At 41.0% G+C, this 144,179-nt stretch overlaps 6 protein-coding genes across 7 annotated transcripts in view; 4 read left to right on the forward strand and 2 right to left on the reverse strand.

Moving 5' to 3' along the window:
• znf704 (zinc finger protein 704) overlaps nucleotides 1–28,566 on the reverse strand; it is a 53,514-nt gene extending 24,948 nt beyond the window's left edge. The window contains exons 1-2 of the mRNA XM_079654653.1: nucleotides 27,624–28,566; nucleotides 21,200–21,387 (exon numbers count right to left, since the gene is read on the reverse strand). Coding sequence (XP_079510779.1) covers nucleotides 21,200–21,387; nucleotides 27,624–27,884 — 449 coding nt within the window. The 5' untranslated portion in view covers nucleotides 27,885–28,566. The remainder of the gene's footprint in view (nucleotides 1–21,199; nucleotides 21,388–27,623) is intronic.
• Nucleotides 28,567–31,406: 2,840 nt separating this feature from the next.
• pag1 (phosphoprotein membrane anchor with glycosphingolipid microdomains 1) lies at nucleotides 31,407–79,848 on the reverse strand. Of its 2 annotated transcripts, XM_079653797.1 has the most exons (10): nucleotides 79,568–79,848; nucleotides 68,714–68,842; nucleotides 47,154–47,189; nucleotides 45,473–45,704; nucleotides 44,435–44,492; nucleotides 41,542–41,638; nucleotides 41,036–41,205; nucleotides 39,965–40,396; nucleotides 33,913–33,972; nucleotides 31,407–33,622 (listed from the first exon to the last, which is right to left on the reverse strand). In XM_079653797.1, the coding sequence occupies exons 4-10, from the start codon at nucleotides 45,658–45,660 to the stop codon at nucleotides 33,272–33,274; spliced, it is 1,356 nt and encodes a 451-aa protein (XP_079509923.1). In that variant the 5' UTR covers nucleotides 45,661–45,704; nucleotides 47,154–47,189; nucleotides 68,714–68,842; nucleotides 79,568–79,848; the 3' UTR covers nucleotides 31,407–33,271. The 2 variants fall into 2 exon arrangements, with proteins under 2 accessions (XP_079509923.1, XP_079509922.1); XM_079653796.1 differs by lacking the exon at nucleotides 68,714–68,842.
• Nucleotides 79,849–86,292: 6,444 nt separating this feature from the next.
• On the forward strand, nucleotides 86,293–90,308 carry mrpl53 (mitochondrial ribosomal protein L53). The gene is made up of 3 exons (XM_079654468.1): nucleotides 86,293–86,451; nucleotides 88,794–88,906; nucleotides 90,109–90,308. Exons 1-3 carry the CDS (start codon nucleotides 86,357–86,359, stop codon nucleotides 90,228–90,230), a joined length of 330 nt encoding a protein of 109 aa, XP_079510594.1. The 5' UTR covers nucleotides 86,293–86,356; the 3' UTR covers nucleotides 90,231–90,308.
• A 1,318-nt stretch (nucleotides 90,309–91,626) lies between these two features.
• Nucleotides 91,627–93,233, forward strand: fabp4a (fatty acid binding protein 4a). The gene is made up of 4 exons (XM_079654467.1): nucleotides 91,627–91,783; nucleotides 91,972–92,147; nucleotides 92,229–92,330; nucleotides 92,954–93,233. Exons 1-4 carry the CDS (start codon nucleotides 91,711–91,713, stop codon nucleotides 93,005–93,007), a joined length of 405 nt encoding a protein of 134 aa, XP_079510593.1. The 5' UTR covers nucleotides 91,627–91,710; the 3' UTR covers nucleotides 93,008–93,233.
• A 14,026-nt stretch (nucleotides 93,234–107,259) lies between these two features.
• Nucleotides 107,260–111,195, forward strand: fam8a1a (family with sequence similarity 8 member A1a). The gene is made up of 5 exons (XM_079655308.1): nucleotides 107,260–107,989; nucleotides 108,262–108,382; nucleotides 108,603–108,726; nucleotides 109,700–109,839; nucleotides 109,947–111,195. Exons 1-5 carry the CDS (start codon nucleotides 107,584–107,586, stop codon nucleotides 110,086–110,088), a joined length of 933 nt encoding a protein of 310 aa, XP_079511434.1. The 5' UTR covers nucleotides 107,260–107,583; the 3' UTR covers nucleotides 110,089–111,195.
• Nucleotides 111,196–127,049: 15,854 nt separating this feature from the next.
• Nucleotides 127,050–144,179, forward strand: part of atxn1a (ataxin 1a) — an 86,812-nt gene continuing 69,682 nt past the window's right edge. The window contains exon 1 of the mRNA XM_079655519.1: nucleotides 127,050–127,185. The gene's annotated coding sequence lies outside the window, so the exon portion shown is untranslated. The remainder of the gene's footprint in view (nucleotides 127,186–144,179) is intronic.

The raw sequence follows: 144,179 nt of genomic DNA on the forward strand, positions 1-144,179 counted from the left end.
TAATGATGGAGACTCATTTAAAATGCAAAGCGTGATGATGAGGGAGATGGAAGAAAGAAGAGGAGTAGAATATTGGTACACACACACACACACACACACACACACACACACACACACACACACACACACACACACACACACACACACACACACACACACACACACACACACACACACACACACACACACACACACACACACACACACACACACACACACACCTCCCTTGCAGCTATAGTAAGTCACCCAAAACGTTTGAATGAAGGCAGCAGAAAGGTGTGGTGCAGGAATTTCCCTGAGACAGAGTCCAGCGCTGCACCCCCCTCTCTCCCACACTCTATCTGTACTCAGTGCTCACGCTCCTCTTCCTCCCTTCAGGCCTGCTGGACTGACTTTAAACTCTCTCTGCCTCTCTCCCCCTTGCTCACTTTGCCTCCCACACTTTGAGCTTCTTCCACTTGTGTTGCTGCAGAATCACACTGTGAGCAAAGTGAGCATGAAAGACAGAAAAAGGGAGTGGTGTGTGTGTGTGTGTGTGTGTGTGTGTGTGTGTGTGTGTGTGTGTGTGTGTGTGTGTGTGTGTGTGTGTGTGTGTGTGTGTGTGTGTGTGTTGGCCTGTCTCTTTGATGCTGAGTGGAGCAGGGAGGACTACTCATTTATTACAGCCACTGGACTATGATGCCTACTTCCTCCTCAATAAGCCACTATAAATCAGAAATTTCCTCCTGTATCATGTGCTTATCTGATCTATTCCTCACACACACACACACACACACACACACACACACACACACACACACACACACACACACACACACACACACACACACACACACACACACACACACACACACACACACACACACACACACACACACACACACACACACACACACACACACACACACACACACACACACACACACACACACACACACACACACACACACACACACACACACACACACACACACACACACACACACACACACACACACAGCGAACATGCATGAAGGGCACAGCTTTCGATTGGCAGATGTGCGATAGGGGACACAGGAATATTCTTTGACATGCTTGTCTGCATCACTCGGGCTCTAGAGATGTTACAGATAATAGCCCCTTTGTTGGAAAACACACATGGTAAAAAAACAGCCTTTCTATAAAACTGCAGAAATACACAAAAGGCATATTATAGTGTTGTCTTTTTAATTTCCTGTGGATTGTGAATGTGTGAAGTCGAGGCCTACAGTACACCTATGACTGATTGAGAGTGTATGTGAGGTTTGCAGGTGCTGATGACAGCCTCAGGCATTGTGTTTGAATCATTGTAAAGTCAGGCACATGGGTTATAAGAAAGATACCTTTTATGGTAATATTAGGAGATTATTAATATATACATTTAAAATGAATAATCTTGCTTTGGTGCGCTGGTGCCAATAGCCAAATCCTTATTTCCAAACTAAGGAAAAATGGCTGCTGTTAGTATAAACTGGCACTGTATACAGTAGCATGATACACTGCTGGGAATTGCAGTGCCTTTATCCACAATGAGTATCTCAACTCTTTATAAAATGTTAAAAAGTGTTGTACATATACATGTACTTTTCTTCTAGCGACACCAAGAGGATGCTATAAGCTTAACTAAGATGGTGAACATGGTAAACCTTATACCTGTCAAACAGCAGCTAGCATGAGGGTCAAAGCACCACTTTGAACAGGGCTGAACAATTTGGAAAATCTAACTGATGACATTTTACAGTACATGTCATTGCAATTTTCTTTAGTGAAGTGAAGGCAATGAAGACATCATCATTAGTGGTTGCTAAATCTTAAACCTGCAAGATCAAAGGCCTAAACAGGACTGCGTTCAAGAAATTGCTTTGTACAGTTATATTAAATATGAATCAAACATAGAGAACAGAGACTATTGTGCCGACATTATAAGAAACAAGGCATTGGAAAAATGTTCTTATTGAAGTAACAAGAGGCCAAGGTTTTTTGTTTTCATTTTAGGGTCCAACGAATATCCAATAGTTACAATTATTTCCCATCTTGTTACTGTTCTGTAAAAAACAAGTCAACATGTGAACCACCCACCCTCCAATTTTAAAAGCCAAGAACATCCTGTGCATGATCCACTTTTGTCAGCAGTACAGAGGTCATGTATAAGGTAGGTCATATAGTATAGAATAGAGAAGATGATGAAGACAACAATAATTGCTGAGCACACAACTGTGTCTAATCATCGGCATTTGCTCCAAGCTAATTAGCCGATTATGCATTAGCATGTTTAGCTGTCTGTCTACAAACACGCACAGTCACAAACACAGCTATTTACAGACACATATTTAAGCTTGAGTAATTGACAGTACATGCCGATGAAAACAGATACTCAGTGTCCTAGCTAGTACCCTTTTTTAGGGCGACAAACAGACTCAGACAGGCGCACCATTCTTAGTGAACGCCCTCTGGAAAGAGAAAAACAGGGCGTGGCGTACATTTGCCGGGCATGGAGCCAGAGACCCTATGTGTGGCGCATGTGTGTTTTACTTCTTCATGTGTCTGCAGACAGACAGACACAGCTGTACAGTCGACACACTGAATAGTTTGCACATCAACAGCGTGGTAGTATCTGCACATATACCCACGTTTCACCCAGCCTTTGTCCTGACCTGAATCTAATGAGTGGAGGAGATACGCTTTAAATGGATGAATGAGTTAACTCTGACCTTCTGACACACACACTCTCTCTCACTTACCATTTGCTCAGCTCTCATTCATCTACCATGTGTGTTTTTCAGACTCTCTTTCTTTCTTTCTTACAGTAACGTAGATCTCTCACACACACACACACACACACACACACACACACACACACACACACACACACACACACACACACACACACACACACACACACACACACACACACACACACACACACACACACACACACACACACACACACACACACACACACACACACACACACACACACACACACACACACACACACACACACACACACACACACACACACACACACACACACACACACACACACACACCCCCTCCCTTGCAGCTATAGTAAGTCACCCAAAACGTTCTAATGAAGGCAGCAGAAAGGTGTGGTGCAGGAATTTCACCACATTGGAAATTGGCTCATACATGTAAACAGAGACACATCCACAGGGGAGAAACAAATACTTCCACTTAGATGAACAATTAGCTAAACAAATGCCCATTTAAATGTGTTTGAAAAAGCCTGTAGGTTAAGTTCCCTCCCCCATTTTTGATTGAAATGTAATGTGTTTACCCCCATATGAACCATAACATCTGTGAACTGCTCTAAAATACTCACAGGCAAAGTCACCAAGTCCTTGGGGATACGATGCTATTTGTTCAAACTAAACGTCCTTAGGGTGCTCTGCGTATACATGTATGTTGTGGATCGCAAAACCTTTTATAAGGGAAGATACACAAGAATCTTTATGACTTTCTCTTCAGAAAAGAAATACTAAAAATCACTGAGGGGCTGTTTGAAAGATTTGACTCCTAGCTTGCCAACCTCTACAAAATGTCAATATTGCATCAGTTTCTACCTTTTCTCTCGCTGTTCTAATAACAAAACCATAACAAGAGGGAATCAACACTGATTTGTTTATGACACTGAGTCCAGCTTCAGGATGAATGTATAACCTTTGAAGTTGATCATTAACAGGTCCTGACAAATGTGAGCCAGACTGCGTAGTGACATGTCTATTGTTTGGATGCAAGGCGGGTTAATTGTATGAGAGATCATGTATGTGTTTATATAGAGAGATAGCTGCAGGCTGAGGAAGCAGGTCTTCACTGAGTGTATGGGGGTGTGTGTCAGGTTGATGTACATAAGCCCTGATTCCTTCTCATTTTACACTCATGCAGACAGTTAACCCCTAGAGCGACAGAGATGAAGGGAAATGATCATCCGCTCTCTCCACTGCACTTTACCTTTTAATGTGGCTCTTGATTGACACACACATGCATGCTTCAGCGGTGTGGCCTAGTTTTGCACTATAGGTCGGGGGTCCTACAGTATATACGGTCTACCCTTTGGGCTTGGGGATGAACACACACACACACACACACACACACACACACACACACTTGGTGGTTATGCCCTAGATTGGTGCTATAGGTTGGAGGTGCCGTTTATGTACCAGCCTCAGGGCCCCACACACACACACACACACACACACACACACACACACACACACACACACACACACACACACACACACACACACACACACACACACACACACACACACACACACACACACACACACACACACACACACACACACACACACACACACACACACACACACACACACACACACACACACACACACACACACACACACACACACACACACACACACACACACACACACACACACACACACACAGTGAGTGAACAAATGAAATTGCACATTCATCAACTCCAGTCTCAAACTGCCACATGTAATGGTTTGGGTGTATTTCTGCCAATACTATGTCCCAAGAAAACGTCCTTTAATGCATCTTATACTGACTTTGTGAGTATGTATTATTGCTGCATTATATTCTAACGCCTCACAACTCCTTCGTCAATATACATGCCTGGCTGTTATAGCACTGTTACGTTTTGATGTTCATTTTTTTGTATTTATCTTTTGTGTCTTGATGTACTGAACTAGTCCCCTGAGGCTGTGCTATCGCTGCATCTCTGAATCACATAAGTTCTTAACAAACATGTTTTAAGATGAATACAAAATACAAAGTTGTTGTCTCTTTAAAGGCAAAGCTGCACCCCATACTGTAAGCGTACATCAGCAGCTTTAAAAAGCAGCCATTTTGATCTGTTTGCTCCTTGAACTTTTGCACTCTGCCTCTGTGCAGCACCATACAAAACAACTGTATCGGATGTCCTGATAGCCCCTGGGATTTAAGATGTTCATTTTCAGGCTTTTTTCTGCAGAACTCGTTCTCATAAAGCCAAAAAGTCCACACAAAAAACAGCACATATTTGGAAATGAACAATGTGACAAAAATGAAACAATACTGTCACAACCCTGAGATAGTGCTCAAAAGATAAATGCTCATAGCTCTAAAGATAGGAGTAATAGGTGTAATGATGGAGACTCATTTAAAATGCAAAGCGTGATGATGAGGGAGATGGAAGAAAGAAGAGGAGTAGAATATTGGTACACACACACACACACACACACACACACACACACACACACACACACACACACACACACACACACACACACACACACACACACACACACACACACACACACACACACACACACACACACACACACACACACACACACACACACACACACACACACACACACACACACACACACACACACGGGCTTTCCCTGAATTGATGTCGCTGTATGCCGTAATGAGCAGAGGGAATACACAGGAGCTCACTGCTCCAAGCTACTCATTTGGCTTCATGTGTGTGCATTTTACTTGGTGTGTGTGTGTCTGGAGTGTGTGTGTGTGTGTGTGTGTGTGTGTGTGTGTGTGTGTGTGTGTGTGTGTGTGTGTGTGTGTGTGTGTGTGTGTGTGTGTGTGTGTGTGTGTTGGGGTAAATGTGTCACTTTCTGTGAGATGTTTAAGTTTCTGCATGCAGGTACCTGCGTGTACTTGTCAGGGGGTCGCCCTATGATGCGTACAAAGCTATGGTACAAAAGCACCAACTATGAGAGTCATGCCGACCTTTAGAGGGTCTGACTGTTAAAGCCTCCCACCCCCTATCCCCTTTGCATCCCGTTTCTTTTGCTCCAATGTCCCTCTCCCCTTTTCTCTGTTCAACCTGTTTCTTCTCCACCCCTACCTCCATTTCCATCAACAATGTTCATTAATATGATATAGTGCAGAAGAAAACAAAAGGAAGTGCAGGTTCATGAAAATCCTCCATCCATCTCCACTTTCCCCGCCACCCTTTAAGGATTGGGGGAAGCTGCTCCTCCAGCTACCTTTCACCCCATCAGCGTGTGTGTGTTTGTGTGTTCATTAGTGTTCAGTAGCAAGTGCAGTGCGGTGGTGATGATGGGGGTCGTAAGAGCAGCACGAGTTAGCCCCCAGTGCTCTTTTCTCTCCACCTGCCCTTTATATATATATATATATATATATATATATATATATATATATATATATATATATATATATATATATATATACACACACACACACACACACACACACACACACACACACACACACACACACACACACACACACACACACACACACACACACACACACACACACACACACACACACACACACACACACACACACACACACACACACACACACACACACACACACACACACACACACACACACACACACACACACACACACACACACACACACACACACACACACACAGCCATAAACCACACAGACATAAACACACACACAAGCACCCTTTTATCACTGCAGAGCTTGATTATAAACACCTTGGCTGTAACCACAGACGGACACACTCCCACATTCCCACATACACAGTGGAGGAAGGGGCCTCTTTCCCAATTACACCTTGTAGGGGGTGGGGGTGGGGGGGCTGGGGTAAATGTGTGTGTGTGCGTTTGCTGAAGGTGCTCATAAAAGCCCCGGAGATTGAGCTGATGGAGGGCATTATAAAAAGGCCTATCAGCCGGTCCAATCGCCCCACACAGCCTCGAGCAGGACAAAGGATCTGTTCGCCACTTCAACATTTACCTAAAGGCCTTTAACTCACACACCCCTCCCCCTTCACTCGTACCCCCTTCTTCCTCCATCCTCTTCCTCCCATTTGTGCGCTTGTTAACCTCGACTTGACCAGGAAAAGTTAACTGAGATGTCGTTTGATAGCGATGCCCTCCTTCACAGGTGAGAGTTAGGAATATTCACTCCTACTGTACATCTGCAGTGATCAAAGGTTGCAGCCACACTGCAGATGCACCCTTTGAACCCACTGGGACCTTAATAGTTGTTGCTAAAAGGACAGAAAATTACCCATTAGTGGTCAGAAAATCAATACAAGCCACACATGTGTTTTGGTTGACCTTTATGTTGAGGTTTTTCTTCTGTGATGGAAATTGTTTTGGAGAAAAATAAATAACAGAGAGACACAAGGAAGAGTGACAGAGAGAGAGAGAGGGAGGAAGGCAGGAAAAGGGTGTTTGGGGGAAGGTCTCCATCAGGCGGGTTTAATCTCTGATTAATGTACTGCTGTGTGCTATGAGGATGTGACTCCAAGCATGAAGACACAACCATGATAAAAAAAAATAAGAACACCAAGAGAGGAGAGAGCTCACCCCATCCTTCCTCCCCCTCCACCATGTCAACAAGTCACACAAAGAGTCCTCCGCTCCATTATCCCACATTAAGAACCCATACTGAGGCATCCATATAAGACAAATGCTTTTAGCAATCATTTTTGAAAACCCTTTCTTGTATAAAGAGCACTGTCTTCAACCGCCTCAGCTTTTGTTTATGCAAATCTGGAATCATTTTTAGGACTCTTACAACATATTGCCTCCTAAGAAGCGAGCTGCAGGAAATAGATAGTAGAGGCTGCAGCCTGACAATAGGTACTACATTTAATGTGGAAAGGAACAATGCTTTAGCTGCTGTGAGTGCTAGGTAACAGCCAAAGGTAAGCTACAGTGCGTTACCATGCACTTATAGTAGGTAGCCAGGTTACTCAGAGAAACAAGGTTACGCTGGTAATCGGAGACCGTGTTAACTTGCACTATAGTAACCTGCTTATAAGGTTAGAAACCAGTCCTTCACAGCCCTCAACCTGAGCTTATTTTGTAAGCGTGGCTTGCTCATTTTAACTTTATTAGAGATAGGTGTGTGTGAGTATGAGTGTGCGTATACAAAAGGTAGGATTTACAAATGTGCATCGGTCAACAAGGACCTATTTAGACCTCCAGAGGCTACTTTGTGTTAGTTTCATTCTTATAAATTATCTTAAATATGAGTCTGCAGAGCTTTGTGTAATATCGCCCATCAGCCAAATTCAACAAACAAAAGTATTTTTGCCTCAAATTAAAAGCAGAACAGAAATAACCACACATAAACATGTGCAAACCAAAAGCTGTGTATGTGTCCTTTGCTGCGCGCTAACACACGTGAGACAACGGATTGATGTCCAGTTTCTGCCAGCTTGTGATTTAGGCAATGCTGCATTGAAAAGCAAAACAAACTGGGACTGTCATAAATATGAAAAACAAGTGAGTCGAGGATGCGTCTTTGCTGTCTATCTGTGTGAGATATCATAATCATTTGTAAATGTGTGATTGCGCATCCATCATTAACCCTTCCTGTGGGGTTAACTGCAAATGATTGGCATATTTGCATACATAATTGGAAATGCCGATGTGTTTGTGTCTTTAGTGGGTATAGATTGCGTATGCATGTTCAGTAAACTGCATGTTAATTTCAGTTTATATTATTAATTACAGCTATTTTCTACACAGCTGGATTTCCCATGTGAAAACAGCCAACGAAGCAATTAGAGAGTAGTGAAATCTGTGGAGTGTGGACACATTGGACACAGTTGTTTGTCAGAGAAGGTTCAGATAAACAACTTGTACTCGCCTCACTGTGGTTGCAGCTACGGATTTCATAGGCTAGTGTGAGTTAGCCACACTAGGCTATTCTACAGTGCCAGCAGCAGGCAAACATCTCTCTCTCTTGTCAGTCAGAGGAAAAACACAGCCACACACACACACACAAAGCAGGCAGCAGAGAGAGGAGACAAAGGAAGAGAGGGAAAGCTCGAGTGTGGGAGGGTGGAAGAGACAGATCATGGGGGAAAGAAGGGGGAAATGAGCGGGAAAGCAGAGATGGAGAGAGCAAGAGACAATACAGCCAGCCAGGGGAGGTGAAAGAAAGAGGGATAGAAAGAGAGAAAAAAGGTGAGGAATGGAAAAGGAAAATCGGAAAGCAACATTGGACAAGCTCAATCTGACATCTGGGGAAATGGGGCGATGGAAAGAATAAAAGAGAAAGGGAAGAAGGTGGACAGTGAGAGAGAAGAATGTACTGTACAGTATGTGAGGGAGACAAAGAAAAAAGGTGGAGGAAAAAATGGAGAGAAGGAGAAAAAGGAGGAGGATTTTAGGTGAAGATCAGTGAGACATGATCTCCTACCAAAGAGACACTCTAAATGTTAACTTTAACCAACATGCCATAAGTCAGCAGAGGATTTAAAAACAATGTCTTCCTTGAATAGGCCATTACTGAATGAAAGTGTTGAGTAAAAGAAGTATTTTTATTTTACTCCACCAACCCTTCTGACAAAGACCTACTACAGAGAAGCTGAGGGAAGCACCCATGTTTACATAGATGTCAGTGGGAGGTCATGAATTATGCATGCTATATGGAGTGGTATGGCTGTGTAACGTGGTTAGTGTGTATGTGAGTGTCTGGGCATTTAATGTTTGCAGACCTAAACTCCAGAACATTATTTTGTGTGTGTGTGTGTGTGTGTGTGTGTGTGTGTAATGGGAGTTTTACATTTCCCCTCCATCAAAGCTGTGAAACTGCAAGAGAGAAAATAAGGGACAGAGAGAAGCCCCTGGTAAAAACATCCATTTGCTGCTAATAGTGAGGTTATGCTGCCAATGCTACCACAATAAACACACATGTAAAAGAAAATAAACACAAAGTTCTGCAGGCCTTGCGTTTGGCAGAACATCCCAGCCGATCCAAACCTGACACACACACACACACACACACACACACACACACACACACACACACACACACACACACACACACACACACACACACACACACACACACACACACACACACACACACACACACACACACACACACACACACACACACACACACACACACACACACACACACACACACACACACACACACACACACACACACACACACACACACACACACGTCAATTTCAGTGTGTGGAACCAAAATTAAAAACAATAACAACCCTCAACGTCTGCAGATGTTGTGAGCTCACATGACCGAAGCCACCGGCTCCCATTGTTTACAGGGACGGACGGGAGAGAAGGGGGGGGGGGGGGGGGGGGGGGGGGGGCTGTAGGTGACAAATCTGTAGTTCAGGCAAACTGCTGCCTTGTTGATATTAAGGGCTCTATGATGTTGGGGGTTGTGTGTGTGTGTTTGTGTGTGTTGAGGAAAAACAGGAGATGGTCTGAACAACCTCTTCAAAATGGGGGTTGAGGGGGCCAACTGTAAATACACACACACACACACACACACACACACACACACACACACACACACACACACACACACACACACACACACACACACACACACACACACACACACACACACACACACACACACACACACACACACACACACACACACACACACACACACACACACACACACACACACACACACACAGTTCCACTGCTGACTGTTTTTACCCCCATACAAGCTGTCTACAACAACAAGGGACAGCCTGAAGATAAGAAAAACACTGAAAAACTAACCTTTACCATTAGGCCTGTGTGTGTGTGTGTGTGTGTGTGTGTGTGTGTGTGTGTGTGTGTGTGTGTGTGTGTGTGTGTGTGTGTGTGTGTGTGTGTGTGTGTGTGTGTGTGTGTGTGTGTGTGTGTGTGTGTTGACCGTGCCACTGCTAGCCAGTTTGCAGGTGCTAGCTGATGACAAATGTCTTTGAAGAACAAAGGACAACAGAGAGAGAGAGACAAAAACAAAATTGAAAAAGAGTATAACACAAAACCCCTACTGAGTAGAGAGGCAACAATCTAAGCTTTATCTCATATAAAAGGTCAGGCAGTGCGTAGCAAGAGAGACAGTTATGATTTGGTATGTTTATGAAACAGCTCGGGTCGACCATTTTAAGTTCGGCAATTTTAGCAGAACAAAGGGAGGTTTATGCGGCCCAAGGCTTTTAAATGTCATAATGATGATGAAGGGAAGTCACAAGAGCCAAAGGAACAATAATGATAAACAGAAAGGCAGAGTTGAGAACAGCCAACATCAGGGATCACATGATTGGCTGAGAATGAGAGTGAGTATGTGGTTCACTTTTTCAAATATAAAGCCTTCAATACATCTAAAGCCAACTCATTTGCAGCACACTTTAAAGAATAAATGAAGATGGGAAAGGCTATCTCTGTTTTTTTTAAACTGTATTAACCAAGTGTGTGATCTGGAAACTCAACCGATTTTTTTGTGCCTGTCCTTCTTATTTACATTTCTGGTCTTCTGTCTAGTCTCAGCTTTAGATGTTATGTGAGACACCAAAGACCCCAGAGCCCCTTATTGGATTATGAAGTAAAAGGATACTTTCCTGTTCAGGAAGAATTTATGCAGATCGCTGCCAGCAGATGGCTCTTAGATGTCAGACTTACAAATGGCTAACTTTCAATGACCTTTATCGCTCCCTCCTTTCAACATAAGGCCTTTTTGTTGGGGAAGACATCTGTTTGATAGTTTTCACTAAGTGTCAGGCTTGTGCATTGGACTCAACAGTGTGTGGCAGAATTCAGAGGATGCCAACTGTTGAAATGGCGCGGATCAAATAGCTTTCTTGTAAGCTAGATGTCATTCATGTCATTAAACGTGTTTCTGGCCCACGAGTGAACAGTGAAGTAAGCAGATCTGTGCCGAGAGGTCCTTTGATGGGGCACTATCAGCACTTTAAGTTTCTTTGAGTGCCGCTAGAGGAAAAAATGATCTTCTCTCTTGGAGGTGAAATTACATGTCTCTGCGGTAAATACATTATAGCCTCTCCCGCGGTGTAAATCTCTTTTATACATCTGTTAGTCCAGAAGGTGGATGCATACCACATCTGGGAATTAACAGAAGTGTGGGGCATGCCTTTGATTTATACACGAGTTAAGATTATATGAAGAATCGGTTTAGACTTCCAATTTTAACACTAGTATTTCAGGGGTTATGACTGTTTAATGTACATCGATATGCTTTTATAGAATATCCGTAATAAAGGTCCAGACGGCAATTTCTTTCAAGGTGTTCTTTGAAAACGTTGAAGGGCGGTTTCAGGATCCAAGGTACATTTTCAAGCTGGATGACATTTTCTCCTGTCCTTCCACACTGGAATTGGCAGGTAATTGGTGTCCTTTAAGTATCAATGACTCGACTGTCATTACACTAGTGCAGCAGACACTTCCGACAGTATCCAAGGCGGTCAAAACATTGCTTGAGGGAAGATGTAGGATTTTTCAAAGACACCTGGGATCTAACCTTATATGACTCAAGCAAGCTCTCAGCATGTGAGATGGATATAATGCCACACTGGCAGAGCTGAAAGTATGAAATCACAACATCCATAACAAGTGACTGTCACTGCAAATACATATAGGGGAAAATATGCATACAAGGTCTACTGAGCAAGCAACGCTAAACCATTTGACAGTCACAGAGCTTTATAGCTTATTTCCTCGTTTTGTTCCATGTCTTTCACTCACATCTGGAGCATCCTTTGGGAGGAATCACATCGTTTCCTTTGGAAATGTGTTTCTGCACTTGTATCAGACAAGCTACTGAAGCACACAAAACTTGCTTTTTATAGTGCACCTTCTTGGAAAACGGTCCAGTGTTTTGATTAAACGTACATTTAAGTGGCCCCACATCACATATACAGTATGTGGTGTGCAGCTTAAGGGAGGAACTGATATGTTCTGTTGTTGAATGGCCTGTCTTTGAATTTAATTTCCCATTTATCTTCTAGGATTATGACAAAGAATAATGAATGTTCTCATGCAAATGCTCATGAACAAAGAAAGGAAGTCATTAAAACATCTGGTCTTTAAAGCAGGCGGTACTGACAATCTTAAAATGGCAAGTTGGAGTGGTTTAAAATGATGGCTGGCGCATATGTACTCAAACACACATAGACATGTGCAAGCATATCACATGAGGGCACCTCTCCGTACCATCTCCCCCCCCCCAGTGACGTGGAGCCCACTCTGCTAAACCGCGATAAAATTCATGAGCGACACTCAAATTAAAACGAGGCTACAATTATGACACCCTCATGCCGTGCTCTTAATTAGTATGTCTCCATTTTAATTAATAAAGCCTGTCAGTCTGACAGATATCAATAATTCAAAACAGGCAGGTCAATGGAGCTTTAAAATTGATGGCCGTAATTAGAAATAATGTGGGGAGGAGGTAGTTCTGCAGGGCTGGGTTTGTTTTAGGTTACACTTGAGAAGCATGTCCCCCCCCCCCCCCCCCATTGTGTCGCAACGTCTTTGCCCCAAACCAAAACTTTGCTATGGTGTTCAAGGTAGAATTAACACTAAATGATGGCAGCAGGAGGTACACTATTAATCTTGCTATCATGCTGTACATTTTTTTATTTTCCACTTTGCTGTTAGAACAAGCACAAACGGTAAAAGTTGTTTTTCTTTGGTTATAGCCGGTAAACAACATTACAAAATAGCTTGAACACAAATGGCCGATTAGCAGCTGCTTTATGGAGAAACAAGTGAATTGACAAAAACCACAGTCACTAATCTACATAACGTTCTGTAAACATAGTTACAGGAGTGTAGGTGTTTTTCAGTCACTGTATTGCTTAGAAAAGCGCACCAACTGTGTGATTACTGCTGAAAACTTACATTTAACTCACATTATCCTAATTATTTCAAGAGCTGAATTCAAGCCAGTATCTGCTGCTGATTAAACTGCCCGGTTCAGGTTTAACTCTCACTGAGGAGAATGGATGTCCGGTTAACTAATTCCACTCCTCATTCGTGTTTCTGTTCAGACACGATGTGTGACTCTTGACTCTGCCGTTAATTGGTGCCACCTTGTATATATTGTGGATGATCATAATGCACGTTGGTCGATAGAATCAATTAGAGCTTTTTTGTTTTCCTGCAGCACTCTGAGCCATTAGCCCATTAAAGCCGGGGACTATGGATTAGTCCGCAGCAGCTGAGGGCCACAGAGCCCACTACCACATAAACATTGACTTTGAGGCCTTGTGAGAAGCTTTATAGCTAGCAGGCAGGCAATGAGTGAAAAAACAACAACTCTGCAGATAGTACAATATTGATGTAGAGAAAATTAGCATAATGGTGACATTTCCTGTGAAGCTTTAGATTGATTCTTCAGTTCATGTTTGCCATCGCTGCTGTCAGGCAATAAAGAGTGTTCAAACTCCTGAGAAGCAGCGTTATGTTTATTTACAACATCAATAACTGCAAATAGATTGTGGCTGATGGATTCAAATTAGTGTTACACACGACGCTGACGAGTCAATTTCAATGCTAGTGTAAAAAATATCAGCATACGACTTCTAGGGTGTCAAATACGTTACTTGGATCAAATTTAAACTGAAAGCTTTTTATTTTTCACTTCTTGATGTTGTAATTAGCATGCCACAATGAACGTTAGTAGCTCTGAAGTCTTTTGCTGTTAAATTGAATGTAAATCCTGGATTGAGATCCCAACTTTGTCCCGGTCCAGTGATTTGGCAAAAGATCGCAGTGCATTGAGGCTGACCGTCTACTAATCCATAGTTAAGTGTTCCCCCACACACACACTCACTGATATTCAACACGCTTGATTAAAGAACTCATTTGCATATAAATGTAAACACACAATTCCACTCCTGCAGCATCACAGGTGGTCGCTTTCTCAGGAGCCAGAACCCGTCTGGTGAACAGGGGCAGAACTCGATGTGGCTGTATTGACAAAAAATAGGCCTTTGTCTTTGATTAGTGTATGTGCAATACATCTAAAGCTGAGCTAGCAGCAGGGTGGGTTGGGCCATGAATAATCAACACAGTCACTGAGATTAGAAGTTCAGTACAATCAACAGAGGTGGTTTTCAAGCCTTGAACAAAGCAAACACCAGGGAATTCTGTAACTACAGAGCAAGAAGAGAGAGAGAGAGCCAATAAAAACAGATATTTAAGTAATTCACTCAGGTTTCTGGTTAATAAGATGCTAGGAGTTGCAATGACGGCGAACAAGGTGCTTTCATCTCATCTGCTTTTCTCCTGTGCATCTCAAGATCTCATTTTGTCGCATTATGCTGGGACACTAAAGATGGGAAATGGGAGGTTAGAGACTGGATCTGATATTACAATGGTGCACATGATAACGCTGACGGAAATGAGATAATATTACTCTAATTTTTGCATGTTTGCGCAAGTTACCTGATACTCTCAGAATTGATTTTAAGATTTAGCTGATGCCTTTTAAAACATGAATGCATCTGATGCTAAGATAGGATCACAGACACATAAAGCTCAGATGAGCCTGGCTCACGATGCCTACTGGTTGTGCTTAAGCCGAGATTAAAAACAACATCAGGCTTTTCCCATCAGGCCTCGCAGACAATGAAACAACCTGTTGTGATGAGCGTGTGCTGGCTAAATCTGTACATTACTTTAAATCCCCTCCAATTTCATCTTAATCCAGGTTGAAGGTTTCTCTGTTGACCTTATCGATCACTTTGCAAAGTGCTTTGAAGAGATTGTTTTCGAAAAAGAAAGAAGGTATTTCTCGTTACTATTCAGGTTTTGCACACAGAACAAAGAAAACACACACACAAACATACACACACCATGTATACATCACTTCAGGGGACATTACATTGACTTACATGCATTTCCTGGAGACTTATCCTAACCTTAACCATCACCAACACATGCCTAACCCGAACCCTAATCAAATCTTCACCCTAAAATTAATGATTCCCTTCATGGGGACCTCCATGTTGTCCCCATAAGGGAGGCGAGTCCCCACAAGTATAGTAATGCTAGGACACACACACACACACACACACACACACACACACACACACACACACACACACACACACACACACACACACACACACACACACACACACACACACACACACACACACACACACACACACACACACACACACACACACACACACACACACACACACACACACACACACACACACACACACACACACACACACACACACACACACACACACACACACACAAATCAGGTTTTATTTATATAGCACATTTTAAAAACGATTTTTGGTCGAGCCAAAGAGCTATACATGCAAATAATAAACAACACATTACTACAGTCGCAAACAGAAGACCATAAATTACAACAGCAAATATAAAACTCAAACAAAGGGAAATGTCATGAGTCGTGCTCCGCTCTGACTAGAAGGCCAGGGAGAAGAAGTGAGTTTTAGTGTCGATTTAAAAACCCTAGGGTCTGGGCCGACCTCACATGGAGGGGCAGAGTGTTCCAGAGCCTAGGAACACTATTAATCAATTTCCTTAACAAAACTCTGCCTGCTAGAGTTTTGATTGAGACAAATCCCACTAAGTTTAGATGTTTTGGGAACCCGTAGTGGTTAGAAAACAAGAACCCTCTATTACACGTGTTGAGCAATATCCTCTGTATATAAATACAAGCACATTTCTGGTTGATATTTTTAGCTGTGTGGAGTTAGGCCAATCTGAGTTAAACTGAATATTGGACAGAACACATTTGGTTTGGTCGCGTAAATTGTAGCAGGAAAACCTCAATGTTCTATCAGATAATCGTACACCGAGTCTGGGAGAGCGAGACAGTGAATGAGAGGGAGAAAGAGAGATCACGAGAGCCGTCTTTTCCGATGGAAATCACATGGTTTCAGAACTCCCCTGGCATCCAAACAAGTAAAACTGCTTTCTTTGGCAAACGCTCAGCATCTCTCTCACTCTTTCCCTCCCTCTTTCTCTCTTTCGGTCACTCTCTGCAGAACCCACACTCCTCTCATGCACACGCCCCATCCTCCCCTCCCTACTCTAATTTCGAAACTCAAACTACCTCCTTTAACCACAAACACAAACAAACTTTGAAAAAGCAGTAATATCAGTTAAAGTCTTCCCTTAATGTAAGAAATGACCACAGCAAAACAAAGAGTAGAAGAGAACCCAAAAGATTCTGAAGCCATGTTGCTTTACCTAAAGAAAAACAATCATTTGAGCTTCGCTTCGGGACTCTTTTTGCTCAGGATGGGAAGTCTTTGGGTCTGTTCCATGTCTGAGTTGGCTGAAGCACGCGGCTCTGAGTGTGGAGCACATGGTTGGCTCAGTACTGTGAACTGCATGCTCTAAAACGCACTGATAAACAATACATTGAACAACAATAACAACCAGTTATGTTTTGGCATCAAATTAGATTATGAAGTCCGTCGCACAAGCTTTAATATTCCCTTTTTCAAAATGGCATCCATAAATCTGGATGAATGTGGTTTCATGCTAAAAAGGGATGGCTGACTGCTAGCGGTTCGAAGAGGAGATTTGAATCCTCAGATCTGTAGTTTTGAGGTTTTGTGATAATAAGCAGAGCACTCTCTTGATTTCCTCTTCGGTTGTACTTCACTTCCCCTGCTAGCAATTAGTCTCCAGAATGCTATTTGTCAAAAGCCAAGCCATTTGTTTCCACTGGTCTGCCCCCTCCAGCTCTAGTTACAATTGACTGTTTCCTGTATAGAGAAAACTCTTAGAGGAAGGAGCAGTTGGCTAAACCAGAACATGAGTATAGAAGTCTGGATAGAGAGAATAAGACAATAAACAATAGTGTAACAAATCATACATCTGTCACAGGGATCAATTCCTGCCTCATTATTTCACGACACGGCACATTTTTGAAACATTTCACAAAGGAAACCATTTCTTTTGGACGATTGGGAGTTGGGGCAATGCAGAAAATCGGTCAATCATGGAACGACAGCTATTGATTTTCCGAGCAAGATCTGAGGAAATGCGGGTGAAGTAAAAGTGCTGTAAACAAATACGATGGAGGAGGTTACTCGATAAAGTAATGAGAGCTGGACTGGCTGTCAGAGCCGTAAAAATGTAGTTTCACAAAACCCCCGAGGTGTAACATCTATATGGAACATTGTCATTTTCCCTCTGTTTTCCCAATGATTGCAGACGAGACAGCGGGTACTTCAGTGACTCCCAGTGAGGTAGGAACCTATTGTATCTGGGTTGTAAGGGACCTGGAGAGCCATCAAACAGCCAGACGTTTTCATGGTAAATCACCAGCAGAGAGGGAACTTCTGAGAGTGCAATTAACAACCTCAAGGTCAGACTCCTCAGGAGAGTTCGAAAAAAAGAAATCCTCAGGCTTTCTCTCTCTTTCTTCTCCCTTGCTGTTACACTCTGAGCTATAGACTCATATACATGCTCGCTCCATCTTTACCCTCTTGACCTCGTCTCCACACACATAAGTTTCCTTCACCCGTGTTACTCCCTCCACCAGCGCTCCAAGCCTCCTCCCTCTCCCGTTCACCCTCCTTGTCTCCATTACGGATAAACGTTACTTTGTGGTCGGGCGCAACACCGGTTTTCCCCCCGTGCCAGAGACGGGATGAAAATCGGTCGCAGGTGTACAGGATGAGAGCTATGGATCTTAATCTGAAGGCAATAATGCCGCTGTGCACTGAGAAGGTCACTATAGGGATATTTGAGAAAGGAGCTCTGGGTTTACTTGCTCTTAAAACATGGCGAGAATTCACTTTTCCATGTTCCTGATTATGTGAGCACACTTGGGCAAATTGGGCTAAACGTTTTTTTTTTCAAGTCTTGCTTTACAAGGGGTTTGATTTAGTACTTGACAAAGCACAATAGATCATTGGAGTTTGAGCACCAGGCTTTGAAGTACTACACAAAATAATGAGATGTCAAGCAAAGGCTGTTGGCCAGAAATAGGACTCCTTATTAACACAAAAAAAAGGCTTTGATTTTAAGAAGAGATGAAGTGGCTGAACTTTAACTATGAATATATTTGAAAGAATGTCAAATGTAATTGAGTTACGTTGAGCTCTTAATGTTTACAGAAACCTGAGGACATTTTTTATTACTGAAACTAAAGGGGGCACACTTACAAACTCTGTACTTTGATCGGGATTAAAATGAGTGCCGTCCAAGATGTTTTTAATTGTTGCAAGGGCATTTACGTTACACATAACCTCAACATACCTTTTCTTCCTTACCTGGTAAGAGATGACTCAATGCCTCAGGTAGACCAACAAAGGAGAAAAGCGTGTGTAGGCAGAGCGCACCATTGAAACAACAATACAAACGCTGACAGTTTCTCAGCTGGAATTCCACATCATTGAATGTTTCCAAAAGCTTTGGCTGTTTTTTTATAATGCTGTTAGTTTAGGGTACAGGATAACAATCCAAAATGAAATCAGTTTTTTCCCTGGTTGTTTGTATCTGTGTCGGGGGTTTTGGCTGGCAACACAATCACACTAATGACATTTAATAAAAAAATGAAATCAAAAAAAGAACCTGGCACTTTGCTGTTGGGATTTTGTCGAGAGAGACCACTTAGGTGTTTCTGAAATATTGTGTGTGTGCCTGTTAATAAGTGGGAATATGTAAAGCGTTTTAAAGGTTGTTTGTCCTATGCTGCATTTAATTGGATTCGGGCAGACGGTAGACACCGGACAATGTGCTAGTGAGAGGGCATATAAATTGAGGCCGGCAGAGAATACCGTTAATGGTAAATGTATTGTTGTTCCAAAATAAACATGTTTAACTTTGGAGCAGCAACATCCAAATGATATGACCAGCGCTTGAAATCCAACCAAGCTATTACAAGTAGCTACATGCACTAAACATGAAATCATTTTATTGAATAGATTTTATTCCAGTCTTTAAAACATATATTTCATCACCATAGCAACATGTCGTAAGGCATGTTTCTTCATCTGACCTGATCTATAAGGCTTTCTTGGTGTCAGGTGGTCTCATTAGGAGGATAAATAGGAACTTGCTTTATAAAGTGATCGTCCCTGAGCCGAGGCAACAAGTTGAACTTGTGCAAGGGCAGTGAGATGATCAATAAGCCATTCCACAATAACCGTATAAATATCAATATTATGGCGATCCCCATGCAAGGATCTAATTAGAGTGGGACTGGTGTAAAAACGTCTGTCTAATCCAGGTGATGGATTCAATTTAAAAAGAGATTCTTTACTGTTAATGGGAAACAAGAGAGGGCCAAATCAATGATTCATAAGCAAATAACTATTAAATGTGAAGCAGGGCTCAGGATGTGGTGATAAAGCTGCTCAAATGGGTTTTACTGTACTTTACAGCAAGTAGACATCGATTAGACTCCTCCAGCAGCATCAGGATAAGTAATAGGGTGTGATGTTCGATACCAGCACGGAGCTTTACGGTATCAGTGTTTCTCATTTAATAGTGAAAGAGTGTTGTTTCTTTATTATATGGCTCGCTGCTGCCTTGGACTGCTTCCTATTAATGTTTAATTGCCCCATGTGGATGAGCTTCAGTGTGGAATATGCTGACCAGTTTACAATAACATTTGTGTGTGTGTGTGTCTGTGGGAGTGTGTGTGTATGGTCTAAACGAGACTCGCTTAACGCGTGAGAATATAGCTCATGCATTATAACATAATAACTGTTTGTATTGGGTTTGGTTTACATGAAACGATAGCTGTTCTCCCACTCACATATCAATTATTATTCTTAGTGTGTCTTTTTTGGCTATAGGGCTGCGGTTTGTCTCACTGTTTTTGTTACAGAGCAGGAAAGACATGCTAGAGGCTAGCGAGGCAAGTTCCTATATTGGTTGAATCTCATGGCCTTGAGTTTAGAATTTAGGAAACCACCAGAGGCATCCCATTTAAATAACCATAACCATAATTGCCTCAGCCAGCAAAGGAAACATCATATGATTCCTCTGAACATTTACATTCTGCAGAAAACCCCTCAATATTTAGGACAGGGACACGATTTTAGACCTACTTCCTTTTCGGAATAACAATATATCCATTCCAACATACGGACATCACTGATGTGCTGAGACAAATGTACAGTGGCATATGATTAAATATATATGGAATGGAATAAAAGTGGCTTCCTGTCAAATTACATTGCATTCTCTGATAAAAATGGCTTCAAGGATGACACAAAAAGATGGGATGTCAGACCATATAAACTCTGTTCTATTTACGAGATGACATATCTATGTCATAAACCTTCAGCGAACTTTGCATGTGTGATCCCAAGCCAAACTCCCTCAAAGTCAGGAATCAGACTCTCACTATCAAAGAACAGGCATGCTTGTTAACGTGCACGCGCTCACACACAGGCACACTGGCCTACCTGGCATGAGGGACATCGATGCTGGAGGACACCACTTTGCGTTTCTGCTCCAGCAGGGACACTGATCGGGTGTCAGGGTCCCGGCCAACGCGCTTTCCGTCCCCCATCCGCTGCTCGTCCACTGCCTCGGGGCTGAGGGAGCCGCCCTCACCCCGGTGACTCTCTGGAGCTCCGTTACTGAAGCAGTGCTGGAGAAGGAAAGGCAAAGAGTAGAAAGTCAGTACTTGGGCAGAGACCTGTCTTCAGTTCTTATGATGAAGCTGATCTAGGACTGCACCATGAGAAACACATTTTCTGAATTGAAAAATGCCTTATTTTGTAACGCCCAACGTGATAACCATGCCGTGCCTTTCTGCTGCAGTTATGAGAGACTGAGAAATGTACTGCCCAAATATTACTAAACTGCATGAAAACAATAGATGTATCATTTTCAACACAGTAGCCGTTTGGGGTTTGTGTTCTAAGCGTATGAGCCACATTTTAAGATTTTATTCTTTACATTTCAAACAAAGGAGTACACTGTCCAACATGGTTTAAACATCATTTTCTAGCATCTTGGGCCTAAAAAGCTTTTCCAAAACAGATTGGATTCACTCGAAAATGCAGATGTCAGCTAAAACAAGGTTCTTTTCTTAATTCCTAGACGTCTTGGACATGGCAAGATACTGTTGACAATTCTCCTAAAACTCCCTTCTCATAAAAAAACAAAAATTAAATGGCATCCTTAACTCAATATAAGCTACAGGACATACAGCCAATCTGGTTTGTAAATTACAAATAAAATGTAATGAAGTTCAAGGTAATGATGTTAAAAGGGGGGGGGGGGAGCAAGAACTTTTAACTTATAATAATATACACAAACATACTTATACACAAAACTAAATATTTCTGCGCCACACACACTGAGCAACATAAACTACTCCATGACACACACACACACTCAATCACGATATATCATCATTTCTCCCATCTGAAAACGCCCACCTGTAGCAATGTAAAAAAACAGCCCAAATCATCTCTTCTTCTTACACAACAGCAGCAAATGGCATGCTTTGGCACATGAATACCTGCATGCACCTACGCACACACCAACACACACATTACTGTAGGTAACTAAAGCCATCAGGCTTCTCGAAACACACTGAGAAAACAGCCAGTGACACACACGGCTGCCCATGCCACTAGAGCGTTGAGGAGTAAGACATGCAGACCAGTGTGTGTGTGTGTGTGTGTGTGTGTGTGTGTGTGTGTGTGTGTGTGTGTGTGTGTGTGTGTGTGTGTGTGTGTGTGTGTGTGTGTGTGTGTGTGTGTGTGTGTGTGTGTGTGTGTGTGTGTGTGTGTGTGTGTGTGCATCAAGATCATTATCTCGTAGCACTGTAACACGATTAGGGTTGACGGTGGAAAAGGCAGCGGCACCCTAGCATCACTCGCACACATATGCACAGGAGAACTATTTACTTAGATTAATGACGTAAAAAAGCAGGGGATGGAGTATCACTCATAGAGACCGGTCACACCAACACGCAGTGGCGCAATATACGCTCCGTGAAAACACAGTCTTGAGTAAAACAACAAGATGGATTACAGCAGCTCGGGAAGATTAGGCGTTGTGTGTATGCCGAGTGTACTTCTCGGATAGAACCAACAGCAATTCCTTCCTTTCACCGGGCTTATGAATGATGGCATTTCACGGAGCCAGGAAATTGTAAGGCATGCCAAATTGGTTGTGAAATGTGAGGCGCATGTGTCAGGCTGCTGGTGTAAATGTGCATGTGTGTGTGTGTGTGCACGTACTGAAAAATATCCCAAGTGTCCTTCATATCTGCCCTCTTAATCTCAAATTCATTTTCTTTCTTCAAATCACACCAAAACACACACAGACATGCACACACACACAGAATCTCATAACCTACTTGCTTTAGGCCGTTTTGGACAGTTTAAAGCTGCCACCCTTTATGGGTCAAAGGTCATAATGAAGCAGGCGGACACGGATCATAAATTGAATCCCATGTGGGGACATTGTCTTTGAGCTCATATGGTTCTTTGTTGGTATGAAGAATTTGTATCCGCTATTCTTTTGCAAATACCAGGATTAGGAATGATTAATCAATAAAGTTTTAAAAGACATTAATGACGATTATATGTTCAAACATTACACATGACTTAGTCTGTGTCAGATTTGTTGTTCGGAATTGCGAGTTGAAGAGTTGCAATTTTTATTTAAACTTACATAACAACTTTTGGTGCCAATTGTACCCAGCTCAGCTGTAGCTAATATGCTAATGAACATTGATTTCATGAGTTCCCCAAAGAAAAGTACCATAGAATGATTATGTCATTTTATGAAGCAATATTAAGTATTCTACTTATGTATTATCTTTAGGGCTGACAACATTTTGTATTATTGATTAATAGGCCTGTTATTTCAAGACGTTATCAATGTATTATGTGGCGTATAATAAGTAAACAAATTGGGAAAAATCTGTTTCCTATTGTTTAACGTTAAGTTTTTAGATGTTTGTTTTGTCAGTCCGGCCGTGCATGACATTAAGGATTTTGGGAGATGGCCCTGTGGGCCATCTAAGCTAATTTACAGATGTCCCTTAGCCCAATAGAGATTGCCCTGAAAAATGCGCGCGGACGAAATGGCACGAAGTGTTTGGGGGGCCTCCCCCTAGAACATTTAGATTTTGCAGGTCTTACTGTAGATGCCGTCTGGTGCATTCTCTAGACTGAATTATAAGATGAACCACCACAATATTATATTGTTCAATTTCATTCTTCATTTCACTTGTTTGTTTGTTCTTGTTTGTGTTTGCTCGCTTGCATGCCCTACATAGCTATAAGAAATACTTAAGTTGTTTGTCAAGACACTTTCCATCTGATGAAGGCAAATGCCTTCCCAGATGTAAAAAAGTAGAAAACATTACATTCAGTTGTAACTGCCAAAACAAACATTATGTACATTATTATGGCCCCTGTTAAAAATATTTGTAATGTTATCTACTGTAAGTTGGTCGAACGAATGCCTCCTCATCCGGAAGCTGACCGAGCAGACCCGAGCAGCAGTCGAGAGGAGCCGAGCGCATCCGCGAAGCACACAAAATGGCGACGTCAGAGTTCCCGTTAGCCGGCAAATCTAAATCTCTTCGGTCAAAATAATTTCCCTTTAGCGCAATACCGCTTCAGTTGCACCACTTATGTGACAGACAAGAAGAGTATGTGACAGACAAGAGTAGTCCATTCTAATGTGTAACACTTAATGTGGAGAAAGAGATGTCCTGTATGGGTTGATTGTGCGTTGATCTGTTGGTAATGCCTGGGGGTTCCGGTGGGCATGTAAACAAATGCATACACCTATGCTTTGTGGCCTCACCCGGTTGCATAGCGGCACTTATTGTTTAGGTGTCCTTTAATAAGCAGGTAGTCATATCATTAGCTAGAACTAGCTGGATCTGATCGGTATGGACATAAACGCGAGTGAAGTCTAATCTGACGGGAGAGAGAGATCAGCTGCTGCTGACGAGTCGACACGCAGCTCTGCATGATCACATGCAGCGGTGAGCGGACAAAACACACACTTCAGGTTAGAATATCACACGTAGCTCTTTGAATTACCTCTCAAACTACCTAAACTAGTTATAGATATGTTTAGTTTTACTGTCGGGTCACTCATTACTGGATCTGCGAGCTGCATAATACTGGTATAATAGATTGCCCGATCGGGCAACCAGCAGGTGAGTCTTCATGGCCCGAGCTAAATACTAGATGGCCCCGGGCCATCGGGCAGCCCTTAATGTCGAGCCCTGTCCGGAATACAAAACCAATTTAGTTTAATACTGTGTAAAACAGAGGATACTATGAAATATGGTATAGTGAAAACTGCATTTTCTTCATTAAAGATTACTAAGGATTAATTGTTAATGAAAATAGTTAGCACATCTTAATAATATGGCAGGACTTTGACAACAAGCAACTTCATTATTCCATCTGATGTTTTAAAGTTAAATAAAAAACCATTTCAGAATCAGAATACCTTTATTAGTCCCACGGAGGGGAAATGTGCGTAGTTACAGCAGGGAAAAGAGCCACTGACAGCTTAATGTTGCATATGTTAAATATGTGACATGTATTTTAAAAAAAAGTACTAAGTTATGATATAATTAAAAAAAATATATATATATATAATAACAAATAAAAAGTTACATAATTAAAAAAATACACATCCTGTGATAAATTGAAAGTGCAATGTCTGTCAGAAAAAGAAAAAAACCCATTTGATTCAGCCATTACTCTTGGTGTTAGAAAGCAAGTTATTCTGTGTGCAGTACTAAAATATGACTATATCTTTGTATTCAATGTGGAACATAGATTAAATAAGATAAAAGGCATTGAGAAAGCGGGAATACAGATGTGTGTTCATAGCACTCTCACACATACGTAAACACAAACACCTCCTCTACCCTACCCTTAGATTACTCATACATCAGCACAGGAGACCCTGTGGCCGCTGCGCTTCATGCTGATGCTGTTCAGCCAACCAATAAGCTCAGCCGACGCCGGCTTGCCCGTCTAGGATCACCGCTCTAGAACAAAGAGTCACTCAGCTCCTGTCAACAAGCCTTCTTCATTGACTCCCACGTTGCCGTACGATTAACGTAAACAACAGCAAGGACAACAAAAGCGTCCAGCAAAACAAAATCAAGTTTTGCCTCTTTGTTATCAGTGAGGCATCTGTGTAACATTTCTCAGACACTTGCACAAACCAACAAGTCAACAAGTGGCATCCTGTCCCTCGTAGAACAGGGGGGGCATTCGTTTGCCATACCGGGCAATGTGCCAAGCATCCAGATTCTTTGGAGCATGCCACCCGTTGCCAACCTGGGGGTGCCTGCTTTATTGTCCGTACAGCTGCTGCTCAAACAGGGCGGCATGCCCACAAAAACAACCCCCACTCCAAAATCTAAAGTAGTCCGCTCTACCTGATTAAACATTCAAATACATAGGGGGGAAGCACATCAATGCACATTAAAAGCCACACAGATGCACATGTGAATACACACCCGCCCCTCCTCCTCATTTTATGGCTTGTTTTCGACCTCAGTGGGAATTAAGTGCTGAAAGAGACTTGACCATTGTGCTGGCTTCACTCTCCGCATCAGCTGCACTCCTCCTGCCTGCGCCAGGGACTTTATTGACGGTATTGTGCAACAGCTTTTGGGAGTGCAGCACAGAATACACAAAAATGTGCAAATGACAAAATAATTGAACCCAAGTTTAGACTGCATATCCCATCACTCAAAGCTATGACATGTGTCCATATGGACAGAGCATTTGTCTTTGTTTTACCATGAACCCTTTAAAGATGAACTACTATTTCATTTAGGATTTATGTTGCTGCTGTATCTGTAGATGGCAGCACACCCTCGCTATAGCTCACATAAAGGAAATGTGAGCAGTCCAGCATGTGTGGTCACAAAGAGCAGCCTGTAAGTTCACCAATAACACACATGAATGCAGGCACAAAACCACACCGAAACGAAATAAACCAAAATGCATCCGTAAACAAGCCATAATTTGGTCACATGCATTCCTCAGTAACTGCCTCACTGTAAAAAACAAAACACACACACACACTACACTCACACACGCATACACAAACACTACACACATGCCAGAAACAGTGTTTTTATTCCTGGATTGCCTCACACAATGTTTTTCTGAGAGAGTATGTGACACCAAAGCTGACAAGTTGGAAATGAAGGCAATTAGGTCACTGCTAATTAGGAACCCACATCAGGAAAGAAATGTAGACATCATCAAAACTTCAAATTCTGCCTCTAATTTCAAAGCCAACCCTATCTATTTGTAACAGTTGTTAAACAATAATAACTCTGGTGTGAACAAAGCCATATATATTCAACTTGGTGAAAAGCTGCATCATATTTGAATGAAAATGTCAAAAATATCATAAATAATTGAATGCAAACGTGCAATTAAATGCATGATTTCCCAAATGGTCTGTATTAAATGTTATATATAAATCATAAGCCTCTGTGCAAAAGCCCCGGACATCAGTCCAAAACGCTGCAGTCAGAGCGTGTTTGTTTGCCTCGGCTTACCCACCCACTAGCCCACATAAACATTGCGCAGGCCCTATCAAGGCCTTTGTCCCATATCTCTGGTGTCGCCAAATGTCATGACAGTCCGTTATTTGATGCAATATGCAACTGAATTTGCATAATTTATAATCTGAATCATGCTGTTTTTGTTCAAACTTGTTATATTTGACATCAGTGAAAGCAGCAGCAGCGCCAGTGACACCGTTATCCACTCCGTGCAGGAAGCGGTTAATGCTGCAAAAAAAACGCACAACAAAAACAGTGAAGGCGCTTTTTTGCCAGCCGGGGCGCTACTCACACACCTTCAAGCTGGACTTGAGCGGTCCTTTGGCTGCAGTGTTGTTGAAGCCCGCGGCTATCTCTTCCTCGGAGAACTCCTTGAGGCTCCCGTCCTGCAGGAGCACGGTGTAGACGCTGCACCGGGATCCTGCGGTCGACACGTCTCTGTTTTCCTGCTTGACAGCCTGGACCACTCCTGTCACCGGGGCACCGTCCCCCGTCAGACTCGGCGCATAAACGCGGCTGCCGAGGATCGACCGCTTCACCAAACGCCTCGTATGCATGTTTAAAAGTGTCCCACTGAATTCGGAGCCGGTGAACCGGTGAATTTAAAGCATTAGACGTCGAATTATAACCGGTAAACAACGTCGAGAAAAACACGAAACCGCAACGGGTATACTATCCAACAGCCCTGGTAAAATGTTAGAAAGCTGCCACATACTCAGAGGGCGAAGACTCCCAACAGCGTCTTAAATGAACCTTACTCAAAAGCACCGAAAACTGGAAGAGAACTTAGAATTAGCACCCGACAAAAGCCGACAACACAACACGATTCATTCGCCGTTAAACAACCTCCACAGCCAACCGGCTACCAACCTTCCTGTCTCTTCGACCTGTTTGTTTTCGCCACTGCTCCCTGCGAGCTCGTGGTGTGGCGGGAAAACACGGACTCAGAACTCCACGCAGGACACGACGTTACGTTTGTACACGATCTAACAAATATGTGGTTTAATCGTGAGTTTACGACATGGACACTGAATAGCAGAAGCAAACACATCGAATAAAATCACTTCTCTGTAGCCTTATCCACTGACTTTCCTACGTAGATGCTGTTAATGGTCGAAAACACGGCGGTTGCGTGACTCCGGATCCGGCTACTGTTAGCTCCAGTCCGGGCTTTGCTCCGACCGAGCAGAGCCTTTACCGGCGGAATGCTGCCTGTAAACATGTGCGGTCCGGCGGCCAAGGCGGGCTGCTATAGGTCGGTACAGCACACGCCTCCACAGGCCCCCCCACCGCTCCCCCCGATCCGCCAACAGAAGGTAATGCAAGCCGGCGGGAGGATGCTCAATTCAAAACAATGACGCAAGGATGGAGAGGAAGCGAGAGGGGAGGCGGTAAGGCAGAAGGAAAGAAAGGGAAAAAGGGGAATTTAGGCTTTCGGAAAGGAAAACTTTGACCAGACAGACAGGCTTTATGCAGTAACCTAGTTGTGAAACGCATGTAGCCTACTTTTCATGTCCCATGGGATTTCTAAATTACTATGATCTGGTTTTGAGATATAAGTAATGGCCTGCAGTGGGATTTTTGAGGGGAGTTTAAAACAACAGGTTTCTTTATTTCTCATGAGGTCGTCATTACCTAACAAGTGAGTTTTATTCTACTCAAGGTCCTGGGCTAAACATGTGCCAAAATACACCGCCCTGCACATTTACACAGGCAAGAGCCAACCAAATCTTTGTCAACCAACCCCATCAGATAACTTAGACAAACAATGCTTTAAAGTGCTTGAAGCCAAAATGCAAAAATGTATCAAGTGCAAATTTATAATGTGGAGGTCAGTCTTTCCAGAAGTACTGTTTAGTTCTTATTTTAATGTTTTAACTACCTTTAGCTACCTACCTTGTTTGTATGTTCTCATTAATGTAGACCATTACGTTTAAACTGTAATACAGGTATTTAATGCCATTGGGTAATGCTAAATATAAGCCATCAGTAATATTGCTCTTTTAACTGAGCTTTTCATCTCATCACAACAACACTCACAGGCAGCTCACACGAATGTAAGCTACACCCTGGACACATTAAGAAATAGTCTGATCTCACAATGTGACCTATTTCTTTTTGCTCTCTGAGACAGACATGTACAATAGAGTGATGCAAATTAGTCGCTTTTCGGCGCCTCCCGCTTTTTTAACGCTGCTTTGGGTGACTTGTGTAATTCGTGGAGAACCGAAGAGTTTTCGTTTTGGGGGGGGGGGGGGGGGGTCCGTCCGTTAGTCCGTCCGACTTACGGACAACTTCTCACTTCAAAAAAGAAGAAGAAATCTAGATCGCAAAATAACTAAACAAGCGAGTGCCTGTTTTTCCTGGCCAAGGACAGGTTCCTTGAACACAACACGAGCGTAACGTGTCTTCACTTGGTTATGTCTCGTCTGAAAGGAGTGTAGAGTAGACTAGAGTGCTTACGGAAAGCACCGGAACGCCGCTCCAGCTCTTCAAATATTGCAGTACCCATAAGGAGCCATACACATGCTGTAGTGTTTGCGTGGCTGTGTCTTTAGTTGTAAGCACAGTGGCGATCTGTTGTTATTAGCATCTGGTTAGCTAGCTATGTTTACGAATTTAAAGAGCTGTTCTACAACCAGGTGGAAGAGCTCTCTCTCATGAGAGGCTCAAATAACCTCAGCTCAGTGAGGTTAAGGCACACCTTGATATGATCATTATAGTTATTAATGAGAAGACTAAATGAAAAACAGGTATAAAATACTATATGACAGTAACAAAAAAGTTGTTAAAAATAAGTGATTTGTAAAATATCCAAAAAGAAAAATCTCCTTACAGTTCTGTTTCAAATGGGTGTTGAGAGATGTATCCATAGATCTCCTCATGTTGCTCTGAAAGTGCACCAGATTGATGCTTTTAACTTCAATATTTTAATAAAAAATCTTCCCGGGGGATCATGCCCCCGGACCCCCCTAGAGGAGGTTAGGTCCCCCCCACTTAAATCATGTTCACATGGATACTAAATACATTTGCACACATCTTTTGTCCATATCTTTCTGTTTTGATGGTCATGCCACACCGTGCACATGCATGCAGTTCTCTCTTTTTTCACCATACCTGTGTTTGCATCACAATGTATGCTATGGAAATGTTTCTTCTCATTAGAAAGTTCAGTAAGTGATGAATCAAATGTAACAGGAGACTAATTATTTCGTCCTGATCATTTCCCATTGTGGCAGAGAGAATATACAAACCCATGTTACTTACAAATGGCCTCATTAATGTCAACTGTAATCTTTTAAGAAAATCATATGCAGCTGACAATCTTTCTACATGACAGCGCCTCCATTGAATAAAGGACACAATGACACTTTTTATTATATATATATATTTTAATAGAACAATTCATGTCATAAAATATTTACATGCAGAAAATGGACAGAGGGGAGTGACAGATATGAACATCATTTTTCAAAATCATCAAAGGCAGGTGTAACTATACAGTCATCTGATGGTTGCAGGGGAAAAAATGATCTCATTATGGGAGTAGTAGAGAGGAGGGAGAGGCAGCAGGGGGGCATCTCTGAACCTCCACCACTCCCCAATTCTCTGAAGGGAGTGTCTGTGTTTGTAGGACCAATATAGACAGCAAGAGAAAATGAGTCATTTTAGTTAATTGCCTTTAAGCCTGAGTGCATATGTGTGTGTGTTGCCCTGGTATGATTTGGCTCTAAAGCCCCCCTTTGACAGATAATTTCCTTTAAGGTCATTCATAGCATTTTTTGAATTTCATTATATCTCACCCTCATACACAGCAAAATCACTTGGTATGAAGATCATACTCCATTTTGGGAGTGTTAATGGCATGACAATTATCTCTTTTTTAAGGGCTTCATTCACTCATTTTCATGTGGATTGCATTTTAAATCATCTTTAACTGAAGCATTGCTCGGGGATGTTAAAGCATTTCCAATTTCTGATACAACTTATGAATCCAATATCAGTCTGGGTGGGCTAGCTGTCTGTCCAAACCACAAACAAGCTCTTACATGTATAATAAAACATGAACTAAAGCTGGAGATGCTTTAATGTTTTAATATTTTCATTCGGGTGCAACAGACGACACCAATTATTTTCTGCAAAGACGGAAGATGCTGTAGCAGTAAAATAGATATTTACAGCAAAGAAAAATTGGCCCTGTTAAATTTGAAAACAAAAACCAAACAACAGTTATGACACATTAATTCATTTTTTAAAATAAAGTACCACACTCACTGTTTCTCAAAATGCATGTACCAAAACATTGTACCATATTTATCATATTCGATTGGTTACTACTTCTCAACACTCAGAAGCTATTTGGCAAATTGAGTTACTATAAGATAAAAAGTGCCTTTGTTTTCCTTTAAACAAGGCAGACATCGATCAGTGCTCTTAACAGACTTATTTCAAAAATAATAACACTCTGGACATTGTACAAATAGGTAAAAACTCACATAAAACATCCAGCGAATAACAGTTGGTTAAAATAGTGCTCTAAATATATACAAGCCTTGGTTGGCATGTCGTCAGTACAAGCTACAAACAGAAAGATATGTTTGTTTTTTTATCATAGTGCTACTTAGTTAAAAAGCTTTAGATATTCAAATTGTGCAGAATGTAGCAAGATTGTGATGATGCTTTTGAATATTTAAATGCAGTACCATGATATTAAACCTTGTGCTTAAAATCATCAGGGATGCCAACTGAAGGCTGTATACTGTACCAAGAGCAGGCTCAAGACTAACAAAACAGTACAGTTGATCAATACATCTGCATCAATAATGCACGTTTTTGTGTCATTTCAAAAACTCTTTTGAATTAGTTTTGAGCCTTGTGCAAAATGACAAAAAATGAAATATCTACTCATCATACGTATTGTTTTAAAACAAAAAAGTCAGGGTCAAATGTACCTTTACAACTGTTGTGACTTTACAACCTCCTTTCATCTAATATCATTCAAAATTCTAGAAACTTCCAGAAAACCCTTTTTTACTTTGCGCTCACAGTCTCTGTAACATTTCACAATCACACAACAATACGCATTTTCAAATAAATATGAAATTCACAAACAAAAGGTTGCCATTGGCTGTGATACGTCTAAAATGCTTTCAAAATCTATTGGGACACCTCAAGCTCATTTCAGATCACTTTCCTTTCCTCATCAAAAAGTCTTCATTTCTATTGAGTGCCGTAATCTATGGACTTGTTTTAACTAACCATGTGGTCACAGATACTTCTGGCTTTAGCTTTGAATGCCTAAAACATGAATTTCAAGCAGAGAATGCAAAGTGGAGGAGCTGCTGAACCTGACAAAGAATAGAAACACGTCTGACACCTCAATATAACATGACACTGAGTCACCTAGAAGAAAGCCGCTAGCAGCTGCAGAGGAGAAACCATGATGCCTTCATATGTACAGTAAGTGCATGACTTTTCATGATTATATGGCACTGAATTATTGGATTTCTTTTTGTTATATCACAGGCACTGATAGTGTCCTCTTCCTATCCTTAAAAAAAACGTGTGTGTTTTGATTTGATATTCATTTGATCTTTTCCCACAAATGTGGTTTAATGTGCCCACGATATGCACTGTCAAAAAGACAAAAGATGAATTCAATGATGCACTCATCCACATGATTAACAACCGATGACTGAGGCACTACTGTTCATTTCCTATGAGGCCTACCAGTACCAATGACATTCACCGTGGCTGATCAATTAAAAGTTCACTTGTGATAAACCGTACCAGAGCTGTAAAGAGGACGCTGATGCATTGTTGATGGATGCTGTGTCTGCCATTTCCCCCAGAGCATGCACCAGTAGCATGCTTCGTAGCAGGTTCAAAGCACTGCAGTGACGTCTGTGAGGAAGTTTTCTCCCACGATGAAGAAGGGGAAAACTCAGAGGCGGGACGTTTCCCGGCTTAGCCCCATCTCTCCGACACTCTCGTAGTCAGGCTCTGGCTGTGCAGCGTCTGAACCCTCCGCCCTGCGGTCATCATCCGAGCTACTAGTCTTTGGGATGCGGATGGTTTCGTAGCCAGGGTCTGTGCCGTCCATGCCGGGCTCTTCATCCTGCTCGGGCTCATCGGGCTGGGCGTAGATATCTCGGACAGTGGCGTAGAGGTCGCTGGAGGAAGAGGCGGGGACGAGACCTTTGAGCTCTGCGATGCTGCTGTAGTCGTGCTCTTTGTCTTCCTCACTCACACTTTCGTCACAGTTCGTTTTGTCGACTGTGGAGTACACCGCTGACTGAAAGACAAAGAATAGATACCTGTGAGTCGCCCCTACTTTGTAAAAGACTTGCCACACCTAATCTATTGAGATAACAGGAATGTGAACATAAAAGAAACTGATGCTTTTGTACCAAAAACCTCCCCGCTAGCTTTTCCCCTCGTAGCGTATTGTCTGATGTTGCATGACTCTTTAACCAGTTTTTACTTTGAGTTTTTCTTTCATCTTTTTGCTGCTTGGAGCATTCACAGCTGTCTCGGGAGAGGAGACGGCAGTTTTGGGAATAAGGGAGTTAAACACACACTTACCTCGTTGTCTGACAGGTTGTGGTTGCTGAACCCTGGCTCAGGAGAGAGAGAGGAGGGTAACTGGAGCAGAAAAGAACAAAAAGATAGATTTAGATACGGATCAAAGTGTATGAAAAAGTCTGCGCTTCCTTCTCCTAAAGGTTGCTGTTGGACATTTGAGGGGTTGTCCCACATATTTGTTAGGAGCTTGGGGACATCTTCATGTTGTTAAATGTTGGGTTTTAAAGTTATCTAGATTTTACTTAAAATGACATTGATATGTGGTTGCACTTCTTATTCATCTTCATTACTAAAACATGCTGGCAAACTAGTTTAAGAAAAACGAAAATAAATCTCTTTAAATAATCAAAGAAGGCGCTTGCTAGTGAATTTCTAGACGAACCCAAGCAGGCACAAGCTTTGTATTTGCTTTCTTCTTTAATTCATATGAAGCTAATGTTGTATATAAACACCCATTCATTAAGAAAAGTATTGAGTACAAGTCAATATTCAGTGACTGAGAGTGTGATGCTTTTGTGCACTGCCTTTATCCGCTCTGCCTTAGGATCGATGGGGGAGCCATTAATCAACAAAGCACATCTGACAACAGCAGCAAACACCGCAGAGTCTAACGAGAACCTCAATATCGCTGCTAGTGCTGACTAAATAGCTCATAAAACGTGAATATTCCACACTTCTCAGAGTGGAAAACATTGATCTTGGTGCTCTTCTTCTGACTATATGCAGGGAATAATCTCTGAATTATAAAGTCCTTAGCTGTATGTATCAAGGTTAATAATAATTAATTTATAAAAAGGTAAAGCTGTTAACTTGTTGAGGCACAATGCAATGCTTGTCAAGGGCACATCACCGGCCAATCATTGCTTGAGTACTAAATGAAAAACAGAGCACAGAGATCATCCATCAAAGCGTAGCAGTAACATCATGCAGATACATGTTTCTGCATGACTTTCTTTTAAAACTTAAATCAATAAGATTAACTTACGGATAATGCATGATTGGACACATGATTACTTTTATAGATTAAACAAACGCCGACAGGCGCCTTTTTCATATTTTCAATTAGCCGACCAATTAGGCAGAGTTCCCTGAAGGAGTGTGTGCATGAAACATAGACGCAGGTGACCCGACCGCGACGGGTCTGCTTGCATCAAACAGTATTTGTTCATCTAATTTACAGCCCGCTGGCTTTCAAGTATCAGTGCAAATTGAAGTGAAATGTTCATTTAGTTGGTCACAGTTAGTAGAGTATTTAGTGTATGGTTGTGTGTTACATTGAGACATTGCATATGAGACACCATTGGATTGTGTTTGTGAGACAGGATTATGACAATGTTTTTATGTGTGCGTCATAATGACATCCAAGTATGACAGTAAGCCAATTACAGTGGCCTGGGAAGACGGACGACTCAGGTGTCAATGTGTATATCACGCTGACACACTTACATACAAATCCATACGAACAAATCAACTCAGATTATCCGATTTCCATGTCTTGTTCATTCAGGTTCCTTAACAAGTCCAAACAAACTGTAGATATAACATCTAAACCACAATACCTCATATATGATCTTTACACATACATGACATACTCCTTTATCCAACAATAGTGATTCCCTTTAGCGATCAGCAGCCTGACAGTGCTGACTATTGCAGTTTACCTGGGCCGGGTCCCCAGTGTAAATCCCAGCAGCCCACTGGCTGGGTCAAATTCATTTCCTGCACCACACATGAGAAAAGCCCACCGGCGACACACAGGAAAATGAGTGCAAACAAGTGTTACTGCTGTTCAATATCTGTACAACTGCACAGGGTCAGAGAGGCTGTGAATGAAAGGTCACATTCTAGGAGGGCGCGTGTGTTTTTGTTTAAGTAGAAACCAGGTGTATGTATGGAATGGAATGTGTGTATATGAGGAAGCCTGCTCTGTATTTATCTGCATTTACAGAGCTGCTACCTGAGGGCATTCCACTCAGACATTTACATGCAGGCACCCAAGCATTTATACAGATATGTGTGTATGTGTGTATGTGTGTGTGTGTGTGTGTGTGTGTGTGTGTGTGTGTGTGTGTGTGTGTGTGTGTGTGTGTGTGACAGAGAGTTTCTTTAGCCCATATCATCCATCATGTAGCGAGACGAACTGTCATAGCGATAGTGTCCAGCTGGCACCCACTAGCCTCAGACACACACACACACACACACACACACACACACACACACACACACACACACACACACACACACACACACACACACACACACACACACACACACACACACACACACACACACACACACACACACACACACACACACACACACACACACACACACACACACACACACACACACACACACACACACACACACACACACACACACACGACAAATCACCGATGGCTGCTGGTCATACATGAGCATCAACCACGGGGAGCCGGGAACATTTAGGGTTAACCTTAAATCAGCCCCAGGGAGTCCATGTGTAGCAGAATTATGTAAAAACACACATGTCGTGGTCGTGTGTGTGTGTTGTGTCTGTGTGTGTAATATGGGGGGAAGGAGAGTTGTAACAGAATTAATGCTGACTAGACAAGGTACATATGGGTGCATCTTTAAATGAGTACACTTTTTTTAAATGAGAAGAGAAATAAAGAGGAGGGGAGGAGAGAAAGGATAAAAAAAAAAACCTTAAGAATAGTTCTTGTTAAACAAGTCGTCAATCAGGTCTCTAAAGTAGTATTATTACGGTGTGGTCCGGGGCCCTCTGCCAGTGGGGCTCTTAAAAGAGGTTTTGTTATTGAAACTATTGGGGTTTACTTTGACCCAATGCGAATATTTCAACAAATAATATTACGTTTTTAAATCCTTCATAGTTAATTCTATATAAGAAGACTATACAATAAATAAATAAAAAAATTAGACTTTGTTAAAATATTCCAAGGGACATACATGAGAGGGGCCATAACTCCCAGGTATATTTTCTACATTGTAAAGGGTCCTTGGCTGAATTATTTTTAGACCCCCTGATACAAACCACTTTATTTGAAGGTAAAACAAAGTCATAGTGATACCTGTCTTGCTGGTTAAAATACCTTTTTGCGGCAAGCACAATTGGTCAAAGATGAACCAGGTAGCCAGTCTGCTTACTGGGATGCTTGGTGTTCTATGAGGCTGCACTAAATGCTAACCACAGCATGCTAACAGGCCTACAATGACAGTGGTAACATGTAAGCCATCTTAGTTTAGCTTGTTGTAGTGCCAATATTCACTTATTGGCACCAAACATAAAAGACTTGCTGATGGGGAGATCAAATGGTTTGCAGGACACTTTGAAAATGTTGATAGCATTTTAAAAACCATTACAGTTTTTCCTGAGTGTGACATTGATTAGTGTGTACTTAAAATGCATGGCAATCCACCCAATAGTTGTTGAGACATTCCACTAATACAGTTTCAATGTCATGGTAGTGCTACGGGAAAAGTCATGAAATCAAGTGATTAGGATTTGTCCACTGGGCACTGTAGATATTGGTACCAAACAAATCCATCAACAACAGACAATGCCCTCCCATACACCATGATTATCCTTTAAACTAGCAGTAGAAGTGAAAGTAAAGCAGAGGGAGCAGGAAACAGACCTTAAAGAGGAAGAGGGACTAGAGAGTATCTGCCACATGCAGCTTTCTGGGAGATTGACTTATCAGCTTCTAACAGTCTGATGCAATTCTTCCTGAGCTGAGAGAGTCTGTAAGTGTGTGTGTGTGTGTGTGTGTGTGTGTGTGTGTGTGTGTGTGTGTGTGTGTGTGTGTGTGTGTGTGTGTGTGTGTGTGTGTGTGTGTGTGTGTGTGTGTGTGTGTGTGTGTGTGTGTGTGTGTGTGTGTGTGTGTGTGTGTGTGTGTGTGTGTGTGTGTGTGTGTGTGTGTGTGTGTGTGTGTGTGTGTGTGTGTGTGTGTGTGTGTGTGTGTGTGTGTGTGTGTTTCTCTGATGGATCTCCACATGTGGAAGGCAGCATGCTGAGAGCAGCTCTGCTCTGTGTGGAGCATGACTCTGAACCATTTCTCCTCTTTTCTTTCACCTCCCAACTCCCTTTTCTCCTATTCTTCCCTCTCTTCTTCCTTTACATCTCCACTCTCACCCCCTTTCCTCCCTCACATACTGTTACTTCTTCATTGTATCTCTTCCCTCCTATCTACTACAGATGGCTTCATTTCTATGCCGCGGTGGGAATCCTTTTTATTTCTCACTGCCTCTCACTCTTGACTCTCTTTCTCTCTCACTCTTTATGCCTCCAGGACCTCTCAGCCCTTTCTGAGTCTTATCTCCCATCATCTCTATGTCACTATCTCTATTTCATCTATTAGTCTCTCATGCATTTCCCACTCCAGTTTCCATTTTCCATTCTTCTCTTCTCCCATCACTGCTACACCATTTCCTTTTTATCTCTCACATTTTCTAGCCTCAGTCTGTCACTCGCCTGAAGCAGCACTGAGAAGGCAGTTTAGCAGATGATAATTGCTCTCGTGATACATCTCATAATCTTCTTTATTGCTCATGGTCTTTCTCTCAAGCCAATTACTTTGATCTTTTACACAGGGTTTCAACACACCTCGGGTTTATACGGGGATTCCTTGTGTTATTAGGGTGGGGATAACTTGTGATGTCCGATAATGAGAGAAAGGAAACCTAGGTACATTCAGAGCTCGGACACTGAGTGATGTACAGTGTTTAAATTCAAAACATTTATTATTTCGCAGATAAAACCTCATCATATGCCTATAAGGAGTAATTCAATTCTAAATGTTTTGGTCATTTAAACAATCCATTTTAAATTATAGTTTTTCTTCTTCTTTGCTCTTTTAAATTAGGTTTTCTTTTTTCCATTAAATTAGCATATAAAAGTCCCCTATTATAATATTTTTCATTCCTTTATTTTAGGTCTCAGTTATATACAAAACATGTCTCTGAAGTGTTTGGCTCGAAATACCAAATAGATCATGCATTGCAGCATCCCATAATCCCTTCTATTTCAGCCCTGTTTCAAAAGTGCTGATTCTCTGTCTTTTACTTTAGATGACAATAAGGAGCCACTCCCCACGCCCCTCTGAGAGATATTTGGTTAAAAAGAACACAATAGCCGCTTTCACACCAAGTATTTTGCCGCACTTAGTTCCCAGCACTTAGTTCCCCCATGGAACTAAAGAGCCGATCGCATTCACACCAGAATAAGTTCCCTGAGGGAAGATTACGCAAATGAAGCCGCTGACGTCACTTCTTCTTCTTCTGCTTTGGGTTTACTGGCAGGCCGCAAACCACTTCATGGCGTATACTGCCACCCGAAGACCCCGGCCGGAAGCCCCCGGAGTTGGGGACTGGCTTCAGTAGAAGCTGCTGGGACTCCCAGCAGCTTCTACTGAAGCCTTCCGAGTAAATCGCCAGAACGCCGACACCTCCTCATCACTCCACTGCTCCAATGTTTTTTTGTGTGTTGCCATATGCTATTCTCTCTCCGTTGGTGCGCGGCGCTAATGCTAATGCAATTACAATGGCGGCTTCAAAAAACTTTTCCGAGTTTTACGGGGAGTGGTTTGCAATTCGCCCAGCCAATCCGAAATTGAAACTTTTTTCTCCCATGAAAGTACCGCCTCTCTAGCAGGCACTACAAAGGGGGTAAAAGTTCTCATGAACTAAGTTCTCTTTTTGGTGTGAACGCAAAATCCCTGGAACTACCGGAACTAAACGGGAAAAGTACGGTGTGAAAGTGCCTAATGGTGCTCTAGGAGGAGATTCAGGTGATAAGGTGGGGGGTGTTACCTTGGTTGGTTATTGGCTAATGGTTACACAACCCATAAAATCATTATGCCATCATAAAGTGGCCAACATCTGATTAGCTAACAATTTTTTATATAAATGGATCAGGACAAAAAGAGAGATCATCTTTTTTCCTGAAACTTTCAGAATCTCTTTACACAGAGGGGACACATGTTTATGTATAAAAGACATGAAAAAGTGGATTTTGCATAACAGGTGTCCTTTAAGCTGCACATCTCCTCACCTCTCCATTGTGCAGCCCAGCGCCGGTCATCCCATTCATCACCACTGGCTGGTTGTCATTTTCATCCAGAACCTTCTCTGGTACCGGGGGCGGTAAGTCCTCCTCTGGTTCCTCTACAGGCCTGCGGGGGGGCAGGCTGGCGTTATCAGAGCGCCGTTTGGCCTCCAGGTCTGCGCTGTGGCGGCTCTTCTTATTCAGGTCCACGGAGGCGTACTCCACCCCAGCGCATAGGGGCCCCCGCTCAGGAGTGCAGGGGCTCAGGTGGCCGTTGAGAATTGCGGGGGGGTGAGTGGTAGGTTTGTCTGAGCTCAGCTGGATGGTACCGTTGGGGAGGCCTAGCTGTGGGGGGGGCTCTTTGAGTTCCTTCACCGTCTCGTACAGGGAGTCTTCCACGCTGATGTCACGTGACGACACCGCCATCTCCTTCACCACCTGGAGGTCAGAAACAAATAGAGCAACAGCTGTTAAGATAAGATATATTTTATAGATCACAGTTCAGGAAATTCTTTAAAATTCTTCATCAATTAATAACTTATTAATATGTATTAGTCGCCTGATCGTTTGGTCGATTAGTCTAGAAATAATTGCCATTTTCATTTGTTTATTTTTTAATCGTTTTCATCCAAAATGACAGAAAATGCTGTAGTCGGTCTCTCAAATATGGAGATTTCTTGCTTTTCTGGGAATAATATCGAAATTAAACTAAATATATTCTGGTTTTGGACTGACAAAAAAGACCTTTGCACTTTGAGAAGTTGTGGAATTCTCCATTATTTTCCAACGTTTGAAACACCTAATAATTAATCGATTAATCTAGAGAATAATTAGCAGTTGGATCGATAATTATTTAGTTTCAGCCCTGGATTTATGAATTGAGTTCGATCCAAATAAATGACTCTACCTTGTGTGAAAAATAAAATCTAATTCTCTCTGTGTTTTGACCCTGAGCTCAATCAATCAAACGATCAATCATCAGCCGATCAGCGCTTTAATCTTCTGAAACAGCCACATTCAAGCCGAGTGCAAGTAACAGCATGATTCTGCTGTAGTGAGGTGACTTTAAACATTGACCTCATAGGTGCTGTCCCCTGAGGCCGGGGGTCCCTCCCCAATAAGGCCGTTGTTGGGAGGAATGCTGGGAAGCTCACGGTCCTGAGGACACTTAGAGGACCTGAGCTCTGATTGGCTGGAGAGCATCTCCTCTGATGGCTGGGGACTGTTGTCCTGTGTGTCTGAGAGGACTGGTGGGATATAGAAAAAAAAGAGAATGAGTGAATAAAAAGCTTCTCTTTTGGTGACTAAATGTGTGACTGATATTTAGTTAACATACAGGAGAAAATGACAGAGAAAAATTCCACAGAAATAGCCATCAAAAACAACAGCTGAGGTTAAAAATGAACCAAAGCTGAGAGTCAACAAAGACGTTGCATAACACCAGCTGCTAAGCAAATGTTAATGTTAGGGAGCTAAATCAAAAATTATGATTAAGGATAGCAGTGACAATATCATAGAGTTCAAAAACCTCATGAACAACGGAGAACTGATATGCCATGCTAAAGCTAACTGTCTTGACTTACTTGTACCGCTGGTTAAAGGACCATTGTGAGAGCTACTGACGGCCAAGTCCGTCACAGGACTGTCTGCTGATTGGCTGATCGTGTCTTTCTCTGACACCTGCACAAAATGGAGAAGATGATTGTCATTGCAGGGCAGAATGAGCGGACCAAAGTGAAAACATTTCAAGTTTACTTCGGTTTCACATCACACCAAATGAAAGTGTGCTGAGTAGAAGTCAGTCATAGAAGGTATTTTGTTGGGGAACTGTCAGCTGTGTAGCTCTGATTACAATTTTTGTCTGGCTTCCCTTTTTAATAATGTCAGCTTTTTTATAGCGTCCTCTCACATGCCTTGTTATCACATTATCAGTATAGTACACATGCTTTATTAAATGTGGAGTATTTTTACCCACCTACAGTACAAAGGACATTTAGAGAACTAACCATTTTAGTAACAAAGAAAACTGATGTATGCCTTATGGAGGCACAATATTTATTCCTATCTCAATTGATAATTGTAATTGGGCTTATGAAAAACAACAGTTTATAAACCTTCTACACATCTAGCTTTATGTTTTTACTGTCACTTTTGTTCATTAATAAGAGACACTGAAACATAGTCAGAATGATGGAGGAGGGTAAACTGACAGGCATTAGCAGTGTTGCATGTGTAAAAAAGATAAACCAAAAAGGAAGATTTTTTGAGGAAATTGAGCGATTTGATTCTGTATATTCTCTTCCCTCCCTTTTGCTGGAAAGTCAAAGCTGCAGAACAACAACCCTGCAGTTGGCAGGGATTCTGTTTTGCTCAAGGACACTTCAGCAGAGTCGTTTTTTTTACATTGAGCTTTTAAACCATGTCTTCCAGTTGAAGGCTGTTTCTCTATGTGTTGGATCACAAGGCAGAATCAGCAAAGTGAGCTGCAAATACGCTACACCAATCAACACTGCATGCACTTTAAAAATAAACGTTTTAGTCTGCTACAGGGAAAGTGGAAAGTCGCTTCATCACTCAATAGTTAGAGCTGAGGGAAAAACTGTGAAATTGTGTTATCGCAGCAAGTCACGATTCTCTTTGTTAAGGTTGTTGTTTTCCTCCTGTGTGAGCAGTATGCTGTGAATTAGAAGCTCTATAACACCACCTAGTGGTCGATTACTCTCATAACTACTGGGGTCCATGATGTAATCTTTTAACTATTTTATGACCCTAATGTCTCTATGTTTTTTGTTTTTTCCATGACGAAGGTTGGGAAATAGTTAAAAGATGATGTCATAGTCTCAGCGTCTTTCAGGTCCCATCTTTTGTCAGACAGTTTTTACAAAAAACATGAGTAGTGCCAAAGACATATTCAAATATCACAGGAATTAACTTGTTTTGTGAGGGCACGACCATTCATGAATTCGTTTTTTTGTTTGTTTTTCCTCTAATCTTTTGTATGCATGGGACCTTTCTGTAATTAAATTGAGATGGGGAGAATAGGGCTCCCTCACCGTGCTCAGATGCATTCGCTGGGACAGCCAAACTGATTGTCTGTGTGCAAGAAAAAAGCCCTTCTACTCATTCGCAAAGACCCCCATTTAGTCTATCAGGCTGTGACAAGGTCCGTCATTTAAATGAGCCCCTCCTGAAACAATCTGACCACCCAGCAATTACGGGTTATAGAGAGAAGATATCCATCAAACGCAAAAAAGGCTCACACACACACACACACACACACACACACACACACACACACACACACACACACACACACACACACACACACACACACACACACACACACACACACACACACACACACACACACACACACACACACACACACACACACACACACACACACACACACACACACACACACACACACACACACACACACACACACACCAGAGGAAGTGACAGGATAAGAGAGTAAGTGGATGTCACTTAGTATGTGAATGCCAGGCATTTGTCACACTTAAATGTTGCTTGGTTACTGAAGCATGAGTATTATGGGAGTTGGTAATAACTATCTGTGACATGATGTTCAAGAGGACATAGAAAGGGCAAAGGTCAACTGTACAATTAATGAATATTCAGTTTTATTGAATTGAATAAAAGAAAAATACGTCCATACTTCAATAATATAACAAAAATATTCTACAAAGATAGCTTCAAAAACATTAATGGTTACTGATAACGATGATTGTTATGCATATGTGAGAGAATGTGTGAAGGTGTATGTGTGTGAATATGCGTGTTAATGTTCACACACATGTAATTATTCATTGAATTGAATAAAAGAAAAATACGTCCATACTTCAATAATATAACTAAAATATTCTACAAAGATAGCTTCAAAAACATTAATGGTTACTGATAACGATGACTGTTATGCATATGTGAGAGAATGTGTCAAGGTGTACGTGTGTGAATATGCGTGTTAATGTTCACACATGTAATTATTCATCTGCCTGACACACTGCAGCAGTCAGACTCAAAACACACAGCTGTTCCTCTCTGCTTCTCACGTCACATATAAACACCCACACACAGAAAAAACAAAACTTCATGAAAAATGTGTGTTATTCGTCAAATCTGCGCTCTATGATGCTTCAACCTTGCCTTTCTTTTTTCAATCTGCCTTTAATTTTAATTTTCGTTAAAAGAGTAGTTTGACATTTTGGGATATTTCCTAGTCTTTGGTGGTTTCCTGGGACTAAACAGGTGCATTTTAGAGATGTAAGTTTGCTGATTGTGTTACTACTTTACCGAGCAGGGCTAGCTGATTAGCATCTTTTTGATGTAGCTTCTAATGTAGTTTGTCAAGAGAGCAAATAGGTGAATCCATTAAAAGGCCAAAACGTATTACTTTAACATCTACTGTTCATGCATGCACTACTATTGCAAGCCTTAACCTGAAGTTCAACTCACTCCATTCATGAGGTTCTGGTGGTCTCCTGCTGAATGTCCACTGACCGCCTTCTTCTGCCTAGAAAGAGAAAAAAATGAAAAGATGAGATTGTTTTGAATGAGGGATAGATGTTGAGTAATGGCAGAACACAAAGGACACCAGGCAGCCCTGAAAGTGATATTTGTAATGTTAGACTCATAGTTTGCATGAATCTAAAGGAACATTGAAATTAAGCTGTTCATTTCCTTTGGTCAGTTTCAGGTCTGGGAGTTATTCACTGTTCTGACTCATGGCTCGACTTTTTGAACAAAATGTAAATAGTTCTTGGAAACATTTCTTATTTTCTTTCCCTGGACCCTCAATGAAATACTCTTATCTCCTTCCATAGGCACTACACGTGACATTATCGTCTTCACATCCTTGTTTATATATTAACAAACATATCTGGGACTTTGTCTCTTTTCACATCTCGTAATGCTAACCATGGCACTTTTAAACATCACAGTACTTATTTTAATTCAAAACATAATATACATATTTTTTAAGTATATTCTAGATTTAATTCTTTATTTAACTTATGTTATGCACCAACATAACAAGGTTAATACATTGAATTTGATAACCTCCTTGGCAATAAACCAGATTCTGATTCAAAATTTGAGCACTCACTGACTCATTATTGTTGCATTAAAACCATAACGCCTCTGAGGACTTTCAGTAATGTAACTCAGCAGAAGTGCTCCTAATGGTTGCTGTAGCACCTATAATGACTGTAGCTAAGAATACCCTCTAGGGTATTTGTGCTATTTTCAACACAACAATGCACAGCTGCCATTTTCCACCAAGAGTGGATTCTGCCTAAATAGTTGACTGCATGTGAAACCAGTCGGCCATTCCTAATGGTTTCTACAACCATTATATTGGTGAATGCTGTTCATGTATATGTATGTATATATATATATATATATATATATGTGTGTGTGTGTGTGTGTGTGTGTGTGTGTGTGTGTGTGTGTGTGTGTGTGTGTGTGTGTGTGTAAATGTGTGTGTGCACTCACCCCTGGCAGCTAGCACACAGCAGCAGCATCACAGAGACCAGCAGCAGGGTGGCGAGGGTGCTCAGGGTGACAACCAGGACCAGCTGCCCGCTGCCCAGCCACGACGCCACCCCGGTAGCAGCTGCGGCCCCCGACCCCACGACCCCCGCCTCCGGCCCCCACCACACTCCACTCAGCACCGGAGCCATGACGCATCACACTGTGGGAGGAGAGGACATCGGACAGGTACCGGCTGGGGAGACAGAAAACATATGACAGACATGTTAAAATGTGTAATTTTATTTCTTTGAACACCCAAAAAACTAAACTTTTTACCAGCTCACCAGAACATTTATTTTGAGATAAACAGTAACAGCTTTGAGCAGATGGATCTTGTCTAAACCCCACATTAAAAAGGTAGTAAAATACTCCGTGTGTGTTTTAACTGCGTCAGCACATCCTAAATGACTTTGTGATTCGAGTCCGTCCAATTGTGAAAAATTGATTTTGGTGCAGCTGCAGCCAGTAAAACCCTGTCCCTGCTATTTGGATCAGATGACTCTTTAACATTAACTGATACAGATCTAAGTACAATAGCTGCCCACTGCTCCTAGTACTAGGATGGGTTAAAAGTAGAGGTCAAATTTCACTGTGTGTGTTGTGTGCATGTATGTGTGACCAATAAAGAGGGTTTCATCCTCCGATTCTATCTTCTCTGTTTAATAATAATGCCATATCTTCTGTTATGTGCAGCCTTGGCCAGCAGGGGGCAGCACAGAGCAGAGTCAGACTGCAGTGCAGGCTGGGATCTGCTCAGTCTGCTGCAGTGGCCCTCACACCCGAGCCTCCACCACTTGTGTCTGGTCTCTGCGCACTGCATAAGCAACCTCATCACGTCTCTGTCTGACAACCTAAGTTGGGTCTCGGGGAGCTGATGTTATCACGGCTGATTTATGGGGCTGTGTGGTGTTGCGGTGGCACACGTTGAGGGGAGGCAGTGGCAGCAGGGATGAGCTTGCTTTTTTGCTACTCTGTCGTATAAAAACTCAGTAGTTTCAGTGTGTGCATGTGATAGGGGGTAGACATTGAAGAGCAAGAGTAAAAGAATGATTAAAGAGAAAAGGTGACATGCAGATTGATTGACAGTGTATCTATCCAGCTGCTCTTATTTGCATGGCCTTCTATTTCAATCAGCTGAGAGGCAGTTACAGCAGATCTGGCAAGGAATTCGATGACAGTGACAAACAAGTGTCAATCTATTGTTTCCTTGTGGCATTTTTTACCTTTAATTGGCAGTTTAGAAATAAGGAATAGAGATGGGAGGAGTTTGACATGCAAGAAACCCTTGTGGGAACATGGCGTGAACAGTTTTGACAATGTGCTCCCTCATCTCATGTTTTTCTGCCGTGTGTATGAGCCAAACGTGTGTGTGATAGCACTGTATTTAGTGCCCGTGGTGAAAAACCCCATTGTGTCTCTCAGCTCATGCTAATGCGACCGGGGAGAGTGGGGCTTTTTGCTCTCTTCGGATTCTAGCAGTGAGGAAGTTTTGCAGCTCATCAGACGGAGCTGCAGAAAAAGCCAATTTTAACTTTTTCAGAGGGACACAGAGGAATTCCTGTTTCTGTTGAAATACTGATTTGTTTCTCTCCAGAATGAATATACACCGCGGCTCATGTTGCAGTGAAGAACGCAACCTTACCTTGACACCTGGGATGATTAGTCAGTTTGGCCTCGCCTGGAAGAGAGGAGATAAAAAATGAGAAGGGGAGGATTAATGTTTGGTGGAAGCTGAATATTATCCTTGGAAGGAGGGAGGGGGGGGGGCTGTTGTGTGTGTAAATGTGTGTGCACATGCATGAAAGTACACTGGGCAAGTGTGTGGGAGAGCAGCCAGGGACTCGTGAGTATGTTTGTGTTTTTTAATACCCATATCAAATACAAATTGGACAACAGGCTGCCTGTAAGCTTTCAGAATCACACACACACACCTTAAGCCATGTACTGCATCCTCAATATTCTTTCCCACACACATGTGCACTTTATTGACCAGTCTGCCCAAGTAACTGAGAGGATAATAACCAGGTGACATCATCTCTAAATTGTATCATATAACACATGATATTGACTGTGTTCTCCGTTTCTGTTCAACATCATGAACGCACGCGTGTACACAGTCGCGTGTACACAGTCTCACACACACAGTCTCACACACACAGTCTCACACACACACACACACACACACACACACACACACACACACACACACACACACACACACACACACACACACACACACACACACACACACACACACACACACACACACACACACACACACACACACACACACACACACACACACACACACACACACACACACACACACACACACACACAGTCCCTGAGCTGCTGTCAACAAGCGTATTGTTAAACCTCTGGATCTTCACTTTTTATACATTCAGATACTTTCTAAAACCTTCATGACCTTCATCTCATAATTTGATGTCATCCGGTCTTCCAGCTTTATCACGACTAACATGTGATCGTTTATTTTTCTCGTCCGTGGGGCTCGTGTCCAGGTGTCACTATCTGCCACTTTGTGCCAGCTTGTGTGCGTCTCTGCTGGCACTTAAACTAGAATAATTACCGGCTGCCACAGCACTGTGTCTCCATGGCAACATTCCTTCTTCCCATCAGCGCTATTTACGGTGGTCGAGAGAAAATCTAAATCCACAGAGATGTTTTGAATGCAACTCATACTGAGGTGGTGTGGTCTTGGTTTGAGGGTACACATGTTTTTAGAAGATGATGGAGTACAAGTGGCTAAACTTCAATCATTTCAAGAAAATTATCTTAACTCAGGGTCCAACATGTTGCTATGTAGTTATTCAGTTGTCATGGTGATAGTTTAGTTGTTATCATGTGAGCAAAGTATGGTTATTAATGAATGTGATAACAGGTGGTGGTAAAGGTGGGATATCTTAACCGCTTGCCATTATGCTAACTTATGCTTCCTCACATCCCTCTATGACCCTGAAAGCATTCCCCTCAGCATTCAAGAATGTTCTCCGAATCTCTAAAACACACATTGACACCAAAATGAAGAGAAAGGGGGGCTTCTGAAAGAGAGGAGAAACCAGTGTATCTAACAGGAAGGCTGGAGGCCTTTGATCAAGTAGCTTAACATCAACACAGAACGTTATAAGTAATTAATGTCACTTAAGACTGACATTATGAAACCAAGTGTTGATCATTTAGCAGCTCTGGGTCCTCTGTCCTTGCATAGAGAAGACACAAGGACACCAGACACGAAGAAGGGAAGTGAGGAGACACGTTGGCATGATGAAAAGCACTCTAGTTTGCTCACTAGTGTCAGAAGCTTTGGAAACAAAAAGTCTGACCTTTTGGTGAAACTTTGATTTTGTCAGGACCTTCTATGTTACAACAGTTGAGATGAGTTTAGTATTTATTATTTCATAACACTGCAAAAAGCGTTGTTACATTTATAATGAAGTGAAAGAAAAGAAAAGGAGGCTCTCTTTGCATACATGAAGATGCAACAAGAAGTGATGATATCCCATTTAATATGAAAAGTCAACTCTGCCACATAAAAAAAACTCCACCATCTCTACTTCAGTGGTATGAAGAACCTGTTAAGTAGAAACCCAGATCCAGCTCTGGATAACATTGCACACATTGCACACATATTTCCCAGTAGAAAATATGTGTGGCCTGAACTACAAATACTCTCCTCGGAGGACACACTCCATTCCTAAAAACAACTTGATAAACACCACTTAAAAACAGTTCCGAGGATCCTTTTCACTGTGGAAAACTCCTCACAGAGCATGTGATACGAGGTACCCAGCCAAGGACTACAACTGCTCTCTCTTATGCTGTCATTCTCTTTCCCCCGGCGCGTTCAGCCTCTGATGAAAGAAACCAGGAGCTCTGGAAGAGAGACAATCGGTGTGGCTGTCTTGTGTTTCATGCCATAGAAAATAACCGCCAGGAAAAGCCATTTGAGAAGGAATGTGTTTTGGAAAAAAAAAAAAAAGGCAGAAATCCAAATTCTACCCTCATCCAGCTGTACACACAAAAAACACACAGACTAAGGACTAACCACCATAACCTCCCATTCAAGAAAGTAGAGCCAAGGAGTCAAGGAATCCAAAGTGATCCCTGCAGCTCTACAGGCAGAACCCTACCTGAGAAGCAGTGAAGCGAAGCAGTCAGAAAGAGCCGCTCGTATGTGTTGGACAACAGTGAAAGGAAGAAAGAGAGTCTGAACATCCAAAGGGAAGAACAGAGCTCTACTTTCTGTGGATGCTTGTGGCTGCGTGACACCTCCCTCTGCAGGGTCCTCTGGGTGCACACAGACAGGGGAAGGTTTACAGCTGGATGGCTGCGGAGAAATGAGCCCCAGGAAGCTTCTCAGAGGATAGCCAGAGGCATTTCCACAATAATAAATAATCCAGTTTTTCTGGGAAAAACTTTCTTTAAGCAGCCTTGCTTGTAGCTGCAGGAAGATCTGAGTAACATTTCTGAGACTATTATTAATGAGTAAGGGGGAAAGATGATTAGAGTTCATTCCATAAGCACAGAACTGTTGTGTAAGCAGGATGTATTGTTACAAAAGCATTGTATGCAAATAAAACGCTTCTTAGGCTGAGGTTATGTGATCTCTCAGGGCAATAATGCATGAACACAATGCAAATGAAACCACTTATATACAATATGTAGCTCTGCGTTGTCAAAGCACAACCCAAAAGACCTTGTGAACACAAACAACAACACAGAACCCTGCAAGGTCTTTCCAACCTATTAAAGCAGAAACACAACTTCTTCGTATAACAAATCCCTATGAATAAAGACGAATCAAATTCAATGCACAAACAGTCCTTGAAAAATGGCTTGTGGGTTTTTTTGTGTTGGCCATTATAAAAACAATCTACATGGATGCATCACATAATAGACACACCACTGACCATCTTGTGTCCTAGACCGGAGGGCCATTTGGATGATGGGGGTTGGAGGAATGGGGGAGGGGAGAAGAAGGATAGGGGGACTGTTGCCAAGAGAGAGGAGGGAACGGGAGATAAAGGGAGAAAGAGGGAGGGGGGGGATCATGAAGATGTTCAGAAAACATAAAGCAACCAAATAAAAACAGAAAACAATGAAGAAGTGAGAGGACACATTTGAAAAAAGGAGGTTAACTAAAGAAAGGAAGAAGCGGCAAGAGAGGGGAATTAGAAGGCCCACATAGTAATAGTGACACACACACACACACACACACACACACACACATATGTTACAACCCCCCAGGGAGGGTTGATGAAATATAGCTTCCCACAGGCTGCAGTGCAAGAGGGACCCTGCCCTGACTGAGAGACAATAAAATCACACACACATCCGTGCACACAAAAACATCCAGAGGCACGGCCATACCTGCTCATCTGAGTGCCTCGTTACAAATAAAGAAACCCACAAGTTTCAGTTCCTAAATCTATGTGCGTGTGTGTGTGTGTGTGTGTGTGTGTGTGTGTGTGTGTATATGTGTGTGTGTGTGTGTATGTGTGTGTGTGTGGGAAGCCCGAGGCCGAGCATTGTATGTCTAATTGACTAATCACTGTCTGTGTCTGCATGTGTGTACTCGTGTGTCTGGGAGCTTGTTGCAAGCAGGAAAACAGGTGCCTCTGATCAAGGGACATCATTTGTGTTGCCACGGCAACGCTGCCCATCCTAAGGGTTAAATGGTTTTAGCGTGAGAAATGGATCCATCCTCCCTAAATGGGGAAATTGAAACTGCATAATTCAGCAAGCCGCTTAGTTCCCTCCCTCCCTCTCTTGTGTCACAGAGATGTGTGTTTTATCTTCATCCAGTTGCAGGACGGCTCCTCTCTATTGCAACAGACAGGAGCAGTATTTGTTAGCAGCTGCAAGTGTTTATATTGATCTCCTTTCTGGGGACCTGTTATAAAGAAATATGAAGCATTTTCCCGCCGAGCAGATTCCCTTTTTTTTTTTTATAATTGAAAGACATTCAGAGAGATCCAACAGCTGTGAAGCTTCATTCTTTAACATGTGGTTGTGTTTTCCTTTTCTTGCACGCATATCAAAACATTCGGTTGGTGAACTCTATCCTCCAGTTCAGCCGCTGTGATAAGTCATTCAGAAATTTCAAAGGACGGCATGGTGGTCTCGTGGTTCACCGAAGAATTCAACCTTCTCTTTTCCTGAATCCTTTCCCAGCTGCAAAGCCTCAGAAACAGCAACATGTGTCTTGTGTCCTTTACATTTAAGCTCTCTTCTCCTTAAACATGTCTCTCTCCTGTCCTAACCTCGCAGACCAATTACAGTCCACTGAGGGTCTGTGGGTTTGTCTAAACAAGTGTGTGTGTGTGTGTGTGTGTGTGTGTGTGTGTGTGTGTGTGTGTGTGTGTGTGTGTGTGTGTGTGTGTGTGTGTGTGTGTGTGTGTGTGTGCATGTGAAATCTGCCTCGAGTTAATGTCACACGGCCCCATGGGAGAGAAACATTTCCTCTCTTCCGTTCCCTGATTTTGAGGACATTGATGACCGTGAAGTCTTGGGTTGCCTGCAGATGTTTTTCCGCACAGAAACGCTACTGAACCAGAAACTACTGTATTCAAATTGGATGCACACAAGGCTTCAACTCAGCTGCTCTACCGCCTCCAGCAATTGCTTCTCCAACAACCGTTTGTAAAACACGAAGCTCTGAGTATCAGGATATTTCGTGACAAATAAAGGATGGTAACTTCGTTTAAAAAATGTATATATGTGTGGTATAAATGGCCATTTCCTCCCTCTTTTTCCTGCTTTATCTGTCGTCTTTTTTGTCCATGCCCAAGACTGTTGCTCTGCATTTAAATCATTTGGACCTGATTCTGTGAGCGTTTGTTCAACTAAGCTCAACAGTGTGTGACTGTGTGAGGCGCTGACACACTCTGCAGAGAGAATACTCACTCTTTCGGTCTCAGCCACAAACGTTTAAAGCCTTTTCAGTTCCTCCTTCCCTCTTCTTTCTCTCTTTCTTGAAAAATTGCTTTCTCATGCTAGCTTAGTGGCGTCTTCCTTACACATGACAAATCTTTCAATTTCAACCCTATTTCACAGACCCTCCTCAAGCACATGAAGTACTGTGGGTGTTATGGGCTTCACCCATCAGTAAGAACACGAGTGTCTGCAACTCCCAAAACCACGACTGCCCTCTTGATTTGACAAGCAAAAGCTGTTGCTTAGCAAGCAAACATCTGCAAAATTGGAATGTAACAAACTCAAATCATCACACACAAGACATTTAGTTATTCACCACATCCTGACATAGCACTTTTACTCCCCTCACTACGGCAAACTCAAATTGATTAGCTTTATGACGGCGGTTGCTGCTCGGCTAATAATAAAATGCTGAAACAAAGCAGACCTCAGTAATTGTTCGCTAGGGCAATTTTCTGTGATTAAACAAACCAGCTAGGCATGTCATCCGAATATGTAAATAGAAGCGCGGGGCGTGAACAAAAGAGATGGATTGTGGTACTGATTTCAGGGTTTGTCACATGCATTGTAAGTGACCTTCTCTGCAAACAGTTTGGAGGGGAGTTTGAACTGTTGAACTCTGGGAATTTGAGGATGAAGAGCATGGACAAGGCTGCAAAGTGAGCGGGCTAACAAAGGTGTGTGTGTGTGTGTGTGTCAGATTGTGTGCCTGAGCATGTGTGCGTTGTTTGTAAGTGCGTCATTTTGACTCCTGCTCTCCAGCTAAATTGATGCTGAACTTAAAAAGAAATGGAACCACACACACACACACACACACACACACACACACACACACACACACACACACACACACACACACACACACACACACACACACACACACACACACACACACACACACACACACACACACACACACACACACACACACACACACACACACACACACACACACACACAGCATTAGAGTGAAAGAGGAGTAGATATGACCACATCATTATTCAGTGGCTTTGGCCTTTCTGTGTTGAATATCCGCCAAGATAAAGGGATTATCAGGGTGGATGGAATAGGATGAAGGATGTTGTGTGTGGATGAGTGAGTGAGTGTGCAAGGTAATTCATCCTAAAAGCTGCTAATGTAATGCAACAGATGTCTGGAGACGCTTGATCTTGTTCTTGCAAACATGCACCAATAAACATACACATGCTTTCCCTATTAAAGATGCATTCACACACACCAATATAATCATTTAGAGAAGAAGACACACCCCTGAGCTGTGGAGGCTGCACACCATCACTGCTGCTCTGGAAATTGCTGCGCAGCACTTCATTTATCTCTTCCTGTGACACCAACCTTTTGGACAAAAGGCACAGGCGGAATTGATAGAGGTGTGTGTGTGTGTGTGTGTGTGTGTGTGTGTGTGTGTGTGTGTGTGTGTGTGTGTGTGTGTGTGTGTGTGTGTGTGTGTGTGTGTGTGTGTGTGTGTGTGTGTGTGTGTGTGTGTGTGTGTGTGAGCAGATGAGCAACTCAAATGGAAATGTGATCCGTCTTTACAAGGCTCTAACCACAGCAGGGGTGGCTTTATTAGACGACCCAGACGGGGCGAGTGGCGGGGGGTCCGAATCCCTTTGTACCCTCTTTAAAGTCGCACTATATCACACCATGGCCGACCGTGCTTGAGAGGGAACACAAGTCTGGTTTTGCTCTTGTGTGTGTTTCTGTGTGTTATTCTGAGGAGGGGTTAAGGAGAGAGGATAGATGAAAAAGTGAAGGAGTGGATGGAGACTGAGGCGTGATGATGAGGCTTCTGACCTTTCAGTGAGAGCCATTTTTCAGACAAATACTCCTATTGGCTGGGATGGTTTAATATCACACCACAAGATACACACATGCTGAGCATCTTCCTCACTATGTTACATGGTTGATGTACTTCTTCCCCTCACATTCCACTCCCAGTTTCCTCTAGTTGTCTTCTATTTAGTCTTTTTCCTTAAATTATATCTCTGTTCTTGTCGTTTTTCTCTTCTTAGCCATCTAATCTGTCACTATGTTCCCTCTCTTCCTCTCTCTCCATCCCCCATGCCCTAAACCCTGCTCTCAGTCCCTTCAGAGTCTTGTCCCTCTCCACACCGTAACATATTCAACATGTCTGCCACCTCATAAAGATATGGTAAAATATGGAAGCCTGCAAGGACTCAAACGTCCAACCCGTCCAGTAGCTGGGGGTGGGGTGGACGTTTGGCGTGGTCGTGGGGGTTTGAAGCCAAACTTACATGGCAACCTCTCTTAGAGCAAGAAGGAGGGGGGAGGTTGTTGCAAGACATGGCAACCTTCAGACAGCAATCTTCAGATTTCTAGTTTGGTTTAATCCGTCCAGCGCACGCCTGAGCAACTCCAGTAGATTGCAAGAGGTAGATACGGCTCTGCCTCCACCTTTCTCACAATTCAATTTGATTTCTCATTTCACAAGCCGGAGCTTATTCTATGGCAGCAAGTAGAAAGGGCGTTCAGTGGAGAAGAGGCACTCCAGGGTCAGAGTGGAGGAATAAAAACAGCAATGTATTTGGAGAGAATGTGCACAAGTTGTTGATTTTTTTACCGTTTTAAAAGTAATAGTTCAACGTATTGGGATTTAATAAGGCATAATAGCACTTGCAGCTCATTAATGATCTTATATTATATCTAATGATATACTTCTGACATCCTGGATTATTGTCAGCACTATCAGGTTGCCAGGTTTTACAAATTCACTACACATGCCAGGACAAGGCAAGCACAGACACCTATAAAAGCACAACATGTGACATTTACCCTTTATAATAATGATATCATGTGTTAACTAGTGAGCTTTAGAGTTGCTGGTAGTTTGACTTTGCTACTTTTAGACACATTACAGGCTAGCTGTCCTATTGTTTTAATCTTTAAGTTTAGCTAACCGGCTGCTGGTAGTAGATTCATATTTAGTGCATAGACACAGAAACGGTATTAATCTTCCCATGTAACCCTCAGCAAGAATGCAAGCATGTGAGTCATTGCAAATTCCAGCTCACACTCAAAGAAGGCATGCTCCACTATCAACCACACCTATCACCTGTTGTCATTAGCGATGCAACAAACACGCACTGCAGGTGTCTCGTTAAATCACTACTAGAGACACAAACTGCATAATCTTTTCCCTTTTCTAAAAACAGCTTGTTATATTCAACAGTGACATGAACTCGAGTGCCAAATCATGTATAATAGATATATAACACTGTCGAATATTTATTTACAAAGCGCGGTGGCTGCCACAGCCCTTCTTAAATCAGTTAATGGGGGCGGCACAGAGTGTCCCACGGGAGTGCTGAAAACCAAATGAACCAACTGAATGTGCAACAGAGCAGCAAACAGAACGCCTGCTGGTGGCGGAAAATCTGCTGTCAGTCACACGCACACACGTACGCTACTATTTACGCACGCATACTCGGGAGTTTAGGCACACAAATGCGGCGGGAAATGGACATGCACGCGCACAGACTCATCCGAATAGAAATGAACCAATTAGCAGGCATCAGACAATCAGCATGAGAGAGAGATGGAGGGAGAAAGAAGGAGGGAGCCGAGGGAAAGAAGGCATTAAAGCACTCGCTGTGAAGGCGGCAGCAGAGAGGAAAATGCAACTGAGACACCTTCACACTCTGACACCTTTAAGGAAGCTCATGTGGCCAGAGGCAAATCCATTTCCTTCATCAATAAATGACTTGAAATCATGTTGTTTTTGTTAATAAATAAAACCGTTAACAGGGGCACCGGTTGCTCTGTGGGCCGATTTATCTGCCATTATACAAACACAATAGAGAGGTAGAGTTGTGTAGTTGGTCCACTTGACTTTGTGGCAGTCTGCATCATAACCTCCCATTCCGCACATGTGCAACTTTTCATAAAGTCCACCGTGATCAATATCACTATGTCAACTAATCAATCACAGCCTGGATAGGTCGGGTCACTGAAAAACATTTTCAACAGCAAACTTTCAGAATGTTGGACTCATTATTTTATTTGGTTGGTTGATTATTCACAACTTTTCTTGCAAAGGCCATAATAAAGGATACAATACAGCTTTATTTATAAAGCACTTTAAAACCTCCAGACCAAAGTGCTGTACAGTCAAATAACAAAAACATACAAAACAAATCACACAGCACAGCTCACACACCATAAAACAAGTCAAAACAATAGACCATTTAAAAGCAATAAAAGCAACAGTGTAAACATAGAACGGAACGTAGAACAAGTATTAATGTTTGGATTGCATTGTGTGCGGTGTAATCGGTTTTGGGGGGGCGGTGATCTAAAAGTCAATTTGTTGTGTTATCTATAAGGGACATAGCTTTAGCCGTATACTTGCCTTTCATTTGTTTTCCTTTACCCGCTTGTATATACACCATCATTCGGACACACACACATCTGATCTCTAACCTAACACACTCTTCCACAGTGCCCATCGAAAATCAAGAGCCATTATGTTCCAACATTGGTAAATTACCTCTCAATGTGATGGACTGCAAACTCATATCAGGCCATTAGCAAAGCCCTGGATACTTAACACAAACTGCACAACACACACACTCCACCACGCTCTGACCTCTCTGGTGCTGCTGATGGGGATTTTTCCTGTTCCGATCACCAAGGGTGAGATGTTTAATGCAACATATGACATCATGTTATAGTGATAATGACTTGGCTTTATGGCTCTGCTACTTAAGGACTTCCTGAAGGTCTATCAGTGCAATATCAATTATCGGAGCAGACAGGATGTTGCACAGAGAATCGGCAAATATTTCTCAAAGGGAAACGGACATGGTGTCTTTAAATAGATGCTGAGTGAACAAAACAACCTCCTGATTTTGTACAATGTCACCATCTCTATCAGCTCTCCTGCTGACTTTTCTCTGCTGTTAACTATCCAACAAAACTATAGTGAGGATAATCTTTTTAAAAGAGCACAAACCCCAGCTCAACTTTGTGTGATTTTTGCTTCTGCAGATTAGCAACCAGTTTACCACCATCGGACACAGCAAGAAGCAGGACATCATCTCTTGAGGAGGAATTACCAGTGTGAACAGAGCCAGAGAAAAGATTGCTGACTTTGTCACTAAGCTGCTTGGGCACACAAATGACATGTGCAAATCCCCTCATTCCCTCCAACCATAATGTTTCCTAGAAATCTCCATTGGAGGGCTTAGTTATGAAAATGCACACAGTGGACACTTATGTACTGTTTAGGTACTCAGGATGCAGTGCTAGGGGGCCACAGGATGATGCATTCAGGGGCATACCGTACACAGGAGCATTCCACTCCCACTTTCAATTCCAACAGGGGCAAAGTCAAGGTTAGAGAGTCCACCAGGATGTGTTTGTTTGTAAGGGAGTTCTTCCGGGGGAAAACTCTGGTGTGAGGACAGTTGCCAATTGTACTCCAGTGAGAAGTCTAAAAATATCCCAAACACACACATACACATTTCTGAGGCTTATAAGCTAAGGAACAGAGGGTAGAGAGCGGGATTCCCTTGAGGAATCAGTGGAATGTAAACAGGCCACCCACTCACACAAAATCTCACACACACACACACACACACACACACACAGCTTAATCAGAGGCCGTGAGATGACAACCTCATCTGGAAAAAGATGCCCCAGTGAACAGCAGAGTTTGTTGGGAATGTCCTCTTGGTTGACCCTCTTTGTCCTCAAAAAAAGCCCAAATGAGAGGCTACAGTAATGCTGCTGCATGCTGGGAAATCTGTCAACTTTCAGCCTTTTGTTTTGTACGAAACGTCCCAAAATGTAACAGAATTCTGAGTAAACTGATGCAGCTGCACTCAACCGTACTGGTGACATAAGCGCCTCAAGATAAACCAGGGGTAGTAAGATTTAATGAAAAAGTCAGACAGTATTATTCTTATTATCCCTGTGAGCGCACACATACACGCCCAGGCACAATACTATCCTAATCCTATGTATGGCTCAGATAAATGACATTAGTCCTTCTCCATTTATTAAAACCCTCTGGGTCACACACACCCTAATTTCTACAATCCTCAATATGTGTATGTCACGTACCCATGATGCATTGCAGCTGCTTTTAAACAACTTAAATCACTTGTAGCAGAGCAAAGCTTTGGGGTAGGGTGGTCAGTGGCATTCATTTTACATGGGGGTTTTAATAATGCACATTAAGTTGCCAAACCCCTGCTGTCTTTAACACTTTCTCAGCCATAGGACGCCATTGTTTTGTTATTAGGCCTCTGGCCCACATAACCAGCTGCTCTGGAACTGACTTTCTGGGTCGCTGGGGGATTACTGTATGGCTAACACTGAAGCGTTCAGTCCTGGGGGCCACAAATGGGTCAAACTCTGCCTCATTTGAGAAGCAGAAAAACACCCAGTGGTAACCTTGAAGGCTCTATCCTTGGAATCTGAAATCCACAACGGGCTCTCTGTGTTTTGGCTTCTCCTGGTCTTGTCTTGTGGTTAGTCTTGCTGCTTAGCACCGTATGTTAGCCTTCCTCCTGCATGTGGCTAGCTAGCAAGCTATTGTTCTGCTGACAGGCCACTAATAAACAGCTGGTTGCACCCATGTTCCTGTGGAGAAAGTAGCCATAACTTCCACAAATAAAGCCCCCGAGGAGTTTGAAGTCGTCTGCCTTTGAAAGGATTCTTATTGTTTGAAGTTCTTTTTTTAGAAGGGAGTGAAAAATGCATTTTGCCTTTGAAGTCCACGCTTAACAGGGTGTTTTCTTTGCAAAGATTGGCCAAGAAGACACTGATTTGTTTTCAAAAACCTCAAGGGTGAAGGGAAAAGCACGTCTAATAGAATATAAAAGCCACACAAGATCACACTATTTCTTGATGGCTATAGTGAAAGTCATTTTAACATATTATAGTGGATTTAAGGTGGAAATGCAAGTGGCTTCCTCAGGAATCTAAAATAGGACTATATGGAAAGAAGATATATCAGAACTGAAGCTTTTTTTAGGAGGTTCATTTGATCATTTCTAACTACCGTTCCTGTCTATAAAATACAACTTGGCTTCAAAAGCACCTTCCCCATCGATCTTCTAACTTCCTTAATTAAAAGGAGAGGACAGTTGATGTGATAATATAATTCATGTAATGGCTTCATGTTTCCCTGTATGGTTATGAGGGCCCATTAAATCTGCCAGACTGCAACAGTAAAAGAGCCGAGCTGAGAGGCCTTTCCCTTTCATGTGAAGACACGTTAGGGTGAAGAAAGTTGTACCGGATGTTGGGAGTGAGTCCAAAAGGCCCCCACCTTACCCTCTAAGTTTGCTTGAGGAAATGAGGGAGATAGACTGGAAGTGAAGTAGAAGAAGACGTGAATTGACTGCTGAAGCACAATAAGCTGCTGGGAGACTCAATTAAGACCCCTGACGAAAATATATGCACCTTTGGGGGACAAATAAAAAAACAAATTATTGACCTTAAATAATTGGTGTTAGATTCACGCACAGTTCAAACTAAGCAAAGAGGTGCTTATTATCCAACTCAGTGACTGAACTTTATCAACGTCTCGAGCTGATGAGCCATGATGATTCAATAATGATCTCCATAGCCTGATTATGGGATTTGTTGAGTGGAGAATTACAAAGATTTTCTTTTAAATGAGGCGCAAAAGCAAGGACAGGAAGTGTGTAAAAGGTGTGATATGGGACATATGTTACAACCTGGACTCACACCCGCTACCCACATGGTGTTCATTAGTGAACTGACCCATAAAGAGGAACTGCTGACAGGGCTGCCAGGATTCAGTCGTACAGTATTCTTCATGGTACTAAAACACAGAGAGATCGATTTGTGTAGGCCAATTACCCTTTTACATGCTCTTAATTTGTTTGTGTACAAAATACGTAAATCGAATTATTGTCTGGGCTTAAAAGTGACATGTTCTGACTGATAACTCTATTTTATAATGGCCATTGGTCTTGTAATGACCCGCAGGACAGGCTACACAATACAAACTACTCCACATGTACCACCATTTGTTAAAAACAGCTCATCAAATGTGACGATTTGCTGGCTTAGTATCATTATTAATTGACAACCATTTAGCTGTCAGACAAATTGTGATTTTAAAGCATCACTTATGGCTTTGATGACTCATGGTGAACATCTGTTATTATGTTAGACTGTCCATGAACTAAATTATTAATCCGAGGAGTAAATTAATAATTTATTAATTTCGTTGTAGCCCTACAAACATTGATCGCTTTGTCCCTCCACAACAGATTCATGCAACTGTGTGAGAGAGAGTGTAAACGGTGCCAGAGTGTGTGTTGTATGACCGACACCCGATGATAAAGAAATGCTTGTTAACATCCCTCCCTCCTGATGTTCGGGGCTCCGACACCCTCTCCAGGTCTTGTTATCGCTCGGAGGGCCGTGTCGCACTAAAGCAGCGTGTCCTAATAATAGGCTGTAAAGATGCCAAAGCATAACGGTGCCCTCAGAACCACTCAGGGACGCCTCGCTGGATTTAAAACAACCTTGAAGTGTGTCGTAAGAACGAGTTGACACATTCACACAAAGAAATCACAGACGCATTACAGGTCGATTATCCCTGATGACTGGTTGGCTTTGTACTTCAATGGAGTGTGTCTGGGGTGTGTGTTTGGCCTTATGTCAACAACTAATATGCTGCAATCATGTTGTCAGTGAGATGGAAACAAAAAGGGCTGAATGGATTGTTTTGACGGTTAGAAGTCACCGTCAATATCTACTACTAATCTTATAATGACTCTATACTAAAGGTCCATAACCCTTAAGTCATTATAGGCTTGAACCCCATATTAACCCTTTATAAACTTGTCACTAACACGCTGCGGTTTTAGATAACAATATTAGTTGGTTTATGCAAAGTAAATCATCTATGAATTCCTGTTGACACCCTACTTTGCAGAGCTCAGCTGAGAAGTGGCTCCTATCCTTTTCATAGATGACAAACAAAAAAGTTTGAAGTTTACTCAAAAAGTTTGTCTGCATACATTTGGTTTGATATGACTTCCTGTCAGTGTGTGCGTTTGCAGGAAGTGGCAGGTAGACTGTGACTAAAGTGGTACCGGCTGCTGGGAATGCAGCAGAAGCGAGTCACTGGCAGGAACTGAGCGATTTCCATACAGTACACAGAGTCTCACTCACTCTTTAACACACAAACACACACACTATGTAAAGGGAGAGCTGTGTGTGTGTGTGTGTGTGTGTGTGTGTGTGTGTGTGTGTGTGTGTGTGTGTGTGTGTGTGTGTGTGTCGGGTCCTCCCGCGCATTTGTTGTAATTCTCCCATAATCCTTTACTCTGCGAAATGACACAGCTGCCAGACACATCCTCTTTGTTGGCGCCTCCACTCCTTTCCTCTCTCTCTGACACACACACACACATACACACACAAACACACAGACACACAGACACAGACACACACACACACACATCCCAAAGGCGCATTGTGATTATTTATGCAATAGTCATAATAAATGAAATTCTATTAAAAAAGGATTTAATCGACTTTAGAGCACAAACATGCATTCATCACCATGATGACTTGATAATTGAAAACAAACAAGGCCATTCATAACGTACTATCTACTAATTGTGAAAGAATAAAAATCACTGAGTGTGTGAGGAAGAAGATGTAAAAGGGTGCTTGCTTCCTGTTTGCGAGGAGAGAACACACCCTGCTTATGCAGCAGTTTTATTAACAGACAAATAACGGACACATTTCGCAGAGCACGCAAAGTTTGCTTCCTTATTCCCAAATCATGGGGCATTAGACTTGTTTCTATAAATCTCCTGAAAGAAGTCTCTGCCTATATATTCATAAAAGTACACCAGGCTTCTCCAGGTACAACATGAAAGGGGGGATGTTGAGGGAATCAGGATACAGAGCGCCCACATACTGAGCACTTTGGTGATGCCAGTCGGCCCGTCCTTCCTCTAGCAACCCTGTAACCCAGGGCGACAGGGCCGTGACGATGCACAGACAGAACAGAACTCAGTAGTTCTCCATTTGCTTGTTCCCAGGAGGCTGATAATGCAGAGCTTTTAGTTATGTGCACACAAACAGACATGCATGGACAAATACATATATTTATGAGGTACAATAAGGCCTTATAATAATAATAATAATAATAATAATAATAATAATAATAATAATATAAAACCTTGAATAATACCTGAATAATACCTTCACTATTGCCTCATGATCTATTTCTTTAGCTTTGAAAAGTCATGTTGGCAAGTGACAATGCAGGAGGTGCAAATTCAAGTGGGGAAAATATCAACTCTAACATGTCGTGCAACAACTTATTTGCTAATCGATACTAAGAATCCCTGTATTTTTGACATTGCAAGATACAATGTATCCAATAAAACATAAATCTTGCAATGTAATGCTTTGCAAATTTCGTGCAGTCCTTGCACACAAAAGAATACATGTAAGAATGAGGGCAACGTCAGTACAATCCTGTAAACACTTGTATTCATACGAAGACAAACTCTTTTCCTCTGCTATTATCTAAGTGATTGAGTTACTGGAAAGCCAATATGCTACCTCGCATTGAGAAAAAGGAAATCGATGCTGTTACACTATCCATGCAATTCATCAGCAGCTAACAATTCAGAAAGATGTTGAGAGCCATTCGACAAATACAAGCCAAAAGACAGAGCATGAAGAGCAAGTAGTAGCACACGTCTGTGGATGTGTTGAGGTGAGTGAATCAATTCAACCTAGGGCTGCTCAATTCATCGCGATTACGATTATGGCTTGCAACGATTACGAAAACAACGTAATCGAAATAAAACGATTATTTTTGTATTATTATTATTGCTTTTTTGGGGGGGTTTTCATTTGAATTATATTTAAAATTCAGGGTAATCAACTGTTAAAAAAATACTCTTCAAATGTTTTTCTCCAATAGATGGATGTTTTCAAAGTCAATGAATAATCGCATTTAATAATCGCAATTACAATTATTGACCGAAATATTCGAGATTATGACTTTTGCCATCATCGAGCAGCCCTTATTCAACCGCACCCCAATATTCATGGGGAACTCCACAGAAGGAGAAGTCGTGTTTCAGGCAGCATACAAAAACTGACTTGGATTCAACAGAACTGTGATGTGCTTTCCTGCAAATTCTTGTTGACTGAATCTGTGCATGCTCGGCTGAAAATGTCAAGTTGGTGCACAAGCGGGATAACTCTGCTGGAAGAGATGAGCGCGCTATATGCTAACTTACAGCCATCAATGGATGCAAGATGACAGGGCAGAAAAGAAAAGTGGTAAAAAAGCTCGGAGTGAACCGGCGGTGCAGACATCAGATCAAACGGGATGTGAAGTTTCTGGAACAGTGATGATATTGCTGGAAAAACACCACAGGGGGCTTTAGGTTGCAATCTCTGCATAGCTTCTGTTTACTGATTCAATACAGAATCACAAACATTAACCCACTGCTTTGTGTTGGAAGTCTCCAGAGGTTTCCCACCACATCTCTGCAAATCTGCCACGCAGGGGTGTCATCGTCCGTTTATGTTGCTTAAACTAGCGATTATAGCGTTAATTCTGAGACTATTGTGTGTGGAACAGGCAATGCAGAGTCATTAGGGGTGTTTCTTTCAGCGTACAGCATGCTTAATGAGAGGGCACGGACACGCTGTCCGAGTGATTAGTTACTGCAAAGGCTGAGGGCCAACACCGATTCCTGTGTGTACGTGCACAAAAGCAGGTTTTCTTTTACATTTGGAGGGAAAAGGCGATGGTCTATGTGTGTGTAAAACTGAGACTGACACACAAAAACGGATTAAGTTTAAATAATCTGTTTTGATGCTGTGTATACATCATGAGAATCCCCTTTTTTCATCATGTTAAACTGCTAAAAAAGCTACATTTACTTGAAGGAGAGCTGAAAACTAAACCCATAGGCACAGAGCCAGAGATCTGTATTCAAAAGCCAAACCCTACAAGCTTTGTTTTATTATTTTCACGAGGCATTGTGTGGCTGAGTGGAACCTAAAAATAACCTTCATAACATGGTTGAAAAGAAGCTAATCCCCCCCAGCCTCATTTGATACTCTGAGTCACGCTTTTAATTTAATGCTTTACGACCGCGTGTGTTTATTGCCACGAGTCAGGGTATGTGTGTGCATCATAACAAGGAGAGGGGAAAGTGCTTGTAAGGGATGGGAGAAGAGGAAACTGATGAATACAGTGAGGTGCTGCTGTGGAATTCCCCCAGCCTGCGCCGCCCTGCCTCAGCACTGCAGCAAACACTGCGCACTGATTTTTTCTTTCCTATGAAACTGACACAAGAGGAATGAATAGGGTTGTTTTTATTTAGAGATAAAAGCAGGCTTCATCAGAGCGTCTTTTATTGCTCCTGACAACTTGAGAGAAAACAACTCTCTGAACATTTATCCGAAACAGAGCATCAATGCAGCAACAAAGCAGAGAAATTTAAACTCCTACAAACAGCAACACTTGTAGGCATGGATTCAGGTTATGTTTAAATCCTTTTTGGTCCAAATGAACCATGATAATCTTCAGTATACATTTAAGTGCAAGTCATATTTGAAAGGGTTTATTAATCAATAGATTGACTGACAGAAGATGAGAAACTACTTTGGTCTGGATTTCTGCTTCTCAAATGTGAGATTTGATATTAAATATATCTGGGTTTTCGACATGTTATCAAGAAATGACCTGCAAATTAATCTATCATGAACATAATAACATGGTTGCGGCATTAGCATTTGAACAGTGACGGCCCGTCCACACGGTGGCGTGCGTCGAAGCTTCAACGCTTCTGCCCATTCACTTTGAATGGGGTGACGTCAAGCTTTGCCGAACTGCATTGTGGGAGCGTCGCTTCGCTTTGCTCGCGTAGCTCGTTTCAAAAGTTGAGCAATGTTCAACTTTTGAAGCATCGACGGAAGCGTCAGCCAATCAAATCATATGCCAGTACAAGCTCTAGCCAATCAAACCGCGTGCTTGTGTGTCCGGGGCGGGAGATTCATGCGATTGGTTGTTGGTCAGACACGCCCGCCTGCAAGCTTCAACGCACGCCACCGTGTGGACGCTGCGTTAACATAGCAATGCTTCTTGCTAAATGATGCTAAGTGCCCGCTAAGTGTTTTGTCTGTTATGTCTAGTGAACTGCTTACATGTTTAGCAGATGTAATTTCATGTTTACCATCTAAGTTTGGTAATTTGGCATGATAACATTTTCTAAATAGATGAAAAACAAGGCACAGATAATGGGAATTAGTTTAGAGGTATTTAGTGATAAACAAAAGCTTTGGAGAAATATATAAATTGACATGATGAAGTACTTTTGGAAAATCCATGGACTGACCAGAGTTTTTACAGTTCAGCCTCAGGGAAACATGAATGGTATGATATCATTTATAAAATCATTTTGAGATATTTTACAAGGAGGACATAACATTGGAAAATATCGGATTTGAGTGCTAAGAATGTTTTGTCTGTTATGTCTAGTGAACCAGCATCGAGCAGGTCTGATTACAACTTGGATTTCCTGCTGTCACTTCCTAGTCTGTCTGAGATACATTTGCTATTGGCTAATTTCCCCAAATTCCTCCTCCTCCCGTTTCCTATCCTCCTCTCCATCCTCACATTCCTTCATTCCTCAGGATTCATTTATGTGTAAACCTGCACCTAAAGTAGCGCCTTTAATAAAATTCAACTGTTATCCCCTCACATTCTCAGAGGATTACTTCATGTTTGAATTCCTGCTTCACGTCTGCCCTGAGTACAAGGAGGAATAGTTGATTGTTGAGACAGCGGATTATGAAAGGAAATGTCCCGGAGAGTTAAAGCCCTGACTCCAAGATTAGTCATCTCTCCTTGCTTCACGCTAAACTGTCAAAGTGAGAGAAGACACTGACTGGAAAGCACTTTTCTTCACTCCACTACACAGAGTTCCACTTTTTCTCATCTCGCTTGTCTTTTACCCTCCTATTTTCCATTTCCCTCGCCTCTTTTTGCTTTCTCGCTCCTCTTTTCATCTTCTCCCCTGCCTTTCATTCTTCTATTTTCTTTAACCTTTTTGCGCCTCCCATCATTTCCTCTCCTCAGTTTTTCGTAGAAAGCTCAGGGGCCTGGCTCCGGTTCAAAACCTTTTTATGTCGCTGTTCGCCACGGCACCCTGCTGTGGTGGGTCGCTTCGTTTTTCAAGCTCACAACTCTCTCTTTTGAAAACTATCCCCCTCTCTCTGGCCCTGGCCTCACTTCCTTTAGCAGAAGCTGGAAGGTGAACCACTTTCATCTTTCCCTCCCTCCCTCTTTTTCTTTCTTGTGTCAAACCTCCCACTCCTTCCTTCTAAAGCAAAGGTGCTGCTTCCGCAACTCAATTTAAGCTTTGTAGGCATTTTTCAAAAGTACTAATCCCCGAGCCAAGTGAGTACTCTTCACAACCTCACTGAGCTGTATCATAAAATAGATTCTACAAGCATAAGATAAACATTTGAGAAAGCTCAGTGTGGATGCTGCGGTCGTGGTTTAACAGAACAACCTCTAATGATATTTCATTTGTCTTTATTTAAAATATGACTTCGATGATGATCAAAATGATTGACTGAGGGGTTTAACTCTGTATTTGCTGTATTTAAGGCTGGTTATTGGGTGAGCATTTGCTACACTAGTGATCATACATTAACTTCAGTTCCGATAACAAAATACATTTGTATTCTTAATTGAGGAATATAAACATAGGTTACATGCTTCCCTGTATGAACACATTATCTTCCCTATATAAACATGTTTTCTTCCTTGTAAATAGATAACTGCTTCCCTTTATGAACATGTTGTCTTCCCTTTATATATATAACTGCTTCGCTTTATTCTTTAAACAATGTCAGTGTTCTCAAATGTCAAATGCTGTCTTTTCACCAGCACTCACTTCCCCCTATAGAACCATTCTTTTGCATTCTTTGAAAATAGGTATTCATTCTAGCGTATGCCTTCACTAACATCCCTCTATTAACCAATGATAACTTGTTGCGACCTGAATAAAATGGTTGCATTAAAGTAAAAATTGTCCTTTTAATGGGTCCTGCAATAAATCTAATGGAATATAGCACCATTTTGTCGATGTGCAGCATAGAGGGACACTGTTTACTTTAGGGAACGTGCCCAATCCATTAACGTTTCATGAGGGAATCTAAGAAAAACATCAGGGACCAACTGTCCAGGAACTGAAAGGCCTCTAACTCGCCTCGACAATCGACTCTTTGTTCCTCCACTTGGCTCCAACATCTTTTCCCCAATTCTATTTACTCACTCATTCAAAACTATGTCTGACTAATTCTCTGTCTGTCACTCTCTCTGCGTATCTCTCCCTTTTATTCCTTCCTTTCTTTTCGGTTTTGCCATTGTCTGCTCCTTGATACTGAAGCATATTTACCAGCAGCCAGACGAGGCAAACAAGCAGCCTATTCAAAGAGCTCAGCAGCGACAGAGGAGGAGGAGGAGGAGGAGGAGGAGGAGGAGGCTGGAAGGAAACACAAGGAGAAGGAGAGTCCCTAGATGACGTGGGGATATTAGTAAGCAATACAGTCATTTCAGAGAAAACACAACATTTGTAAACAACCCTAATGGCTATAATTGGATCCTTCTCCAGCTTTCCAACAATTCTCATGTTGCAAATGGTTGCATTAGGACTCGCGCAAACACACACACACACACACTGTCTGTCTGTCTGTCTGTCTGTCTGTCTGTCTGTCTGTCTGTCTGTCTGTCTGTCTGTCTGTCTGTCTGTCTGTCTGTCTTGATCACACAAACACGCACACACTCACTCCGGTGACCAATGCCCTATAGTCCATTACCAAATACTGTCTCTTCTACAAACAGTCATTTGCAATTAGGCTAAAGGCTACTCTCTGGAGAAAAATGGATAAAAGTGGATGCTCATTTCCTGTGCAGCAGCCAGATAAGAGCTTCAAAAACAATCACACAGAGATAGAAATCAAACCTGATCACTTCCTTCATGTTAAAGTGCGGGCAAAGAGATCACTGAGAACAAACAAACAAACAAACAAACAAACAAACAATAGGGAAGTTAAATGATCTTTCATTGTTTGACAGTCGTTGGCAGATTAGCTGGTTCCTTGTTGAAAGAGGTACAACAAAATGACAAAGCATTGTGTGATTGGTAGCTTCAGAAAATCCCTTACCTGATGTTTTTCATATATGAGGAAGTGTTCTCCGTTATCAACCCACAAAGACAACATGTTTTATAAAAGGCGCCTTCAGTGATGGCCTAAATACCCACAAAGGAGGTCTTCGGAGGTCTGTTAGATGTACTGAAACAGAAGCAACACAAATATTGAAATCAATCAAGTTATTGTGGTGACAATTTTAAGTTTTTTCAAAAACAATTCACATTTCTAACCCTACATGTAGTTCCTATATCGAGCCTTAAGAACCACATCATTTGCTGTATCCCACCTATTGTTTTGACCATGCCTCTTATACTCAACCAATTAGTCAATTAACAGATTAATAAAAAAGATAATCTGGAATTATTTTAGTATAGGATACCAATTTAAGATATATATCAAGCAAAAGGGACACATATATTTGTTGTTTCAAGCATTCTAAGGCCCCAGCCACACAAGGACGATAACGGTCATATCCGCTACAGTTCTCTATCATATAGATAGTTCCACACGAGGCCGACATGGAAACGAATAAAACGATAACGGGTCCCAAAGTGGGTAGATCTGCGAACAAAACGCTCTGGGGGTGCAAACGGGTCCGTGTTTATGCCTATACGATCATTTCCTGATAACGATGAAGCAATAGCCCCGCCTCTCCCACCTCTCCTGCTCAGAGATCAGCTGCTGGGCTGTCAGAAGAGGGGGAGGAAAAGAGAGGCTCCGTTTTTTATTCTTATATTATTATATAGAGTTGTTATCAATTTGTTTTAAAGCTCAATAATTAACAAAGAAGACCTTTGACCGGCACTTTTCTAATTTTGTCCGGAAGATTTCAACTTTAACGGACATGTTGACCGGCGAAAAAAAGGGTTAGGGTTAGGTAAAACTGAAACTCTGCTGCACCGTTCCCTCGTCCCTTGGAAGAGGCGGAGAGGTGGGTGTTTGTCATCTGCTGGTGGACTACCGGAGAGAATTACAGCAGGAGCAAACGCTTGCCTCGGGGAGGGAGAAAAAGAGCCAGAGCGTCCACAGCGGAGAATAAACAGAAGGGCAACCATGGCAACCATGCGCGGGAAGTCTTCTTCGCTGCTTTTGTGGCAAGAGTACAGCGCCACTTACAGGCCCGGTATATGTACTACAGCGTCTCCAGCGTTTTCGAGCGGTCTCGTGTGAACGGACACGTTTCTGGTGCCTATTGCGTGTGGACGGGAAAAAATGTTGATATCGATTTTGGTCCGTTTGCGTTGTTGTCCTTGTGTGGCTCCAGCGTAAACTAAGTAATGCTATTTTTTACTTTGCTATGTCATTTCTTAATTGAATATATTTGAGTTTTGGCATATTGTTCAGGAAAAAAAAGGTGTTTGAAGATGTTTACGTTTATTTTTATGTTTGTGGCTGCAGCCACACGAGGACGATAACGGAAACGCACCGAAATCGTTATCAAAAAAGTCTTCCGTCCACACGCAATAGGCACCAGAAACGTATCCGTCCACACGAGACAGCTCGAGACGATGTAGTACATATGCCGGGCCTGGAAGTGGCGCTGTACTTCCGCCACAAAATACGCCAAAAGCAGCGAAGAAGACTTCTCGCATGCATGCATGGTTGCCATGGTTGCCATGGTTGCCCTTCGGTTTATTCTCCGCTGGATTTAGCAGCAGAGGTGGGGTTTCGCCGGTCAACATGTCCGTTAAAGTTTAAATCTTTCGGACAAAATTTGAAAAGTGCCGGTCAAAGGTCTTCTTTGTTATTTATTGAGCTTTAAAACAAATGAATAACAACTCTATATAATAATAAAAGAATAATATACGGAGGACGGAGCCTCTCTTTTCCTCCCCCTCTCCTGACAGCCCGTCAGTACCTGTGGTCTGATGCAGCTGGCGGATCCAGTAATATGTCCATATCGTTCAAATCTAGCTGGAAGCTCCTGCTGGGTGCACTGTCCTGCGAGATACCGGGACCTGGCTCGAAACACTGGGGCTATTGCGTCATCGTTATCAGGAAATGATCGTATAGGCGTAAACACAGAGCTGTTTGCCCCCCCAGAGCGCTTTTCCGCAGATCTACCCACCTTGGGACACGTTATCGTTCTTGTGTGGCCGAACTGTCCATCTGATAGAGGACTGTAGTAGATAAGACCGTTATCGTCCTCGTGTGGCTCGTGTGGCTGCAGCCTTAGCGTCTAGACAACAATGTAACATGTGAGTATGATTCTGGCCCTTTGGCTTTTACTGTGCACTGTGTGTTTCACTCCATACACACTTTTCTAAACTCAACTCATCCAAAAACAGACCAAAACTAACCTAAAATCCAATATTTGATCCTAGGAGCTCTAAATTTCACTCCATACCCAACATATATTTAGTAAACTGTCTATTCTTCAACTTTCTTTTGCCACCGTTACTACACTGAGGAGTACAACACCCTGACTGTGTACTTTCAGGCTTATACTTTTGCATTTCATCAGAGCGGACACGTAACAGAGCATGTACCCACACCTTGTTTGTCTAACAGCTTATATTAATACGCCGGTGCCTGTAAAGATAACACGGGCATTTCCTATTCTGAGCCTGCTTGGGAAAAGGGAAGAGGGAGGTACGCTTTAATTGTAAGCAGGACAGACTGTCTCTGCGTGAATGTGTGTGTGTGTGTGTGTGTGTGTGTGTGTGTGTGTGTGTGTGTGTGTGTGTGTGTGTGTGTGTGTGTGTGTGTGTGTGTGTGTGTGTGTGTCCAAGTGCCTCTGCTCAAGATCAATGCCACTGGCAAGGATGCAGGAGAAAGAAAGAAATAGAGAAGCTGGCAGGAGAGTGTGAGGGGAAAGTGTGCAGGAGAGATAGGTGATAAATATAGAAAGAGGAATGGAGAGGAGACAAATAAGAGGGGAAATGTGAATAAGCGAGATATGGTGAAAGTTAGAGAGGAGGGGGATTTGAATGTTAGGCAAGATGAAGAGGAGGGACAATAGAGGAATAAGAAAAGGCGGTGGAAGGAGGGTGAAGAAAAATAACATGGAATACACCAAGAAATAAGGCCAAAGAGACAAAGAAAGTGGGCAAAAAAAGGGGAAATGACACCGATAGCTAGAGAGAAGATGGTGTCAGCCAGCCTGGGGTCCTTGGTGATAGATGGAAGCCAATCCATGGCCGTACCATCCATCATCTGCACAGAGAAATGGTAAACAACCGCCCTGTGGAGCATAAAACCTCCACACACTAGTATCACCTGATATGAGAATGTCTCTGGCCACTATATCCAATTGATATGGAATGACAGTAGCACGTGATCATGGTACACACACACTTCAGTGCATGCATGTTTAACAAATGCTCAACACAGACACACGCATGCAGAAAACCAACCAACAATTGTGTCATTGTCTTTTGATCGCGCCCCCAATGACCCTCATTCAGCTCCAGTGATAAACTCTCCATGAACAGATATTCTTTTTCTCTCCAAACACATGATGTCAAACACCTGACCCCATAAACACATGACGACCCTATTAACATTGACAGAACACTGACTCGATGTTTGAACACATAACAAGAAAAATTTGCAAAAATAAATAATTCCTTCCACCTCTTTTTCACAAAATTGCTTTTGTAGAGGAAAATACGGATAGAGATTCAGACAGGGACAAATGCTTGTATCAGCATCAGGCCACACAGTCCAACCAAGGGTAGACAGAAGAAGAAAACAGATCTTACACAAAGAAACAGATATTATTTTCAAAAAGAAAAAACACAAAAGGCTGCACAGAATACAAATAAGGCTCACTGTGTGTGCAGAAATTGGTGTGTCCTGTATTTGTGTGAATAATGTGCATGTATGTGTGTGTGTGCAACCTCCCTGCAGTGCTTTAGCCAGCAGAGTGTGAGATGAGGATCCTCCCCTTGGGTGACATTATAGCATACCACCCCTGCAGTGTGTGTGTGTGTGTGTGTGTGTGTGTGTGTGTGTGTGTGTGTGTGTGTGTGTGTGTGTGTGTGTGTGTGTGTGTGTGTGTGTGTGTGTGTGTGTGTGTGTGTGTGTGTGTGTGTGTGTGTGTGTGTGTGTGTGTGTGTGTGTGTGTGTGTGTGTGTGTGTGTGTGTGTATAGGTCTGCTGCATCAGCCCTTCACACCAAGGAGAAGGGACAGTCTATACACACTGTTCCCTCACCCGTGTGTTCAGTCCATCACCTCGCCTCACCCTGCACACACCCAGCATGCTGCTGATCATTTGGTTGTTTGCTTCTAAAGGACAAATGCACGGCACATTTCTGGCACTTTAAGGTTTTACAGTTTGCATTTAAGGCCTTTATAAAATTAAAATAAACCACCTCCCAAACAGCTACTGTTAGAGAGGATGTTGCTACTTCTCCCCTCCCAGTCCTTGGCATCACTCCATTTGACTTTAAGAGAAACAGGCAACAATAACAGCAGCTAGCCTTCAATGATAGCAGTGAGGACGCAGTTCAACTCAGACCTGTTTTCATAGACTGTATGGAATCTGTTGACTTTTAACAAAGATGTGTGGCCAGTGTTAAATGTTTTCTGTATAGTATGATTATTCTCTTTCGGTTTGACAGAGATTAATCATCAATACCACACTGCGTGGCAAATATGAACCTAAAGCCCGAAGCTGGATAGCCTTGCTTAGCAAATATACTGTAGATTGGATACTCGCCTTGCTCTTATAGCCTTCTTTAGACATGGTGGTAGGTGTTGCTCATCTAAGACAATCTTAACTCTTTCACTGCCTTTAATATCCTTCTTTATGATAACTGAACAAACTCAAAAGATAGAGATGTAATCTTTGTCGAATACATCAGAATGCACTCGACTTGCCTCATGATAGATTTTACCATCAGGGGTGAATACATAACAACTAATGTTACCAACCATTTCCTGTGGAAGAGGGACTCTGATTTCCCATTAGAATTACCTGAGGCAATCTCAGTTAATCACATTCAAGCAATGTTTGTTTGCCTCGAACACACACTCCTCTCTCTCTCTCTCTCTCTCTCTCTCGCTCTCGCTCTCCCTCTCTCAGCAGCAGAGAAGTGAGGTCTTTTTCTGTGCTGTCGCAGAGCCTGCACGCTACACAAACTGCAGAATAGTGGAACACAAGAATAAAAGCTAGAACACCCTGCTATCCTTGAGAAAATTGCTTAGGACCGCTTTGAAGAGATGACAGTGTCTGTGTGTGTGTGTGTGTGTGTGTGTGTGTGTGTGTGTGTGTGTGTGTGTGTGTGTGTGTGTGTGTTTTTCTGGGCAGGATCAGGCAGGATTTCAGAAATTGTATGTCAAACAAACAAGTCTGCCGTTAACAATGTGTGACGTGTTGCGCCCAGACACACAAGTTTTTTGCATTCCTGAGCTCTTGGCTTACCTAATGGAGTCAGCTGTTTCTTGTGTCAAAGGTGTTGCCTCTCAAAGTGAGACATGTATATATAAACACACACTCACACACACATACAAGGTTACAAAAAGGCCATATCAATTTCTTCCGTTCGACAAACAAGAGATGCATGATGGTTTAAAGTTTTGATCAATCACTTATTAACCAGTGTAATTTTTAACAGTTTAGTTCAGCGGAACATTGGGTAGTTCCCCTTTCTTCAAATAAGAATTTCCTGATACTGAAGTTTGACAATTATTTGTTATTATCACTCTCTCGGCATGTAATGTGGTTGTACTGTGTGAATTAGCATTTTGGAGCCAAATGCAGCTCTAAACATGTTGAAGGTCCATAAGCACTGTCAAGTGCACCCTTTGAAGATAGTGCACTGGTGTCCCTCCCTACAGACACTCCGATGCTGAAATAACTACTACAAATAGGATTTCAAAACGCGTAACAAGTGCCCTTTACGCTGTACAGAACAAATACAAAATCAATTCTCCGAGGTTCGAGGAGGCCGAGAGGAGCAGCAGTGAAAACCCGACTGATGCACCGGAGATCAATAACCCCCTTTTTGTTATTAGAACTGCTGTCTCATGTTTTATTCTTTTCATCTGTCAACATTTCAGCTAATAGCTTTTCTCCATACTTCACACGCTGACTGAGCCCTCTAATCTTCACAAGCAGATGAGAGAAGACATTCTCCACAACCACTCCTAATGTGGCTTGAGAGAATAAGCTCAAAGTTAATGACCATGTCGCCAACCAGTAGTAAAAATTGCAGATCAATGATAGTGGATAAATGAGCAACATTTCACGTGGTCGTACTAAATGACAGTGCTGGATAGGAAAGATGAAAATTCCCTAAAGTGAAGATAAATTATAGGAAATACAGTGTATTCATCACAAAAACTGAATACACTGTATTTCTAAAAGTTAAAGCTACACTGAAGGACTTTGAATGTATACAGTATAATTGGTGTGAATGTACAGGGCTGGGAACATAGACTTTGAACATTACAGTTCAGCCCATGAAGCTATATCTAATGTTAGCATCAGAGGCTAACACGTATCAGCCCTAACCACAGCTTGTGACGGCTGAATGGCCTGTCCACAAACTTCTTAAACATTTCCTCTTTTTTAGCCAAACCATGAAAGGTGATACCCCCCCCCAAATTAGAAGCAACTGAGTATGGTCAAAACTACGTAATAAAAGCAGGCTCTAGTCTCACTCAACTATTCAGTCATTTTGGTCTTATTCACATAAGATCTGTTATTCGATTTTATCGTTTTTTCCTTCTGAATGACTTTTTTCCAGGAAACGTATGCGCACATTTCTGGTAAACAAAAGTGGAACTAATTAAATATGTGTCATTTTTTGTAGAAGAAGAATTGCTTATGTCAATGACAGCCCTTATAGGTATTACGTTACATTTCATTTCATTTGGCTGACACCTTCATCCAAAGCAATTTATAATTTGTGAAATAAAAAGTCAGAACATCAAGAAACATGGAAGTGCTCTTCTAAAAAAGCCAAACCATTGTAAGTGGTGGTGCATTAGTTTCAAATGGGCTAAACCCTTTAAGTGCTATCATTTCTTTTTGTGTGAGTTGGGTTTAAGTAGAGGCCAACTTGTCCCTGAAAGAGTTTACAAATGAATATGTAATATTCAGAGCACTTCAAGGGTGTTTCAGGACCACAGAGGTTACCTTAAAACATAGAAATTCAATTCTCTCAAAATCACATCCTGCCCGGCACAGCAGGAACTCCATCTGAAAGGAAAAATAATTTCACTCGGCCCCTCTATTTTTCTCGTTCACAGATCAATTGCTCTTTCTAAAACAGCAGATAACAGTATTTTTATTGAATCCGGCTCAATCTGGAGCGAGCTTGACATTTGACAAACACTCTTTGGTACTCAAAGCTACACGCAGACTCAATCCTCCACCTAACTCCCCGAGGTGTGTGTCTCAGATGGACAGGGGTGTCAAACAGGGCGTGCGGGGTAATTGCAAAACCTGGGGTGCAGCGCTAAACGCTTCACTGTTTGCCTACCAATGACGGAGATGGGGTGGTTTGCTTGGTGAAGCCTAAGTGAGTGTGAAATGTGTGTAGTCTGCCTAACGACATCTTGACAGCCTATGATGAAACTCTACTACTCACAGCAGCCAGACAGAGTGCGATTATACTTCATCCTTTCAGCGGCAGGACCTTCAGGCAGCAGCATAGCAGCATCTCTGTGTTCTCTATCAGTCCACACACATTATGACAGTTTTAATGAGCGCAGACTTACACGCAGATGTTTAGCTCCCTCTGAATAGGGAACAGTTCTGCTCATGCAAATGACTTTCTACTAAGTCATTCGACCACAAGGAGCCGTGACTCAAATGATCAAGAGTTGAACACACCTGCTGAGATGAGAGAAGCTCTAAAATACTTGTGATTTGGGAAATACCGTTATTTCTGAAAAGGAGGGGTTATAAGCTTAGCAAAGAGACTGGTACTCGGTTGGATGTATATATTGACTGTTAGGCTTTTAATTATGTCTTTATTGTGTGCATATGTATAAATGTGTCTGTTGATTGTGTATGTTATGTATATACATATTTGTATCTATATTTGTATTTTTTATTTCTCAGGATTGTGGGAAACGGTGTTTTCTAATTCTCTGTCTGCACACACGAACTGAAAGATTGACAATAAAGTTTTCTTTGAAATGGGACACAATATGCCAACCAGTGCCTCTAAAACTTGCTAATTATTACTTTATCCCTCTTCTGTTTAATCTGAGTTGTGGTTTTATCAAAAGGTTATGTACTGGACTGGACTCTGTGACTTCCTGGAGTCTCCAAACGGTTGCTTTATAACCTAAAAGGTGAAAATGTTTTAAATATCTCTTCTGGCTGCAGCATCCCATTGAACAGAAATATACAGTCTGTTTAATGGGATTGCATTTCCCCTATAAGTGAGAAGACTTGAAGTTTCTATAAATGAGAAGATGCATGGGTAGCATAGAAAGAGTAAGCATTACCCCAAAATGTTGTGCCTGCATAGAAACCTTGATAATGGCCATGAGGCAGACGCCTGGCTTACCTTTCAGCAGGTAACATTTTTGAACAAAACGCCATATAAGCACATAAGCAGCGTGTTCAGATCCAGCTGGCTCAGTGTGGATCTCTGAGGCTAAACCCTGCTATCCAAGCTGGATGGGAAAGTGTTTGGACAGCTTGAGGGAGATGATCCTTTCAATTGTGTGAACAAAAGGCTCCCAAAACAAACTCACTCTTGGACCTGAGCTGGTGCAGTTTGGTAAACTCATCAGAGAATGCTCGTGGCCCCTTTTGCTCCTCACTCATCTCCATCCTTTACGTGCAACAGCTGCAGATACCCATCCCTGTCTGCATCCAAATACCAGCATTAGCAGCAGGCTAGGAATACTCCGAAGTTCAAACTGTCACAAAGCATTTGCCATGCTGCTGTCCTCTTACATTTGCCACCAGACAGTTAATCTCTTATGGAGTGACAGAGATTTAGTCATACAGACGCGCAGCTCTGTCTCTTTGACATGTGTGTTGGAGGCTGCAAAAGCCTGCCAGCTTCTTTCTTAAAGGAGCAGTAAGAAAACTAAAATGATTAGCATTTTAGGATCACTTTGTTTCCGTGTTGGACCTAAACAACAGGGCGTATTTCAAGAACTCTAATTTTAGACCTGGTTAATACATTTAGGATTCATGAAACACCTTCTGCTAGTGTTGGCAGACTGATGGATATTTATTAACCATGGTTCCGTTAAAAGATGTCAGGGCGAAAACCGATTTCACTAATGTTTAGCGTAGATCACACGGAAGTGCGGCGAAAGCAAAGGGAAGCTAAAACAAAGTGCACATTTGTTTGCTGAGGCAAATGTCAACTTCTATGAAAGCCAGTCTACTGCAGGGTAGATGGCCTGCCAACTGCATCTATTCAACAACAGACACCAAAACAGACTGAGAGGGGGGGGGGGGCTTTATGTGTGAGGGTTGGGGGTAAAACCGAAAAACCAGAGGAGAATTGACAGAGTGTGAAGAAGGGTGTTTATTTATTCTGAGGTGAGCAGAGAAGATATTCTGATTTATAATTACAGAGAGAAATGGCTGCAGAATAGTGCGTGGGCCTCCGCTTCACCACGCATCACATATACAGTATGTATTAGGGCTGCTCAATTAATCGTATTTTAATCGCAATTACAATTATGGCTTGCAACGATTACGAAAACAACGTAATTGAAATAAAACGATTATTTTTGTATTATTATTATTAAACTACTTTTCTTTTCTTTTTTATTGGTTTTTCAGTTGAATTATACTTAAAGTTCAGGGTAATCAACTGTTCAAAACATACTGTTCACATTTTTTTCTCCAATAAATTAATGTTTTCAAAGTAAATGGATAATCGTTTTTAATAATCGTGTGTGTGTGTGTACTGCCTGCCAGCTCCACGTTACAGAGGCAATGTACTTGTCAGTGTCAATGAGGACAATGTATGTCTGAGGTTATCCAGGGGGCTTAGCACACATGACCGCGGCGCACATACAGTATATGATATGAGTGTGTGTGTGTGTGTGTGTGTGTGTGTGTGTGTGTGTGTGTGTGTGTGTGTGTGTGTGTGTGTGTGTGTGTGTGTGTGTGTGTGTGTGTGTGTGTGTGTGTGTGTGTGTGTGTGTGTGTGTGTGTGTGTGTGTGTGTGTGTGTGTGTGTGTGTTGTCAATCTGTCATCGGGGGGAAGTTCATTTGCATCTCCAAAACAAGTACAGGCGTATCTCACACACATGAAGATCGAATAGTTTCCCACATATGTTCTGGTGAGGCTTACATGTTTTTTGAAGAATGCCAACCATAGCTGACTTCCTTTATGGATAAAAAAAACATACTGTAAGAAAGGAGGTAAATAATAAGGAGATAATAGATATTTTAACTCGCACCACGCCTGATATAAATCAACTCATATCATGAATCAAGGCTTGTGTTATAGAAGTGTGCAGGTAGCACCAAGGTTATAGATAAATATAAAAAACAATTCATTATTTTCTAATGAAGACCAGGCTTAGGGGGGTTAGGAAAAGGCGGAGGGGTAAACACTTTTTAACCAAAACCAAATGTCAACATTTTGAAGAAGAACGTAGCGGTTCTTAGATATACAATTGGAAATATGAGCAGCATCTACAGCACTGTTTATTATGAACAGGAAACACTCATTTTTTGATTGAAGGCAACAAGTCCCTGTTCCAGCTTTTCTGTCACCGCTACTCACATCATGTTTCACTGCGAGAAGAGAGGCTGCCGCAGTCACAACTACACTACTCTCTCTGTCACTCAAGTTTCCCTCCACACACACACACACACACACATAATACCAGAACAGCTGCAGCAGTGATATGAAAAATAAACAACAAAAAGAAAATAACTCAACTTTAACACAGATGTGTGAAGATATGAAACGAGCGCTTACCAGAGAAACAGGGCTATCCCAAAATCTGCATTCAGCGGCTGGTTGGCAGAAAGTGGTTGGGTTTGTTTGGTGCGTGTCTATCCTTCGTCTGCAGCTTCCGGTGCTACATTAAAGACATGAGAGCTGTTTTCTGGAGAGGTTCACAGAGGAGGCAGCGGTGTGACTCGTTGCTCAGCCTGCGCACATTTCTGGACGTGAGAGACTCGGAGCTGTTCATTTCAGTCTGCTACGCTCTGAGCCCCGCCAGGCAGCAGGACGCTGCTGCTGGGAGGAGGAGTGTAGAGAGCCGCCGCGGCGCGAAGCTTCATGGGTAATGTAGTTCACGAGTACTAAAGCTTAACTGGCTCTTGGAATATTTACTGCAAAGCCCATTTTAATAGGAAATTACCTTTACGCACACTAATATGAATACAAATATACAAAATGTAACAAAGCTGAACGTAAGATGCATGAATATATTCAACACATGAGGAGATTAAAATGTATATTAAAGAAAATATTGTGTGGGCAGGGGAAACAATATGAACCATTAAACAGGCACATGCTTGTAAGATTCCTTGATGTTTGTCTCTGGGGAATGGGCCGGTAGGCCTATGGACCGGTTGCTATAATATAGCTTCTGATCTTGGCGTCGGGGGTCTCAATAGCGCCATAGAGTCCCCTATCGGTTGGGGCCCTTGGGGGAACTGTTGAAATCCAGCCTCTCCTCCTGGCTGGCTGGAGAAGAAGGTTGCACAGCCACGGCCACGGATACAGCTTCACTTGTGGAGCTAGATGGCAATGATGGTGCTTGGTGGTGAGGCAGGTGAGCTCAGCGTCCACACCTCGGCATGCGTGACGTCACCCCATTCAAAATGAATGGGCAGAAGCGTTGAAGCTTCAACGCACGCCGCCTGACGGAGCGTCCACACAACAGCGTGCGTTGACGCTTGGCGGTGGGCGTGTCTGAAGCTTTGGATTCAACGCCAGCAACGCGACCTACAACCAAGCATATGAATCTCCCGCCCCCGACATACAAACAAAATGCTAGCATTCCATGCTAGCTATATATACTGTCTATGCCTGCTAGCTGTCCATTCAATATTTAAAAGAGGTACACTGGATATAAACTCCCCAAACAGGCGAAAACCTACCAGTTTCACCCACTATCTCTGCCACCTCCCTCCATGCCTGGCTCCTCCGGTTTGTATCCCGGTAGATGAATCTGATGAACAGAGACTGATCATACAGCACGGGGTGATTCACTACTCGCAGCATACACGCGGTTTGATTGGCTAGCAGTTGTAGTGGCAGATTTTCATAAACGGGATTTGATTGGCTGACGCGAGCAACGCGTAGCTGCGCTCCCCACAATGCAATTCGGCGAAGCGTGACGTAACCCCATTCAAAGTGAATGGGTAGAAGCGTTGAAGCTTCAACGCACGCCGCTGTGTGGACGGGCCGTCACGGCGAACTGCATTGTGGGGAGCGTAGCTACGCGTTGCTCGCGTCGACGGAAGCGTCAGCCAATCAAATCCCGTTTATGAAAATCTGCCAGTACAACTGCTAGCCAATCAAACCGCGTGTATGCTGCAAGAGCCATACCGCAGGTAATTTCTATGTTCCATAAAATGGAGGAGAAAATAATCATTGCGGTAGTGAATCACCCGGTGCTGTATGATCAGTCTCTGTTCATCTACCGGGATACAAACCAGAGTAGCCAGGCGTGGAGGGAGGTGGCAGAGATAGTGGGTGAAACTGGTAGGTTTTCGCCTGTTTGGGGAGTTTATATCCAGTGTACCTCGTTTAAACATTGAATGGACAGCTAGCAGGCATAGACAGTATATATAGCTAGCATGGAATGTTTTTTGCTTTGTATGTCGGGGGCGGGAGATTCATGTGATTGGTTGTTGACAGTCGTGTTGCTCGCGTTGACTTCCCAAGCTTCAGACACGCCCACCGCCAAGCGTCAACGCCATGGTCAACGCACGCTGCTGTTTGGACGCTCCGTCCGGCTCCGGCTGCCGCTGCACGTCAACATTGCTAACATTAGCGATCGATTTCGAGGACGATGTATGACAAAAACAACTGTCTAATTTCGTCAGTTTAGCTGTTATATCTCCTTGTTCTCTCTTGTCCTTTCTCTTTTGAGCGCCGCTCTTGTGCTTTGGTTTGGTGTACGTTATAAATGCAAGCTATTACATTTTTATGCTGCCGAACTTGCTGCTGCTAGCTACAGTACAGTACAGGTTGATTAAACGGTTCGCTCGTCACGCAAGGTATCACATGACATGAAAGGGAGAAAGTTCATTGGACAGACAAATAACAAATTTGTTTGTTTTTTTTTTGTTTTTTTTTGCATGGGCCCTTGGCCGGCTCTGGGCCCCGGTGGAATTGCACCGGTTGCACCGGCTGCATCGTCGATAGTAGTTACGCCACTCAGTTCACCTTATGAGCCAATAATAATAAACTAATAGGATATAAGATAAAGTAAAATGGTCAATAATAAGGAAAATAAAGCAAGAATAGAAAAATAATGTAAGCATCAAAGCATCATTTTAACTATAGTATACAGTCTAAAGGTTTGTGTTTTGCAGTCCATATTGTCAAGCCTTGAGGCTATATTTAGTTTACAGGTTTTTAATAAAAACTAATTTAACCATTAACCAGTTATTTCAAACCTTTGTTGTTCATGTGCTGTATACTTATCACCGAAATATTTTATAAAACGTTCTCAAAATTAAATGAAAAAACATTGTTGATGCTTGTTGTTTACAAAGCATGGGGATTTTCAAAGGTTTAACAACAGGACGATCTTTTAGTTCCGCTGTTAATGATTCCATGATTCCATGTTTAAAAACATCTCAAGGGTAGATTAAAGTAAAGCAGTAGACGTTACGTGTCTATTAGTCTAAGTCATTGATATATTCAAATTCCTCAGGACACCCTAAGGACTTCTGGGAGTCCCCTAGGGAGACATAACTTGTATTGAGACTGGCGTAATGAATAAAGAAATACCAAGCCTACTAGATCACTGTTTGTCTTGAGGGGGAAATACCTTTTCTCCCACAGTAAATAGACTGCTATTTCCCAAGAAACCCCCTGAGTGTTCACACATTGTTGAATGAATTCTCTTCCAGGAGCAGCTCCATGATTGACAATAATAGCTACTATAATCACATCTTAACTGGATGTTACCCAAAGTGTGAAAAGCAGAGGGTCTATGACCTTTTTGTGAGAAATAACATCATCATGTTTTCTGACACTTAACCTGTTAAACCCTGAGCCTGTTTTTCAGGTTTCAGGCTCGAAAATGACATTCCCAGAACAAATGACCATATCTTCCCTTCTAAAAGGATTACATTAATAATCTTTTTTCTCAAAGTAATGATAAACCTGTCAGTTGGACGTAGAAGAGTCAGAATCAATATAGATGTTTTTTATTTTAAAGAAAATTCAGATTGAACATGGTAAAAAACTGTAAATTATAGTGTCCGTCCAAAAGATATGTTGTACTTATAGTGAAAACTAACCTTGGATGATGGGTTAGTAGACTAAAAGCTTTAGGAATCCAAAGTACAACATATAATAAGTATCCTGTATCAAGATTGATGCAAAACAAGTGATATTTGACCTTTTTAGAGAGATTTAGCAAAAAAAAACCTCTTCTGGGGCCATTTGGGTGGATTTTCCATATCTCTGGCCCCCCTTGCTGACTTTTGACATGTGACATCTCTTTCTAACCATCAGAGCCAATGGAATCGAGGGGAACTCCCACATAGTCCTTATTTGGTAATGTGTGTGTGTTAGACTGCCGCATAGCCAAGACCGGAAGCTGCGATAACTCTGGTTGCTACCATTAGCAGCTAACTTTTCCTCTCCGATTTTTACATAAAAATTGAATTATGGATTATAAATGAAAACAATTATTACGCAGACACATTATCAACCTATGGATTAACCGATCCAGCCACGTTTTTTCTCGTTTTAATGCCATTGAACATGTTTTTTGTTCAGATTGACAGCTACAGTGAGACCATCTCCCTAAAAGCTCCGTAAAGGTACGTGTTGTGATGTCTGTCTTTGCTTCCCCTGTCGCGAGTTCGGATCACTCAGTGATGATACTATATACCTACATAATCTGTGGAACCTGAGCTTTAATCGGATATATTGTATGTGCAGCTACAATAAGTAATAAGGGTACTTTTATCTTGAGTTCTGTGCATTTTTCGCTCAGGGGTCATTTAGATCTTATGAGACTTATGTTTTGTTTTGGTAAAAATGGTTTGTATTTTCAATTAGCTGAGATTATTTCCGTTAATCTGGTATAACACATTAATAGGTTCTTAAATATTAAGATCCCCTGAGACACAGTGTCGTGGGAAAAAAAGTACCCACCGGCGGGGATATTGGGGCTTAACAGGTTAATAATGACATACACCAAATAGTAGAAGTAACAATGACAGAGTCCAGCAGCATTAAACAGGACAGTTATTTAAAAAAACACTAGTCCCTCCTTGTAGGACCATTAAAATGAAAAGGACATTTTGTGAGTTATTTTTGTACTCAGGCAGAGAACTTGATAAATGAAATCCTGCACCAAGACAATACCTCTATTTTCTTTGCGGTCAAACATCCCCTTGAGCATTCATTGTTCCTGAGCGCTCTTTCCCCTACTTTCTGACTGCTGTTACAGCACAACTACATCATAAGTGTGACTGTGTATCTGTGTGTTGGGTGTGGGGAGTGTATAGGAAATGCTTTTGCCTCTCAGAAGCTGTATGTCTAAAATTAGAGGCCCGTGCCGCCACTGTCCAACTGTCAGACGCTGCGTCGGACTGTCGGCCGCTCAGGAAAGAGACTGGAGGCGTGTTGAAGTTAGGATAAATCGAACTAACTGGGGTGGGCTGATCTGAGAATAACACATTTGTTCTGCACACGCCCTGAAAACAGAGTGGCTATAAATACCCAGCTATACTGAAGAGAGAGGAAGGAAGTGTAAATATAGTGTAAAAATTAGTTTTTTTACCAAATGGGCAGATTAAGTGAGAGTGTGGAGTGTATTTAAACTTTAAACTTGACCACTTTTGACCAAACTTAATTGGTTTATTCAGAAAATATACTGAACTTACTTCATTTATGTATTTATTCATGCTGACATGAAATACACACATTATAGTCTTCACTGTGAAATATCTGATGTGACAACCTTCCCTTGAGAAAATGACAAATTGTTGTTTTGATGTCATGCAGCAATCTCCCGCATTACACACGCGCTCATTTATTTTTTAGAAACAATTCATGCCATGATTACATTTGACTTAAGTGCCAACACATTCAGAATTTAAAGCATTACCATTTCCGACATGTTTTTTATACCCTGTCAGGCTTTTGACCTCTTTTCATCTGCAGAGTGCAGGAAGCAGCATTAGTGGCAGAGCATTCCCGTCCTGCCTGTCTATTTGATTATGAAAAGTGTCTGTTTGATTGTCTATTTGGAGAGCAGCACCTCCTTAATTGACTTAGTGCAGTGACAGACCCCCACTTGTTTTCTCTTAATATAATTCTTCTTTGTGACATCGTTTGTCAGATGTTTGCAGGAAGGTGCCAAAGTCAGTTTCCCTGTGAGTTTGATAATGAGCTTTGTCATGTGGTTGCGAACGAGAAGGAGCTGTTTACATACTGTCAGCCTATACACACAAAGGCTGTTAATTTACATGTGTGTTATTAAACTATTATTAAGTGCTTAAGTGCTCTGGCGGTGAAATAAACAGGCTAATCAGATTTTCTAAGTAAATGAGGTACTGTATATGAACTGTGTTTCAATAAAAGTACTTTTTTCTAACTTTTACTTCAGTAAAAGTAAGAATTACAATAGTATCAAAGGTAAAGTACTTATTCTGCACAATGTCCTGCTTTAATATAACAATATTATATTATTGGATTATAATTATTGAAACATTAATGTGTTCATCACTTTAACTACCGCTGAGAATCAATAAAGTCTTAATGATGTAATATTATAATTGATTTTTTTGATAATATGTTGTACCACTTATCTAAAACAGGAATTTGACTTAAGTTATCAGATAAATGTAGTGAAGTTAAATATTTGGTTCTGAATTGTATTAGAGTTGAAGCATTAAGTAGCAGTACAGTAAGTAAGTACAGATGTTATTATAAGTTAATTTCCCCCACTGCTAAATAGAAAACTGACACTGAAGAGAGCAGGAATGTGGTTGTAGATCATTGACACCTGCAGAATTCCAATAGCAGTCTTATATTTAAAGAACAAAACATCAAGCCTCAGACTTACTGTAACAACACCTTTTCTAGACCCCGTGTTGGAAATGCATTTACACTTTAGGGGTGCAGAATTACAATCCATACATTTCCCACCTCCCTTCACATAATGGTGTATATTATACACCGACTTTCAAAGAGCACAAGTACAAGATGCAATAAAATGGGGTCAAATATTTTTGAAGGATTGTATAAAAGCAAAACATTTAATATGGTGGAGATTGAGATTCAAATTAATTAAAAAAACTGACAATTCAACTGATGAACAGGCATTAATTTTAAACCCAAAATCATCAATATGATTACATATTCCTACATTTATTTGGCCTGTAGCCTATAGCTTATTTATGTCTATGTGTGTCTATTAGTGACATTTGTGTACCCTTTTTGTATGAATTCTCAGTAAACTATGTCACACTGGTGAGTTATTTATCCTCTTGCGCCCTCTAACGACAGACGTCAGCGGCACCAACCTCTGCTGAGGTCAGAGGTCACACAACAGAAAACATGGCGGCTTCCAGTAAAGTCACCGTGGTGTTGAAAGCTGTGAAGAAAATAACAGTCCAGTTTTGTCCATTTGAATCAAATGTCGGGTCGACACGGTAAGAGTTGTTTGTTAAATGTCTCGTTGTGTCGGAGGGTCTTTTTGTGTGACTGCACTGTGGTTTAAAGTCGTAATTTGACAATGAGGCGACTGTCTGTTCAGACAGCAGTCACCACCAGAAGATATGATTATAGTTTAGTCTTTAGGACGCATTTTATTTAGTTTAAAACGTGTTCTTGTCAAACAAGAATGCTTGAATGAGAGTGTGTGGCGTGTGGGTGCAAAGTTAAATACGAACGACATAAGGATTTCCTAGTCTTCCTACTGCAAATTACCCTAGCTACAATTTCAATTATTTACTTTTATAATAGTTCAGCTAAAACTGTTTTATACTTATCCGCCAAAACTAAATTACATAGTACGAGTCTAAATGCCTTTAATTTTTCAGTTAATCTGGTTGATTAGACATGTTTTTAGGACTGTGTGTGCGTGTATAGACGAAACGATGGTATAGATTAATTGATTCGCATCTTCCTGAGTTTCCTATTGGATTTGTTTCTCATTTGAAGGCGGGACTAATTACACCTTTTGCATTTGTATTGGTAGAAATAGAGCTGAGCAGAGGTGTATCCAGAATAACTGAAAGCACCTTTGCATGTGTTTAGAGGCAAATAGGGGTGCAACAACTAATCGACTTAATCGATTAAAATCGATTACCAAATTAGTTGGCAACTAATTCAGTCGTCGATTCGTTGGTGACGTCATCACATGTGTTCTACACCCCGTTAAGCTCCAACTTTATCGCTCTTTTTATCGGTACAGGAGACATTTAAAACATATGTCATATGTATTATTGCTACATAAACATTATATCGCAGTCTTAGTGTCGCCAACTCAGTTTCTAATATGCAATATGACTACAAAATGCGTCTATAATGTATTTTCGATCTTCCCAATTCAGACAAGAGATCTCTCCCCCGCCTGCATGCGAGGGGGCGGGTCAGTTTACACACACACACACACACGCAGGAGATGGCGAAGAGAACGCGCTCCGAGGTGTGGTTAAACTTTAGCCGTCTCGATGTGGACAATGCTCGTTCCAAAAGTGCAATAAAAGTTTATCATATAAGGGCGGTAAAACGGGCAATTTGTCTAAACATTTAGCAAAAGTGCACCACATTCAGACGGAGGAATGCACCGGGTTCGACTGTCTTTCTAGCAGCTCTGTAACCCCGTCCACGAGTAAGGTTTCCACGTCAGGTGTTATGTATGCTAGCAGCAACACACAGAGTTAACTCAGTTATAAAAACATAGGTTAATGATTAGAGGTAACTGAGTTATTTTGTTAAAGTTTCAGCTATTCTGTTTACAGTTCTGTCATCACATTATTTAATATGATTTGTTAAAACATTGTTGTTTCTTTTGATGTGAAATATTATGCATTTAATTAAAATAAAAAGCAATGTTAGTTTTGTTCACAATTTGTTTAGTTAGTTTACCTTATTTCTTGTCAAAAAAACCGTTAATACTATCGTTAAAAGGACCGGATCCATAAGCAGTATCGATATAAGTAGTAATACAGTTAAAACCTTAACGATCTGAATAATCGATTAATCGTTTCATTAATCGATAGATTAATCGATTATCAAATTAGTCGTTTGTTGCAGCCCTAGAGGCAAATATGTTTTTTCAACTTATTCTGACTGATCAGACTTCCCATGATAACCTTTAGCTAAGCAATGTTTGAATTTTAGGAGATGACCAAACTTCACCAACCAATACAAATAATAAATGTGCACCCCTCCCACACAAGTGGTGCAAAAAATCAATAGGAGGGTCAGGTTGATGTCAGTCTGCACACTCCCACACAGGAACAAATCAACACCAGGCAAATGGTGGTAAAAGAAAATGCAAATGGAAAAAATGTTGGTTGAAAAATCTACTGAGTGGCTCATTACATTTGTAACATTCACTAGCAATGTGGCTGGTGCAAGGAACCAATATGTTCAGTTTCACCCTGCTCCAACAGGGTCATGAGATGCGGCCTATTCAAGCTAAATAAGTGACATCGTCTGTGACAGTTAGGGTGTGTGTAAGGCCATTATTCAGCAATGTTGGTATTGGTGAATGGTGTTTTACTCTTACATGTAAGCCACATGTAATTAACAATTGTGTCTATAATCTGTAATGTGGTAGAGGACAAAACATACAGAAATGTTGATTAAGTATGTGGCAATATTACATTGTAGAAAAAGGCACTTTGTGTTGAAGTGCAAAGTAGAAAAAAATGGAAAGTTGGATACAAGAACTTCAAATTGTACATTATAAATGTATTAAGTACTTTCTATCACTACTGTATTATTGGATAATTAATCTGAGATATGCTGGTCTGTCCTGCAGGATGTTTCTGTCCGTGATGAGCTCACATAAGGTCCGAGCTACCAACTTGAACTGTGAGGTGATCCCCACAGTGAAGCATGACAGGTCTGAACCTGTAGTGGAAATCACTTACTGTGAGTATTACCTGCCTGCCTTCATGTGTGGGACAATATATGTAATGGTGTGGTTCTATGAAGCAGTGTTACTGTTGAATTTTGCATTTGCCGTACATATTCCAGGCATTGTTTAATCCACGAAAGATGTGTAGCGACATGTAGGCCGATTGTTTTACTTGCATTATGGAAATCATGGAGAAAAATTCAATGACATTTGTTTTAATTATAATATCCTCAGATTTGTTATTGGAAAAAAATCAGCGTTCTTTTGAATTGCATTTTCTCTTGAATCAGAAACACTGTATTTATCCCCATGGGGAAATTAGATCTACTAACAGTTGCTGTATTTTAGAATAAAATTAAATATATAAAAAATAACAAGAAGAATGAAAACACGCTCATATAACTACAACAACAATAGACATGTTTCTTATTAAATTATTTACTGTAGTTTCATAATATTTACAACAATAATTAAGGCATACAAATAGTTAATTACTCAAAATGTACAGTGTAATATAGTAATAATGTCATATACGTGTTGCACGGTTGAATACTTAATGTACTTTACTACTTCAAGTAGTTAGAAGACACTACATAAACTGTAGGATTATTCTACATTAGAAGTTGACTTGAGGTAGTGCTTGAAGACAAAATTTTTACTTGATTTGAAGTTATAGTGGGTGGGTGGGCTCTTAGATAATATTTGAACTAGGTTATTGTGGAGAGGTGATCTTTAAATAAATGAACTTTACCCAGTAAAAAAACACTGGTTTTTAAAATGTATTTAACTTTTATAAAGTTAGGAGAGTCCCATTGATATTAACAATCTCTTTTTCAAAGTAAATCTGAACATTTAAAGAGACATATTTGTTGTGGTCTCCTGGTGGATGTTTTTTAAAAGTCAGGGTGTATCGTCATTGTAACTACAGCTCAGCACATACAGCACAGCGCCTACAGCTAAGTGTGTGTTTTAGTCTTGGAATTTCCTGCTGATGTTGTTACTACATGATATTACTCACACACAATGAGTCAAGTACTTGTCAAAAGTCAAAATGTCTGCCATAGGTCAGCAGGACTGTGTGCGGATGTTGCCCATTGTGTGTTACTCGACTTCTGCTCAGAGTTACATTTTCACCTTTTTTACTCCTTATACAGAGAGATTTGTAAATGTGTCATTATGGGTCATTTAAATGTGTCTTTGTCTCTCTCTACTACAGTGGACGGAGATAAGCTGATGTTGAAGGGAGCGAAGCTGGACTGCAGCGAGATGCTGAGTGCGTTTCAGTCGATGTGCGCAGCCAAAGAACTACAGGCAAAACTCGCAGCAGCAAAGAAATAATAATGATATGTGTTGAATTTATCTGTAATCTTTGTATATTCCTGGATGTTAAATATTAAAGTATTTCATATAAATGTGTTTTTTCTGTTGTGGTTTGACCTTTGATTTACTGACACTACACTGCATTGATGTAATGTGATGGACAGGCATGATACTGAGTCACTCCTCTTCCTCTTATGAATCCAAGTTCCTCCGCCATCTAAGCATCAAATTCTTGATCTTCTATGCGGACATAATCAACTTCACTGCTATGAAATTGAAAAAAAGTACTGCACCTTCTTCTCAAGAGAACATATTCGACATTATCCCCATCAGCTATGCATATTTTTGATATTAAAGACATCAATTGAAATGCTTTAACTGCTAAAAAATGTGCTGTGATCAGTGCAGGGTCATGGTGTATCATTGCGTATGTGCCATTTTCCTGATAAAAGAGATCATTCCAGCGTTTCAGAGTACATTATGCAAGCTCCAACCTTTGACACAGCAGGCTTAAATGTAATTTGGCACAGATTTAGACGCAGCCCCAGTGAAAAGAAAAAAAAAACCAGGCACAGATAACTGAAAACCTGCCCCCTCTGCTTGTCCCCCTCTGTTCCATTAGCATATGTAACATACTAGTTATTCTTTGTGGATGAATTATGACATTCACAGTTTTCATATAAAAAGTATTTTTATCAGTTCCTCTGAGAGCTAAAAACATGGTCCTGATGGTGGTTTGATGTCTTCTATGACACTGCCATCTAACATGTGTGTGCCCCTTAATTAGTTGTCCTCCATAAAATGTTTTATAAGTTGTAACTAATGGCTTCAATAGTAAATAATGTATTAATGCATTACAGATCAGTCATGGGTTAAGAGGTTATGAATGAATCCCACTTGCCTGTATTTGTTACATTTAAAATGCAAATAAACGCTAATGGGGTAAAGCAATTAAATCCACAATATTTATTTTTATTTATTATGGAATGAAGGGTTTTAACCATCAAGTCTGCAGCTGCAAATAATAATCCGTTTTAATGTACAGATGTTGGTGTAGATTGTCAGCAGCTCGCATTTAGCAAACTCATGGAAATTAATTTCAAGTTCAATAAGTTACATTTCATTTATAAAAAATGTGTAAATTATTAAGGCTGAGGGGACATGTTCTTGTATCCTTCATTGAAATGGCAATATATTTCGATTTTTGTGGTGACAGGTGCCCATTTAGCTCAGAATTTAAAGTAACAAATAAAACATGAATACGTTTCAGCTTTTGAATTTTGCACACCCTTTTATGAGAAAGCCCATGAAGCTTCACATTCTAGTAACAAGAAGGGCTGGAAACTCTATTAAGTGACGTAGCAGGATGTGATTGGCTCATTCTGTGTCATTTGATGTCGGTCTGGCCCTTTAAAAAGGAGTCTATTCCCACACTGGAAGAGAGTTGAACCCAGAGTCACTTCACTGGTTATTGTCGAGGATATCAGAAGCTGCAAAAATGGTTGAGAAATTTGTTGGGACGTGGAAGATGATTTCCAGCGATAACTTTGATGACTACATGAAAGCAATCGGTAGGAGAATATATTTAAGATTAATGATGGAAAACCACTTTCAGGGTGTCAGCTGTTAAACTATAAACTGTAATTTATGCAAAACATGTCAGATATATTTTATATAGTTGTATTTTTTTTTTAAACCATTAAGCCTGCAGTGTGTTATCTTTAATGCATTTTTCTGATCTTGCCCTCCCGCTGTGCAGGTGTGGGATTTGCGACCCGGCAGGTGGGGAATCGCACCAAACCCAACTTGGTAGTGAGCGTGGACGATCAAGGGTTTGTATGCTTGAAGTCTCAGAGCACTTTCAAAACCACTGAGATCAAGTTCAAGCTAAACGAGCCATTCGAAGAGCAGACCGCAGACGATAGGAAGACCAGGGTTAGTTAATGTGGTTTGAAAAATAATCACAGCCCGAGTCTGTGCTGGAGGTAACGGCTTGTCTCTGTTTGTGTCCTGCAGACCGTGGTGACTCTGGAGAACGGGAAACTTGTGCAGAAACAGTGCTGGGATGGCAAAGAGACAAATATCGAGAGGGAGATCGAAGATGGGAAATTGGTAGCGGTAAGGGTTATTTTTTTCTTCTCATTAGCCTACTTCATATGGAAAATCAAACTTGGTAATCTGGTAGAAATCTAGCAACAAAATGCCGTTATAAATCCGTGCAATAGTCTGTAAATGTACCTCATCAATCATGATCACAAGTATTTAACAGTTTTTATAATGTCATGTATTTATTTAATCAAGATTGTATGTTTTGATTTTTGTTTAGAAAGTGTTAATGTGGTGCTATACGAATATATTGTTCATATCCACTTGAGAATAAGAGAAAACATGTATTTGAGAGTAATTACAATGTTATTGTACTACAGGAAATCCTGTGACAGAGAGGGGGGCAATTTAATTGAATACTATAAAGTGTATATTATATTTATATAGAAAGAGTGCAGTTAGGCTTTATTACAGGGGAATAAGACAATATTATAAAGGATAAAGCTTCATTTAAATAACCACAGACACACTTTGGGAATATACTGTTTAACTGTGTACAGACACATGTTATAGAGTTGGATAGCTGTAGCATACATTTTTCTTCTAACTCAAAACATATTCCTCTTCACCTTCTTTACAACTGCACCTCTTTTTGATTGTCGGACCACACCTGATCTCCCTTTTTTCTCCCACAGAAATGCATTATGGGTGATGTGATCGCAGTGAGGACATACGTGATGGAGGCATGATTGGCTCCCTTCAGCCCACTCGTTGGATGCATTGCTGGATGACAGGCTCAGTTCAATGAGCGTTATACCAAACTAAAGTAAAGGCGTGTTCTGCTCTTACTACTCTTTATCTTCACTGTTTTTACCAAAATAAATCCCTGTGCCTCTGTTCTCCAACATGACACATTTGGTTTCATTTGGAATTGTTGTGGTGATTTGAATAAAAATCAATGAAAATTTCTCAAAATTGCGTCTCAGTGAGTTCATTGTTAGTTTCTGATGGTTGCGTATAAGTCAGGTTCTCTGCTGTTTATAGAACAGCCTATCGTCCAAATTCAATTATGAGATTCTTGAAAGCATTCCAATCATCAGGGCATGCTGAGGAATGTTTCACAAAAAAGTGCTCTAATGGGAGCCTAATCTGACAAGCTGATTTCCTGACTTTAATGGTTTATTCCCATGCCCGGTGAATATTACTGTGATTATTCCACATCACTTTTCCCACTTTGGCTTGTACAATCCTTTCGTGCTTCCTTTTTTTGGTCAGTTTCAAAAAGAACCAAAACATATCTCATATTTAAAGGTCAATAAGTCAGCCATCCTCATGATATATGATGCATGTTGGCAGGGGCTCCTTGAGGAATGTGAACCCTTTTTAGAAGTATCGAGAGCATCATGCAGAGAGGTCAGTGAGGAAATGTATCCTCTCTTCCTTTTTGGGAGGTCGAACATTTCCCATTGCTCATATGCTGGCAGCTGTGCGCACATGGAGAAACTAAAACACATTATGGGTCGTCCCTACAGACGTCTCCACCCTTTGGCCACGGCTCAAGTCTCTGTGTTTCACGGGGGGGGGGGGGGTGTTCCAGAACCGATGGACACTTTCCCATGACAGGAAAAGGGAGACCATAGCCCTGATTGGATCTAATGGCAAAAACAGCTGAAACAGGTGCTATTGTGAGCCAACGCTCTTGTTCCCTTCAGCGTGGACAATGGCACCGGGAGTAGGGGACGCACAGTGTTTGAACCTTTGGAGCGATTCCAAGTCAATGAACATACCCCGCCATGGGGATAACTACCAGAGGTCAACAGAGCAAAGTTGTATTTGTGTGTCATTGGCCATGTTTTACTGTCTCAAAGACATTACACTTCAACATCGTAAGTGCCAGTTGTTAACTCGTTTCTCAACCTTTTAGCCTCTATTGCAATTTCCTTTAACACTTAACGCAGCTCCCTAGTGGCCCCAAAAGCCCCAGATTCTATTTATTTATTTTTTTAACCTTTTCTTGAACATTCAACTTGGTGATCTGGTAGTAAAAAAGCCTTATATTAATGTATGCAATAGACTGTAAAGCACCTCATAAATCATGTGCGTCCTCGTATTTTTTACCCGTTTTTTAAAAATGTTATTTATTTATTTAACGTTTTACAGTTGATTTGTTGAAGTTTTAATCGGCTGCTATATGGGAATATAATGTTCAAGTGCAATTTCCTTTAACGCTTAACTCAGTTCCCTAGTTGCCCAAAAAGCCCCAGGTTCACTGTGTTCATTGGCTTTTATGTAATTTAATCTCTATTTAATTTGGGAACTTTGTAGCACAACAAGTACAATATCTTATCCCTTGCTGCTGTTTCATTTAGGAAATATGACAGAATCCTTTAATAAGATATTGTGCATATATCCCTATACAAGATATTGTTTTGTAAAATAACTACTTACATACAGAACATCTGGGCTCAGGTACCGTTCTAGTAAAGGACTTTTGGTTGGTTTGTAAGTCTTTCAAAGATGATGAGGCTGCCATCTACCATGTAATGCAGTGTGTGCACATAACTTGGGAAATAGATGAACATCCCACAAACTTTCAAAACATCGTAAAATGGGAATCTCTTTTGTCTTAGTGCGACATGAGGATATGGAACCATGGTGAAGGTCATTAAAAGAAAATTACAAGACAATGCTTGTTTGTTTGCTGGACCATGAAACATCTTGCAGAGCCTTGAATGAGACTCTAAGAGTAGATGCAAGTTTCCTTCTGCCGGGTGAAACGGTTGGGGGTTTAGTTCGGTGTAAAAAAAATGTTTCTCTCATGAAACCATTTTACAACATGGCATGTCGATTATCTTTAGGGACCGGGGTCAGGATTCCAGGGAAGTGACAGTGACGTTGAGTTTTGCAAATGTATTTTGGTTGCGCTTTGAGTATCACAAGCATTGTGCCATCTGGTCCCATTATATTTTCTATATGTTTTAGATTTTGTGTCAACTAGTATTTGATACATACACAATTATTTGAAAAAAACATTGATAGTTAGCCCTGATACTTGTTGACTTGCTTCAGTACATACTGTGAACACTCTGAAATCCATGATTTAATTATGTTTACATTCATTTGAAGAGCTTCTTCTTTTATTGTGCTTTATAAACGACTCTGAAAACCTGATCATGTTCCCACAGCAAAAGGGAAAAGATCACATCTGCTACGGATTGACTTACAGGTGCAGTGCTTGTGATCCGCAGGCGTCTCCGTCACTTTGTTTAGATAACTGCGGGGAATCCGACAGATCTCCTCCTCCTTGTTTTATCTCCTCCATCTTGATTTGATGCTCCATGTTGTTTCTTAATTGATGGAGCTTTAAACTTCTAGAAAACTGGTGGAAATATCAGATTCCAGATCCAAATATGACATTCTGAAAGTATAGTTTTCCCACAAGATCCATCTTCAATATTTCAATAAATAGGGGTCAGTATAAAAAGCATCGACCTATAGATATTTACATTCAGAGGTTTGCTCCAAACATGTGAAATAACACTCGCCTAGCTTAAGGCCAAACAGGATAGAAGGCGAGGTATTCCTCTGGAGAGGAAAGGTCTCGATCTTCCTCCGCTGTCCTCAGTTGGCGGAGGTGAACTTGACATCAGCAGAGTGGTTGCAGAGAGCAAATTAGGAAGGAGCGTGATAGTGAGAAGCCTGCTGAGAGTTAGCTGGAAGAGAAAGACAGCTGAAAGCCAATATAAACTTCCCCAACATTTATTGTAAAGTTATATACAACAGAACAGGTATATGAATACATTTGTGTATATGTTAACGCTGAAAGTAACTCACACTTCTCATGCAGTGTCAACTACTGCATTCCCCCTAGAAAGTACTTTTTGTCTGCATACGTTTGAGTGTGTGTGTCTGTATGTTCTCATGCCTGATAGACAAAGGTATCTTGTTGACACTGGGGTTTTTTTGTGTCAGGAAAGATTGTCTCGGACTTTAGAATAATTAACTCACATCCTTTGCAAAACATCTGGAAAGCTCCACTTGAGCTGCAGCGTTGACACCCTTCCTCTGCTTGTCTTCTGCTTGTCCTTAACTTAAACTCTGTCACAGGGTTAGAGTCAGGGTCAACACCTTTCATGTATAAGTGGATCAACAGGGATGAAAACACATGATGTATGAGCATTTTGTCAACACCACAAATTAATATAACTTTCCTTTAGAAGTGCATTCTAGTGATACAATCTAAGGAAAATGTATTTGTTATTTCAGTCAAGATCTTGATTGATTTTGTTTATTTCTTTTATTTGGCATGGCTTCAGGAATAACTGCTTCCATTGTTTGACATTTGCTAAATGCGTTCATTCTCTTTCGCTCTTTCTTTAAATCAGGGATGAAGGGTTGCGGCACGATGAGTAGGAATTTATGTGTAGACTACTGTGTCTCGGGCGGTATGTACAGTATTTTCAGTCACAATCATTTCTATAAAGGACTGAACCAAATGTGGGATTGTTTAACAAACATCATTTAAAGAAAAAACAGGAGTCACGGACCTGTTTCTATCTGAGGAAATTAGGGGATTAAGACAGAGTTTTAAAATGAGAGAGATCATTTCCTTACATGATGGGACACATATGGTTATTCAATGATGCAGTTAGCAAGATAGGGAGTTTTTCAATACATCGGGAAAAAGTCAAGACAGGTAGCTAGCTAGAATTGATATGTTTCCAATATTTCTTTCTACCTTAACCCTTTGGAGTCCTTGGCTAATTTGGCCGTTTTCGCATACTTTTGATTTGTCTATAAACCCCATTAAGAAATGTTTGGCATGTCAATGTTTGGTATCTTTTTTTTAAGGACAACCTCATCTATATAACCTGATAGTTATTTCTTTCATTTTGAGATACTATATGAACATTTTGGACCCAAAATCACAAAAAAACGTAAAAACAGATTTTGAAAATGATATTATTTTTCATATAGGCAACACAAACATACACAACGAAACCATTTGAAAGCTGTAAATATATACATGGGATGTCACTATGATAATGTGAAAGTTTGATTGAGGTAGCATGAACCTATATACCAACTTTATGAACAAATAACAGGTGTATCCATAGGCTTTTTTTCCTCATTTCTCAAGTTCTGTCAACAGTGACACAGTAGGCACAACACAACATTTAAAAGCTTAAATAATGTACATGGGATTTCATTCTGATAAGAAAAAAGTGTTATTATAAATATAATACAAATATATATACACATTATGTACAAAAAACTATTTTTTCTGTCTTTATCTGTGCAACGCTTCAAAGCAGTTTCTGTCAACGACACAGAGGGCAACATCACAGGCTCCTCCTCCATGTCAAAAAACAAGCTTATAGCTTGACTCACGTTCAGAGTTCTCTTCATCATAGTTGAATCTTCAAAACTCTAAATCTATCTAACTATATCTAAATTCTCAATGTGTGTCTGTCCCTTTACTTCAATCGCAGTCTCCCACCGTCTCTCTTCGTCTCCCGCCGCCTGTCTTCGTATATCTTCGGCTCTCTCCATTACCCGCCGTCTCTCTTCGGTTCCCGCCATCCCTCTTCGTCTCTTTTCGTCTCGCTTCGTATCCATCCGTTTACCTGATTACCTCGGTTATGGCTAGAAAGGATCCGTCTAGTGTAAATATGACGTCACGTTCTCGTTGTAACTCTCGTTGTAATCGGAGTGGATCGGAAACACATCTACAGCAGTAACATGATGCAACATACACATTAATGCAGGAGCAATATTAATAGAGAAACATCAGTCACTTAAAAGTAAAACACTGCAAGGGAACATTTTATTGCACCAGGAGCTATCTTGGGACTCTTACTGCGACAACGTTGACTTGCCTGTGAATAAAAAGTAAACCATAGTGTTGGTGATCTACAGTGTTGTCATTCTTCTTTGAACACCAACAAGACCGCTAACACCCTATTTCAACAATCACACTCCCTGTCATTGACATAATTAATAGATAGTTTAGCCAACTGATGTTAACGATCATAACTGAAAGGATGCCTGCCAAACGTAAACATTCAGCCAAACTCTCGCGAGAGTTTTACACAAGACGGATCCTTTCTAGCCATAACCGATTACCTCACCCCCTCCCTGGTAAATACATCCTGTTGTGCAGAATCTACAGTTTCCAGTATTTTTCGTTTCGTAAAATGATAAAATACGGCAAAGATATTAAAATGTGTGCTTCCATTATTCATACTTTTGAAATATATTTCCATTAGCTTTATATCATCATATCTCCGTGTTTATTGGGTCTTTTGCATGAAACAAAGACTGGCATATAGTTTCAAGCCAGTACTTTCGACAGAAATACACATATACATCCTGTTGAGCAGGATCTACAGTTTCCAGTATTTTCCGTTTCGTAAAATGATCAAATACGGCGAAGATATTCAAATATGTGCTTCCATTTTTCATACTTTTGAAATGTATTAACTTTATATCATCGTATCTCCATGTTTACTGGGTCTTTTTGCATGAAACAAAGACTGGGGTATAGTTTCAAGCCAGTACTTTCGACAGAAACACGTGGCAATGCTGTCCGGACTGTTGTTTTTATGCTGCACGGGCTTGAATAGGTCATGTGATCTGATCACGCCGGCGTGACGGTCGACTCCAAAGGGTTAAAACATTAACGATCTGAACAGGTGTTGTGCTTTTTCTCAACCATTTTACTTAACAGCCAAAGCCAAAAACAAACATCCAAAAACTCTACTATAAAGACACAGTAAGTTGGATTTGCATTCTGGTTTATAATCATAGTGTTAAAAGTTGGCCCCTCCTCCCTGGTTCAACTAGGTTGTGGGGCTCGGCAGTCGGTGAAAGCCAACTCAAGAACTTGGTCGCTATGATTCCTCTGCACATACAGACAGTGGGTCATAAATTATGATTGAGAGAGATGTCTTTGTTTTATTTTTATTTTGTATGTCTGCAAACAGTGATGACACACACAAAAAGGTTTGGACTTTAGCTTGCAACAACTTGACGTCAGCTTTCTCATGGGATCTTAATGTTGAGTCTGAAACACTGTCAGGGAAATTCCAAAACAACACGGCCGAAAATCCAACTCCCATGTGTTTTTCCACTTAGAGGGTGGAGAAGACCTTGGGATCAACCCCCACCTTGGGATCAAACCCTACCTATAAACATCTCATAGACTGTGGGAGGGATTTCTGTGAAGTACATATGTCCCCATTCACTTAAACATTGAGCACACATCAGGTTCACCTCAATCCTCTCCACAGGACCGATGCTGACCTGAGATCAGTCTCCAAGGGCAACCAAACAGCTGGGTAGAACTATGTCAGTTGAGGCCCCAAAGAACTGTCGGGGAGCCCGGTTGCCAAGCAACAAGCTTTCTTTCCCCTTTACCTCGCAATCCAGTTTTACTTAAGACCTAACTCTGATTTCATCAACACGTCTATGGATGTTTTGAAAGATGTGTGCCCTCTGGTCGCACAGACACATTCTGTTCTACTATCTCCCCATAACACAACAAGAGACATATCTGGGATTCCAGGAGAGGGTCTCTGTTTTGGATCCAAGATAGCAGTGTAGACCTCTGATCAGATCAACACTTTTCGAATTAGCAATTACTTGTTTTTGTACACTTCTTTCACACACTAGCAGTCATTTGGGCCTGGTTCTGCATCTGATGGACACAATTAGTAATTTCTCCATTGCATTTGTATCAGAGCAGAGTGTAACAGAGAAGGAAAAATGTTCACTTCTCTTTTCTCTTTTGCCCCCGCACAGAGAGGTCAGAGGTCACAGGCTGAGATAAAGATTTTTGGGATTGCTTTGCTTAAAACCTTTACCTCAACTCAATGGATCTCAAGATTGAGGATGAATATTCCTTAAATGTTATTCCTAGTAAAGCTCGCAAACTATTGGCTAGTAGAAGGGGTGTGTGTATGAGGACATAGAGCATTGCCTTTGAGGACAGCATAAATAATCAGTGTTTTTCAAGCCTTCGCAGCAGGAGTTCCTGTCAAAGCTAAGCTTAGACCTTGCAAGTGATTGTATAGCTCAGAGGAAGGATGGTGGAAATCTTTAAAGTGAGGCTATACAAACCAGAGCCAAAACAATGGCTTTTCCCAAGAGAGCACTGCAACTACAACTCTGCACTAATCATGTTAAAGCATGTTTACCTGCCTGCTTCCAGTCCATGTGCATTTCTGTTCAACAGCAGATAAATATCTCAGACAATAAAAAGTCAGTAAGTACGTTTTCTGTTCTGAAAGGCCACAAGTGTTGGTCTTATCCACTATTTCGAATGACCACAGTGTGACAGGACATGTGATCTTTAATCTGCACGGGTTTATGATGATTGGCTGAGTGAGGAATGGGGTGAAATCAGTGTGTGTGCATTCTCAAGCTTGAATATATGTGTGTCTGTATGAAACCAGATGGGCAGTAACATAATTTGTAGATTGAGCGTTTTTTCACCTCAAGCATTCTTTGTGTTCAACCCTCAGGAAGAACTCTGCGACTCAGTTCCATGCAGAGCGGTTTATTTTATTGACACAGCATGAAGAGCGTGAACGGAACTTCTGTGAGCGAAACAAACTCTAAAGACACTAAGGCTCAAATCTGTGTAACTGTGAGAGGTGGATGCATGTTCGGCCTATGCAGATTAGAAAACTAATTTGGCTGTGCATTAATGTGATTTCTTGATATGTCGATTTACAGGAATTATACATCTTATCATTATAATCAAAACATGAAACGCAAATGAGATTAACCTTACAATTGAAAATCATCTTGGGGTGTTTCAAAAACTTTGATGTTAAAAACTTAGTTACTGATTTTCCATGACCAACTAAAGACGTGGTTTCAGTCATTATTGTCTGAAGATTGTAATCCCACATAATGAACCATTCACCCCAATTGGCCAACAATACAGCAGACTACCTGATAGTAAACACAGAGCAAAGAATCTAAATGGACAGACTAGAGAAAAAGTAAGGCTTTGTTGTGGTTTATTATATACCATACATATCTACACACATACACACACACACTGACCTTCTGTTGTAGGTGGTAAGGCTAAATGGAGTTGGTATTTTAAAGGTCAGACTAAGTTGTTTGTCTGCCCTGGGTTCAATTGTTTATCAAGCAACTTAACTGCAGACAGAGGCAGAGAAGGTTTAGACACATGAGAAATTGAAAATCGGATATTATACCTCTGAACTGGGGGTGTCGCGATACACTGGTATTGGTGATAACTGTGATAATTAAATGTTTATATCATGTAATATTATAATAATATCATGTAAAGTTAACAATCCAGCGTATTATTTTGTGTACACTTGTCGGTTCTTTTGAGGATGTATTCCAGTTACAAATACGCCTTAACATGTTTGATAGGGTCAAACAAACCCAGGCAAAGTTGGTCTGTCAAAAGCCTCTATTTTAAATCCAAATTCAGCATCTTGCTTTAGCCACAGAGCGTTAAGAGAATGGTATAAGTTAAAACTAGGATAAAGCATGTCACTGCTGCTTGTTTACTAATTGAATCTTGTCATCCAATATGTGCAGACAGGACTTGGCTATGGAAACTTTTACTGAAAAAGACAATAGGCCATCAGGAAAGTTGGCCTGATGGACGCTTTGAGACGTGCTGTAGGCAACAGGCACTTCCCCACAATGCACCGGGGAGATAAACCAAACCTCAGATAGGGCCAAGCAAAACGGAAGCCATTAGTCACAGGCCGACCTTTTTACAAGTGGCTTGTCAACAGGCCTTTAGAAGAATAAACCCAACAGCAAACCTCTCTGAGCCTGTGAGATTTATTCAAATTTAAACTATCTAATGCCAACGAGCTTATGGATTGTCATGTGTTTGCCAGTGTATACAGCACTCCAATAAAAACTATGAAGCAGCCAAGGCTATAAGTATTTATGGGACAGGAGAGATTTTCTTGGTTAAACTGTATAACCATAAATCTGAGGTCTATGGGTTTACAGCTGTTTGAGTGGACGTCCGTGTGAAACTCGCAGAGTAACAACTCAGCTGACTTCCCTGCGATGCACAGCTGCACGTTACACAAACATGTACCCTCTGTGGATCCACTCCTTTGTTAGCTCTTTGTCTTGTCAGGCATTTTTGATTGAGAAAAAGCAGAAGGGAAAGTGGAGCATGTGACTATTAAAAGACAATATCCTGACACCAGTGTGTAGTGAAATAAGAGATGGTGCTGGGGAGATGGATTGCACTGGCTTTGGAAATAACTCATTTTTTGGTCAGCAGTAGGAAAAGGTTTTCAAAACAGCTTTGTTGCTCCAAATTCAGCAGAAAGAAAACGTCATTAAAGAAACTCTTAAACTACACTTACTCTGCCAATATACAACACAAATCAACGTTCAATATTAACCTCACATATCTTGCATTAGTATTATAAATAGCACTGTGGTAAAAGGGAAATATCATTCAATATTTTAACCAAAGATGTAATAGAAGATACATTAGCAAAATATAAGCAGGAAGTCGAAAAATGTAAGCGCTTGTGTTTTTGTGGCTTAAACGAACACAATATTTTGTCATCTTATGAAGTTGATATGTGTACCTATGTGAGCAGACATGGAGCAACATTGGCATCGATTTGAAGTAGTGTTTGTATCCTTTTAACAATTATAAGTCCTGTCCTCTCAGCAGTGTTTTTGTCTCATTGTCTATTGGGGGTTATATCTGGCTATTTAGCCATGAAAGGAAATATTAAATACTGGGGTCATAAAACCAAAACAATGAGCTGAAAGACTCTAAAACGAACTGTACAGCTGAGTGTAACTGCAGAGTGAATAGATTATTCTCAGTGGAATGGCAAAAAAATTGAGGCGCCTAACATTTTATAAATATATATCATTAAGGTGGAGGGAAAGAAGCACAGATTTCTAAGAAAGAGCAGGGTTGGTACTGTTTCATGAACAAACCTCTCACCTCTCACCTCTCACCTCTCACCACAGTGTGCCAGCAGGGGAAAGTTGAACATGTGCTTAGAAGTTGAAGCGGCAGGAAATAAAGAGAATTAGGTGAAGGATAAGGAGATGAGGAGGGGGATGAGGGGAATTTGCTGGAAGCAGGAGCCGGTGGGAGAGCCGTTGTACTCCCAGTCTCCCCTTGGGTGTTCCTGTCAGGGCTCCAGGGAAGCAGACATAATTCACTTAATTAGTTCTCAATGTTACTCATATGAGACAAAGTTACAAAATCTCAGAGAAATGATTCTCCTCTCTGGGCCAAAGGTAGCATGGACTTCCCTCTGCTGTCTCAGCAAATGAAGTCGCTTTTCCTCTCAGTACTTTGTTCCTCTCACATACAGACATACTTTTCAAGTACAAGCTTAAATTGCAGTAAAGCGACAACTGTGTAAACATTATAGACGCTTTGATCCCTCCATGAAATCAATGACTTAATGCGATGAATCCTATTTGAGACTGTAAAACTACTTGAAGCGATTATAAATCACAAATTCTTGACTATGGCATGTTGCTCTCAATAAAGTGTGTCCTACATCATTACCTAAACAGTCTGAGTAATGGAAAGATAAATCACATGACAGCTCCCCTCACTACTCCCTCAAAACAGGACACGAGTGGCCCCTCTCCTCACATTCTCCGGGTGACTGATGAATGCTTTGTTCATTTCTTTAACCTGCGACCCACTAGACTCATTCTGACTGGGCTAAACCACTGGGCTTTAACCTTTATGTGTGCACTGAGAGCTTAAACCAGTGCGAGGTTGTACAAGGCAACATGCCAGTACAAAACTCAAATCTGCAGAAACATAAATCTGGAGTTCCCACATGAACAAGACAGGAATATTTCCCACTCTGCTTTTTGACAAACTTATCGGAATGATGAATTTAAAATCCAAATACATGTGCTTTTTGTAGATAGTTAACATCCTTGTTGGCCAAGACCTGTGATATGAAGTTATCTTTGAGAGCTTAATGTAAACTGGCTAAATTCCACACTGTAAATAGTCAGCACTGATAGTAAGCCTGCTAAAAGCAAAAAAAACACTTAATTTAGGATTTCACAAGTGCTCGTTATAGGATGCAGGTCAAGACAGCTTAATCAAATGTGAGGATTAACAACAACCTTATTTCAGTTTAAATGTCTTTCTGTTAAGTTATCAGTGTTGACAGGCAGAGCTTTTGTGTTTTACAAAATCCCTGGAGATGTATTTGTTGTATGTCAAACACTTCCGTTAGCAATGGCACACTTGAATGAATGCCCTAGTGAAGTTCATGTCTAAGGCCAACAGACACCTGGGTTCATCTGCTGCAACTCTTATAAAAAGCAGAATGTTTTTCCATTCAAGGACACAACTATGTCAGAAAACAGCATAACTACTATAATTTGGAAAAGAGACAAACATTACAGCAAATGTAGTTCCTAAAGTGCTTTTCTTAGCAGTTATTAGGTGACCTTGTTCCATAGGAATGTTTCAAGCATCTTGTACAGACACAGCAACCTTTTTCACAAGAACTGTATAAACTGTGGGAACTGTGGGAACCGTGTCCCCCTCCCACTCAGCGTTGTGTACAGAGTTTGTAAGGGGCAATGGCAAAGATCAAATAAATTGAAAGCAGGGGCCTGTCTTTCACGCATACTGTAATCGTGCATCAGCACAGCAATTACACTGCAACCATGATAGAAAGAAACATTTTCCTTTTGACATCAAAGAAAGATTAGCCTGCAAATGTCCCATCACAAGCCAGTACAGATGAGAAAAAGGATGTTGTGTGACTCTATAGTAAACTTAAACTCAATAGAAAAGCATGTGCAGTGTGCCAACAGGATACAAATGGTTACACATGTTTCAATACAAGGCAGTTCAGAGCAATGCCACTGCTTACACTGTACTGACTGTCATTTTCACCTGTGTTGACTCTAAAGAGAGATTAGATAAGTTAACCTCAGCCAATAAGGCACACACTGTGACTTTATTTCATGGGGATTCTGCATGTACAATTTGGCATTTCGCCTACTTTATATTTATTGCAATCTTGTATACTTTCATAAGTAGTTTAAGAGTAACAACTGAGATGTAGTTTAGGAAATCAAATTCAACAAATGTTTTTTAACTGCTGTCATTTTTTGGGATTGGACAAAACTTTTTTTATCAAGCGGTTGGGAAATTGCATATTTATGAGTCAATCATGTTTCACACTTTTAACTTATTTGAGAAAGTTCCTACAGCCATCAGAAGTGATGGAGTAAATTAATTGTGGAAATACAGGAGAGTAAAATGTAATGAATCTCACAAATAATGACTGTTCCTTTAAAACTGTGCAGCAGAAGTTGAATCTACTCAGTTACTTTTTACATCTGGGTGAAACATTGCCACAAGTATCGACTCGACCAAACTCCCTTCAGCATTCTCCCAGCCTACACACTAACTCTCACAGACAAACACACACACACCTCCACAGCAGTAATCCCAACAGGTTGTTGGGTTCTATGGGGGTCAGCGTTTGCCGGACGCAGCTTTTATCTGGGCCTGATTACTTTTGGGCACAGTCATCGTATGGCCTCTGTCGACAGGGATCACGTTCATTGGGGTCGGATTGGTGTCCGCATCACTGGCTCCATTCACAGGGCCAGGCACAATCATTTAGGACTGGCAGACCTAACACCTAACCCACAGAGCCGGACCAGCCCCGTCAGCAAATACATTATCCCCACCCCTCGCCTTTTTAGTTATCAGAGAGGAGGGGTAGTAAAATGAGAGAAAGGGGGAGAAAAAAGAGATAAATAGAAGTAAGAGAGTGTAAGATGTGAATGAGCAGCACCTATTTTTTAGAATTTTAGATTCATGGGGAAGTGTGTGTGTGTGTGTGTGTGTGTGTGTGTGTGTGTGTGTGTGTGTGTGTGTGTGTGTGTGTGTGTGTGTGTGTGTGTGTGTGTGTGTGTGTGTGCGTGCTTCCATGTGTGTGTGTTTATCTGTCTGACTTTTACCGAGACTTATGGGTGGCAGACCAGTGGATGACCCCGATGGCCCCTGTGGCAGACTGCTGACCTGTCATTGTACTCAGGTGTTTGGGATCTCCAAATGTCTGACTGCAGACTGAAACTCAACCCTCCTACCCCTGGGTAATGCATTAGCATTAAACATGTATTTTGTGCCTGACTTAAGCATGGCAAGGGAAAAAATATATTTGGAAAATATTTTCAGAAGTTTACCATTGAATCAAATATATAACGTCTTTATGTATATTATAGAAAAAGTGGGGCTATTCGGATGGTTGTATTTGTTTTGTTATAATGTTGTATCAGCTGGCCTCTGCTGTTCTCTTGTGGTGCAACTTGGAAGTTTTGTTGTTTGAGTAGGGACTATGAGGAACAACATTTATATTTTGTCCTACAGCATTTTACAGTATATTTGACATGTTGGTCAAAGAGTTTTGAGACAGAGTGTAGAGTCATTCAGTGCAATATATAATGAAAACATTTGAAAATCAAAAACAGTTGAATTTCCCTTTAGTAGCCTACCTATACATATTTAACAAACACAACACTCTTACCATAATTGCTCTTATAGTGAGAGTTTATGGTTTTATAATCAACACCTTTTTCTATTTTCTTTTTGAATCACCTATGTAGAACCTACTAAACCTCTTCAGTCCTGGACAGCTTGTGTGTTTCTGTATATGAGGTAACTAAAACCTATTCAAAGGAATACGAAGCTTCAAATTATATCTAATAAGAAACATGCTGGTCTTGCCTAAATGGTTGGACATCATTATGAATATAAAAACAAAAGCTTGTATTACACTTGTTACCAAAATGAAGCAGTCGAAAAAAGTAATATGAACACTTTTTCAAAAAACAATGGTGTAATAAAAATGTGTTGATTACTGTTACTACGAGCTAAAAAGTAAAAGATGGGCCCAGTGAAATATACAGGAGGCCCCTTTAAATGGATTATACCATTTTTGACAGAGGGGGGTTGTTATTGCAAAATACCACACGATTCTCGTATATCGCTAATATCTGCTGCACAGACAAGGTAGACATTTTAATTTAAAAGGATTCGTTGTTATTTATTTTAACTGACTGAAATGTTAAACAAGGAAACCAATCTGCAGAGTAACAGGCATCGTTGAGCGGACCCGGAAATCCCTGTATTTACAAACACTCTTAGCTAGCGCTGCTGTATTTGTATCCAGCTGGGAGCTAACGCGAGGAGCTAAGGAGATACTACCTGACGGCGTAAAGACGCTTTTTTAGATATCTTCCTGTCAATAAGGCGAGGCTGTGAAGTGGGACAGGCATGCTTGAGACTACTACAGCGGGTGAAAACCGCCTTGACGGCCCTGAAAGTGACGCGAAGCAGCCTCCGAGCACTGCAACAACGGAATACTGCGCAAAGTTGCAGCAGTGGATGTGGCAGTATCACTGGGGTTATTCCAATTGGCAAAGCTGGGTGTCTCTGTCTGCCTTCCCCTTCCCTCCTCCGGGCTGTTTCCCTCCGCCGGGGACATACCCTCAGACACCGGGTACAACTGCTTCGACATCCGCCGGTGCGCAGCTAGGCTTTGACACGCTAAACCGTTACAGTTACCCCTATCCCCTCCATTTCCACGCATCCTACCCCCACCCAGCTGGTGCCCACACGGAGCAGACAGCCGCTGATGCCCGGACAGCCCAGCAGCAGAATGGGAGTCCTCCTCAGCCAGGTATGGATCATGTTTGTCCGGGAGATTTCTGTGGTAGTGAAAGGCCTACGTCAGCCAAAAAATTGTTTATACTCCAGTAGTGTGTGGGCTTTATTTTGTGCAAGCTAGGTCATGAGTCTGTGGGAAGCAGGCTTAAGTTAATTACTAAGTAAACAAGCTTAAAGTCTTTCCCAAGTCTTTCTCATTTAACCTATGACACATTCTCGAGATCTAGTCATCTTAATGCGTCTGTATATAAGATATGCTTATGTTTTTGTGTGTTCTTCATACAGGACGGGAGTACATCATCCCCTCTCCTCTCCAGAGGTTCCTGGCTGAGACTGTTGATTTCTTTATCCTGTTTTGTGTGAAGGCCACCATTGTTCTGTGGATCATGCATCTGAGTGGGATGAAGTGAGTGAAACTGTTATGCTCTGTTCAGGGTAAACAGACCTTTTCAACACCAAAGGTTGAACGAATAAACGACAACTAAACTCGGCTAACCAGGCTGTGTTGTAGCTGTGGTTCAGTTATGCAAAGTACACATTTTGCATCCATGCTTTGGTGCCAAGGTGTTTCAACATTCCACAGGTGATCCATCCTCACTCAGGCATACTTTCTCTTGTGTTTAAAGGGACATTACCAAGTTCATTACCCACTTCATTGTGGAGGAGATCGATGAGAACACGTCCATGGAGGACCTGCAGAAGATGATGGCTGTAGCTCTGGTCTACAGGCTGCTGGTGTGCTTCTATGAGGTGAGTCATATCATATGATCACATGGTGATATGGATGTAACATGCAAAAATATTTAAGCTTGATGAAAAATGCCAAGCAGGAAAGTTCATGTTAACATCTGAGAATGCATGGACATTTGAACTTGTTAGTAAAAGTTTAGTTTTGTTAGTTTAGATAGAAGATGTCGTATCACCATTATTGATACGTTGATTTATGCCCCAAATTAAATACACATACATCTTTTTGTAAATTTAGTAACATCTTTCAATTATACAGGGAGTGAATGTTAAAAAAATCTGTTGTTGGTCAATGTCTTTTTAATGCTTCAAGTTTCAAGGCTTTTATTGTCATGTGTGCATAGCTACAGTGTAGTTATGACAATGGAAATCTTAGGTCACGGGCTCCTCCAACAGTGCAACACAATAACACAGATACAATTGTGCAAGTAAATAAAATAAAATAGAATAGAAACAGAATATAATAGAAACAGTGCTGAATAGTCTATATAGAGTAATTGGAATATTGATATTTGACACACTACCAATTCTCATGTAGTATGAGCTCCCTCCCAGCTCAAACATGCTCTTGTTTAATGAGAAGAGTCTGCCCCAGCCTTTACAACACAACACTAGCTCCTACAGAGCACAGTGATGCAACGTTGTGCGCATAGTTGCCTGAGATGAAGTCATGTCTCACGTCCCTTGTTCGACTCTGCATCAGTGGCTTGTTTTCCCAGGTGGGAGCCCGCCTTGGGACATTAAGACACCTCAGCTCAGATTAATACCATCTGGCAGAGTTCGTTTGTGTCGACCTGAAAATATATTTCTAGCATTTTTCCTCTGCAGCATGATATCATTAATACCTTGAGCACTTTACTGCTGTACAGTTTATTGTATTAGCATGGTCAAGTGCCTTTGTGGTTTTTAACAATGTCTCACATAAAGATGCATCCTGTTTTTAAATGTATTAATGGTGTCCTTCTTTTCCAATCAGACCATCTGTATTTGGGGAGCTGGTGGTGCCACACCAGGGAAGTTCCTGCTGGGCCTGCGCGTGGTGACGTGTGACAACTCCACTTTGGTCCGACCCAACCGAGTCCTTGTAGTCCCGGCCTCTAATGTCTCCCTCTCTGCGTGAGTGGCCAAAGTTTTAATCCACTGTGGTGTCTAAAATCACAAACCAATGTCTCTGTAGAGCATCTCTGTGGGGATTCTGAATCTTTGTTTTGTTCCTTTCACAGCTCTGCAGTGCGGGCACTTAATAAGAACTTCTCCATCGCCTTCCTCTTTCCCATCTTCATCACCCTCCTCTTCTTCCAGCACAACAGGACTGTGTATGACATTGTGGCGGGGACCATTGTGGTCAAGCGCAGAGGCAGATAGCCTCTCCTCAGGCAGAAGACTCTCTCATACTGACGGGTGCAGAGTGTCTTCAGTTTAAACCAGTTAGAAATGAACTTACTTTGAAAAAAGCAATGCATTAGCCCCTTTCTTCACTGGATCAAACAAGGACTTAAACTGCACTTTGATATTGGATGCATGCAGGTTTCGACCTGGTTCTTGAATTCAAAAGAATCTTTTAAACCACGGAATCCGCAAATAAGATGTCAGAAACTCTTTAAAGTATTGTAATTTTTGATAAGTGCAAAACAAGTGAATACTGATATTTATGTTTGTGTTTGATTTAATTATTCATAATCTAAAAGAAGTGTATGAAATCAGAATAATTTAAAAACATACTTCAATGGATCAAACATTACTTGGTTATTGATCTTTTCGTCAAGGTGATAATGTTGAATTGAAATGTTTGGTTTGCTAAGGATTTCTTCTGTTACATTGTGATTATTCTTAAGCACTCCGACTGAAGAAAAGTAACGCCAGGCTTATTTGTATCCATTTTCTGTGCCTATGGATATTTTGATGAAGAAGTATTGTTTTGTTATTCAAAATAACGTTTTAGTCCCTCGTGTATGAGGTTCAAACACGAGAAAGTCTGTTTGTGTATTCCCTGCTCATATTTCTGTCTTCAGACTTGTAAATCTTGTGACTCAGGGCAACTGTTTAACATCAGATCGAATGCCACGGCACATGTCAGATTCCTAATTATGCATAATGTAAAACTCTTCTGTCATCAGAGATTATTAACCATTTATTCATCTGTCATAATGTTGGCTAAGCAGACCAGTTTAGAGTTGACTTAAACCTGCAGTATGGCGACTTATTTACAAACTGGCACATGATTAATGCAAAGTGTTAAGGCTGCGTCCATTTTTTTTCATGGTCTCAAATACCAATATCTTCACTTTTGAGAAACTCACTCAAATATATTGATAAAACTAAACATTTTGCAAATAATATCTTTAATTTACTAGTCACATTTTGATGAAACCTAAAACCAACAACCACATGCTGATCTAGCATTGACAGAATAACACTGTTTACCACTAAGGAGGGAGATGTTGAAGATTAAATAAAAATATTTGTAAGCTTCTTTAAGATTGTCATTGAAGGAATTGTGTCCCCTTGCATTAGTGAACATTTATTTGGTTGTATTTAATGGATGTACTGCATAAGGGGGAACATGTTTCAAAGCAGAAGTGATTGAGTGATAATAATGCAGTGTCTACTGAATCAGTTTAAAGCACAAAAGCAGGTATAAGGGATGGACGAAGTTGTAGAGGTCGTACTGTAAAAATAGGGCGGATTTAGGCAAAAAATGGCCAGGATTTTCAGAATACATTAAGAAATCTACTTTCTTTGTCTCATGCCTGAGAATGTGGGTGATAGAGCTACTGTGCTATATAATTACAGGATTAAAGGGATTAGTTTTTACTTAAAGACCTGTAAAGGACATTACACGCTCTGGTAAAACGGTAACGTGTTGTGCACTTTAATGTCAACATTTGACTTTCAACCTGGAGGCATCTTTAAACTGAACCAACCAGCTTACAATTAAAAACCCAACTCAACTCCACTATAGAGATGTCATTTTATCTGAAGTAGGAATATTATCTTGTATTTTTGTAATGGGGTCACCTTTTGAGTACGTTATTTTATGTTGAAAAGTGTATTCCATATCGAAGTTAAAAGCAGTTTTTAGGAATGACTGTTCTCCACAGTTGCCGTATCGCTTGTAGCCACATGAGGGCGACATTAGACAACACAGATCAGATTATGCGGCCCAGATAGTCTGTGGAAAGTGCCTGCAGTTAGTAGATGTTGCCATTATTTGAGATGATAAGATAACAGAAGATGTTTTTGCACATAATCTTAAGGGTAAAAAGCACAGCCTGTGTTTTATAACTGATACACTTTTATTATAATTGCGGGCACACCCACATGCTGACTTGCAATAATGAGTTTTCGCAGTACCTGCCTTCCTGTCTGTTTGTCACTCCACGGTTTCATCAGCCACTGCTAATGATGTCAACATATTGTTTTCACACATTGCTGACAGACTTCCGTTTGTAATCCTTAAAAAACTGAATATGCTTTTCTCTGCGACACCTCCAACCATTTTTTTGTTGCTGACATCTGCAAACCATAGACTGTATAAAAAGACATTTTCTTTGTACTCTGTCTATGCTGTAAAGTCATTACTGGAGAACCAATGTCAGTGTATGAGTTTATTTTAGGCTACAGGTCACGCAAGGTGGTTTACTTGGGTGAAAAATGATGCTATTTCTTGACAATGCCTACATAGTAGTGTAAAAACATTGCTTTATCAACTTCATGTTACACTGAGATTGTGGGGTTTATTCTGTTACAGCTTGTAGTAAAGCCAAGTCTACAAAATAATCAACTCAGGATTATGGATTAGCTTTTTTATACGTGGATTGGATCTTGTGTTGAAGTATGTAGTGCTTTGATAAATGTTATACCATCAAATCCATTGATTAATCACCTCTAGACATACCATATTTATGGGAAATGTGACCACTTATGTTATGGTACAACAACTGAACTGACTTATCAAGGATTCAAGGCTTTTATTGTCATTCGTACATAGCTACAGTGTAGTTATCTCGATAAAAATCTTAAATCAGGCTGATCCAACTGTGCAACACAATAAAACATGAAATACTGCAAGTAAATACAATAAAATTGAATAGAAGTAGTGCCATAAGAGTCTATATACAAGTGATACATAATTTGTAAGTTGCAAACGGGTGAATGTTATGGATGTTCTCAGTTCAGGTTTAACAGTCTCTCCCATGTTGTGTTGTATTTGAGTAAAGTTAAAAGAGAATTAATATGGTTAATCATGTTACCAGTTGTCATTTAGAGACTATTTAGGAAACATGAACAAATGCATTACTGCAGTTTCACAATTCTTTTGAGCAAGTGCAAAAGCAAAGTGCTGTGGAGTTGAATTTTTATGAGCCGGGTTCTTTTAAGATTAGCCAGGGGCACATTTTGTCTTTAGGTCCCAGTAGGAAGACACAGCGGCTCTCTTCAGAATGGTAGGTTTTTAAATAGCAACCATTAATCCTTATGAATTAGTAATTAACACCAGTCTCTTGCCAACTTTCTCACTTTTACGTGCACAAAAATGATACAAAAGACACAAATTAGAGCCACCGTGTGAGACTGTCTAACAGCTCTAGTCTTTTAATTAAAGTTTGTTTAGGTTTTCTTTTCCATCATGTCATGGATTCACTTTGTGGTTCAAATGTTTCCAAAACTCTGACCTTCAGCATCATTTAATCCTTTCACCTGCAGTCACATGTGTGGTCTGATGCAAATGATGAGTATTATGCAGTGACTGAATTACAAATGTGTTACATCTTCCATTGCTTCCTAGCTTGTAGAACTTAGATGTGCATATTAAAGGTATTAAAGTCCTTAAATGGCTTTGAGGCAAGAAAGGGGGAAGAAAACCTATGCAAACGTTTTGTCATCCATTGTGCTTGATTTTAAAAGTTCATGACAGCATTTTGCCCTTCAGTAGCAAGTTGTTGTGCTGAGAGTCAGGAGTTGTTCTCTGTGCCAGGGAACTGAGAGAGGCGTAGCAATAATTACGCCTCGAGTGGCTCTAATACAAATTTCACAGGGAGACAGAGAGAAAGCAACACAAGTGTGAGATGCCGAAAAGGGATTACGAGAGAGACAAAAGCCCAAGAGGAAAGAAAGGATTGGAAAAGGGAGTTTGAAATGAGAAGAGAGTGAAAATGGGGAGGAAAAAGAGAGAAAGAATGAGAGGGAGCGAGTGAGGCTGAGGGACACCATGCTTGAAAATTCTCTCTGATCTTTGAGCCGTGGGACCAGAGGCGATGGAATACCCTGCAGAACTCTATTAAAATTCATCCGGCTTCACTAAAGCTCTCAGTTATTATACAAGAGATGCCCTGCCCAGCGCAGCTTTCTCTGTTTGCTCTCCGTCGCAAACACACACAGAACATGAGCAGGCAGAAAACAAACAAGACGGCAATCCAAACACACATTTAACCAACGCTGTGTTCAGTCATAGACAAAAATAAAGACACTTGAAGACAGGTGACCTTTCCTTTAAACTTTATTTAGTGCAATTTACATATTAATATACACGTTTTATTTAATCAGAGCAGGAGCACTTTTCTTTATAGAATGCCCATTTTTATCAACTTGTTAAAGTCAGCATTTATTTTAGAAGACTATTGTTTTGTTTGAAAATTAAAGCAGCATTAACAGATTATCGTAGCACTTGAGAGGGCAGCAGAAACAAGCTACAAACACAACATTGACAGATTGCAACATTATAAAGCTGATGCTCTGAACATTTTAGCATCAGATTCAGTTGTACATAAACTTTGGCACCAGCCTTTCCTTTTTAGCTCTTTTGGAGTACCATCTTCTGTCCTGAGGGAAATATCAGACTATTTAGCCACTAAATGTTCTGCTTTGTACAACAGCTAGCTGCTAATGTGTGTCTGCTGTTTTGTGCTGGGAAAGTGCAGTGGGTTAATCACAGCTATTTTGCTAAAAAAATAGCTGCCTTTGTCTCGCCATGATTAGAGTACTGAGAGTGAACCATGAAGCTCACTGGTTTACAACAGATTCCTCAACGTCTGGCTCTTTGTTTCCATGTTGCCGTCATAGCAGCTAAGGTTTGTCTGAACTCTGGCCTCTGGGTCAGTGGGTCAGTTTGGAGCTTGCACATACCCACATGGGCCACAGTAAAATTAGTTTTAGGTTGGACTTTTTGACATTCTGATCTGGATGTCAGTGGACGGTTAGCACATATTTGAGCCTTCAGTGTTATCCATAGTGTTTCACTTAGGGGCCATCAATGAATTACCCCTTGAATGGCACAAAACCATGTTATTTCCAATACCTACATGTATCCATGCCAATATAAGTCAATAGGTCACATGACATGGCAGCGATTGAACAGCATAATTTTTCAGAAAAAAATATAATAATGGAGAGGAACTAAAATCTGATTAAAGGGGTTTGTCTTATTTGTTCATAGTAATAATCTCTGGTTTGGAAAAGGAGTCACCTAGTCACTTGACATAGGTATAAACGATTGAAAAAATCTGGAATTATCATCTTTTAAAATATTTTTGTAAAATATATTCATGACACAAGAGTGATAAAAGGTGTGTGTTACACAAGACAGCATAATAATAAAGATAAGCATCATTTTCACTACTATGGGAAAGTTATCATGGGGTATTGAATTTCTGTCTAATATCGAACGTAAAATGTATTCACTGCGGTCACATAAGGTATGATGCCGAAAGGGGAGGGGTATACATATTTAAATGAGGTGTGTGAATAATAAATGTTAGATTTCAAGCTTTTGAAACTTATACAAGTAAAAAAGTATTACACTAATTAAATCGCTTCGAGGTAGGAAGGGTAAAAATACAACAGTTTGTCCTCCTTGTGCATGAATTTAACATTTCCTCACAGCATTTTCTGCTTCAGTAGCACGTTTTTATGTAAAACCAGGGAGTGAGAATGTGATGATACTATGTCACAACTTTCAGTTTGACTCCGTTTGATGTTTAATGGCAAATTTTATAGAGGGCCGCTCCCCCCTAAAGGAATTTCATTTTGGCCTTGGGATGCTCTCCAAGGCAGCACAGGGGTTAATAGCCAACAAGAGACCTTTGTACTTGAACCACTTGTTTGTGTGTGTCTGTGTGTTTCCCAGTGTGGGAATATGTCACTCAGTATTCTTGTGTCTTCTCAGGAAAGAGTGCATGGCAGCAGCAGGCTGAACCGTTTGGGATGCTGTCTGATTTACAGACATAGTGGATGGTGAGAGAGAATGAGAACATGAGGAAGGGCTGGAGTGTGTGAGGGAAAATAAGGAATATTTCATGTGCATATTTATGTAACTTGTGCAAAAACTGAGGAATAGTAAAGTGTCACAGTACAAAGAGAGGAAGGATAGCTGAAGCCAAGGAAGATTAACAGCAAATATAACAGATATGTATGTAGCCTTAGCACATTTTAAGACACCACTCCTCCCTTGTGTTAGTGAATATTAGATTACCTCCAAAGACAAAGCCAGATATTCTCTGTATTGCCCAGCAGAGGGAGTTCCCTTTTAGTTTACTGCTTGTCTCTTTACACCCCTGAGCAGGCCCTTCATTGGCTCCCAATAGCTGAAGCACCTCAGCCAATCGGCTTGCTTCTGGGCCACAAACATCTGAAGTAGTAATAATGTGGAATGTGCTGGCTCGGCATGAGCTGTCAACTGGAGCATGTAGTACTATACTATATGAGGAGAGAGGGTGGAGACAAGCAGAGAGGAGGAGGAAGTGGTAAGCACCCGATGACAGCGCACTAGTACTATTGTGTCTTAATGTGTGTGTGTGGTTGTGTGTGTTTGACTGTGTAAAAAGCGGTACTGCCAGCTGTTCAGCATTGCCTAACATCCATAAATGTGCTCCACCCTCAGTCCCTCTCCCTTGTGAATTCACACACACACACACACACACACACACACACACACACACACACACACACACACACACACACACACACACACACACACACACACACACACACACACACACACACACACACACACACACACACACACACACACACACACACACACACACACACACACACACCTCACATGTCCCCTCTTGCACAGCTTGTAGTCAGACTTGTGAATGATTACTTTCAACTTTGATATATCTCTACGTGTTGATTGCTGTGTGTGATTAATACCAACATACTGTACATACTGTACTGAGCCGTGCATTTAATCCTTAGACTGACTGTACAACACATGTGTGTCCTCTGTGAGGCTGTGTTGATACACAGTAGCAGGTTGTATGCTTGAATGAGAGGTTTAGGACTCAGGGCCGTGACAGGCAGCAGTAACCCAGGATTAGTGCCTCTTCAGTGGGGGCACAGCAGATCCCCCACCTTGTTCCCCCTGATGGAGGTATGCTCTCAAAGACTCACAGATCTAAAATAACCCTTTACAGACTACTGATGTCAGCTAACTGTACTGTAGATGTAGCATGCAGCAAGTAGGTGTGCCAAGGTTTTCAGTACATTCAGTTTTTTTTGTATTAACTGTTACATTTGAGTTGCCTCAAAATGTTTTTCTGTGCACTTAGTTTGACCCTGTTGTGCAGCCGCCTAAAAAGAAGAAGATTGGAACAGCTTTAAAGCAAGACTCAAGGCTTCAAAACCTTAGCCCACAGACAGGTTAGGAGAATAAATACACGGAAGAGAACTAGAGTAAGTCACAGTTCCTGCTTCTAGCTTCAGACGATTGTACAAAGCTGCTGTTTGTTCTTCAAACAGTCTGAATTTGATCAGGATGAAAACAAGCATTATTTTGATAGGCCATTTTGCTCCTCAATGTTAGCACCAGTTACTGTACAGCGAGAAAAATGTCGGAGTAGCCGTGCAGATAGTTTTGATATCTTAACTGTTCCCTTTCCTCCTGACATGTTCTATAATGGTAATGTACAGTATGTCCTGTCAAGTGTGTTTCCCATGTGGCAGAGTAACAATCTGACGGGTCATAATCTGGCCTGATGATTGACAACATGTGTTAATGGGTCAGCTACTGGAGGTCTGCTATTAATAGAATGAAAAGCAAGCACACTTTAAAACACAGGCACGCACACACATACATGCATGCATAACTGCACACTATGCACTGGTCAAGATACAACGTAAGATAGTTGTTGTGTAATTCAGGTGTTAAATATTATAATATGTCTTCTTTTTAAAATAACATACATTAGACTTGAGAAATGCAATAAAGAGAGGGTTTAATAATGATCAAAACAGAAAGCTGGCAAAGTAGCAGTAACATCCAGGATATCAGCTTCCAATGAAGCCATACCATTTAAAATAGTAAAGGTGGAAAATAAAAAGTGTGCAGGTAGATTTTCAAGGTTTTTCATTGTCCTTGATGGATAGGTCTCAGAAGAGCTATTGAAGGCATTTTGTGTCTGATCTTTTTCACTTTTAGCTATTTCCTATTTGCTCTTTAAATAGCAGTATTTCCTTCACTACACGTAACAGTAATCCCCTTCAGTGTGAATCATAAAGATTTGTATTCTGTCTGCCATCAACCAGTGTTTGGGCTTTTTTTGGGTCCCTATAGCTTCTTGTCACACACTGTTCGTTTCAGGGCACATTATTTACAACATGGAAAGTACACTTCACACTCGATATCTTGTTACATCATTTCATAATCAGCTGACGTATAAGGAGGTGGTTATTAAGAATACTGGAATGTGAAGAAATGTGTCCTTTGGCACCTTTTAAAACCTAGGGTACAAAGTGCAAAGCTCATCAAATACTAACAATAAGAAGCATAAGTCACATTCAGCCTTGTTTGATACACGGCCAATTACATTTATAGTGTGTGGGAAACCCCTCCTTTTCACAGTATTGAGTCATTCCTCAGCACACTCAAATACACACAGCCTTACATGTACTCACAAAAGGAAACTATCAGCTTCAGTACATGACGCATGCTACATGGAAATCCAGTGAGTTTAAGCTTGTGTCAAGTTGCTGGGGCATTTGTAGGACAAAGTATTCTCTGTATTTTGTTCTTCAAGCTTTATTTCAAATAAAGCCTGCAATGGATACTGAAAGCAGCTAATGATCCATGGTCAGGCCAGCTAGTATACTTAAAAGAGTCTGCATAATTGAAAATCCTGAGAACTAAGGAAATGAAAGAGGGAGTGATCTATAAATAGATGTTGTTTGAATAGAAGAGAGCAGACAGACAACACTGCCAAAATAGCAGCAATTTGAATCCTTTTGAATATTCTGAAACAGCTCATTCTTTATGTGCGTCAATATTAATCCACAAGGCTCAGTGTGTCTAATAATTTACTTAAAGAACTATTGTGAGGACATCATCTGTATTTTATTATTCCCTTCATCCAGGGCTAAAATCCTCATTGTGCTCTCCATGTTAACAACACACATTGGAGGCGGGCCATCAGCTGATGCACATCAGGAGGTCGAGGGAAGACGCCCATTGATAATATAATATGATGCTGAGATAGAGCAGACATACAGGCAATGACCAGGTAGTGCTTGCTATCTACAACAAAGAAAATCATGTCAAATTAAATGTGGAAAGATGTTGAATATAAAATGCACTTCCAGGAAAATGCTTATTTGTGAAGAAATGCATCTGCTAAGTTATGTGAGTGAAGCTTTGTATTTTGATGGCTGCAGATGTTACCTTAATGTGTTGCGGTGTTACACAATATCTCAATGTACAACAGAACCTGACACATTTGTATGTTGTAAGAAAATATTTACCGAAACAGGTTTTAGGGGAGAGTGTCACTTTACACTCAGCCAGTCTGCATTTACTTCAATAGGAAATGATTACCACGCCAAAAGTAACTTGTAACATGTTCCCACATTTTACTGTTATATATTAATCCACACAGATAAGTGCACACAAACACCTTCAAACATGAAGCTTCACTGTCATACTGCGTAAGCAAACTGTGAGCAAACATCCTCAGGAACTCCATACCGGGACTTCCTCCGTCTATGAAAACTATAGAGAAAGAGAGACACACAAGAATGGTGATTAATTGATGGAGAGTTTGTACAACCACAATTGTATTGGGCCTCTCGTGGCCAGGCATTGAGGGAAGCAGTGTGTTGATGAGAAAGAGATATTTGATTGATTCAAGCTTTTAAAAGGCTTTTGAAATTGAGCGTCTAGACGATCTGGCCTTGCGGATGTTTACGTCCAATTGAACTTGAGTACAACAGACTGATAACTATAGTGGCAGAATGAAAGAGGGAAGGAAATTAAATAACAGATGAGGTTTTTTTCTCTTTATAAGTTGCATCACACTCACGCATTTGCATTTCACTATACCAAGCACATTCTGAAGTCTTATTATTGAATGAGATGAAAAGACCCTACTGCAAGGTTCCTAATGTATAGAACTGACAACTCATAAAGCTGTGGATGTGAAAGCCTAAGCGCACTTTAAAACCTGCACTGACTGCAGTGAAATGACATTGGTTCATAAGAGACAACATAACTGAAACAAATTGATGAAAGAAAATTAAAGAAATAACATGAATGATGCAGAAAGAGACGACCTGTAAAATAAAAAAAGTGCCTTTAAAATAGTGCATTTAGTTTTTCTCTAATGGATAAACAATTAAGACATAGTGGGTTAATGAGTAAAGTTTACCTATTAACAGAGCCAGGCCCTGTTTGCAGTCTTTATGCTAAGGTAAGCTAACAGCTGATCGAGCTAGATATTTACTTTACTGTAGGTGTTATTGATCCCCTCATCAATCTCTTGTTGTTGAAGTGTTCTATTTTCCCATATATGTGTCACCTGAATTCAAGGATCTTCACTTTCTTTACATCAAAGCGATGATGGGTCCCGAACCTTTTTGAATACTCAAAATAGATTCAACTTTTTTCTTCAGATTCATAGTTGAGGGTGGTTGTACTTTATTCTTCTCATAATGCTCAGTACACTTAATTTACCGAAATTGTGATCCTTTAATTGAACAGCTGATCCTAAAGTACCCCTCGAGGGAAAGTCCTGCTCCGAAGCCTATATTTCTGAGAGGTGAGAAGAAGAGTACGCAACCTCATTAGATGGGAATGTGGGCAAAAAGTCTTGAGATACATGGGGGAGATAAGAAAGGGAGATCTAGAGGGAGATGACAGGAGGACATTGTGGACACAGAGGTGGGACACAGTGGAAGGTGCTAATGATGGCGGTCACAGGGTGAAGCCACAGAGGCAGCATTGATCGATGACTGCGACGCATTGTAATCGATGTATGTGGTAAGACATGACATTTGCACCAGTCTGCTCCTCCCGCTCCACTTGTGGGTCCCCAACTTCATTATTGCTGAATCTGTTCATTATTAGCTTTTCAACAATATTTAGACCCTTTAAGATGTCGCAATACGGTGAAAATAACCATCCCATCTCTTGAAATGTGTTCAAGTTCATCTGGTTATATTTGTACAACCAGGGAGCTAGATTTCCTTTTGTGCCATGAATAGCTGCCAGGAAATTCCCATTCTGTCTGACTACCTGACAACTTTCCCTTCCCTTCTTGCTTTCATCTGCCTGCCTGGTTTTTAACTCCTGACATTCTCCATAAGAGCATGTTGCAACCAGAAACTCCTCTAGTCTGAGCCCAGCTTTACCTTACTACCTCTGATATCATGCTTAAATCCAGTCTATGTTAGTTCTGACAAAATCCAATGATTTATTTACATTCATATAAAATGAATAAAACCCATCACATTGTGGATTGTAGGCAAGTTAATGAAAGGAAAAGCTCACAATTTTGAGACCTCTGTTTAGCCCTCTGACTTTATCTATAAAGTCTATGTTTCTGACCAACAGTTGGATGGATAACACAGTCTGTCTCCAGGAAGTCACAGCTCATGGCCAAAACAATGTCTGGCAGACAAAAACACAATTGGATTCTTACTGAGCTGTACAGGTACTTGAAGTCCCCTTTTTATAACCTTTTAGACAGAGCCACACTGGTTGTGTCCCCATGTTTCTAGTATTGACGCTAAGTTGCATACTGTTTCTTTATATTTACTGTACATATTCATAAAATAGTGGTATCTGTCTTCTCAGTTAACTGTTAAATGTCAGCCTAACCCCTTTAGAAATCCATTGATGAGCAACATTAATGTTCTCTCAACTTTCAAACTGATTTACAAATGAAAATTATTTTAGTATGTTTACTATGTTTGGAGAAAAGTGGGACAAACCTAGTTGAACATATGCTCAGGTGACATGAACAGATGGATCAAAGGGACACTGCTCTACTTCTTGTATTCACTCAAATACATCTGTCATTTTCTCCCTCCTCCTTTCACACAGTCACATTATCATAGCCAAAAAAAGTGCACCCATGCAGGCAGGGTGTAAAGCTCATCTATTATCCAGCTGACTCCTCTCTGACCCCGCGATGATGAGTGTGTACGATGAAGCCTGTCCTTATATCACTCACAACTGGTGTAGGCGTGTGTGCTTGTGTACACTGGGGTGTTTGTGTTTTTATGAAAGTGTGTTGGAGAGCCTCCCTCGCCCGGTCAATAATTAAAGTTGCTGCTTTGTAGGAGGAGATTGTGGGCATAACCCACAATTAATCTAGCCCTATTAGGCAGAAAGGAAGGCAGAGGAGCCATCCTCATTTATGATACATGAGGGTTGGGGTTGTTTTTATTTGGAGGGAAGCAGGGTTAAACACAGTCATAACATTTCAAAAATACAGACACTGTATCTGGGAGAATCACAACACAGGTGAAAAGGGGAATTCAATATTTCTATCACAATAATTTCCCGTTCAAACAGGAAGTGGAAAGGGTAAAACAACAATTCAGAATATTAGAAGAAAAACTGTCTGTGTCTCGGTAATACTGCAGTATCATCTACAAAGGCAGCAGTCTAATAATAAGTTATTGGAGCCAATTATTTTTCCATACAGAGGAGACACACAAACTCTCTTTTCACCCATCTTTATGTTTTATCAACGCAAAAATATAATGCTGTTACTGATCTCCTTCAATAGTAACATCCACACGTTAGATTTCCCTGTATGCATGTGGAGGAGCAGAAAAACACTGGCTGCCTGCATGCATGGTATGTGTGTGTTCGGTCTTGACTTTGAAGTATATGTTTCTCCATTCCAATTAGGTCTCAACTTTTTACACAGATCACATTAAGACACTCCAGATTACTTCCCAAAATCTGCCTACCCAAGACAGCGTGATTTAATTGGCTGCTGTTAATACACAGATTAGGAAACTCTCTTTGCATCTTAATCCTCCCCGCTCGTTTTCCCTTGTCGTGGAATGGGGAAGGTGTGTGAGAACAGGTTAGCCGATAGCAGGCATTCACTGTATAGGATTAAACTTGCAAGGGCAACTTTAAGCCTGTGTAATTTGGTTGTTAGAGAGGTGGTATATTAGGCAGCTTGTGATTGTTATATACTGAATAAGATGATGCAGAAGCTGGATTTGAGTTATTTTAATGTTAGGTTTACAATGTGCAGCTCAGATGCATCAACATCACTATAACAATATACACAATGGGTGAAGGATATTGGAAATAAAATAAATTGGGAACCTGACTGCAAGAAATTAAAAAAGTCAATATACTTTTTGTTCTTTAATAAATCAAGATGAACACAAATTCAAGGGAATTATAACTGTTTCGCAGTGTTGTGAAGTTAGCAGTTACTTTGGCGTAACCCAATGCTCAAATAATAGATCAAATAATAAAATAAATAAATTGAATATCAAAAGAACTGCAAATGCGCACCGTGTCAGCTCACACTTAAACTCGACGTGTTGACAGTATGAATGAAAACTACAAAAATGAGCAAATATGTTAGTTAGAATTATTGGATAATGGTTAAAATAGCTCAAATTGTTGGACAAATAGTTATAATGCTTAGCTGAAACTAATGCTAAACATTAAGGCATTGCATGAGCAGCTAAAATAAATAGCGACCTTAAGGGGTACCTTATTTTATCTGACAGGGGTGTATGGTAAAAATAAAAGAAAGTTGGTATTAACTGTTATGTTTCACAGTATATCAGCGTTTCAAAGTTGAGTCCCCTGTCTGTTATAAAGTAGAACTGTGGATAATGTGGATGCCTTCAGTCGTTATTACTTGTATCATGTCAAAGTGTTCGACATGATGCAGTCTAACCCTGGAACTTGTAAACACTTCCACATTTGAACAAAAGAGGGAGCAGTGAGGAAACACACCGTCCCCTGAACTTCAGCAGACACTGAAGCCTTCAAATCTGAAGTGACAGCTACTTTGCATGAGTGTTCCTCTTAAACTATGAAATACTTTTTCGCAGAAGATTTGAAGAGATGCTATTTCCATGCCTTTGCCTGAACAGGTAAATCAGAAAATTCACATACAGTTGAATAAAAAAGCAATAAAAGCGCCTGAAGAGCTGGGCTGCTCAATTGAGTGAACTGTGTGAAGTGGCATGCACTTCAGACACTGCGCTACGTTGTCTCTCTGCTGACAAATAAAGGACGGATGTTCATAAAATCTCTTAAAATCCCTGAAGGGTTGCTTCCAAAGTGTTTGCATGTTTTAGGTTCAATGTGTTATTTATTCATGTCCCAGGTGAGGTGTCAAATCCCTTGTTTGTGTATACTTGTCAGTTAAGTGGATGTCTCCTATTTAGTTTTCTATTTAATATTAAACTTGGCACCCTTTCTCACAAAAGAAAGCTTTAAAATCACTGAGGTTTCAAAAAATGCATTTATATTTCAGATCTAAGTCATTTGATCTCACATACAGCCATACAGGTATGCAGGTCTAAACAGCCAGCCTCCATTTCTCAGGGCTCTACCCATACATGCCACACCTGGTACACTTTGTTGTCCCAGAGTATACTACTCACATCTTCTACAAAGAACACAGATACATCTCTAGGGAGTAACCCAACCCTGAAAGAATCTGCTCCTCTTTTGAAAGCAGCTCTTATTCATTACTCAAGCACGCCATAACTACACACACTTACGCACAACTATGCATTATCATTGTTCCGTGAATGTTGCAACTCATTCAAATGAATGCTTTGCCAAAGAGGAAATTACCTACTTAACTTTTCCTACTGTACATGTACAGTACCTCTGTAGGTCCTATGCAAGAAGTCTCACCTGGAGCTTTCCATGCGATTCATCCACCCACTGTGCAGTGAATAGGTGTACACCTGTGGGTACATGCACAGACGAAAGGGAGAGCGATCCAAGACTGGAACGAGTACACGCTTGTGTGTATGCAAATGAGTGAATGCATGCACTTCTGTGCGCTAACAAGACTTGAAGCAGTACGACTGAATTCTAAATTGACATGCCATTTAGTGCATGTACTGTTTCCTCTTGAATTCTGACTTGATACATATGCTGTGTGGGTAAGTCATGCCGTGTACAATGTGAAATTGATACTACAGGAGGCACTAAAGATACTCTAGTATCAACCAACCTGTACACAGACTGCATAATAAATGGTTGTTGCTAACTGAAACTATTCATTCTTGTGGGCATTCAAATATCAAGGTCTGACTATACACCAGCAGACGGTGTCTCTTCATTTCTATGCATCCAGGCCATGAATGTAATGCTAGCCTCCTGGCACACAGGGCAGCCTACCTCTCTGTCTCTTTGTATGGCGTACATGTGACAATGGCACAATAGAGCGCGGGACAATAGGCCACTTATTGACTGACTGGCTGGGAGTGGGATACATCCCAGATCGTCTGTCACTCTGCAGCCTCGTGCACCCAACGGCTCATTCAGTGTCAGGTTACACTCTCCTGTGTCCAAGAGGCGAAGGCTGCCATATTGGAAATCTGGGAGAGGTCACAGGGGTCAAGATAAAATACACACAAAATAGAAGGGGGGGTTAATTAAGTATTTTAATTGTCCTTAACTGTTTAATTTCAATGTTGTGGCTGATTTTGTATCATATAGGAATGTAAAATGAATAGATACACCAATTGTCAAATGTTTGAACCACAAAAAGCCAATTTAATTTAGTAGCTTAATGCGATTTAGCAACACCTAAATCATGTTATGAGTAACAATATTTCGTCAACATGTTTTCTAGTATTCCTAGATTGGGTGTGCTGTTAGTGAGTGTGTGTGTGTGTGTGTGTGTGTGTGTGTGTGTGTGTGTGTGTGTGTGTGTGTGTGTGTGTGTGTGTGTGTGTGTGTGTGTGTGTGTGTGTGTGTGTGTGTGTGTGTGTGTGTGTGTGTGTGTGTGTGTGTGTGTGTGTGTGTGTGTGTGTGTGTGTGTGTGTGTGTGTGTGTGTGTGTGTGTGTGTAAAAGCAGTCACTATCAGCTGCTGAGATTTTCCACCTTGTCACTGTCAGCTGACTATTAGTCATTGCTCTCAGCTAAAATGATTCTCCCTAGGATCTTGAGCTTTCTACCTCAGATGACTGCCAGGACCTGCAGGCCTTTTGACAGCTTCTTGAGAACTCAAAGTAAAGATGGTGTGGTGTCCCCAGCATGTGATATTAAACATAAGGTTAAGCTCATGGGATAAACAATAGCCACCAGTGATGCAAACATTACATTATCAAATACATATTTAATACTCACTTTATCAATTGCAATACTAGTAATACTAGGAAATAAAAATACTCAGTTATAAGTAATAATCAATCTGTAAAAGTCTCTTTAAATTTGAACAAACAAACTTAATTGAATGTGTTGTGCGGCAGGATTATCCTGTGTGTGTTATAGCATTACGAGTTACGTTATTAGATTATCATAAGTAATGCATAAACATGGATTTAATCAAAAATGTTTGGGTTTATGCACTTCCTGGACTCAAAATATACAACTACAGCTGTCAAAAACAGTGGAGTATAATCAAAAGATTACTAAAGTAAAATACAAATGACCCAAAAGTGTAGCCACCTTATACATTCTTGAACGTTTAGTGATGTGGTCAAAAGTTGAAGTTCATTATTTTTTAACTAATGAGGGTTATTGCAGCTTACTTTTTTGATGGATGTTTAGCTAAGGAAACACACCAGCTAAACCAATGATTTACACTTTTATAAATTAAATTAAAAAAACAAAAAAGAAATGCAGTGTCTGGAATTGGCTATGCTGCTATATCCAAATACACTCACTACACTTACTTACTTACACTGAACATGGCATATGTAGCTATACTGTGCACTCTCGCGCCCTAGTACTGTCAGTGAACTTGTAATTCAGTCTCAGTTTGCAGAGCTCCGAGCCCTCTCATATTTTTGCAATGAGGAGCTTACAAACGCCCCCCCCCCCCCATCTCACTCTCTCTCTCTCCCTCACTCTCTCTCTCTCTCTCTCTCTCTGAAGGTGGGGGCAGAGAGCTATTAGCTGTGCGCTGCAAACATCATTAGGAGGGGAGACGCTTTCCACCGCCAGCGCCGGAGCAGAGCAGGGGAGCCCTGGCAACAAGGAGAGACACAAACTCAGCAGCCCGTTACACCCTACAGTAAGTCACACAAAACTCCTCATTCACTACTCCTTTGACCAAGCTGTCAATGCTTTCGCCATGCCACTTTGTCTTTCTTTGGAGCTGTGAAGAGAAAATGGCTGGAAGAACTGGGCAGGGTGGCGCTGACGCTTTGGTTTACTTCAAAGCCTCGGAAAATGTTTACTTCGCCCTCTGACCTATTTTTAAGTGACCAAACAGCACGGGGGCATGCGGGCTTTAGGTTGATGTACTTGTCATTTCGGGACGTACATGCAAAGTAGTGTTTAAGTGGGGCGAAAGAGAGCGGAGGTTTGGCTGGATTCTGACCGAGCAAAGAGCGCGTTCGCCGGCAGAGCTGGTGTCGGGCAGCCGCTGTACTTTCAGTAACTGCGCCACTCGACCTCGGCTCAAACATTTGCTCTTTGTAGGATGTTTTGTAACGCTTATCATTGACATACACTGCTAAATAAGGTTGCTTCGCGTGGTATAGGTGTTATGTTTAACTATTTTCTTACTGATAATGACTGTCAAATGCAAGCAGTACATTTTTATCTACGTTTCACCATCGCGGAAGTGTTTTCTCTACACGAAAAGAGACGAAGTACAACTAACCACACTCGCATAATTTGTCAAGTGTTTGCGAAAATGTTGTTACATATTTGTGTTTCATTTTTAGACCGTTTATAAGGATTGTTGCGTATGTTATATCTACTACTCAGTGTTTTACACTGCCAGCTGGTTGTAAAGGACATAGGGCTTGTGATTGCTGGACTAGCCGTGATGTCATTCATCCTAGCCTGGACCATTATATAACGGGACTGTAGGGAAGCCTGTGATAGCAGGCTATTTTTACTCTGTTTACACCTCGGAGTTGCACTCAGGGTAGGCTATGATTCCCAAGTGATAGCCTAGGTTTTCACTCGCATTATGAAATTAATATGAAATCCAAATGAGACCAAGTGACAAATGTAGAGCTGCTAAAGATGAAAAGGTGCAGTTCTACTGGCAGCTGCAAATTTACTCTTTGAAGTGTTCTCCTTTACTGGTGAAAATGCAACTTTTTGCTCTGTGAAGAATTTATTTTTTGCACTTTTAATTGTTTCTTATGTCTTTCATGTTTGAAGCATGTCCTATAACCTATTGAGTTGCCTTCCCTTAAGCAATTCAACCTAGAGTGCCTATGCACTACACACATTTCTTCATTAATAGCTTTTCACACAACAGAGCATATGTGAATATATATGTAACCTGAGCTACATGTAAACCCAATCTATTAACAATGTCAACTCACTAGGCACAACAATCAATTTGTATGTGAATGTTTAACATGCTTAGTTATCTTAACAGACTAAAAGAAGATTTCAACTGAAGTTTAAATATTCTGCATCAGTTCCTTTTCCCCATTCAACTGTTGCTATGCATTACTTAATTCAAGCTTTAAAACAAATATATTATTGCAGTATATTCCCTAGTCTCAGCTACTGTGCACAGTACACGACAAACACATCTATTTATTGCCTTAAAAAAACTTGAGAAATATAAGATTTTCATGAAATGTACCCATGCATGCAGCTTCTTCATTGGCAAGTAATACTTGTATTAGTTTATTATGCAAAATATTACAAAAAATACATAGCCAACACTTTTTGTTTTTGAGATTATGGTTCCCTGTGTTGTTGGAAGCAGATCACAGAAGTAAGAGGGATAGTAAATGGTACGATGGAAATATATGGTAGAAATTTGGGGATTCCTTGTTGTCTAACCGTTAGGAGTGTAAGAAAAATAAAGGTACACTCCAGATTGCCAGATTCTTGCCAATACAATTGCTGATGACCAGAGAGTCAAAGACTAATGATAGAGGGATGATACAGCCAAAAGGACCCCATTATGCATCCCTGAGGAATACCATAAGGAGGTCTTCAAGTTATTGTAAATTGATATTTTTGGATTTGATTCAAGATTCAAGATTGGAACTGTTGTGCTTGTTATTAAATAAATGTGTTCAGAATTGTTCCTGCCAAAAGTGCACAGTTGTTTTAGGATGATTGATAAGTGTGGACTGAAGAAGAAAGGGCTTTGATTGAGTCTATAAGAGGATATGATGGTGAACCTAAAGGCTTTGTGATAGGAATAAATGGATTGTCCCCATAGTGCCTTATCATGCGGTCATGCCACTGTGAATGAGGCACACTGTTACACACACACACACACACACACACACACACACACACACACACACACACACACACACACACACACACACACACACACACACACACACACACACACTTTAGCACTGCCACCATATCCTTTGATTCCAGCCGCCACTCACTTTCAAATGGTAATGAGAGGCAATTAGAAGCCAATGTGTCCTAATCACAAGCCATTTAACTGAGCTCGGTTCATTTGTCTGAGTCATATGTGCACACGGACCTAAATCCTCTAACACATGCGAATACACACATCTTCTACTGTAAATCATGCTTGATTTTGGGCTTTTTCTTGTCTCTGGAATATGCTGCCAATGTAAGGGAAAAGAGGAAAGTCTTAATGTGTGGTTAGTTGGTTGGTTGGTTGGTTGAGAGAGAGAGAGAGAGAGAGAGATCTCCAGGGAATGATTGGGTGGAGATTTCCTGGTTGAATGCATTTAGTTACAGAAATGCGAGTGAATGATGGGTAGGTGAGGCAAATGGATCAACCAATCACTGCAACAGGTGTTTGTGTGTCCTTATATATTGGTAGACACATTCATTAGAATTACAGGTTTTACTCTTAACATTTGTTTTTGCCCTGCACCTCTGCCAGATCAAGATGTCTTCATGTGAGTACAGGTAAAACAACAAAACATGCTGTGCACTGAGTCATGCAAAAGCTTCTGGTGGTGTTTAGTTGCTCTGAAAGACAATAGTAACCAGAGAAAATATTTTATTAATGATCATCCATCAAATGAGAGACTCTTAAATACATCACCACATCAATAAGAAGTTCATCAGCTCTTATGTGTAGCCAAACCACAGCCCTAACACAACGTAGACACTTGCTATAATTACTTGTTGTATTTAAGGAGACAAACACATTCAGACACATCTAAAGAAAATGTGTTTTAAGCAAGCTAAAACGTTGAGCATATTGTAGGGCTGCTCGATTATGGCAAAAATCACAATCTCGATTATTTGGGTCAATAATTGTAATTGCGATTATTAAATGTGATTGTTCATTGACTTTGAAAACATCCATTTATTGGAGAATCTTTTTTTGAACAGTATGTTTTTAACAGTTGATTACCCTGAACTTTAAGTATAATTCAACTGAAAACCCCCCAAAAAAAAAAAAAAAAAAAAAAAAAGTAATAATAAAAAAATAATCGTTTTATTCCGATTACGTTGTTTTCGTAATCGTTGCAAGCCATAATCGTAATCGCGATTTAAAATACGATTTAATTGAGCAGCCCTAGCATATTGATTAGATATTGCTTTCCTGTTTCCTTTCTCGCTTATTTCTCTCCCTGGTAAATATTTTCTAGCACTTTTACACCAAACAAGTGCTTGATGCGTGATCATTTTCATTTCAATCTTTACTTCGAACAGATAAAAAAAAAATGAAAAAAAGAAAAAAATGTGAAAAACAGAATAGGATTACCGTATTGTTAAAATACAGTATTTATCCACATTCATCATAATATTGATATATTAAAAAAAAAAAGTCTTCATATTAATAATAATAACAATAAATCATATGTGTCTGAAAGGGAGCAGGAGGAAGCAAATGCTTATATATGAATAATGAAAATGATGTCACACACGCCTGCAGTCACAGGTGAATCCCTGTTCCTCAGTCTTCTTTTACCCAAGCTGGAAAGAGGAACAGCTGTGTGGGCAGGTGTAGGTGTGAGAAAAAATGATTTTGAAATAGTAAAGAGGGTGGGTTTGGGGGGGGGGGGCAGATCAAGAGATTGAGCTGTCTGGTTGAACCATGCAGTGCGCTCAGACCTTTTCAGCTTTTCCTTTCATCCTCCTCTATTCATGAGTGCACTGAGTACACATGCATGCACACAGGAGAAAGGACACCCTCACACACACAGAAAACTGCTTTTAAAGGGGATCAATGAGAGTTTTTTGTATTTTGTGTGAAAGAACATTCCGCTGTGTGGGATGCTGTATGCTTTTATCGCTTAGTGCACAGTCTTGTGTTTCTTAGCAATAACAATTCAACTGAGATGGCAGGCACTTGAATCGCCAATTTATCTCTGCAGAGTGGAAACACGTCGTTGGTGATGTAAGGGTCAACGACTATCACCGAACTTCATCACTGCGCTTGTTGAAGTCCCGCTAATATCTCATAATTGGATCGAAATGTTCATTTTAACATTCAAAGGGAGTTTATCACTTCACAGGACTTGTAGATCTATATTTTGTGTGTGAACATTAGAGTGCATTGTGTGCATTTGCTGGCTTTGTGATCCTTTTTCCATGCTTACAGTCATTATTTTGAAGTGGCAGAATAATCAATACCGATCTTCTGAATGACCAAGGCAAACCCCAGATTCTGAATGAGAGGGGAGAGAGGGGACTAAAGCCATTCTACAAACTTGTGTTACATTGTCGGGTCGATAAGCCTCTGCATGGCTCAATAACCATGTGAAAAAGGGAAGCTGGCTTTGGGACTTAGTTCAGCCGTGTGTTGGCTTTGGCTCCGTAATGGCTGCCAGTGTAGCTGACATGATATACAGCTGTCTATTTGCCAGGGAGGTTGCTTCGAAAGACTACAGTGAACTTGTATAATGTGTAAATTATGATCATTAGTGGGCAGATAACAAGCTTTTAAGCTACACATTTGAGTTCCTGCATCAAATTGAATCTGAGGAACTCATCAAATGGATTAAAATCCTCCGAGCTGCTTCGTAAACCGTCTCTAGAAAGAAGATTGCTGTGCCAGCCTGGGCTTTACATCAACTGTGATACCTGATGTAAGCCATCATGCAATAGTTAATTCAGTGTGCTGCTCCTGTGATCTCTCTGCCTTGATTCATATTTGATTACATTCCAACCACAGCCTGACTGAGAGGAAATACTTTTTAAGCATCGGCCTTCTGAGGGAGAACCTAACTGATAACAGCTGTTTAATCATATTATATAGTGCATAATAGAGCAGTGGCCCTGAGCTCTCTCAACTGTGACTCAGAAAATGATAAAGCCACATCATTTATTTTGTTGGGGGGGTTATGGAATGTTGTTTGGTTGCTAAAATTATGAATCTCCCACTTGTAAAAAGTGTTGTGTCTCATCTACAATGTTGCCTTTTTTCTCCATGTATCAATGCCTTCTTGAAAGTTGTATTCAGTCTCTCTTGTCTCCTCTCCTCTCTCCTTTGCTCTTTTCCTATCTTCTCTCCTCCTCTCTCCTATCTTCTCTTCTCTCCTTTTTCTCTTCTCTTCTGCTAGCCTAGTCTTCTCTGCCTTATCCTTATCGGAAGCAGTAGAGGATTACAGTGTGGAGTTGACACTGACTGACTGGCAGTCAGACAGCTTCTGCAGACTCTTCTCTTCCCCGTAGAGCTCCAGGCCCGGGACAAGGATAAGCTGACAACCTGGGACCCAGCCAGATAGATAGTGATGAGAAAGGGAGATGAAAGGAGAATAGTAGGAATCGGGGTCATGTACATGTATTGGAGCACAGATGTAAAGGTTTCCATTACCCAAACATCAGCATCACAGGTATGTCCTTGTAAAGATTATGATAAAAGTTTTACAGCGACTTAAATTGCTTGAGGATAATCTTGATGTACAATGGACCAAATTAGGTGAGGTAATTCTATATTTTTGCTCAATCGACACAAACTTGCAACATAAAGTATAACTTACTTTATGCATGTGAGCCAAGCGGCAAACTCTGTGGCAGAGCCGGGAAGCCCATAAGGAAGTGCCACAAACTGCAGTTCATCTATTGGCCGGTAGAAGCAGGCTGCAGAAAGGAGCAATGTCCATAGACCACAGTGGGGTGGACAGTACGTGGCATTTTATACTGTAACCTATTTGTTGTGTTAAATCATACCCTAACACAAAAGTTCTTAATGCACAAGAGAAGAAAGGTGTTCAGACAAACAAACTAAAATAAGTATAAAACAGCAGAAAATACTCATGATACCCTAGAATTCAGTTTACTGTAAGTACAGTAAAAGTACTTTAGTTATAATTAAGTACACAAATGACATCAGCCATCTCTTAAGAGGGCTAAGGGTGACCTGTGCAGCAACACATTTCAATAAATATTTGTCAATACTAAGAGCTAGATTGTGCTGCTGTAATGGAATATGTATGCAAGGAGAATAAAAATATACCATGTGGTCCAGCTGGAGTTTCATCTACCTTCTGATCCCTGCCTCTGTCCCTCTTTCTGACGCTTCATCTTTATTCCTCACATACATTTCTTCTTCTTCACTAATTTCTTCATCTCCTCCTCCTCTTCCTCCTGCTCTGACCCTCCTGGTCTGTTCAGAGAACTCTCTTTTCCTTTTCCTCTTTCTGTTCGTCCTGATCACTTCTCAGATATGTCTTTTTGTTGTTGTTGAATCACTCCAGCTACTCTGGCCTGCAAGAGTCTACTTGTGAAAAGCACTGGTACAAATGCTTGTATAACTTTACACGTTAGGGCCATGTAGCTAATAAGTAGCATAATAAATATAACATCAGAAAGTATTTTTCAAACGCACACAGGCAGCTGTGTTTAGATCCAGTTTTTGAGGTAAAGGATGTATCCTGGTTTCATTGATCTGGCCTCATTGCTGGGATGTGTAGTTTACGTGGATTTAATAGTACCGGATAGTTTAGCAAAGTGATCGATCTCCCAGCTAGCGCTGCCTGCATAGCATTTTGTAACGTAACGTCCCAAACAGCGCCCGTCTGTTAAACGCTATCGATTCAAACGGCAGCGTTTTATTAATATTTAGTTTCAAGCTCTCGTCCTTAGTAAAAACAAAACTAGTGAAAGGGGAAATGCTCCACCTTGAGGTGCTGGGACAGCTCGATCCCTCTCTGCAGCGGTGTGAGCTGCGATCTGTGTGAACGCTGCTCTGCAGTTTAATGCAGGGCCGTAGCTACGCTTTTAACGGGCCTAAGATGATGTTTTAAAATGATTCACTTTTAATGAATAAACTGCTTGTTTCGTTGCTTGTGGACATAGTGTAGGTTTGTTTCTACATGTACAGTTTTAGGGACACAAAAGTTAGGGGGCAGCTGCCCCCCCTTAGATCCGCCCCTGCTGGTGGAGTATTCTTTATTTAAATATCGGACTTATCTTATGCCGCCTCGGCTCCGCCTCTTTGCCCTTATTTGGATCAGGCTGGAGTTAGACTCTGACTTCACTGTCGAGACGGCAGCGGCCGACTCCGCCTACTAAGGACTTCTCAGCAACTCTGCAGAAACCTATGGGTGATGTCACGGACACTACGTCCATTTATATATAGTCTATAATATGAGCTGAAGAGGACCCTCCAGGTACATATGCCCTAAAATAAAAAAAACGAGGTTTAAACTTTATTCTTTATGTACGTCCATTTTTTACCAGTAGGCCTACCACTTCAATTGTTAAAAGTGAAAAATGGGTGTGAGGCGAAGCTATCAACAATGACTTAAGTGTGAGCCAGGATGTTAGGCATTGAGAAGGAGAGGAATTCAATAACAGGAAAATGACCAGTGATAGAAACAATCCCTGGAATACCAAAATCCACCCTTCACTAATGTTGTTCTTGGCGCAAGCTTGCCTTTCATCACTACTGTTTACTCCTTAGGATGCTGATGTCAAGACACAGCACATGGTAGTACAATGCATAAAATGTAATTGAGTCTTCCCACGTGCAATAACGTCCTGATGTCTGTCCAATCTATCTTTCAATGCATTGGTTTCTGATTGGATCTGAGTCCCACATGGTTATTGGCTTGCATGGGTTGGCACTAGAGGAAAAATATTAAAAACAGCGTCTGTAAGGCTGAAAATATTTCCTCTTTGAAATGACTTTGATGTGGTTAGAATAGAGCAAGTTTCTTAATGTCTGTCTGTCTGGCTCTCGGGCTAGCTGTCTAGTAGTTGTGGCTTGGCCTGTTCATATTTTTTACTGGAATGCCATAGATCAGTCTCATCTGTTTGGACATGTGGCTGACTGACTCGCACGCTGCTTGGGTGCCTATTATTCCTGTCCCTTCTTTTAGCATTGCACTGTACTAAGCTCCTGACATTGGAATAGTGTTATTTGGGGAGGTGTGCAGAAACACTGACAGAGAGAACACCTGGTGAGCCATGAGCCCATCAGCAATTACAGTGTCAGGACCTCTTTAGAAAGTGTCTCTTTTTCTTTCACCATCCATCCACTAGAGTCTTTAATATGTGTCCTGCTTCTACTGCTTGGTGAGCACATCCTGTCCCTGAAAAGTAACAGGATTGTGTACATAGTTGGCTGAGGAGAGGCAACTTAATTGGCGCTATAAATTACACAAGCATGTTCTAAGATAGTGGCATCACTCCTGCTTTGAGTAGAGTTAGAAAAGCAGCAAGACACGAGTGGACAAATATAGCAAAACATACCTAATGGAGTAGTGTTATGCATGGCACTGCATTGATGAAATAAGGAACATTCTATCTCTTCCCACACATCGATTCAAGTTAAAAAATGATATGGCTAATTTCAAGACAATAGTCACCTTAAACACATCTGATATTACTTTGCTTATTCTCCCTGTTTTATAATGAAGTTCACTACCTTACTTGGGATCCAGTGATGATGCATTTAGCCAATAGCAGAGAGCTGATATATCGCCCAAACCTAGCACAGCATGTATTTGCTATTGCCTTTATCCATAGTGAATTTAGATTTACTGTCCCAGAGGGATATGTGTAGTATGTTGCTGTGTATACGTGGCATTAAGTTATGGACTCTGACCTGAGTTTCAACAGTCACATTAAAACAATTACTAAATCAGCCTACTATCACCTAAAGAATATATCTAGGATTAAAAGACTTATGTCACAGCAGGATTTGGAAAAACGTGTCCATGCTTTTATCTTCAGTAGACTCTACTACTGTAATGGTGTCTTTGCAGGTCTCACTAAAAAATCTATTAGAAAGCTGCAGCTAATTCAGAACGCCGCTGCTCGAGTCCTCACTGACACTAAGAAAGTGGATCGCATCACTCCTGTTCTGAAGTCTTTATACTGGCTTCCTGTGTGTCAAATAATTTATTTCAAAAATACTGCTGCTGGTTTATAAAGCTTTGAATGGTTTTGGCCCAAAATACATTTCTGACCTCCTGCTAAATGATGAACCATCCAGATCTCTCAGGTCTTCGGGGACTGGTCAGCTTTCTGTCCCCAGAGTCAGAACTAAATATGGTAAAGCAGCGTTCAGTTATTATGCTCCAAATATCTGGAATAAACTCCCAGAAACCTGCAGGTCCGCTGCAACCCTTACTACTTTTAAATCCAGGCTGAAGACTTTTCTTTTTGTCGCTGCTTTTAATTGATATATTCATATCTTAAACTGCACTGTAACTTTTATTATCTTTGCTTTTAAATTAGTGTTTTTAAATGTCATTTTATATCATTGCTTCTAAATGAGTGTTTTTAGATATCATTTTATAATATGTTTCTTGATGCTCTTAATGTCTTTTGATTTTTGTAAACTTCGAATTGCCTTGTGTTGAAATGTGCTATATAAATAAACTTGCCTTGCCTTGCCTTGTGTGCATGTGTGTGTGCCTGCCGCAGCTCAGACTTGTGTTTTTGCCAGAGTGTGTTCATCCGCGAGTGTGTAGCAGGGGTCGGGCGATAAGCTACAACACAGATAAATGAGGTTAATGTGAGGTTTCACTGTGGCCTGGCCAGCACTGCCTCTCTGACACTGTCCTGTACTTTCAAATGCCACAGTGGGGAGGGAACTTGGCTGCAAAATGGCTCAGTGTCATACCAGCCCTGGATGTGCACATTGTTCGGAAAATATTACTCGGTCACAATGTAAAACCCTCTTACAGACGGAATACTTATTGGCAAGCTCATACACAACATACTCAATTTACAGACATTCATTTGCATCAACATACAACACGAAAACCACACTCTTAGTGCAGTTGTGTGTATTCTAGTGTACATATGTATTGCAGGGATTTGCCCACGGAAAATACCTGTGGTAGGAGAATAAAGTTGACCTAATGGGAAATGACTAAGCATCCTCATCAGACCAAAATAACCCTGTTTTTTTTTTTTTCATGCATTTCATAACCGTAATGGCTCTGATGGGAACTTATAAACTTCCCAGATGTCAGATTTTCATAAGCCATAGTGAGAGTATCAGGGGTTTTTGAAATCATCAGAACTAATAAGTATTTTTTACACACATCTCACCTCAGGAGAAACTACAGGTCTCATTTGCTTACCCGACCAGAAAGAACACTTATGGGTAGTAACTGCAAAAACACAAATTCCCAAATACGCATTGAACCAAATATGAATGTACTGTGTGCAGTTTTTCTGCTGTTTGATGGTCTAACTGTCTGCTAGAGTAACAAAGCTAGCTTTGATGTGGATTATTCACCCTGTATTTAAAGTATTTATCTATCCAAACCATTATTGTAACAGTGTGTGAACATTTATTTTTTATATTTGAATAGTTTCTTCTTGAATGGCACATGTTTCAGATGGTGTTTTTGTTTGGTTAACAGTGTGGGTATTGTGAAGACCATAGTTGAATGAGAGCCCTGCGGATTAAGTGACACGACTTTTATTGTCGGGTGTTGATGTTTCTTCTTTGCTCGCTGCATTTTCCCTCTGATAGCATGCCCCATTAATGTCACAATAGTGCAACTCAGAATAAAAAACGGGGAGTTTCCCCACCACATTTACTACATTGTTTGGTCTCTAATGTGTTCTATACGTTTTAGTGTACAATATATCCCACAGCACTTAAAGATAACATCCTGCATCAATACAGATTGAGGATGAGCTCCTTTTATGCCGGCCTGTCAGATGTTAACCACTATTGTGACAAAAAACAACTCTCTCATCCGTCTCCTATCAAACAGTTCACCGCCAATTAGCCTCAAAACTCAACCGCTGACACTGTTTGGAGGAAAATATGCTTTTTTTTCTCCCTTTCTTTCACCCCAGTGCTTTGTTTTGTGAGGCGAGTGCCCAGTCAGCTTGGTTTAATGCTACATAACGTGCCATTAGCTCTGCTAGCAAGGTGCCCCCACACTACCTCTTGCGAGCCTGCCTGCGATGGATATCTGAGTGCATTTGCAACCTGACAGGACACGCTACCTCCTACCCTTTTAGGAGGCACTTGATGGCTACCATTTAAACTAACTAAAGCAAGAGCACTCGTGTGCCGGAAAGGGGAAAGAGAATTTGTGTGTGCATGTGGGGACATTATGAGTTGGAGTATGCAATATTCAAAATGTTTTGTGACATTAAATATGAACAAAATACAGCTGTCAAAACTGCCATCGCTAATTTATCTCACGTGGACTTACTGTATATAATTTCAGAGGAGTGTACTGAACAAATACTCAAACTACTTCCTTCAGATACTACACCAACAGTGTAGTGTTTGATTATAGTATGGATCAATTGTACTGTAGCTTACTTTAGTATCTGGTGACTCCTTTTTCTTGAATTATCTGATTTGAAGGTGAAAGTGTATACATTTTGTGTTTTCTGCCAGAGGTGCAAGAATACATAAAAGTCCTTAATACATTATTATTTACCTCTTATAATATACCTTTCTGCAACTTAAATGTAACTAAGCAATCCTGAGCTCAGGTCTGGGCTGGACGTGATTGATTGTTCATTTCTATCCCACTGTTGATGAAAGCAGAGGCTATTTAGTAGATTGCCTTGTGTAAGATCCTCTGATTCACCTTGATAAATTTGAAGTGAGATAAATTAAAAATGTGTTTGTAAGGTTAAATGCACACCACGTGAAATACTATCTTACATACCAAACAACAGGAGAGAGCGTTCATAATGTGCAGCTGATCCACAAGGCCACCCTATTTGTTGAAGAATGATGATAAAGCGTTCAGTCTTCCACTTTTCTTGGACATCAGACAATGTGAAGAACACCACACACACACACACACACACACACACACACACACACACACACACACACACACACACACACACACACACACACACACACACACACACACACACCCAAACCCCACAGGTGCAATCTGGGGTGAAGTGTCTTGTCCAGGGACACAACGACATGCTGACTGCAGTTGGGTTTGAACCTGTGACCCCCCGATCCGAACACACACACACACACACACACACACACACACACACACACACACACACACACACACACACACACACACACACACACACACACACACACACACACACACACACACACACACACACAAATATTTAGGTTTGGTCTGACCTGAACTCCATGACCTTTTTTCCTAGAACCACATTGACCCTGAACCATGACACTGAACATCAGCTCACATGTTCTACTACTCTCCTAGTTGATTAACAGTTAACTAGTTTTACTGCTGCATATAAATCATTTTCTAATGCAATATTAACAAACTATGCTGTAAATTAGAATGTTTCTTTTAGAGCTTTAGCCAGATTACACATCCTCCCCATTGTTTACTAATGGGTACACTCCTCTTTGTGTGCTTCGCACACATTTTTTAAGTATGAATACACACAGCTCTATACAGCAGGACATGACTGAATGTTGGTAACTATGCAAGGTACTGTTTCAACAAGGTGTTGCTCAATGAGGATACAAAGCCTGAGCCACTGTCTCGCAGCTCGATCATAAGTGCTGACCGCTCATGTTTATCTGGTCGTCCTGGTAATGGCCATGTATTGATGGTGAGGGAAATTCATTCGTCATGAATACCTCAGAAAAGGCTTGTGAAATACTGCTCTGTGTCCATTGCAGTCAGTATTTAGGACTTGGTTTTATGGCATCAGCAATCATATTACCCGGTGTATGTGTGCTTGATTGTGTGTTTTAGTGGGACTAACTTCCTATCTGCTGACCAGCGACAAGTCTTGGCTTTATCACCATGACCCACAGAGCTATCTGTATTACATAAAAGCTTTTCTTGGAAATGATCATTTGTGGTGTCACGCCAACTACTGTATTCCTGTGTATCTGGTGGTGATGTTAAACAGAAGCATCCATTTTTAGCTGAATGCATCCAAAAGTTCAAAGATTCACATTGCAAGAAGTTTCAAACCGCAAATCACAACATAGAAACTCAAACCTCCTTTCATAAACACCTCACGGTCTGATTCCCAGAAACCTGTCACAAGGCTGCTAAGAAGCTGCTGGATTTGCAGGTTTCAATTCAAACTTTTTGCAAAGGTTTCTCTGTGTGTTTGCCAAGAGCAAAACATGATTAGTTTCCACCAATAGTAACACAGCTCAGTCCCCTCTGGTCCAGCTTTGGAGAGGAGATTTGGAGGGTTTATATTGTTGTTGTTTACTTATAATCTTTTAAAACTGAGGCACAGTTTCATAATGCCTCGTAAAAGTAGTAAGCTTGTGTCCTGTGCTCATTTATATGCTTTTTTGTTTGTAAGCCCCACGTAAATGAAAGAAAAAGGTTTTGACCAGATGTGGCGCAGCTCAGGCTGTCTGGTTTTCATAAAATTACCTTCGGCTGCGCACAGTAAAGAATTGTAACTTGTAACAGTGAGCATTTAATCCTAACTACATAGTACAACTCATGTCATTTGCTTTACCTTGACATATGTTAAAGTATTATTTTTTGCTTAAGCTTTGACCCAGTTTTCTCCATGAGAGAGAAAAAGGAAAAACTAAAAAAGACAACTACAGATTGGATTTCTGACAGTAAATTTAGATCATATGGTATATCTTGCAAATGCCAATTTTGTTCCAATGCAAGTACTACAGTGTTTCTTTGGCATCGCTTCCTGTAAATCCATGAAACTGAATCTAGCAGAAGTCATTTCAGCCATGTCTCCCTGACCAAGCTGCTGTGAGTCATTGTAGATTTCCAGGCTGATTCTCAACATTTGTGTTGTGACTCAGTGTGAGCTGGACCTGGCTAAAATATGTCTGAGCAGGATGGTTGTTAACTTTGTATTTTGGCAAAGAAAAAAACCAAATTTAATTGATGTGCCAAAATACGATTATAACTGATATTATAAATAGATCAGATTCTTGATCATGATCATAAAAAACGTGTGACACAACATTACTTACCTATAGAAGTAGAAACGGCACTGGATATCTAAAATCAAATTGTGAATACCAGGGATTAATTTAGACTTTTATCTAGTTTTTGTTAGATATTTAAAAAAAAAAAGATTTATTTATTTGCTTGGACAGATATCGTGTTTGCAGTTCAGTGTACTGCAAATACAAGCTGAATTTTTCTAAGAGCTATTTTTGGTGCCAAAACAAGTTTGCTGATATTTTCTGGGAAAAGGTCACAAACTGCCCAGACAATCCCTCAACGGCGAAGATAAAAGTTACACAACGTCGTAATGATGCAAGAGCTAAAAAACGTCGGACTATGGTATTTCTAAATAATATCTCAGTAAGCAGACTTTTGAAATTGTGCATCAGCAGCAAGACGATCATCATGACCCCTTATCTGATTTTAATGAGGCATCCAATTCCCCTCGATACATTTAAGTCCTTTTTAAATTGATCCTTTAATTTGCACTCAGGTAGAAAGCTTTGTATAAGCTACTCTTGCAATATGCAATAATAAACTGTGAAAACGTTTATATTAACAACTAGCCACTTTACTTTAAAAGCTGATACATCCCATGCAGTTCAAAGGACTTCATACTTTAGCTGTTTTTGTCCATGTTTCTTTAAGGCATATTGTGGTCCCGCACTCAGTCCATGCTGAAGTACAGAACATTTTTGGGGTGTTACAGAATGCTGTAACATAAATAATAATGGCAGCCATCCTGGCAGGGGCGGATCTACGGGGGGGCAAGGGGGGGCAGCTGCCCCCCCCCCCACTGTAGAGCCTTGCCCCCCCCAGCTGCCCCCCTATCTTTTGTTTCCCTAAAACTGTACTAAAACAAGCCTACACTATTTCCACAAGCTTCTCAAGCAACGAAACAAGCATTGCATGCAGGGCCGGCCCGTAGTACTGGCGTTATAGATGTTCGCCTAGGGCGCCAGATCTGGGGAGGCGCTGCGCTGGTACAAATTTTTTTTTGACCGTTGGTGCTTATCCTAATTTTCGGCCTTGATGTAACAACATTCATAATTAAGTAAATGTAACACCCTTTTTTGACCCCGGTTACACTTTTCATTTGCCCTGTATGATGGGCGCTGTAAGTGATGAAAATGGGGGATGTTGGCTTATCTGGCGCCCGCAGCTCACAGCCAAAGTGCGAGTGAGCTTGGGAGCGAATGAGGGAGGGAGAGAGGGAGGGTGCACCGGTACCGGCGCTGTTGTTATTAGAATCTGGTGCTAGCTGCTCTAACGGATATTAGAAGAAGACGTTTCTACAATAATGTGGAGGGAGAGTCCTCTCCAGTCAGACTGAGAGGCTGATAACTACAGCTCAGTGAGGTAAAGGACTCTGAGTGTTTAGATAGTTAACTTTAGTCTAAGTTATCTCAGTGGGTCTCAAACGGTTTGGTCACAATTTATGTAAACAAATATTTCCAAGGCACTCCTTTATAATTATTGTGATAAAACAGGTTTGAAATCATTTCAATGTATAACCAAAAATATTGTTTTAAGATATGAAGGAACAACAAAAATAAAATAAGTTACATTTATTTGTTATTGGCTATGGTAGGTTATTGGTTATGTTCACATACTTATTTGATTAATAAAATGTAAACCAATCTTTTTCATATGGGTGTTTAGAGTTGTACCCCCTAGATCTAGTAGTAATTCTGCTTAAAGTGCACCAGATTGAAGCATTTTAATTTAAAGGTTAAATGTCATGGCCATTTCCACTGATCATAATTCCATTGTTGAGGTATACTAAAATAGAAAAATACTGTGCAATTTTCCAAACTCACATTGATTTCGCATACAGCATCTCTGTAAAGTATGTGTATTCAGCAGTATTCACTTTCTCCACTAAACGGCTCACTGCAGCTCCTCCCTCCCCCCGCCCCTCCGTGATTTCCTTGTTTAGCGATACACAGCCAAACACAGCCAAACTCAACCTGAACACACACAAAGTCACAGCCGAAATAAAAACAATAAGTGTGGCTTGATATTGAGTAAGAAAAAGGTTTATAGATTGATAAACGCTGTGAGAATGGGTCTGCAGAGCGAATTTCGCGCGATCCCAACTGTCTTTTATCAGCCTGCAGCACGGAGCAGAAATCAGCAGGGCTGCCTGCACTGAGCGTGTGTGTGGATTGTTCAATTTGGACCAATCAGCGGGGGCTTAACGTAACGGCTCCGCGGACGTAACGTAACGGCTCCACGGATTGGCCCATTTAGTTCCGGGTACGTGCTTTCGTAAGCACGTACCCGGAAGAATCAAATGGATGTTGACGTCATGATGACGTTTCACCAACGAGGCGTTTTGGGGAGGTATTTTCTGTTTTAGAGTTTTACTCGCTACAGGGTGTACTTTGAGGGTTTTGACTCTGCACACCGTTTACATGCAGAAAAACCTTCATAACACACACGGGGACGGATAATAACCGGAAAAGCATGACATGTGACCTTTAAAATGTTAAAAAAATCTTCCCGGGGGGGCATACCTCCAGACCCCCCTAGAGGATGTGACGTCCATCCCCCATTCTATTGTGTATTCCTTGGATACTCTATTGATCTTTATCTTTTCTATTGTACGATTCTCTGGCTGGGGCGCCAACTCAAATCTCGCCTAGGGCTGCAAATAGTCTCGAGCCGGCCCTGATTGCATGAGTTAAAAGTGAATCAATTTAAATATAATTTTAGGCCCGTTAAAAACGCAGCTACGGCCCTGCATTAAACTGCGGAGCGGCGTTCAAACAGACCGCGGCTCACAGAG

Source organism: Notothenia rossii, assembly GCF_949606895.1.
Source record: "Notothenia rossii genome assembly, chromosome: 10".
Classification (NCBI taxonomy): Eukaryota; Metazoa; Chordata; class Actinopteri; order Perciformes; family Nototheniidae; genus Notothenia; species Notothenia rossii.

What these genes read in the sequence shown, in the direction of transcription:
- fam8a1a (XM_079655308.1), top strand. Translation starts at nt 107,584, where the DNA reads ATGCTTGAGACTACTACAGCGGGTGAAAACCGCCTTGACGGCCCTGAA. An exon ending in ATGCATCTGAGTGGGATGAA is followed by an intron (nt 108,383 to 108,602) that starts GTGAGTGAAACT and finishes TTGTGTTTAAAG; the next exon opens with GGACATTACCAAGTTCATTA. An exon ending in TGCTGGTGTGCTTCTATGAG is followed by an intron (nt 108,727 to 109,699) that starts GTGAGTCATATC and finishes TTTTCCAATCAG; the next exon opens with ACCATCTGTATTTGGGGAGC.
- mrpl53 (XM_079654468.1), top strand. Translation starts at nt 86,357, where the DNA reads ATGGCGGCTTCCAGTAAAGTCACCGTGGTGTTGAAAGCTGTGAAGAAA. An exon ending in TCAAATGTCGGGTCGACACG is followed by an intron (nt 86,452 to 88,793) that starts GTAAGAGTTGTT and finishes TCTGTCCTGCAG; the next exon opens with GATGTTTCTGTCCGTGATGA. An exon ending in TGTAGTGGAAATCACTTACT is followed by an intron (nt 88,907 to 90,108) that starts GTGAGTATTACC and finishes TCTCTACTACAG; the next exon opens with TGGACGGAGATAAGCTGATG.
- pag1 (XM_079653796.1), bottom strand. Translation starts at nt 45,660, where the DNA reads ATGGCTCCGGTGCTGAGTGGAGTGTGGTGGGGGCCGGAGGCGGGGGTC. An exon ending in CTGTGTGCTAGCTGCCAGGG is followed by an intron (nt 44,493 to 45,472) that starts GTGAGTGCACAC and finishes TTCTCTTTCTAG; the next exon opens with GCAGAAGAAGGCGGTCAGTG. An exon ending in ACAACCTGTCAGACAACGAG is followed by an intron (nt 33,623 to 33,912) that starts GTAAGTGTGTGT and finishes TTTGTCTTTCAG; the next exon opens with TCAGCGGTGTACTCCACAGT.
- fabp4a (XM_079654467.1), top strand. Translation starts at nt 91,711, where the DNA reads ATGGTTGAGAAATTTGTTGGGACGTGGAAGATGATTTCCAGCGATAAC. An exon ending in TGACTACATGAAAGCAATCG is followed by an intron (nt 91,784 to 91,971) that starts GTAGGAGAATAT and finishes CCCGCTGTGCAG; the next exon opens with GTGTGGGATTTGCGACCCGG. An exon ending in CAGACGATAGGAAGACCAGG is followed by an intron (nt 92,148 to 92,228) that starts GTTAGTTAATGT and finishes TGTGTCCTGCAG; the next exon opens with ACCGTGGTGACTCTGGAGAA.